The sequence below is a fragment of the Haemaphysalis longicornis genome, unplaced genomic scaffold (genome assembly GCF_048455015.1).
Source record: "Haemaphysalis longicornis isolate Haplotype H1 unplaced genomic scaffold, Haemaphysalis longicornis Haplotype H1 scaffold_1, whole genome shotgun sequence".
Lineage (NCBI taxonomy): Eukaryota > Metazoa > Arthropoda > Arachnida > Ixodida > Ixodidae > Haemaphysalis > Haemaphysalis longicornis.
The window spans coordinates 276,690,218-276,829,481 of NW_027526203.1; the positions used below are offsets into that span (position 1 = coordinate 276,690,218).

Below are 139,264 nucleotides of genomic sequence, written 5' to 3' on the forward strand. Positions count from 1 at the left end.
CGAAGATAAGCCCCAGTTCTGTGCGCGTCCAAAGCAGCCTTACTGCATAATCGCCGCGTGCCAGTCCGAATGTTGTGCCAACCACCCACCCTGCCGCCACGTCCCGACCGCCTTGTGACGTACCCCGGAAGGGGTCCATTATATCGGCCACACGTGTATATATATATAGTGTGCGAACGATATATGCTTAGAGAACACAACCTTGTTGAAAAGCCTTGTATCGGGACTTATCTTTGCCCTACAGATGCTGGGCTCGGGCTCAGCTCTTCGCGGAGTGCGCAGTCGTTGCAAAAAGGAAGGATAATCTCCCGCGTGAAGTGATCGAAGCACTCGAAATCGATTGTTTTACAGATAAAAGCATCCGCTTGTTTTCGGCTGCGCTTTCAAAAATATTTATCTTAACGTATGTATGTAGGCGAAATGTCGAGTGTTTGTTTTTAAGCCTTCCCTATTGGCTGTGGCAACGCATATATACCGTATTTTGGCGCGAATAACCCGCATAAAAATGCGAAACTTTCAGTGGCAAAGTAGGGGTTCGGATAATACGCGGTTTTTTTTTCTTTAGTGCAGCTTCACGACAATGCGCGTTGTGCCGTGAAGATGACCTGGTGTATATTGATTGTGGGGTTTAAGGTGCCGACGCAACGCAGGCGGTGAGGCGCGCCGTAGTGGAGGGCTCCGGATTAATTTTGACCACCTGGGTATCTTTAACGTGCGCCGAAATCTCGTACACACGGGCGTTTTTGCGTTTCGCCTCCATCAGAAAAGCAGCCGCCGCAGCCGGGAATCGAACCCGCGACATTGTGCTCAGCAGCGCAACGCCTTAGCCACTGAGCTACCGTGGCGGGTAAGATGATCTGGTGTACAACAGTGAGGACTGCGGAGCATGACACTGAGTGAATTATTACTTTCGCCTTCAGTGTATTCTACTTGCTAAATGTGCGCTTTTTCTGTCTGCATAGTATGTGTTGTTTTGCTCGAGCAGTAGCTTTGGTGCAGCCTTTACGGTATCAAATGTGGGGGCAATACGCGAGGATTTTTTTTTTCTTTTCCGGCGGGCTGGAAGTGGGGGTGCGGATTATATGCAGGGGCGGGTTATACGCGCAAAAATACGGTATGTGAATATTCTTCGAATAAAAATCCAGCTGTTTTCAGTGCTGTGTTGTCTTCCTTTCTCTATGCGCCCTTGTCTCAGTCAGCTGTAACCCCTTTTAAGATGCATCACCAATTAACCCCCCAAGCCATCCTCGTGAATGTACTAAATAAATATCCAGCCAGGAATTGCGATTATGACGAAATAATTGGCTCCATAAAAACTAAGATGAATGAGGCACAGCGGCGAAACCGATAAAAAGGGAAGAAAAAACCTTGAAGTTTGTGGAAGATGGAAATAAAAGAGGCAATTGGCCGCCAGAAAAAATGCCCCGAGAGTACACAGAAAGGCAAGGAGCGTAGAAGTGGGTCAAAATTAAATTTAAAAAAATGGGACAGCTACCGGGAGAAAAAAAAAGCAGGGAAAGTGCAGAAAGGGGTGTACGCAAAAATTAACCAATACACGACCACTGAATCTGGGAAATACGTGGAAATAACAAAACCGCATACAGAAAATTTCAGAACCACGTGAAAGCGCTATGTTTATGCAAAAAACGAAACCCATCAAAAATTGTTAGCGGGTAATGAAGGGAAACATTTAAAGATTGACAAGCATTGGCGCATATTCACCAAGTGATTAGTGATTTGTTTAGAGAAATGTAGGAAGTGATATCTTCCACAGAAGCCTGCGGAAAGAGAAATAACTTGGAGAAATCGCACTCGACTCAGTACGATTTATCCCTCCCAGTCCCCCCCAACATGCGAATTCTCCTCCTCTCCCTGGACCCTTTATGGTATGGAAGTGCCCGCACACCCCAAATTTGCCTCCTCTCCCAACCCCTTCCCAAGAGGAATGGGGAGGCCAGCTGGCCAACTTCCACCTGGAGGATCAGCTACAGCTGATCTCCCTGCAGGGAGCTGGCTGCACGCGCCTAGGACATATCCTGGACTGAGGATCCGTCCCATGCATGAATGGACGGCTCCACCTGTACCGTTTTGCTTAAAATAAACGTTCATTCCTCCTCCTGACTGGAAAATAGTTGGGGAAAGGGTTTCCTTTAAACAGAAGTTGGTCCGGACGGAATACCAATGCCAAATGCAAACCTGTTTGGGCCCCCAAAAAAGTAATGCGTCATTGATCAGGGCACTGGATAATGTGGTACAAACCAAACAAGCATCGGAGGATTGGCTCTAGCGTAGGATGAATTTTATATGTATAGAAACGATGGTAACAAAGCAAATATTGACTCTTACAGGCCGCAAATAATAAATTAAAGCATGAATAGAAGAAAATAAAATCCTCGGAGAACTGCAAAAAATATTTAGGCAAGGCAGGCACTTGGATGATATTTTGTTTGTGCAAACACATTGCATGCAACATGACAAAAACTGTAGGAACACTGAAAAATGAGGAAGTTTGGAAGCAACCAAGAAGAAAGTGGCCTTGGGTAGGAGTAGAATGTATGCACTCGGTTCATAGAAAGGCGATGTAACAAACAACAGAGACGATATACCGAAAACAAAAGGAAAATTTGAAAGATCCATGCGGGAACCCGGCTCTAATCAACGAGCGGTATTCAACTAACTGTGTCCGGTGGACAGGCCGCAAGCATAACTAACTGAACGGGCAACTAGCGTGAACGGGCAACTAGCGAAGGACGCCAATCAAAACAGCGCTTGAGCAAGCTTTATGTGCAATTTTTTAAGACTACATAGTCTATCAATTTGGCGCCCAATATCTAGCCGGCTTCTGAATTCTCATTCAGAGCGACACTGGAAAAAAAAAAAAAGTGGCGCAATTCGCCCATCAAGAAACGCCGGCGATCACCGACCAGCCAGGAGACCAGTAAAGGCAGCGACGGGAAACGCCTTCTAAAAGGCCTCCAATGGCGAATGACAAGGCGTTGCGCCACTGAGTCCGAGGTCACGGGTTCGATTCATGGCCGCGAAGGCCGTTTCTCTGATGGAGGCGAAAAGCACGGAAACGTTCGTATGTCGGGATCTTAGCGCACGTTTTAAGATCCTCAGGCGGTCTGGATTAGCCCAGAGCCTTCACCTGCAGCCCGCAAAAGAGCCCGCGTATAGCTTCGGCGCGTAAAACAGCGTTCTCAGGTGTGTCTTTTTTTTTTTGCTATGAGCTCCTGGTTGATGCTTGATAAGTGGCTCCTAAACAAAGGAAAGGATAAAAATAATCTATAATCATCGCGCAAAGTGGTGAGAGTACGACGCGGAATGTGACGCACGGTTCATCATTACAAGCCGTATGCAAGGCACATGTCCTTAATTAAGGTGATGGACGCATTTCTTTCGCCCAAAAAGTAGTGCTATAAGAAAATATGAGGCGACATTTAATCGTCGACACCGTGGCTGTGAGGGCGCCAATTTTGATCCTGAAGACAAGAAAGAAGGAAAAGAAGCTTTGTGTAATAGATTTCCTTCTCAAGCGTGGCAGCATTGTGGCGCATCAACGAAGATACTGTCCCGAGAAGAAAGCATGAAACCGGGCTGAGTATGGACTGCATAAGTCGAGCAAGCGAGACAATGCCTTTTATGCGCGCACCGCGGTGATGACGGCAACGGCGGTGGAAACTAAACAAAAAGAAAGACATAAGGGACCTGAGCGGCAGCGCAACCATAAATGACAGCGTGCGTAGGGGGACAATCTGGGCGCACGCCGAGGGGAAAAATCAGGAACGGGGCTGGGATACAAAGAAAAGAAACACTGCGCGCATCGCGGGCGTCCATCCTTCCCAAACCTCGGCTTCCTTCCTCTCTGGTGGCCACTTTTATTCACAAACGGCGACAGGAAAGCGGCAAAGGGGGCAGGAGGAGACGAAGAGGGGACACGGGCAACGTCACATCGCTTGATGACGCCAGGGCCCCCCGGGGGCCAATGGCGAGGCCCCAGCAAATACGCGGTGTAGCGGAGTGGGACCGCTACTCTCTCCGCGGCAAAAGGGGAGCGAGCCCCACGAGGGAGGGGGAGCCCGGCTCGACGCAAGGAGCGCCGCTGCTCCGACAGTCGCCTCTTCTCGGCGCGGGACGCGGACCTGTTGCTCGGCTCACTCGCCACTCCACTGGACGAGGGGCCGCCAACAACGCTCCACATCGGGGCCCACAGCGTTGGAGAACTCAGGTAAAACGGCTTCTTCCATTTGAACACACAGAAAAGAAGAAAAACGGATAGAAGAATCAGGGGCTACAAACAAGGCAGCGCCACTTTGTTTCTTCTGTCCTTTTTCTTCTTTTTTTTTTTGCGCTGCTGTTTATATTACCCCCATTTCTACCGGCTCTAGGGCGGCGAGCTTTTGGGCGTTTACGTAAGCGATCACCACGAGGCGTAGTAAATCGGCTATTATCACTCGTTCATTTTTAGCAGATTAGGCTGCGCGTTACTGAAGATAAGCATATGTATACTGTCGATGAAAAAAAAAATTACATTAGGAATTAATTCGTCTTAAAATTTTACACGTAAAGCATGATTTAATAATTTAAAATGGTATTTTTGTGCTTACTGCGCTTGAGAGTTACTCCGCAGAAGGAGCGTAACAACCATGTAGGGGCAGACTCTCTCCTAATCAACAAAACCTGTTATTACTAGACGTTGGCGCGTTGCTTATTCAGAAACCTAGCCGTGAAAAGCGCACGGTTCAGAGTTGCCGGCGCAATTTCGTGCCGAAAAGAGTTCAAATGAAAATATTTAGAATTCTAGCATAAAGGAATTTATATTTTCCCCTAAAGCTGAGATGCTTGTATCATTTTAGTGGCCTGTTCTTTAGTATAGAACACTGCCATGCGTTTGCTTCTCCCCAACACCCAGCAGCCACTCGCTGTTGCCAGTGCCGCAAATTCGGCGAATGACGATGGTAACAGAAGCTTTTGCACAGTACAGTAGCCTTAGTCTCCGCTTTAGCTTTTGTGACTCGATTCGTTGTCTGGAGCCGAAATATCTCCGTCCTTCGCACAATCTGCGCCGAGTGTGCTAGATAAGATGAAAGTTTTATTGACGTATGCAGGGGCCGTAAAAGGCGTCGCGATACACCATCGAGGTAGTGAAGGTGGTCAAGTTCGCTAGTACGGAGCGGTTATTAAAAATCAACCAATAACGCAACAACGTTTCGGACGACAGTGTCTTTTACTCAAACGAGCAACTTCGAGGAAGATCTCGAAGTTTTATGCTACTCCACCGTCGAGAAATAGCGAACGAAAAGTACGTTGCAGCCCATGTATATACACACAAGGGATCAAATTCACTGAGATCTTCCCTCGCAAGAACTTGCATAACGCATTACTTCTTGGCGAGATTCGTTAGTTTTGGACTAATGGCACTGATTGTGGCCCCACCTCTACGAACCGTTCTGTCAATCTGATCATCTGTTGCTAACTTTCACAGTAGCGTCTTTCGTTCCCACTGGTGGTGTCATGAAGCCACGGCGTACTATGCACTGCGTTTCTGTTCGCGTCTATGCTAGTGAAGTACCTCGTATCAACGTAGGCGGAAGACGCCGTCAGGCAATGCGCGGTAAGGTGAGCGATATGTGACACGCGTGGAAGTCTCGTGGCAGTGAACCTCTTGTTACCATTGACACCATCAGCTTATTTTGATGGTTTTCAGTGTAGCGAATGCAACTCTAGCGCGAAATAGAGTAATAGCCAATACAAGTCGTCAGTATAAGAATACACATTCTGGCGGAGTAGCGACAGCTATGTAAGGGGGAATTTTCGAGAGAAACGTCTCGCAGCAAATTTCTGTCCGCAAATTATATTTTTGTGTGTGGGTGGGAGACCGAAAGTTTTCAAGCGTTCAAAATCCAACAAGTTAATTACGACGATTCTCCTATTTTACCGGAGGAAATATTTTGATTTCAATGGGTTCACATATATACTTGAAAAGGACGTAATGTTGGGGCCCGCTGATTAAGGTATAGTCTACAGACTGTGCCTTAATCAGCGCCTCGCTTTCATATATGAAAGCGGGGCTTCTTTGTTGGTTTGTTTTTTGTTATTTGGTTTGCTTCATGGAAGAGCGAGCACAAATTTAAAAATTGCAAGGCGATCGTGCGACGTGAGGAGAATTGACAGCATCGGCCACCGAAAATTCAACCATATTGCGTCGGAATTGATTCGAAATGGAATCAATTGAACTGATTCGACAAGTTAATATTATGCCATGTTTCGAAGTTGTATCCCAGTAACAGTACGTCTTAATGTGGCTACCCCACCCTTTCTCACGGAGCTGCCTACGTTCCCAAGTAGTAGCTGCTGATTTTGGCGTATTCATCAGAGGTCCCATTATTATGCGGAAGAGAAGCGCCGAGAATATGAAATTCAAAGGCGATGACACGCGCGTGCCTGAGAGAGAGAGAGAGAGAGAGAGAGAGAGAGAGAGAGAGAGAGAGAGAGAGAGAGAGAGAGAGAGAGAGAGAGAGAGAGAGAGAGAGAGAGAAAGTGTTTATTGAGCATATATTTACAAGGCGAAGTTTTGCCTCTCGTCAGAGGGCACAGGTCTCGAGCGCGTCCTTGAACGTACTCCGGGCGAAGGGAGATATAAAAAAACGAAGGGGGTGCGCTGATTTTCGATGAAGGACTAGAGGATTACAGAGGGAGCAGCTGCCGTACTCGCGCTTACCCACCATCAAGGCCGCGTGCGAGCCGTGAATACGACGCAATCGCTTTCGGGCAGCACGAGCTTTCGATCGCTTTCGAGCCCAACAACACACCTAAGGCCGCTGACGCTGAGAACCGAACTCACGAGGACGAGGAAAGCTTGGGTTCGACCTCCGGAACTTCCGAACTGGCACTTGTTTCCCAGATCTGGGGTCGTTGGCGCATGCGCCACAATATTGGCAATGACCACAAGGCGATGGACACAGGAAGGCAAAAAAATACCCTCTGTAATAAACTATTATAACAGCTGCCGCTATAAAACAAAGATAGCAAAGAGCAGAATGGCCGATAAAACGTGGCAGTGTATTCGAGTCGTGGAGCTTGTTTTATGTCCCAGGATATATAAGAAAATTTTAAATCCCTTCCGTCTGACGACGACAATGCGCGAAGCTTTCTTGCGTTCGAAAAGCAAATGGGGAAGTGCCAAAGTCAAAGATGCTGCAATCAAAGTGAAAGCGTCAGCGGTCAAAGTACACCCTGCCTGCGAGACAAAGTCCAAACTCAGACGACAGCAAACGAATCCCTCACGAGAAAGCTAAGCGCCTCCCCCTCCCCCCCCCCCCCCCCCCTCCACCCATCGTCGTCGTTCTAAGTGAAGCGTTCAAATTCGCTTTAAAATCCAAACTGCTTCAACCGTGTGAGAATTGTTGTGTCTTCGCAGAAGAAGAAGAAGAAAGGGGGGACTGGCCGGCAGCACAGGTTGGATAAGTGCAACACGTGTTTATTCCGTTACACAGTGAAACAGTCTAACAAAATGTAGGAAAGAGCGGTTGCTTATATACAGGCGCGAGCCCCTATCACGCCGAAGAATTGACGTCACGTAGAAGAACAGTCCTGGGCCACCGCTGATGGCGAATGGCGTATGCTGCAGCACCACGATGCACAAACACGATAACCCAACACTCCTCTCCCCTCCCGAGGTTTTCATCTCACGGCACGTAGCGGTCTGGCGGGCGCCTCAAACGGAAAGAACGTCGAAGCTGCGGTAATGATAGTGCCGAGGTGTCGATGTTGTGGGGACCACTGTCGAGCATCGGACTACTGTCGGGTAGAATACCAAAAGTAAGCCCTGCCGTATCAGCTGCTAGTGACGCCCGGTTCAATGCTGGTTGGTCCTGACCGTTGAGCCGAGTAGGCGTGCTGAGCAAGGTAGGCTCACTATTGTCTCTGAAGAGCGGACCACTGTCTTCCACTCTCGAGCCATCCAGTACTGTTCCAGTTCCGGTTCTCCTGAAATGTACGCAGTCGCAGGTTATCAGCGTTGACGTATCGATCCTCGTTTCCGATGCGAACGATGTAGTACGTGCAAGCGCTGCACTGCTGAGCAATTGTACCCAACAGCCATTTCTCGTCGTCCGGGCGGAGTCTTTTTACCAAAACCTGATCGCCTCCATTAAAGCCTCTCCATGGCCCTCGTTTCTGGTCTGCGTGTACTTTCGTCTGCCCCACCTTACGCGCATGCGTCGTTCCATTTCAGGGTGCAGCAGACTCAGCGTGATTCTAGGCTGCCACGACAAGTACAGCGGGGTGGGGGTTTCACCGGTGGTGCTGAATGGGGTGCTGCGATAACTGAAGAGAAATTGGTCCATACGGTGTTGTATAAACGTACCATCTCTTTTTCTTTCTTCGTCTGGTATCTGTTTAAACAAGTCCTTCTTGAACGTGCCATTCGGCACTGCCATTCGAAGCTGAATGATAGGGAGGCGATTTGGAATGACGAATTTCATTCCTGCTCGGGAATGTTTTGAAGTGCGGCGCTGTGAAGGGGCCCGTTGTCGGTCACGACCTCCTCTGATAGTCCGTAAGCCGCAAAAACACTTCGGAATTTCTCTACCGTCTTTTCATTTGTTGTCATGACAAACACCTCAACCTACTTCTAATGAGCGTCCATCAGAACCAAAAAGAAATGCTGATTCCTTTGCGCAAATTCGAAATGAACTCGCTGCCACCTACGCGTTGGCCAGCTCCACGACATGAGTGGCGCACTGGGCGCCGCATTCTGCGATAACTGACAAGTGACGCACTCTTTCAGCGCTTGCTCTACGTCTAGCGTTAAACGAGGCCACCAAACATGATTCATTGACAAAATTTTCATTCGCGTCATCCCTGGTGGACCTTTGTTCAACATTTCTAGAACCTTCCGTCGCAAATAAGCGGGTGCAACCACGCGGATAAACGTCGGCTTCATAACGAGAGGGAACCAGGTTTGTTTCCACCCACGGGAAGCGTTTTTTTTTTTGTGTCATCTTCATCGTCGTCGTCGTCGCCGTCATCATCATCATGTTCCTTTCTCTTGTGTGAAGTTGGCTTTCCTGCAGTGCGTTTTATGTAACGACACCGCCATCAGTGAGACCAAGAAGTATAGCTCCGCTTTAAAATTAATGATAGCTTGCAGATTACTCTGGAAATAAAAACAGCAACAACAAAAATACATGCTGCTGAAGGTCCAGACCCGTGCCCACGCAGAAGTTGCACACAATGGGGACTGGCTAGAAATTATACGTCAATATCATCAGCATCATCATCACCATGCTTGTTTCAGGATGGAGGCCTCTCCCGTGTTCCTCCAGCCGTTCCTGTCTTACGCCTTGATCCATTCTTTGCCTCCGAATTTTCTGAATTCGTGCCTCCATCAAGTTAATGGTTTTCTCCGACTTCTAGTTCTGCCTCTCGGTAGCCGCTCTGTTTTCCTGGTGGACCATAGGTCGTCAGTTCTCCGCATTGCGTGTTCAGCCCAAGACATCTTCTTCCACTTAATTTGAGCTATGTCTTCCAGCCGACTTTACATGTACTCCTAGCAAGGGGTTTTAAAACCCCGAACTTATTGATACGGAATAAACGTTTTAACAGAGGAGCTGTTTAAGCTTGAGTGCCAGCCGTCGCTCAGAAATAGACGCAGCACAGTGAAGAGGAGGAAAATGCAAGGAGCCGAGGAGCAGGTGTGGCGAGTGCGTGGCGCAGATGTTCGGGTGGGGAGGCGCACGTCGGGGATTGTCCGCGACTAGTGATGACGTAAACTCTGACGTACAGGTGTTCTCCTAGTGGAGAGAGATGGCTTGCACTCGGCGGCATCAGTGTCCGATTGGGGATGGTAGCCAGCGCCACTCCGACAACTCGGGGAGAAGGGGGCCTTCTTTTTTCAACCCCCGGGCCGTGACTCGAGCGTCTACGACATGTCGAGAGCGTTCGACCAGCGTTGAACCCTCTTAAAAGCTACCTATGGCATCAAGACTGCCATAACAGAGACCCTCGCTATGCATGCATCGAATCAGAATTGGAAATTAGGTGCTCGTTGAATAAGCGCAGTAAATAAGGGTAGGCAGTCAAGAAAGCCAAGGAAAGCGAAGGGGGGAATGCGGTGGGTCATTTATTATCCTTGAGACGAAAAGAGTTTTTTTTTAGAGATGGAAATAAAGTGGGGAAGAACATGCCCACTGAGTGGGATCCGAACCCACAACCTACAGAATACGCATCCGTCACCTGTGCAAACGACAAAACTCTTTGCACCTCGACCCACGGGTCCACCCACCTCTATAACTAACTAACGTAACCAGTATAACCAATGTGTACTCCCATTTATTCCCTCGTAACCTTTACCATATAATCCTCCTGATTCTATCTAGCAGGCTCACGTACTCCCAGTTATCCTTTTACCTGCGTCATTATCTCACTGTCTATCCCCATGTATCCGCGCTTGTCTAATTCTTGTTGCCATCTGGTTTTTTTTTTCCTTTGTAATGTTTACCTGTTCAACTCTCATCTACTCTGTTTAGCTCAACCCTTATATATCTTGTTCAGCTGTTTAACATTTATCCACTACCTTTTATCAACTTAACTTTTTCCTTATTGTTGTTATTAGAGTTTAGCTACTACTTAGCATCTAGTGTACTCCTTTTTTTTCTCGTTTCCTTTTTTTCTCATTATTTTTTTTTATTTTTTTTATCCAACACCGCACTGTTCGTTCCTATTCCGGTCCTGTTTTCCGGCTCAGCTGCTTAACCTCTTTTGTTAATAATTTTCTTTTGATGTACTGTTTTTTTTTCCTTATTTATTTTTTTATTATTATTACTTTTTTTCCCCTCCCACCTCTCCCCCCGACAGCCCCAACCTTGTGATCCACTCCTGCATAACCCGCTAACCAATGTATAATGCATACCAGCACACCGCCAACCAGTGTGTAACCCCTTCTCCAGTAGTTGTTTCCCCTGTCTGCAGGGACGGGTGCGTGCTACAAGGAAGAGTCGCGTGCCGAATTATTATTCTCCCTCTCTTCCTCCATCCCTCCTTCTCTACTCTTTTTACTGTCCCCCCTCTCGCTTCCGTTCGGCCGGTTGAGGTGTCGGCGAAATGCCAGACAGTTACCGGCCTCTATCTCCCCTTCCCCCACCCCCAACTACCACTTCCTCCTCCTCCTCCTCCGGTGCGATGACCACTACACTACCGGTGGGGCTGTGCTCCCCTCCACTTCCTCGGGTATGTATTAGCATCCTCGATAAACCGCACCGGTGCACACCAGGGCGCACCGGTGCGCCTTTTCATACTCGACAAACCGCCCAGGTGCGCACCATCTGTCCTCGATAAACTGGGGCGCACCGTCGCGGGGCAATTTCTCCTTGCCCCGTCGCGCACCGTGAGAGTCGACGGTGTGACGGAATGCAATCCGGAGATGCATCGCGGACGACGCCGGCGAAGCCATAGAGTTTCATACTAATTAGTATGAAACTCTATGGACGAAGCGGCTTCCTCCGCCGTCTGCTGCAGCGACGGCGCATCGGTACAGTGAAATGTAGCATCGGCGCACTCGTGTGAAGGTGGAACGGGCTGTATATTGTTGCTGACAAGCATGAATTGCTTGCGAATTCATCAGACAACGATGCGACGGGCTCATAACGGGCGGTAATAAGGGCTGGAGATTGGAAATGAGGACGCGAACTTCGTGTACTGAATGCATGGCCAGCCAGTTGGAGCTTCGCATTCGTTTCGTTAGACTGAATTACACGAACAGTTACTGGAGTGCCTAGACCACGAAGACCTACATGCTTAGCTGTAGCGGAAGGGCGGAACATAACAGGCACTCGCGTTATGGCTCTCAGAGCGAAGAGGCAGCTTGTAGCTGTTTAGTGGAAGCGGTGAAGTACGTTGTCACGCATGTGTGACTTATATGGCTTGTGTGTGCATATAATCATTGGCTTTCAATAAATATCACTTTGCAGTGGCGCTGTGTCATATTACGCTGCTTTTTAGCCTCTTGTGAACGTTTTGATGAGTTGCTTTCACAGCTTAAGAGATGGCGCTAGGGTAGAAGCGCTCAGTTTGTCCTCGATCAACGCTCCGTTCCGGTGCGCACCGTCGTGGGGCACTGTGCCCCGTGCCGGTTTTGGGGTCAACCCCGGTGCGTGTTTAAAATCGTTTTCTGAAAAATGACATTTTCGGCATCCACTGCCACTTTTCTATCAATCTGCAAATTTCCTCATCAAAATGCGTCATATTTTATTGTAAATAGCATTTTAAAGGGCACTCTACAGCTCAGTTCGCGCCGAATTCGATGATGAAACGGCACTTCTCTTGCAACGCAAAACTAGCGCTTTGCCGACGGATATCTCAGCTCCCTGAGCAGGTACAACTGTAATTTTTTTTATTTTGGTTCTCATGCCTAAATGTCTGCAGAATACAATGTCTGCAACAAATTTTTCAAATGCAGGTTTTGCAAAATTATTATTGCGTTCAATTGTGAGCCATTTCTGGCAGAGCGCGGGAGGAGTGAAGTTCAGTGTGTTGTAAAATGACCAAAAATAGCTAAATCAAAAACGTTTCTCCAATATTGTATTATTTAGTCATTTGTCTGCCTAGCCATGGGGTAATCGCCATTCTGTATGGAGTGGTTATTTTGTAATTGTGACCCAAAATAATGGCAATTAATCAATAATTATCTCAAAAAATAATCTACTTGCAAAAAAAATAAAATTGCGGACTTGAAATCAGCACAACAAACTCCATAATGCTGTGCAGTTTCATTAAAATTGAGTAGTAAATAAAAAAATATACCTCGAAGACCAGTCTGCCCCCTTAAGTAAGTGTTTCCTGCGCTTGGGAAGGGGGGGGGGGGGGGTAGCCAGCGCCACTCCGACAACTCGGGTAGAAGGGGGCCTTCTTTTTTCAACCCCCGGGCCGTGACTCGAGCGTCTACGACATGTCAAGAGCGGTCGACCAGTGTGGAACCCTCTTAAGCTATGTATGGCACCAAGACTGCCATAACAGAGACCCTCGCTATGCATGTAGCGAATAAAAAAACTGTATTCGTCTCAAGGATAATAAATGACCTACCGCATTTTCCCCTTTGCTTTCCTTGGCTTTCTTGACTGCCTACCCTTATTTACTGTGCTTATTCAGCGAGTCAGAATGCCTCTAAGAAGTTCGTTAATCACCGGCGTGTCGTAGTGCTCATCTTCTGCTACTTCTCGAATACTGGCTTGCTGAAATATTTGCGTTACAGTGAGGGCAAAAGTGAAGCAGCTTTTGAGAAATCGGCACTCGCTGGTTAGGCTTTCGATGCTTCAAAGAGTGTCAAAGGAAAAGGCGCTTTGGAGAAGAAGAAAGCGCGGGGGCAAGGGTCCGCTCACCTTGCGCGCTCTATGCACCTTCCATGCTACGTCTCTAGAGCGTTGTACCAGGTTCGAAATGCTGCTTTGTCTGGTATATAACGCCGCCGGACACCACGGGAAGCTTTTCTAGATAGGTTCAACCATGCTAGGTGAGGCTCCCTGGGACACAAACAGCATTTCCTCACCCGACAAGGATTTAGCAACCCTGGTTCAGTACATTTGCTAAAAACCTCCCAATTATTTTACAATCACACTATCGGCCTCCAGGCACTCCATAGGCGTGGCTGCAGATCCTTGGGAGAGGCCTCCATCCTGCAGTGGACACAACCAGGCTTATATATATATATATATATATATATATATATATATATATATATATATATATATATATATATATATATATATATATATATATATATATATATATATATATATATATATATATATATATATATATATATATATTGCCGGTAAGGAGTTCCGGAGTACCGCAGGCGGACCTTTCTTCTTCGGGGACCTTTCTTTATCTTAGAATGGACATAAAAACGCTTATAACACACTTTGCCTCCGAGGGCTTCCCTTTCTCCTTACCCTCGCCAAGGAGAACCCTCGGGGAGAGTAAAAGAGCGGGAAAGTAACAATAACATCTCGTAACTATGCTACAGAAGGTGGGGAAAAAGAAAGTTGGGAATGGGAAGGAGGCACAGTAGCGACGGTGATAGACAGAAAACATACGCATAAAGTTCAACCAATGTACGTCTACAGAAAAAACGGCGTGCTGCGTCTGGATGCGGAGAGAGAGAGAGAGAGAGAGAGAGAGAGAGAGAGAGAGAGAGAGAGAGAGAGAGAGAGAGAGAGAGAACATTTGAAGCTTCGAAGCTTGAAAGCCCGAGCGAAAAGGCCCTGGATGGCAGAGAAGCATGCCACCCTCTGCCTACTGGTGATCAATGGTAAGAAAGAACTAAAAACAGCGTTTGTAATTGTACTTTGAGACAGTTGTTAGACAGAGACAAGTGCCACACATGTCCAGCAGGTGGCCGAAGGAAGCTTATAGGGAAACGAAACGCACTTGGAAAAAGACTTGGAAAAAAGGGTCAGGGAGGCACCAGTAGAGCACTGCACGGGCCGGAATTTCTAGGCCCGGCCCGACCCGGCCCGGTAGAGACACGGCCCGGGCCCGGCCCGGGCCCGAGAAGTTTTTAAAACGGGAGCCCGAGCCCGGCCCGAGCCCGACAAATTTTTAAAATGTGAGCCCGAGCCCGGCCCGAGCCCGACAAAAATTTAAAATATCAGCCCGAGCCCGGCCCGAGTCCGGTAGAATTTAAATGAAATAAGTCCGTGCCCACCAGACTTTCTAAGTATCAGCCCGAGTCCAAAGGCTATAAACATGAGCCCGAAAACGTTTGCTGTTTTTAACCTAAAAGCGTAAGCATAAAGCGACTACATAAAGCAATGAATACTGTGATCACAATACTGTGATCAAATACTGTGATCACAATAATATAATTAGGATTTTGTTAGTGTTGACTCAACAGACTAAGTTTACGTGCATTTACTGCTGGAATATTTGACAGCATTTTGCTTTTACTATCTGTTGCTAAAGGAACTCGGAGATTGCGCCACGGGTTCAATTCGGGTCCATACACGAACGCGCCTGAAATTTGAGCAGATGACGTGTCCGCTTTCATGACTTCATTTCTGTCTTTTCCTTCAGTGATGAAGGCAGCATTATTTTGTCTGCGTTTGTTTTCTTTTCTGCCTTGAATCATGGTTTTAAAACTTTTTATCCGAAACATTGGCTCTGCTTCGAAAATTGGTCCCCGAAACTATGCACGGTTGTGACTACCGCCCATAAGAAAACATGTGGGTGTCCGGCGTTCCTACTTTCGGCAAAAGAATAGGGATGTTCGGACCTTGAAGGCAGCAGTTGATGGCAACAAATCTTGTCTGCCTTGCCTCGGCATTTTTGGGTGACAGCTTGCTTTCCGAAGTGGAGGAACCGCTTCAGTAGGGTTTGGTTTCGCCCTCAACGGACCCGTAGCATCCCGACGACGCTGCGGCCGCGCATGTGCGCTGTGACTGACCCATTTATTTTGTTCGACGACGACTTCGAGCCAGCCCGCCACCACCGGGGGGTTCCGGCAACCGTTCGAGACAAAGCGACGACGCGGGCCGCACCAGGCCGCACGACCCTTCGTGGAACTTCTGTAAGGCGGACCCCGGCGACGGAATCTTTACGGCTCCCAGCCTCAGGGGATGTGTTCGTGTTGTTTTGTGAATGACTGCTTCTCCCCGCGTCTCCTCTCTCGTGCCTATTCCACCAACCCCCATCCGGTACACAGCAGTGTATTCGACGTGTGCACTCAAAATAAAGATCTGTACTCCCATTCTTCAGTCTCCCGCTTCTTGTGGAGGCCCAGGCGCTTGGAATGCAGGGCCACGAGTCGTGACCGAGGAGCCGCTTGCTACCACGGAGGTGGCAACAGTAGACAGTGCGAAGTCTTGTCGACTTTGTTGTGTTTTTTTTATTTCAAAAAGCATGTTGTATTGTGTGTCTGGAGTGCCCTCGTCTGGCCTGCTCTCTCCCACTATGCTGCCCAGACTGTCTGTTTTATAATTGATGTGAAGGCTTTCTGAGCGGAATCGTCTATTTATCATGTTTTTTAACGGCGCCATAGTTACATTGCACTTCGCTTTTTTTTCTTTTCACTTAACCTCAAATATCAATGGGAAAACTTCTTGCTATCAACAATTTAGAATTAGCGTCACACCACTGCCGTGCCTCAGGCACTGCTCGGGCCGGCAAGGCCCGAAACATTTTTCGTTCAAGCCCGAGCCCGGCCCGGGCCCGAGAAAATGTGTGCTACCCGGCCCGAGCCCGGCCCGCGGGCCGGGCCGGGCTCGGGCTTTCGGGCCGGCCCGGGCCCGTGCAGTGCACTAGGCACCAGTGCGCGGAGGCTCGTACGGGTCTGTCTGAGTGAAATGGTCCGGAAAGTTTGCGTAGAAACCGATTTATGCCTCGTAAAGAACCACAGGCGGAGAAGGAATCATTACCTCACCGCCACCGGAGGGGCCGTTGCCACGCGGAACGTCCCCCCCCCCCCCCCTTCCATCCCCCTCGTCTCACAAATGCCGTCGCAACGCGGCTCCTATCAGGGGCGGAGGATGTGTTCTACAAACTTAAAAGAGAAAAATAATATAAGAATAAAAATAAAAATACACCAACAAATTTGTTGCATAACCACTCGTTTTGCCCCCCCCTCACAACATCTCAGGGTGGTTACGTCAGTTTCAAAAGCAACTTAATCTCCCTGCAGATGTCGTCTCATTATTCCTTCGACAAACGTCCGAAATTTATGTATAAAGAATGATTCTCTTGTTGTCGCTCGTATGTGGTGCGGAAGACGGACTGAATTAAGACATCCTGTATTTTTGCAAACGAGTGGCCCAGGAGTCGGAGATGCCTAGAGAGCGGAAGGTCGGGAAGGCCCTTCACATGCGACTTGTCGGAAAGATGTTTTTGTTTGGCCAATATATTCCTCCTCACAGACAAGGCAACGGAGTTTGTAGATTGCATTAGGGGTGTCATAGTTGAGGTTGTCTTTGATTTCGTATTTAAAGGTTGACCTGCTGGCCTGGACTACATTAGTGGTCTCCGTGAGGGAGCAAAGTTTACAGCGCGTCTTGCCGCATGGCTGCTGCCTACAGTTCGCTCAGGTGCTTCTGCTTTTGCCCTGACTAAAAGGTCCTTCAAGTTTCTGGCCCATCTGTACACAGTACGGGGGGGGGGGGGGGGGGGGGGCGCTGAAAATCAGCCGACAAACGCTCACTCTAACTTATGATATTAAAATGCCGTCTCAAGATGTTGTTCACTTGGGAAGTTTTGGACGAGTACGTAAGAACTAAGTTAGTCTCATGGTGAATTTCTTTGCGGGTTTCAGTCAGAATGTCTTCTCTTTGTAAATTGCGTGCGCGGTTAATCGCATCATCAATAATTTCTTCGGGATATTTTTGACCAATCAGGGAATTCTTGAGCTCCTCAGCATGTTTTTCGAAATGGTCCCGTCCAGAGCATATTCTACGGTACCGGTGTGCTTGTGGGTAAGCTATACTTGTTTTACAATGGCGGGGATGGCTGCTGTAGAAGTGAAGATATCGTTGGCGGTCAGTGGGCTTCCTGTACAAATTACAATGTTGTTGAGACCCTCCCTTGGTCCAATATGAGCGTGACATCCAAAAAAATTATGGTTTCAGTTGATATCTGATAGGTTCAGTTTGATTGACGGATGCAGAGAGTTGATAAAATCCTTGTTCAGTGTTCTCCAAGTGTATATATATATGTCAGTGTGTCGAACCGAAAAAAATACCGGTTCGGTTACGGTTCTGGTTCAGGCGAAATCATTTCGTTCCGGTTCAGTTCCGGTTCGACAAAATCACGTACCGAACCGGTTCACGAACCGGTTCGATTAGTTGAATTATCACTGAAATAGGAAAAAAAGATTTAGTAGTTTAAAACGACATTCAAATTAAAATGCAAACAAAATTTCAAAATACTGCTGTACCCCAAGGGCAGTGGCGCAATTGCAAGCAAACTTTAAACAATTACGAGGTATTAGAAAAACAATGAAGTGGCGACGATTTACCACCTACTTTCTTGCCCAGACTTTATGTTGTCCTAGCGACTATTCATAAAGCCAGCGCCAAGCCCTGAGTATACCTTTCCTCTTTTTGTTGAAATCGCAATCGTAGCTGTGGAATCACCCATCACGCTAACCTTGAAGCCTTAAATTTAGGCCTGCGTACTGGCCGCGTTCAAATACTAGCACTTAATACCAATGGCGCCAATATTTTATATTTGTAACAAAACAAAAAAATCCTACAACAGGCACATAAATACTACTAATTAATTAGATTATTTGGTCACCCTGAATAGTTTTTTAGCTGTCACCTTATCGAATGTGTTAGCCACACTTTTGTTAAAAGTAAGCTTTAGTTAGCGCTCAGTCACTGCATTATTGCTCTGACCACTGCAATTCCTTTTGCGATAGCTATACCGGATGTGTGCATTACAATCAGTATGTCATCGTACCGCCTGACCCCCGACCACGGAGCCTCGCGGCCATCGTTCCGTGTGCTACATTGCGGAATCTTATAACAGATTATGCTGTTACAAAATGAAAGGGAAATTTGACGCGTGGAGCATGACATGGGACTTTTTGGGGTAGACGCTCTTTAATTCGTCCACAGCAATACTCCCCTCCGGAACGAGTAGCAGTAGAAGTAATGTAGCGAGTTCGGCAGTCAGTACAAAGGCATCTTTGAAAAGAAGCAGATCTGAGACAAAACTGCAGAACAAGCAGAAAAGATGATCGCTGGGCGAATGGGACAGTGTGAGGTACCGGCCTGCCTTTCTGAACGTGTCATCTGCTCTATTACTGTTTCTGCTCCCAAGGCAAGGTCAAGGGCTGCAGTTTCTTGCCAAGGGATTAAGTGCGCACCTGAAACGTTTTCCCTGACAAATCTGTTGTTATTTGTATCTGTAAAAAACGAAACTTGTCCACTGTACTGTCCACAAAAACTGACCACTGAACTCGCTTTCTTCGCATTGATGACACGTTTGGCTGTGGAAGGCAGGGCAAAGAAAAGTGTAGAGCAATATCCACGTTTTGGTGCTTTTTTTTACTTATTCGGTTTTACTTACTTTTCGCGTTATATATATTAAAACAACGTGATTCACCTTTTCTTTCTTGTTGTTTTCCGTGTAAAGACATTAAAAAAACTGGAGCATTTGATCGATGCCCCGTGCTAATCTCTGCTCCGAGGCGCAGCTTAAGTTGCAGGCCGGCAGACTTATTTTAACCAGTTTGTGATATATTAAACGTGGATCAAAATCTCGATACACGGACGTTCTCGATTTCCATCTACTTCAGAAAAACGGTCGTGGGGAAGGAAGATCGAGGCCACTTGTGGTCAGCAGCAAATGGCTTAGCCACTGAGCAGCTCCTGCGGTCACACTTGTCAAGTACTAACAATTTGCAGGTGTCAGACCTTTTAAACAAATTATGAAATGCAAAAAGTTTGCACACATCGGGTGTGAGCTTTCGCTGTTGCGCAGTGGAGCACTCCTACAGCCTGATTGCTCCAAAAAAGTCGCAGCTTGGGAAGGGCAAAGTCGTTTTATATCCCCTGCAAGCTGCCGAGAATGACATTTCGTTTGGCCAGCTTGCACTACGCTCGCGCTTCCAGCAGCAACAGACCATTGCTACATTGGTGCTCATTCATTTCCCCTGCGGTTACATAGAGCGGGATAGTGTTCAAATGTCTGGAGGGGAAAGTGCGCGAACGGGTACGAAGTTGATGCTACGTGAAAGGAAAAAGGGCTGAATTGCATTGACTGTGCAATATCAACAACGGAGGGTCGAACCGTTTCGTCATGAACCGGTAACCGTTATTTCATTTTTCGGTTCAGTTCCGGTTCGGGTTCAGCGTGTTCAAAAAATAACGGTTCGGGTTCGGGTTCAGTTCTGGCAAAAATAGCGGTTCAGTTCCGGTTTTCGGTTCGGGTCGGTTCCGGTTGGGCACCCTGATATATATATATATATATACATATATATGTGTGTGTGTGTGTGTGTGTGTGTGTGTGTGTGTGTGTGTGTGTGTGTGTGTGTGTGTGTGTGTGTGTGTGTGTGTGTGTGTGTGTAAAGAAAAAATGCCCGCCAGGTGGGACCCGAACCCACCGTGGGTTCGGATCCCACCTGGCGGGCATTTTTTCTCCCCTTTCTTTCTTGCCAAATTCGGTATCTGTTTCAATGACCAACCATATCCTCCCATTTGCTTTCAGAGGTTTTCTTGGCAGACAACCCTAATTTCTGTCGTATTTCAACGAGCCCCTCATTTCCTATTCTGATTCGCTACATACATACATATATATATATATATATATATATATATATATATATATATATATATATATATATATATATACTTGAGAAATGGTAGACGCACGATTAAAAACAAAAACAGTGGTTTACTGACGTTTCGACTGCGGGACCAGTCTTCATCTTGAGTTACTCAAGATGAAGACTGGTCCCGCAGTCGAAACGTCAGTAAACCACTGTTTTTGTTTTTAATCGTGCGTCTACCATTTTCTCAAGTATTTTTTCTGGCTCCTCGAGAAGTTTTCTTTTACTGCTTAATATATATATATATATATATATATATATATATATATATATATATATATATATATATATATGTATATATATATATATATATATATATATATATATATATATATATATATATATATATATAAGACAGAAAATAAGGGTTGGCAGTCGAGAAAACCTCGGAAAGCAAAGGGGAGGATGTGGTAGGTCATTGAAACAGATAAAGAATTTGGAAAGAAAGTGGAGAAAAAATGCCCGCCAGGTTGGAACCGAACCCACGCCCTCCAGAATACCGGTCTGGTGCGATAACCACTACGCTACCGGCGGGGCTATTTTCCCCTCCAGATTCTGGGGTATTTATGTCAATGTAATTTTTTCCTGTGCTTGGGGGTGGTAGCCAGCGCCACTCCGACTTCTCGGGGTGAAGGGGACCTTCTTTTTAACCCCCGGGCCGTGACTCGAGTGTCTACGACATGTCGAGAGTGGTCCACTCTCGACATGTCAGCTCAATTAAAAGTGAAAACACGATAAGAAAGTCAAGTTTAACACAGAAAGTTACTCAACTTAAACATAAAAAACAAGCATTATTAAAGCAAGAAACGCAAACGTAGCACTCTTTCCGCGAAAATTATAGTCTGCTAACGCATTGAAAACTGGGCATATTATTGTAGCAATACCTGAAGCAAATTTTTTTTAAACAGTTTTATGGATTTAAACTCTTTAATAAGAGTTACTCTTTGTCGTTTGCATAGTTAAGAAGCAGGTTGAAGCCTGCTGAACCGCCAATTCTCGGTGCTGGCCGGTATTACAGGTACTGATCGGTACAATCGCTAGTGATTGGTACGACCACTACATTTTATGCGTGCAGTCGCAAGCCCCACTGCGAGCGACGCGAAGCTAGCCAGGTTTGGGGTTAAATTAAGCACCACCTGACGGAGAGCGCCGTCCCTGCAAAGCAATTTTTCGGCACGCGGGCTCCCATTGTCGCCGGCTGCTATGGGGAATTTAATGAAAGGTCTTACGGTCTTATGGTATTTAATGAGAGGTGTTACAGCCTTCCTACTTTCGTATCAGTCTGTTTTTATTACCCTAGGAAAAATGTCTTGCCAGCAGTGCATTTGGGTATAATAGTGAAGTGGCTTTAAATGAGCTCGGTGATAGCAGATCTGCTCACGCATTTATCCGACTATTCCCGCATATGCGAGTTTCTGCAAGTTTTTACATGGCTTTCGTCCCAACGTCACCTACACACACAAAAAAAAAAAATCTATCTTATTCTACTGGCTGAGGATTAATGCTATATAGGTAGACACCAAACCGAACATATGCGCGATCTTCTATTTGATGGACCCCTTCATTAGGCGGAGCCCTGAATATTAAAGGAGCACTGAAGCACCCTCCGCCGATGCTGCGGGACACGTAGCGTCGCCCACTGGACGGTTCGAATGATGTATTCCCGAGTTCAAGTATTCTACTGCCGCAAGAAACACTTCGGCGCTGTTTTCAACGCGGAAATTCTCTTTTTTTTTTTTTTTCGTTTGATACCATAAAAGCTAACCCAGCGGGTATTCTTAAAATGAACTCTGGTGCTCTCGGTTATGTACTTATATCTTGCCTCAAATATGCCTTAGGTTCCCTTCGCGCGGAATAAGGTGGGCATGACAGCAGTGTTAGCAGTGTCGAACGGTCTCGCCCATATATACTTCGTGTTCAAGCATCCCTTCAACTGTTTTTTTTTTGTTTGTTTTTTGTTTTTTTTTGGCCGGGTGGCTGAAACGAGTGGCAGGCAGGCAGGTAGGCAGGCCAAAATTGTCGCATTCGTACTATACGCCAAGAAAGTCTATTGCCTTTAATAATTAGTTTTAGCTTGGAAAGTTTGCGGATGAAACATCTCATCTGACAGAACAATGAGAACTCAAAATGAGATAAAAGCCGCCGAGGCTCACGGAGGGAATCAGGGACCGCAATAAGGCCACAAGGGTGCTGAAGTTTCGTGTCCCGCGCGTGCGCAGCCGCAACGCGCGGCCACGCCGACATGGACGACGAGCAGTTCCGAAACGCTGGACACCAGCTCCTGGACTTCGCGTTGTCCTACTGGAACGGTCTGCGGGGGCGACCCGTGATACCGGACGTGGAACCGGGCTACCTGGCCGACCTGGTGCCCTCGGAGGCTCCCCAAGAGCCAGAAAAGTGGGAGGACATCTTCAGCGACATCGAGAAGGTCATCGTGCCCGGAGTAAGCCGCTCATCTGCTCGCCTTAAGTTACTCGGCCCGCGTGCGCATGTGCGCGTGCGTTTGCGTCTGGCTTCCCACGGGGCCCGTGTTCCTCACTCTCCCATCTAGTTTTGCTTTTTCGAAGATTTCACGTAGGAAGGAGCACGTGCGTACAGCTATTAGCGGCTATTAGCGGCATCCGCAGCGTTCAATCGCGCCGCATGCCCCAAGCAATAGGCCGACAATCAACGTCAATATGATAGTGTGAGCTTCGAGAATAGCGGATTCTCTCTCGGTAGGAGAAAATGGTTGGCGGCAGACTCTCGATGAGGGATGACAATGAACGAATGGGTTTTCCTCTAGTTGCCATCAGGCAGCGGCGATAACATTATTAACCTTATTATATAGTCTGGGTGCTTCGTGTAGCCGCGCATTGCGCGGCTTCCGCGTGGGGCGTGAGAACTGTCTGTCCTTTCGCAATTGGGCCGGCCAGTCATTCCAAGAGGTGAAGGGAACGGTTGAGAAGGTAGGAAGGAAGCGCAAAAGGGAGCACTCTGCGCGGCCTATAGGTAGAATAGGTAGAGCTCTACAGTAGCCATAGTGTTGGATCTACTAATTCAGGGAGAGAAATAAGCAATAAAAGATATAGCTGACAAAGACGGTAAATGATTCATGAAATCGTTTAGCATGTTTCGATGATTACATTTCTTTTTTGTATTATTATTATACCCTCTGGGCCAGAGGTGTTACAGAACGGAGTGGGTTACAAGGTAAACTATAAAAAAACGAATGAGCAGCAGTTTCGGGCGTGTAAGTTACAAAAAATTCCTGATTGTTCGATTTCCCGTGCATAGCGTCTAAAAGGTGCTGATCGGGGGGAGCGATTGCCGGCACACCATGCAAGGCTAGGTACGCCCGTTAATTAACACCACCACCATCAATGTTATAAAAGGTATAAATACAAATAGCTAGAGTGCGCAAAATTATAGGCACGTAAATTACAAAACATTCCTGATATACGTTGTTAGCTACGCCGTATTTGAACAATACAGAACTTAGTATTGAATAAGTCGAGTTATGGAGGTGGTTCCAAGCCAAGGACTTCAGTTGGAAGAATGACTGAGTAAAGGCGTTAGTCCTGGGATGAGGTGTTGACTTCATTCGTTTGGCCTAAGTGAGCGGAAATGTTATGAGGCGCCACAGGAATTCGCTACATATACTCCAGAGCGACAAATTAGCTCATGGAAGAGAAAAGGGCGCAGCATTTTGCGACGAAACGTTAAGGGCGGTATAGGTTAAGGTTACAGTTATTTTTTATGCAGTGGCGTGGCTATTACAATGATCAGCCACTATCTATGTTATATTGTGCTATTTCAAGCTAATGGGTTAAGTTCTTTTGGCTTAAATCCTGCATTGACGCCGCGTAAAAAACCTTCAGTCGAACCAGCCTCTTGTACAGTATTAGTTCTAGTGACAAAGGTACGGTTGCAAAATTACGTCGGATATAACCTGATGTGCAGCCAGCGTTAATAATGACATGTTCCGTGTGAATGCTCCACACTATATCGGTTGTGATGTGACACCACGACATTTGAAACGGAATAATATTGTTGTTCTCGAGTTGTTCGTAACACACGTGTATGATTTGCCTTTGCTGGTGTTCAGTTCAGTGCATCATTTTTGTATCTATCTGTATGTAAATGATGTGATATCGTTGAGAGTCGTTATTTGTCGGTAAGTTACTCAATCAACTGTGAACAAATTAATGTAGGAAGAAACGCAAGACGGTGCGTATGTATTTAATGTAAATTACAAGAACTCTCGGACCGAGGAGGCTTATGACCGAGCCTTGTGGAACACCTGCGCGAACGCCGCTGGGCTCAGATGTCAAATTTTTAGCTGAAACCAACTAGGACCGGTTAGCAAGAAAAATTTGTAGCGAGATTACAACTTTGTAATTCAGGTTAAGCAAACGCAGTTTATGTAGCAGTAATTTGCGACAAACTTCACGGGCCTTGTACGAGTTCTTTCTCGATCTTATGGCCTGAAGCAAATTTGAAAACCGTATTGGTATTGTTACTGTTTATTAAACTCGTAAACTCGTATCGTTTAGTAAACTCGCTCGTAATCAATAACCGTATATGTTATTGTTTACGAGCGTGCTCGCATTCCATCGCGTGTCTAGTTATCGTCGTGCCCACGCGAGCATGCTCAGTGCCCGGGTGCGCCCGCATGGATGTGCCAGCACGGGTGGGTAGCGTGCCTGTTAAACATCGTGCCCGCTTGCCAGCGTGCTGGGGCTTGTAACCGTTCTCTAGAATTTGCAACGGTAAACATAGGCCCGAAGGAATTCGCAACAGAACACTGTATGCAAATATAGTATGTAGGCAACGCAACAGAATAAAGAAAGCAGATGCAAATGCCGTCTACGTTTATATCTTAAGATGTACGACTCGATAGCGTCACTTCGACGTCGAAGTGTGTATATATATATATATATATATATATATATATATATATATATATATATATATATATATATATATATATATATATATATATATATATATATATAGCGTCTCGGAACAGAGTGGCTGCATTTACCATTTCTGCTTACCAAACGCTGAAGTTTAGCGAAGAGAGCAAGACCAGCCGCAACGGTTTTTAATCGCTGCGCCAAAGACAGAGGCCATCTATACACATCTATACACTTGTTTGTCTGAAGCTGTGTGCGTGAAAGGTTGCGGCTGCGAATTTGAGCGAGAAGGTTCCCTCGACGGCTTAAAAACTAAAAAGCAAACTGGCAGATCCCTAGCAGAGGTGAGAATGGATGTAACGCGGAGCTTTCATCGTGGGATACCTGTGTTGAAATGAACTTGCGTGTGACATTTTTTTAAGTGTTATTGTGCTTGGCGCAGTTGCTGATTCTTTCAGAACGGCGAACACCGGCGAGTGCATCAAGAAATACGAGACGTAACGGGAAACGTTCAACGTCTCAATCTTCCTGGCGAAGGTGCCACCAGCTCCAAGCGCAGAGAACGTGATACACGCAGAAATTGGGGCTCTCCCGAGAGCTGTGCCGCCAGTCGCTTCCCTAGCCGGCCCCTCGGGAACGGTACAGGGGAAGCAGCGTTAGTGTGCGTAATTTCCCCGGGCTCTCTCCGGGAATCGCATTCCCGGCCCTGCTGATGCGATAACCGGAGGCCAGCGTGATCTGCTGTAAGATAACACTCAGTGGCGCCGCCGGCGAGAGTGCAGCAGCAACAGCAGCCCCCTGAAAATCGGGAGAAATTAAGAGTCAAATAAAGCGTTGCATTAAAAACACAAATATTGCTTCGCGACATTATTTTTTCCAGCTTAAGAAATTCCTCTTCATCCCAAAGTATGATTTGCAATCAAGAATTCACTCGATATTATCTATGCTATGTAAATACCATATTTATATCTATGCTATATTAACTCGATATTATCTATACTTTTTACTATAAAGAGAAGAATGACCTATAGAGCGCACTCTAAATCGGGGAGGCGGACGTGTGTAAAGATCTTTTCAGCACACAACCCGCGCTAGGGTAAGAAAATTGCGGGCGGTGCGTGCACGAGGCCCCCTACAACAATGTGGTTGTGTTTGAAACGGCAGTTGTAGACTGGATCCACTTGCACTAGCATCTTCCAGCATTTCCGCGCTTCACGTGATTGCCTTTGAGCGCGAAAGAAGGTTTTAGTGTTTAAAAAATGCGGCATTACGCGTCTCAGCATAGTAATTGAACAGATATGGAGTTATACCTGTAGGCTAAGCAATTAGTTGTCCTAAAAATGGTGAGCCGAACGGTTCATATAGTAGTGGATTACCCTGCGAAGCTAAGGCGGTTTTATTGGATGCAACGCATCTCTTTAACTCGCCTTGTCCCGCGTCGTTGTCGCGGCGTAGTCCGCATCCCTCCCCCATTCTCCTCGCCGCGGCAGCTGCGCGCTCCGCCGCTCTCACCGCAGCGCCATCTGTGCGTCAGCGCGGTCAGCGCGCAGCTTGCGCTCGGCTGCGCTCGCTCCCGTCGCCGTGCCAGCTGTGCGTTAGCGCGCAGCTTGCGCTCGGTTAAAAATTTACACCATCTTCCCGCGAGGGGAACCATGGGGTAGATGCGACGCATCGGGGGTGAACATGCTGCGTAAATAGGATACACAACAACAGCAATCCACACGCTGACATCGCTAACATAACGGAAACGCAACGGCAACCCCCGATGCGTTGCATCTACCCCATGGTTGCCCTCGCGGGAAGATGGTGTAAATTTTTTGGTTGCATGTATTCACAAAACAAAGCGCGACTGAGCGGACCGCAGCGCAAAGGTGTGCATGAAGCTGTTCCGTCTTGTCGGCCGCTGGTGTCCACGTGACTGGCGGCCGGAACGGCTGCGTTGCGTTCGACGCCACACTCTCTCCCCATCACCCGCGTTTCCGCTGCTGCTGCTCCACGCCTTTACTACATGGGGGAGCTATTATGTACAAAAATTATTTACTTACCCGAGCACTGAAAGGACTTGTAAACAAATTACCTTACCAGAATAAAACCTAGGGAAAGGCCATATTCTAATAGAAGGTTTAAGGGTTGAACACATAAGCGGACAAGCGGGCGTTTCCGCACGCGTCTCCGCCGCGATAACCGGTTTGGCTGCCGGATGACCCGCCGCATCACCCGCTCCCGCGCGCATCCAACCTGATAGATATTTTGCCGCGCCGCGTCAGAAACCGCGCGCGTTTTTCCCCTCTTCCAAACCGGTCCTGTAGCCTTCATGCGTGCTCCTGGCTGCCGCCGGACCGGTTCCTAGACTGCGAAGACACGTGCGGGTACGCGTCCCTCTCCGCTAGCATTTTTAACCTGTACAACTTGTACGTGAATAGCCAAAAGTCTATATTAGCCGTAAAATGAGTAAAAATTTGTAAAAGTGAAATGGCATGAAAACGCATCGCAAACAAGTGTGCCGTCATTGCAGCAGTTGGTGCGGCGGCCGCGGACGGTGCGTGGCGTTTTCTGTTCTGCCGCGCCTACAGACCAACAGTGCGATGCAAAAATTCCAAAAATCCACGTCGGTGTCCATTCGTACGAGTTATTTCATAATTCGCTCATTTAATCGGTTCAAGTACCCTTTTATTGCAGTGTGTCTGTATGAGAAAAATGCAACGTTTTAAAAATTTATATTGCGTTAGGGTTCAGATAAAATCCTTCAATTTGATTCAATTTTCAAGCATTTAGACGACCTAAAAACTATCAAACATCTAGCAAACTAGCAAACTAGCAAACCAGATGGCACCAACAATCTACTTGCGGCCGGCGTCTGGTAACTTCGCGCGGTCGTAGGAACATGCAACTATGTAAATATTACCTCACGCTTATTTGGGTTAAGTTATTTAACACAATTTGTGGCGTTAGTTACTCAGAGGGGACGAGGGTATCGCCGCTTTCGTTCGATCGCTCTTGGAAGCCTCGATCGCGCTTGACAAACCAGGATTGAGTTCGAGCGGGATCGAGCTCGATCGCGATTGAAACTGCCGTGTAGAATGCGCCCGATCCGAATTGAGCTCGATCCGGATCTACTCAATCGCGATTGAAAGTGCCCGTGTGACAGGGGTATAAGAAAGTACATATTATCTTTCTTTTCATTTTTATCCCCGAAGATTACGCACTGGCACTCGCCGCATTTCCACGCATACTTTCCCACTGGACAAAGCCCGCCATCTCTTCTTGCGGACATGCTCAGCTCAACGTTCTCCATCGTTGGCTTCACTTGGGTAAGCAAACCATTGTATTGGCCCGTGTGAACGGCTAAAAAATAAAACAAAGTGAACGGACACATTATGAAGAAAAGCAACAAAAAGCAATCTACAGGGCGCAGTCATGCGTTGTAAGAAAAATACAGCTTTACTTAATCACGTTTAAAAAATTGATAACAATCACGCGGGTGCAGTGCGACTTTAAAGGTATCCTGCAACACTTTCAAAACCTGTAATGTTTCTAGAACGTAGTCCACATGCGCGTTTTGTACTTGTATTAGGTGGCCCCGACGCACCCGAGCCAAATATTACTGCCCTACGCACATCAGATAACTTATAGAAACTGGCTCAAAAATTTTTCTATACCCGCCGCGGTGGCTCAGTGGCTGAGGCGTTGCGCTGCTGAGCACGAGGTCACGGGTTCGATTCCCGGCCGTGGCGGCCGCTTTTCTGATGGAGGCGAAAAGCAAAAACGCCCGTGTGTATGAGATTTCGGCGCACGTTAAAGATTTCCAGGGGGTCAAAATTAATCCGGAGCCCTCCACTACGGCGCGCCTCATCGCCTGCGTTGCGTCGGCGCGTTAAATCCTACAATCAATCAATCAAAAATGTTTCTATCCTGCTCCGGGCATTCTTCGCGATCTCTGACTAACGTCATTCAAGCCATATCGCAGCTATTCGTCAAATTTCTTTCAGTTGCAGAAAGAAGCGCCTTCAAAAGCCACTTTAAAAAATCGCAACAAAAGCAAAGTAGAGACTAGAAGAGGTATCGGCTGCGGCTATCAAATCACGAGTGTCGCCCGGTGTTGACAATAGCTATAGCTTTCGAAGTGTTTGCGTGACACTCTGAAACACCGCTTTACGATCTATGAAGCTAGACACAATATTGATTTTTATCAATAGTCTGTAGCTCGCCCCTTCTTTTCTCAAGTTTCCAGAGATTCTGCAGAAATGTTCTGCGACAGCACGGTGTGTTATTTTTTTATTGTTTACTAACTTAACGACGGACAACTGTTGAGCCTCGTGTCATAACAGTCATTTAATCACCGAAAATAAAATTAAATGTAGTAACGAATCAAACATCAAGAACCGCTGTTGACATAACCTGCCTGTTGTTACGTGGGCGAAAGCGTGCGAATACGGCACTCCGTCATCTTGAGGTCGCATGGTAGACGAGCGGCTTGCAGGAGAGTTGTCTCCGGTCGGACGACAAAGAGCCAAAGCCAAACTTAACCTGTTTAATGCATGGCGAGCAGAGCGATGATACCGGTAGCAGCGCACTGGCGCGCTTACAACATGGCAACTCGAACGGGCAGAGAGACGTTCTCCATGGTGCTCCGGGACGCACTGCCCCCTCGTCAGAAGGAGTGCTTCGTCAGGATAAGTGGTTGTTGGCCCGTGGATGGTTTGTTGGCTCCTTGTTAGAACTCATACAGTGAACCTACACCCTGTTTGAAGAGACACCCCATCTGCAAAAGCAGGGTGCATGTATTGGGTCCTGTATCGCGCCCGTTCTGAGTGATTTAGTACTTTCTCCTTTAGATCGCCTCATTCCCGCCTCGCAATGTGACAAGGATGTTCTTAAAGTGTTCCGCTTCGTTGACGATATTTTTAGTTGTTCTGAACCGCGACGCACATGTCATTGAAGCTGAAAGCAGGAAGGTGCAGGCTGTCCTCATGTGCCCCCTTGTCCTAACGCACGAACTCTCAGACAATGGCCAAAGTAGATTATTAGACATTCGGTTCCTGTTTAAAGATGTCGGTGTATGTTGGAGCTGTGATAAACGAGCCAACAAAGCACTTCTGCCTTTCAACTCGATGCACTTTGCGCTCATTAAACGAGCTATACCACGATGTGCTTTAAGAGCGCTCTCGGCAAATCTCGCCCGCGTGCACTGGATCACGAATGCGTCCAGCCACCAAGCCAAAAGACTCCTGAGAGCCACATACCCTCAGCACCTCCTCGTTTCGGTCACAGAGAACCTTCTGGAGGAAAAACAAAAACGCGCACCAAGCCACAAACGTGTGAAGCCCGCGCACAGCGTAGGCAGAAGGTAGCTGTGATACCTTACGTCCACACGTTACCGCACAATCTGAAAAAAAAAGGTGGTCCAAAGGTTGACGTGGAAGTCGTAATTACCGCCACCCAAAATCTTTCTAAGCTCTGAAGAATGACCGACCCGGAGGGTACCCAGCAAAATGGCTGCGGCATAAAGCATCGGCGATCTTTAGTTGAATGCGCAGAAGGCGTTGTATATCAAACTCCCTAAAAGGGACTCTGCAACACTTCCGAGAAACTCTTTCACTCTTTCCTTCGGGTCTGGAAGCACTGTGAAAGCTTTAGTTACCACCAGCACAAAGCGACACTGCGTGATTTGCTCGTCGCATCAGATCCGCCTTCCATGTCTACTTTGCTTTTGTAGCGATTTTTTTTAAAGTGCCTACCAAATGCGTTTATTGCTGCAGCTGAAAGGAGGCCGGCCAATAGCCACCGCATGTCTGCAATGACTTAATTGAAGCGCCCGAAGAATGCCAAAACCGGGAAAGAAAGAAAATTTCTTTCAGCAAGTTTCTAAGTTATCTGATGGGCATACATCAGTAATTTTGGGCTGAAGTACTTCGTGACCCCCTGTCCTAAGTGCCTGAATGCGTTTGTTGACTGCAGCCTGAAAGCCTTTAATATTTAGAGAAAAGCTGAGAAAAGTGTTGCGGGATTCCTTTAAGGTGCGGAAAAGGGTACGTAGGCCAAACTGTAAATGCGTCAACGATAGGTTGAGGGAGCACTCAAACAGTGTAAAAAAAAATGCGCGGAAGGGGAAACATGCAGAAGGCTCCTTGACAAGCCATTGTTTGATTTCCAAAGATGCAAATATTGTTCACCAGATTTGGAAAATGCAGCCGTCATTAGGAAGTGCAAAACATGGCTGTCGCGTGAGATTGTTGAATCTGAACGAATTTTAACTCTTGGTGAGGCATGCGTCAGCATGACTTCTATCATGCTCTCTGAAAAAGAATTGGAATATCTACGCATGCGCCGATGAGAGCCTCCGGTTGGACGGCTTATCTATATATTGTGTTTCATTCGCAATAAGCACCATGGCTGGAAGTTCAGCACAATCTTCGTCGTCCTCTCTCGGTCCTCCTCTTTTTTTCGCGCTATTTTCTTTGATCATGTACCGACACGTCCAGTTTTCGCGCCTGAAGCTAGGATGCCTGCGGTACGTTCAAGTGTTTATCACATTTGGTGGCAGAGAAAGCGACGTCACTCTTGAGAGCCGCAACTGGGCTTATGTACAATTTGATTTGTTTACAGTATTGAGCTTCAGTCCCTCTACATTTTCTTAACATAGTGTGGATACATTGATTGAGCGTTGACCGTTGCTACGAGCGTTCTCGCATATTAGCCAACAATTCGCCAATATTACTGCATAACCACTGCGGGCCACATAGCTTGTAGCTATGTGGCCCGCATATGGTTTTCAGGCAACGGTAATCGGGAATTAGTCCATTGATCTGCAGCAAGTCTTTGTTTAACTCTGCAGATTGCGAGCCCAGCCTGTACGGAGCTGGAAATGTTGGTCATGGATTGGCTGGGTAAAGCCATAGACCTTCCAGGCCAGTTCCTGTTTTCGACGCCCGGCATCAACGGAGGCGGTGTCATACAAGTAACTCCGGCAGCTTCGACTCGCATGACTTCGACATTTGTACCGTGCTTTACTTAACTGCTTCGAGGTGTGTTTACTAAAAATAGGTAAATCAGTAAGCTATATGCTAAGAGACCCTGTTTACCAACTTGACTGCAGCCAACAAAATAATTTGTACGTAATATTCACGGGGCAGTTAGCTCTAAGGAGGACTGGGTAGTTAACTGTCCACCAGCATGTCTAATGTCTACTTTTGTTCTCCTCAGTGCATGCAGTACTGACATCACTCGTACGGGCGTGGCTGGAATGACGTAAGAGGCCTATTTTCCATGCGATGTTTTGTCAAACGGTTATCAGCTTGACCCAGGTGTAAAGATATTTCTGCGTTCGACCAAGCTGTTTTCTCCTAAGTGGGACAGGGTTACCACTAGCAACCAGAACGGGTACACATGAGCATCCGCAGGGTGTTTATGATGTAAAGACCTTAAGCTGCACTGTTCAGAGTGGTGCAAAGGAAGTTTTTATGCTCCTTCCGTTTAGAAATGCCTCCTTATCAGGATTTCTTTCCTTTCTTAATTTACTGAATTGTAATGACACCAATACAATACCCCATTTCGACCCCGATCGGAAAAAAAATTTGCGGACTCCCATGTAGATTATACTGCATATTCATATTTGAAAACAAGGCAAAATTAAAATGTACAGATTACCCGCATTAAATTCTATGCAGCACATGTTGGTCCTCATCGCGTCGCAGGTTATCTAAAATAGCAGCATTTGCGCTATATTTTTCGCGTTCAGTTGTACGCAGCACATGCTCGCCTCAAACAAGGCGTCTTTGCCGTCGGTGAAAAGTGGCTGTCCGCAAGTGTCCCGCACTGTCTCCCTCCATTCTACAGAGCACAGCCAGTGAGTGCACCCTCACAGCGGTGCTCGCTGCCAAGACGAAGATCACGACGTGCCTGCTGCAGAGGTATCCATCACTCACACCTTCCCAAATCTGGGACAAGCTCGTCGTCTACGCGTCTTGCCAGGTGCATTCCGCTTTTATTAGCCATCAGGCGCCTTCAGTCGTACCCGACCAATCCTCACATTTTTGTGTGTGCGCGCGCGTCAACAGTGTAGCACGTATTTGAAAAAATAAATGGAGACGCGCGGTTTGGCTGTTCCAACCACGGACATTTTTCGTTGTTGTACAACCACAGCCAAATTCAGAAAACGGTAAACTCTTAACTGGTCCCCCTGCGAATTCTCGTATACGTCATGCTTTTCCCCTTGCGAGCCAGCGTATTTTTTCCTATGCGAGCGAACATTTTCCAAATATACCCCCACTTTTTTAAATTTTCCCGAGGTCAAGAGCCAACGGGTCGTTATATGAGCCCTAAAGAGGGATTGGGCGTACCCTATTTTTTTGTATGAAAATATTTGTCTTTACTCTGAACTAGGGAGCACTGCGAGTGTGACTCCGCGTCTCAGATTGCAGCTCGGTAGAGTGAAACTAAGCAGACGTATGCATTTTTGTATATTGCGCCAGGCGCTTGTCATACATGTTGGTTTCTATAGGTTCAAGGCAAGCCACCTCGTAGAACAGAATTTGTAATTATGGTGTACGCTATGCGCCAAGGTGGATTGCGGAAGCCATTTACGGTGACATAAAGCCTTGAACAAAGCTTCTGTTGGATCAGCTCCCGTAATTCACAGTTCTACGCATGCAGATACCGGTACGGAACTAACGCGGCAATCCCGGGTGGGAGGGTGCAGGCCCACTCGTCGGTGGAGCGGGCGGCCCTGCTGGCCTGTGTGCGCTTCCACGTTCTCAACACGGACGACGAGCTAGCCGTGAGGGGAGCCACGTTGAGCGCCGTCATACAGGAGGACCGCCGCCTCGGCTACATCCCCATGGCGGTAACCTGCGGGCGCACCTAGTTGGTGTTTTCGCTTAATCACGCATCAGCGTTGGGCCCAGTCGCACCTAAGGTGTGACTGGACCGAGCACTGTATAGAGTGCATAGAGTAGAGTGTGCAGTATACAGTCCCAAATCTCTCACAACATTTCAATGACCAACAAATGCTATGGAATTTGGCGTGCGTGCGCGTGTGACTTAAAGTGCGAGTGGGGCGGGGGCATCATCGTCCATATTTTCACGTTTTTCTTTCTTTTTCACATCTGGCGTAGCAAGCTGAGCGGAACGGCTTAGCTAACACCGCCTTTTTCTATGAAATATTGTCCTTCCCTCTCTAGAACCACAGGCGAAATATAACATAAATAGATCACCTAAAAGGCTGACCGGGCATAACTGTTATATCGACGAAACTTTCTCGGTAGCTTCAAATAAATGCATTAACGTTGGTTCTGTTTCTGCTGAAATTGAGCAGGCGCCTATTATCAGTAAAAGTGAAATATTTCAACGTTCCGAATTTTATTAAGAGGCCTGTAATAATTGTAGGTCAATAGAAAGCAAGATGTTTGTTTTTGTTTGTGAATTGTCCCTGCAAGGAAAATTTCCAGTGGTTAGGAAACTTCAGTTGAGGGTTTCGTGACTTTTTTCATAGCGTGATCGGCGGACTGGATTTTTGGAGTTCCGCTTAAAGCTCATTCTACTGCACCGTAAAGTGTACCCCCCCCCTTCCCCCCCTCACACACTTTTTTTTCCATGCCCTTCCTGGTACCAATGTCTCCAGATGATCGCCACATTGGGAACAACAAACTCCTGCGCATTCGACAACCTCGAGGAGATAGGAGCCATCTGTAAGCTTTCCCTTTTTGTACGTTTTTTTTTTTTTTTTTTGCATGGGTCTTATGTTGTGTTGCTAAACCCGTGACCTCTATCTTGCGCCCAGTAATACAAAAACAAAATTGAAAAATAATGGTGGCCACATCAAAGCATATGCCGCTGAAACTTCGCTTGGAAGGGCACAAGGCATTTGGGAATGCTAGCCTAATATAAATAAGACTTTTTTTTTCCTGTTTCTAGGCGAAGCGGAAGACATTTGGCTCCACGTTGACGCAGCGTACGCGGGGTCCTCTTTCATTTGCCCAGAGTTTAGACACTACATGAAAGGAATCGAGGTTACGTTCACCGCATTTTGATTTGTGGACATAAGGTCGCTTTGTCGCCTGCATAGCTAACGCGCTCCCGTTTCCTCGTTTCAGCACGTATCCTCATTCAGCATGAACCCGCACAAGTGGCTGCTCGTCAGCGTCGATTGCTCGGCAATGTGGTGAGTTATGCCGCATTTTATTGATTTGATGGTTAAGTGGCTACACGTGCCACAATATGGATACAATGGCCAATATAGACACAAAAAAATTCGTAAGGCGCTATCGAGGTTCCGAGAACAACGCGAAAAGGAAACTAACGAAAGGGAACTAAAAACTGACCGTATGTGCACTCGATACGTGGACGCCACGCCATACAACAACCCGAAAGCTTTTGTTGCCAGCGTCATCAACTACCAGGTACAAGAAATCAGCGCCGTTACGATTCGCACGACACAACCCACCACAGCGGAAGAAGTTGCCATCGCCCGCGCTTTACAAACCCCAGAAGAGTGCATCAAGATCTTCACGGATTCCCAATCAGCCTGCCGCAACTACCTCACCGGCCGTATCTCTCATCAAGCCCTACAAATTTTACGCCAGAATCCCCATCCGCCCCTCGCATACATAGTATGGACTCCAGGCCACATGGGTTTAGAAGGCAACGAAGCGGTGCATGCCGCAGCCCGCGAACATGTACTCCGGGCCGTTGCCGACTACCCTATAGTGGCTCCCTGCCCTTCGCCCCGCCCCCCAACCCCGTACACTCCTCTCCTCCCATATGCCTCACCCTCACATATATTCACCCACTATGAGCCTCAACGACAGAATTTCCACCTCCTCACCATACCCTCTCCAGGACCGACGCAATTACACACGCAAGCTACAGACGAACACCTTTCCCACAATACACTCTACCACGCCATGTTCCCTACCCAATATCTTGCCGCATGTCAGCTTTGTCCAAACATGGGAACTCTCTACCATATTACCGTAGAATGCCCCAACACCCCTTCCAAACCACCACTCCCCAACATTACCACACAGCAGTGGGTGGAGTTGCTGGCCAGCTCCGACCCCTCTACCCAGCGCATGCTGGTAGAGAGGGCAACGCGAGCGGGTCACCTCCAAGGCATCCTGGACTGAGGACGCTTCTCACCGGGCGGGCGCCCTAACATCGTGCTTGCTGTCTTGCATAAAGTTCATTCAGTCAATCAGTCAATCTGGAGTGAAAGAAAAACCCGCTGCCGTGGCTCAGTGGCCAAGGCAGTGTGCTGCTGAGCCAAGGCCGGACACGGGTTCGATCCTTGTCGCGGCGGCTGTTTTTGTGATGGTGGCGAAAAACGATGATGCCGGTGGTGAGAGCAGACGTCGTGGTCTTTGGTGCATTGCATGCGACAGAAAGCAATTGTGGGTAGCCGTTTAGTCGTTATTTGAAAATTCGTCTATCCTGCAGTGTACCCTCGGCCCCGAACCCGGGAATTTCAAGAAGGGGAGTGGGCAGAGTTAAGCGGGGTAGGGGGGAGACTGTGTACGCGAGCGGCGAAAGGAGAGCCCAATTAACGTTCCCGGATGTAAAAGGAACCCGAGCGGGAGCAACTATTTAACTCTTGAATACCACACACCTCGCTTGCCCCAAGGGACTATTCCCAAGCATTAGTAATTAAAATTCACACCTTGGTCTGATATGTGGAACGGGCTGTGATGGGAGTCGTACAGTAAACAAAAATTAGTGCCGTTCTACTCTGTGAAAACGGATGACCTGCGAAGCTGCACGCCCTCCACGGAGTGCACGAAACAAACACACTTGTTTGTAATTTACGACTAAGCATACTTCCTAGCCTGAATGAAATTTGGTAAGACCCGAGCTTTATCCTAGCGGACAAACGTAAAGCTGTCTCTTTCCCCCCAGCGTTGTAGGCATCTTACTGTTTGTGTAACACGCCAACCCAACCCACTATACCCCACAGGACAGCGGACCGGTCGCATTGGCCTGTTTGACGGCCACGTTTAAACCTAACGCCAACACAACGGACGTGTCATCAGTAAGGGCATGAAACGTTTAGCTGCGCGTGCCCGCCCTACCCTCAATCCACTCCAAACCCGTGCACGCATAAACCTGCAACCGGTCATGAGCGGGTGCATAAGTGGAAAACACTGTCGAACATCTCGCTCTGAACTTAGCCCTTTAAGCTGAACAAGCGATAATGGCCCACGTAGGAGTTCCAAGCTTGCCAGTTGCTGTTCATCAGGGAGGGATTCGTAACTAATCGACCACCTGGAACTTGAGGCGGCAACGGTGGCGGCAGCGGCTTTCCGTTTTTTTCGCCTCCATTCAGGCTTCTGTTCGGGCTGACGCTTCTTCAGTTTCCGCTCTTCTTACCCCAAGTGAACGACATGCGTCCGTCCCATGGCGAGTTAAAACCTGGAGCGCCTCGAGCTTTATTCTAGCGGGCAAACACGTGGCTTTCCGTTTCACTCCCCCGTCGTAGGCATCTTACTGTCTGTGTAACACACCAACCCATGGCCAAAACCGCTCGATTGCGGAGGATAGCTGACACGGCGCATTGAGCCATGAGATTCCCACGCTTAATGAGTAACCGTTGTGATAATCGTTGTGAAAGAGGGGTCGGCGGTGGTGCGGTGGTGAGGAGGAGCCCCGGAGCAGCACCGAGTAAATCGGCTTCACCAGAATGAAAACTGGAGGGTGAGACCTATGCTGCTTCGCAGTAAAACTCCGCATGTATTAAAAAAATAGCCCCGGGTCCTCGACACGCTGCAAGTTGTCATCTTCGGCAAGCTTCTAGCTGCACTGCACTGTTGGAAATCACTGCACTGTTGGAAATCATTTGCATATGTTATGTACAGCAGATCCCTGTTCTTGTAGGTATGACACAAAGTGCCCAGTATTGCGTGCCTGTGTGTAAAGTGTTTACATTCATGCACAAAAAATTCTTATGACGGGCTATCCGCTGCAGCGTTATAATTTCGCTTCAACAGGTTCCGGAGGAGGAGTGACATCGAGGAAGCATTTAAAGTGAATCCGCTCTACCTGAAGCACGAGAATGAAGGAGGCAAAGTTCCAGATTACAGGGTGAGTACACCAAGCTGGTTCCTGAATATTCTACACTTTCTGCCTGCCTTTGTCACTTTCCGTTCTAGCACTGGACAATCCCCCTTGGAAGACGGTTCCGCTCCCTTAAGCTGTGGTTTGTGTTCAGATGCTATGGCATCAGCGGCCTACAGACATACATCCGACGCGTAAGTTGTCCTTTCATTTTAGTGACTCACTGTGCCCATCTCTATAAAAAATAATTATGACCCGCTTTAATCCCAAAGTAAAGAGTCAGTGTAAGGCACACGGAGCAGTGGAGGCGCCCTAACAATATTAAAACGCTGTCACACCTGGAATTCGTGTCTTATGAATTCCCGAGGAAAATTATTCTCACAGCGCAAAACAGGAGACGGGAACAGAAGATGGGTAGAAACCAGGAGCTGCTTGTCAAATTATTATTTTAGTGCGCAGCACTTTGGCGGCGGCGACGGCGAAGGAAGGTGTGGCGAGGGTGTGACGGGAGGGCGGCACACGGTGCTATGGTGTCATCTCTCTCACTGCCTCCCCTCACACTTTCGCCATGCGTCGCCACCGAGGATCGCCCTCTCCCTCACACTTTCGCCAGAAGCTGCTCCTCCGTTCGTGGCTCGTCCGAACCACGTGGCATTTGCGCGGGAGGTCCAAACACGATTTGCAACAACATGCTCGCCGGAGGCGGCCACGCGCTCCAAAATCACGACATTGTCCTAAGAATTCCCGAGGAAAATTAGTCTCACAGCACGGAACAGGAGACGGGAACAGAAGATGGGTAGAACCTAGGCTCTGCTTGCCAAATTATTATTTTAGTGCGCAGCACTTTGGCGGCCGCTACTATGGTTTGGCGGCGGCGATGGTGTTGTAACCATGCGAGTGACGACAAAGAAAACGTTGGAGGAAGGTGTGGCGAAAGTGTGCGGGGGAGGGTAGTTGCTGAGCCCGCACGAGACGCTCGTCGGAGCGCCTGGCGAAATGCAAGGGGGAGGGCCGCACGCACTGCTGTGGCGTGCGGCCCTCACTGCCTCCCCTGCCTCACTGCTCACTGCCTCCCCTCACACTTTCGCTATGCGCCGCCGCCGTGGAGCGCCCCCCCCTCACACTTCCGCCTGGGGCTGTTCCCCCATTCGTGGCTCGTCTGAACCATGTGACATTTGCGCGGGAGGGTAAAATAAGATTTTCAACAACATGCTCGCCGCCGGCGGCGACGCGCGGCGAAATAACGGCAGAGTAGCGCGCACCGCCGTGCGTTCGCTGATCACGCGATCACATCCTGAGACGCAGCAGATACGCGCCGTGACCGCGGAGACTGCAGTTCGCGCTGCGCACAAATTTCGCATTAGGAAGTATAGTAATCGTCAGTGCTTCTGTTTTTCTTGCAGTTCATCGGCGCTGATATTGCGCAATTTACTTAGCAGGAATTACGTTAATGCCACGACAATGCAATCGCTGTTCAGCGATCGACTCACGTTTGAGAAGTGCCCGATCTAAAAAAAAAGCTGGCAAAAAGGTGCGGAAACATATTCTGGTAAACAGATGCCCCCTATGAAGAAGAAAAATTCAAAGCCATCCTCTACATTGCTTCTTATGAGTGGTGCCCTCTGTTATCAAGGAAAGCTCCACAAGATCAGGAAGTCTTAACTTTTCTCGTCGAATGGCGTGGCATTTGTGGCGAGAACGCGAAAGCGGTTGTTAAGAGATGGTGAAAAGGAACTAGGGTTAAATTTCCTAATTTCAGAAAGCTGCTAAACTTCAAACTCTGGGGAACAGCTCTGTGGAACCAGTGCAACAGTGCCCTGATGCACGGAACGCCAAGAACTCAAGGTCGTCCGAACAATTCCTGCTCATGTGATCATCCCATTTCTAGAAGAAACTTTGGGGTATATATTCTCCGCTAATTCTTGACGTACTCACAGGCCAGACATGGAACACTGCTCACAGACAATTATTAACTAACTATCCATCAAGCTGTCGAAGTTTCTTTTCCAAGGAGTTTGTGTAGGTTCTACGGCGGTATTGCGAGATTTGTTATGTGACGCTTAAAACACCAGCGTATCAAAAACATTCAAATCATACTGGCGAAATTAATCGTAACACCTTCCCTGTTCCATTTCAGCAGCTATAGCGCCTGCCATCACACAGAGTGCACCCACGGCCACAGACATAGCTTACAATATGCATGATAATTTCAAAAATTCCTTAACCTAATCTGATCACTCTGCCGTTACCCTCGCTTGGTCCCTAACGTTCAGCGGTATATTTTGGCACTTCGCCAACGCCTTAGGGCCAACTGGATGAGAGATAATCAGACCACAAGTCTCCACCACGCAACAACCCTGCTAGGACTACAAATCAGGCCTAGCACACCATACCGTCGTCACGTAGTCGCCTTCGGCCCCGCCGTATAGTCGCGCAGCCCCGATTCGCAACCATGGCTTCTACAACAGACACTATCATATACTTCGACCAGAACAGCGGACGCACCATTCCCGCCGAGAAACCCTGGCAGTAAGTGTTACGCACGCGGCTCAAGAATGCTACTTCTTATACCAACCCCAACGTCCCGACACCCGCTTAGCCCCCGGCAGCACCACCATCAGCATCGCGTCCAGCCACAGGGCAACTTCTGGCTGATTTCACGTACATTATAAAGCAGCCAGCGCACGAGTGGGTAGCGGATCGAGTAATGCAAAACTGTCGGCAAAGTGTCCATGGATATTAACCATAGTTTTCAAAGTACTCTCGATCATTTCGAAAAACTATCGATAGTTGACTACTGATATTCGACAAGCATTCATCATTATCACCAACGACAGCCCATTTGTACCCACTGCAGGACTAAGTCCCCTCCCACAGATTTTCAATCTCTCCTGTCCAGGTTCTCCGAATTCATTCTTTCCTCCCAACTTTTGGTAATACCGCCTCCACCTGGTCTTTTGCGGTCCCTTATACCGTTCGCCATCTCTTATTAGCCATTCGGTTAAGCGGGATGTCCACAGGTTGTCCGCCATTCGCATTACATGACCTACCCGAATCCACTTCCTACGCTTAATTTGAGCGGGAATGTATTCGACCCGCGTTTGTCCCGTAATCCACTACGCCGTTTTGTTGTGCATAAGGGTAACACCTAGCATTCTTCTTTCCATGGCTTGTTGGGGCGACCTAAGCTTTAGTTTAAGGTGCTTAGTAAGACCCCAAATCTCCGCCCCAATATGTCCTCACCGGAAGTAAACACATTGGTTGCATACCAGTCTTTTTAGTGAGAGAGGTAGCTTACTGCCCATTATTTCAGAATACTTGCATAATGTAGTACAGCCCATACAAATTATGCTTTCGACGTCCTTCGAATTATTTGTATCAGCAATAATAATTTGCTCAAGATAGCTACAATCACTTACTCCTTCGAGTATTTCATTACCTACCTCGAATTCGAGGTTTTCTGCACGTTTCTTTAACATTTGTCTTGATTTCTTTTGCTTTCTGCAACTAAACTTTCGTAGCACAATTCCGTAACATGTTTCTGAGTCCTGAGTGGTCTGACTGAATAAGATATCTGGAAATCTCAAGTTGCACAAATGTTTCCCGTTTACTTGTGACCCTTGCAATTTTTCCAGTTAAGTTTCCTAGAAACCATTTCTAGACAAGCTGTAAATAATTCTGGGGAGACTGCGTCCGGTTGTCTGACACCCTGTTTTATAGAGAACTTAAGTTTTTTTTTCTCTTTTTTTTTCTGGAGGATTGTGGTGACCATGCATCCCTTGCATATTCCATCCAAGTCTTCCACATCTCCGCTATACCCTGGTCCTTCAATGCTTTCATTACTGTGGCAGTGTTTACAGAATCAGATGCTTTTCCATAGTCTATGAACGCCACTTGCAGGGGTGTATTATACTCCGTGGATTTTTATATTATCGATTGATGACATGAATAAGATCCATTTCTGAGTAGCCTTTCCTATATCCAGCCTGTTCTATTTTGGAAGTCTAGGCCGTCACTAAAGTGGTTTGTAAACAACTTGTATTAAACCGAAAGTAGGCTCATGGGTCTGCAATTCTTAAGCTATTTGACATCGCCATTCTTATGACTCAGAAATGTGTTGTCATTTTTCCAGGTTAGGATAAAGTTTTGAAGCATCCTGAAGATAAATTTGCAAGCTTTCCTGTAAAGTACAATGTATCCTCCCTACTTCAGGCGATCCACAGCTATTCTGTCATCTCCTGTAGCTTTTCCTTTCGTCACCACCGAAATGCCTTTTCCACCTCCTCTTTGGTTACCAATGGGACCATGCGAGCCAAGTTGATCGTTTCAGCACTGGTCCCCAGCTGGACTAATGTTGCTTGACATAGAACTGTTCCGGTTTTGTATTAGCGCATACATGCAGCGCGTAACGTTGCCGCTTTCGTCTCTAAGTGCATACATTCTACTTACGACAATAGCTTGCTTCTTCATTTCCTTAACTTTTGCCACGTTGTAGGTACCAATTTCCCCATACCCCTGCTTCTGCTTATCAATCTGGATTGCTCAGCTACTTCAGTTTGCTCCGCCGTTCTTGATACTTTCGTATTCCTGCGTTCCGCAATAAGTTATTCCATTTACTGAGATAATTTACCAGTTTCGTTCATAGGTTCCCTGTCGCCTACCGCTACTGGCGACTCTCTGGGATTATCGTCGTTAGGTTGCCTAGCTGTATGATAATACTAATTTACCCGGCGTGCAAACAACGCACGACACTGGGTGAGCAGCGGCATGGCGCTGGCAGGGGGCTGGGGGTTCGTTATCGTCCCCTCACTTCAGGAAGTAAGGCCGCTAATATTTCATAACTCGTCTATTCAGCTCAAATGGAGTTCTTACAAAACCAATGTGCACGCGGGGTTTCCCGCTTTTGTTTTCGCATTAGCCTCTGCGCTCAAGCAGTATACTTATCCCGAACTGTCTCGTATCTAGGCTGTGAATAGAGGCAAACGAAGTTAAAAAAAAATTCACCCGCATTTCCCCGAAGGGGAGCATGGGGAAGTGCGAATGCACGGGTGATGCTATGAGGGGGAGTTATGTTGAACTGTGTTGGCATCCGCCCTTTAGTTGCATTTAACACCCCCGCGTGATCAAGTGGGGATTCACACACCCCGTTAGTCGTTCTCTGGAAATCTTGGTGAATTAAAGTGTATGTTCGAGGAGATCACACACACACGCAAGTAAAGTAAAACGACAGTATTCTTTATTCAGCACTTGTTGGTGTTGTCGTTGTAGTTGACGGTCATTATGACCGCCTTGTGGTCACTAAAATGTACGGTCAAGAGTTGTTGCAAGACCGCGCGTATCAGACAGTTCCTCGCAAAGGCCAGGTCGATGTAGCTGCCGTTGATGGTGGTGGGAGCCTCGAGCGGTAGGCACGTCATGGAGTGGTTGGCGAGCATGTATTCCATCAACCACTCGCCGCCCTTTCGCACGTCCACGTTAAAGTCCCCAACAACCACGACCGGGTCCGAGGGCTTTACGCGCCTGGCCACACTCTCCATCGCCGCGTCCACGTATTCGACGACGTCGTCGCGCGAGATGTTTGGCGCGAGGTAGAGGGTGACGACCACGATTCCGTCGCCCGAGTACGCGTCGGTGTAGACGGCACTGTACGGCGACTCGTCCCTGACCGGCGAGGTGGACACGGCGTGCGACACGAGGTTCGCGTAGACGTGACCGACGAGGTAGACGCCGCAGTACTCGCCCCGACTTCCGCTCCTGGCGAAGCAGCAGTCGTCGATGGGGAAGTGGGAATGCACGGGTGATGCGAAATAATTCTTCTTGGCCAATCGCCCTAAGTGGGTATGTGCTAAAGAAATTAGGAACTCTTCTTGGCCAATCGCCCTAAGTGGGTATGTGGTGCGGATGGACGGACGGCGGTGGACGCGTGATTCAGGGTCGCTTAAGAAGTGCATTCACACTTAAAAAGTTGTTCATGATACTTTGCATAATGTGTGTACGCTTTGGTCTATTTACAGCACATAGACCTTGCAAGAGAGTTTGAAGAATTAGTGAAGAAGCATGCAGATTTTGAAGTCATAGTTCCTGTCACCATGGCCTTGGTGTGCTTTAGGTTTAAGGTACGTATTAACCTCTTTTTTTCCTGCATTTTTTTATTTTTAACCAAACCAGGAACCACTAGCCTCCTTCACAGTCTCTAAAAGAACTGAGACCGGATTCTACAAAAAAAATTTCTAGTTCAAAGCTTTCGAAAGTAGGTATTTTTTGCTGAATGCGTTTGGTGACCTATCATTAAGATTATTACTCCATAATCTTTTTCTATATGCAAGGATATGTCTTCGAAACAGTCGGCGATAGATAAAAAGCAAATATGAAAATATGTGCCCAAACGCACGAATATTCTAACATAAAATTCAGCAAAGCATGGAAAAATTAGTGTCCTTCCACTCTGTGAAGAAAGATGACCTGCGAAGCTTGGCGCAGTGCACGGAGTGCATGAAACAAACGTTTTCGTGTAATTTGCGATTGAGCGTACTTTCTAGCCAATAAGCAGAATGAAAACTGGAAGAACCCTACTTTTACTCTCGCGGAAAAACGTGGAGCTGTCTGTTTGACTGCAGCATCGTAGGCATCTTACTCTTTCTGTAACACACCGGCCCAATCAGCTAGACTACTGAGAGAACAATGGACAACGTTTGACGTCAACGTTTAAACCACCCGCCGGCACAACGGACCTTCCATAAGCAAGGGCATGAAAGCTACAACTGTGGTTGAACGCCCCCTCCCAACCAGTGCTCGCATAAACCAGCAACTGGTTATGCGCACGTGCTTAGACGCGAAAGAAACCGTCGACAATGTTGCTCTGAAAGCCCTCTAAGCTGAACAAGTAATAATGGTTCACGTCGGCGTTCTAAGCGGGAAAGTCGCTGTTCATCCGGGAAGGATTCGCAGCTACTCGACGAACTGGAACTTGCGGCAGTAACGGCGATGTCAGCGCTTTCTGTTGTTTTCGCGCCTATTCGCGCTTCTGTTTGGGCTAAAGCTCCTTCAATTCCCGCTCTTCTTCTTCCAAGCAAATTACATGCGTCCGTCCCAAAGAGAGTTAAAACCTGTAAGGCTTCGATGTGTATTCTAGCAAACAAACATGTGACCACCGGTTTCCCTTCCCCGTCGTAAGCATGTTACTGTCCGCGTAACAGACCAACTAAAACCCAAACCACTCGATTACGGAAGACAGCTGACAGGGCGCATCGAGCCATGAGACTTCCACGTTTAAATCTCCCACTAACACAAAGGGCATGTAAACGGCAGCGACATGAAGCCCAGCTGTGTGTGCACGCCCCCCTGCTTCCGCGCCCTCCCGTGCAGGCATAAACCAACAACCGGTGATGGGAGCATAGGCGTGAAATGCACCAGAGAAAATGTTGTTCGGAAAGCTTTTCAAGCTGTAGAAGAATTATAGGCTCACATCGGCGTTTCAAATGGGAAAGTTGCTCTTCAACCCCCAGGAATTCGAATCTGATTGATTGTAGGGTTTAACGCGCCGACGCAACGCAGGCGATGAGGCGCGCCGTAGTGGAGGGCTCCGGATTAATTTTGACCACCTGGGGATCTTTATCGTGCGCCGAAATCTCGTACACACGGGCGTTTTTGCTTTTCGCCTCCATCAGAAAAGCGGCCGCCGCGGCCGGGAATCGAACCCGCGACCTCGTGCTCAGCAGCGCAACGCCTTAGCCACTGAGCCACCGCGGCGGGTGGAATTCGAATCTACTCGGCGAGGTGGAATTTGAGGCGGCAAAGGCGGTGGCGGTTTTCGGTCATTTTTGCCCCCATTCGCGATTCCGTTGATTCTCCGCAGAAATCTGATAAGTGCTACCGCCGTTGTCAGCCTATTGTGCAACTTGTGAAAGAGGCATCTGTGGTGGCGAGGAGAACATCACTTGTGAAAGAGGGGTTGGCGGTGGCGAGGAGGAGCCCAGGAGGAGCGGCGCGGAGTGAAGCCAGTAAAACGGCTTCATCGGAATGAAAACGGAAGGGGGGGTGGTAGGCATATACGGCTTCTCAGTCAGTAAAATTAACCTGGTGTTTAAACCCTCCTCTTCATACCTCCACAATGTGATGGTATTATTCCGGAATCGCATTCGTGGGTCCTTTCCCAGTACTAGCAACCGCACCCGCCGCGGTGGCTCAGTGGCTAAGGCGTTGCGCTGCTGAGCACGAGGTCGCGGGTTCGATTCCCGGCCGCGGCGGCCGCTTTTCTGATGGAGGCGAAAAGCAAAAACGCCCTTGTGTACGAGATTTCGGCGCACGTTAAAGATCCCCAGGTGGTCAAAATTAATCCGGAGCCCTCCACTACGGCGCGCCTCATCGCCTGCGTTGCGTCGGCGCGTTAAACCCCACAATCAACCAGTACTAGCAACCCATGAATTTTGTTTTTAAAACGCACTTGCGCCGCAGATGTCCCCGCACACGCTAACATGCAGGAATTCACCCAAATACCTGATAACAAACACAAGTGAGTGATAACACATGTGCAGGGTCCGTGGGCAGCTTCCGGAGCACGACAGTGCCAACCTCTTCTTGTTAAGAAAGCATTATCTCACTGTCTAGGAGCGCGAAGCCAGACAAGTTCATCGTTTTTTCTTTCTTGTGCACGTCCCATAATGCATAACAGGTAAAAAAGACCAACATTGACAAACCGCGTAATCGGGGATTATGCCAGTACACAGCTGGGTTTTCTTATAAGGAGGGTGTTGACTGGGTCAGCTTGAACGCGACTACGTTATCAGTATGCGAAAAACGAATCATATATAGAGAAAGGAAGACCCTGATAATGTGGTAGTGCTGAAGCTGCCCTAGTTAACATTCCCTTGTTTATTTATTTATTCCCAATACATCTACACCCCCCCCCCCCCGCGAGCGGGTATTACCGTAATTACCCGATTCTAACGCGCACCGGATTTTCCTGGCAAAAGAAACGGAAAAACTTGCACCTCTGATTGTAACGCGCACGGAACTTTCTGGGCAAGAAAAGCGAATGCGAGAGAAACGGGCGATTTATTTCCCGAAGTAATCTCACTCATCTCACTCCTCGTCGCTCTCCGCTGACCACAACATCTCGTCCTCGGTGCCGTCAACCGCGTTCGCGATGCCACACTTCTGAACGAACGTTCAACCGTGGTCGCTGGGATCGGGGCCCACGCCTCGCACGCCCATCCCGCGAGCTTCTCCAGAGGCCCACGTTTAAGCCGACCGCTCGTTTTGAACACGTGAGAGCCGCTGCTGCCGTTGCTGTTATCAAGCGCGCAAGTGGAACGATTTTACGATTAATGTGAACGCCGATAGAAAAGCCTAGGCGCTAATGCTACCTGCGTCCGAAAAATCGTTGCTAAAAGCTTTGGCGCCATCTTGAGATGGTGATGGCGATGGGTGGGACGAAATTTCCGCTGTTTCGGCAGTTTCGGTTTCGTATCCGATTCTAACGCGCATGCGATTTTTTGACCCATTTTTCCCGAAAAAAAGTGCGCGTTAGAATCGGGTAAGTACGGTACATAGGGTGTTACATGATAAGAAAGTCCAGTTGCGTACTGACATAGGCCCCGAGTCCCCGGTTTGTTTTAATTTGGTCTTTTTTCTTTGTTGCCTTTTTCTTTAAGAGACCTGTTACGTTTTTTTTTTTTTTTCTTTGGGGCATAATATTTTTTTTTATATGACAGAAGGACGACGGCGGAGTTCACCTAATGCCAAGGAGATCGGAGAACGTCGGTGCATGTTTTGTAACTTCCAATATACTTCGAAAATTTATTCGGAATTTATAGTGCTATTCGATTCGAAGCCGAATAGAATTTTGCGTTAGGCTATGTTCGGACTGCCGCCGCAAAAACCATATCGTGATCTATGAACGTAAAAAAACAGCGTGTCACGCAGTTCGGTTGGCTGAGATGTGAAATGAAGTCATTTCTTTAAAGTTGTTACGACAGGTATACGGCAACAGTCTGAACCCGGCCTTATTCGCTTCGATATTTGTTTCGAATATTCATACACCCACACTTTTTTGTACAGAAGTGGTTACCGGGGAAGCTTGAGTGCGACCAACGTTATCAGGTTGCCAAAAGAAAAGCACGAGGGTGGCGTCCGGCCAATGCCAAGGAGATAGAAGAGGATCCACAAGCACATTCGAAGGTCTTGCCCTTTAGCCGCACGGCACCGGCGTGTTGGGGGAAAGCCTGTCGCCGCTAGTGGAGGAAGCCGGTGCATGTTGGCTGCGGTCGAAGTTCGGTAAATCCGGTGCTCAACCAGTTCAAACACGTTGTAAAGAACATTTCAATGCCGCAAATTAGCCGCCCTCGCTCAACGCCACTATGGTGGCTAGAAGGGTGGCTAGCTATGGTGGCTAGCCACCATAAGGCAACGTCGCCGTCACGTCCCACTCAAATTTCAATGCCACGTCACGCCCAACGCCGGCGGCATTGGGCGTGAGCGAAAAATCCCGTAGCACCGCCTTGCAGGAGATGCTGAAAACCCCGGAATTACAAGGCGCTGCCCCACGGGTGGCGCATATTCGCACACCCCTAGCCTTTAGTGTCCCTTTAAGCTGCAAGATCACTCAGAAATGCCGCACTGCCGGTGTGTACAGAGCACTCGTGCCAAGCTTGGACAGCAAAAGTGTGTTACCAAGTGCATACTGCACTGAAACAGTGTCGTTATGCAGACAACATAAAACTCCCAAAGTATTTGAAAGATTAACCCTTTCAGATTGCTGATTTTTATCTTTCGGGTAAAAAGCATGCCTCTGTTTATTTTCCTTAATATTTAAGCCGATAAGCTACAAACACAAGATTGAGCTTGTCGTGCAAGTAATTAGCGATTTCCAGGCTAATTAGGTCATCAGGTAATAAAAATTCTAAATCACTTAATTTTTTTGCTTTTTTTTAATTTTGGAAAACACTGAGCCTACATACAAAAAAATTAAGCTGATAGTGCAAGTATTTTTAGATTCACAGCCATGAAACCAAACTGGGACTTCGGTCCCTGGGGTCCCCTCGACGCCGGACTGCTCTTCACTGAAATGCTTGCCTCTTTCTATAGCGTTCAGCTCTAACAAAAAAACGAACAATGGTGATATCTAGAGACCAGATTTTAGGCAAATGCTGGATTCTGTTCCTTGCGCTCCTATCGCGCCATTTTGATATGAGCATGAACTAGAGGTTAAGAAGGGCCTCTATGGTGTTTTTATAGTGCCTATAAATGCCTATTTCGGCGTTAATGCCTAAATGCCAATAAATGCCTATTTTCAAAGCCTAGCTGTTTCCAATATCCGCGCCTCTACAAACCCTATTTAGGCTGAATTTTCGCTTTCGGGTGCAGTTTGAGATCGTTATTCACGTTACCGGGCAGCATTGACTGTTCAGGACTCTGCAGTGTTCAGCCTAGTCCTCTAGTTCAACCCACTCCCGGAAAACAGCTGCTAGCACCAGTAGATAGGGACCACATTCTCAGTGACAAGAAGCACCCAGGCATTTGAATAAAAAAATTTGGAGATGATTGTTGTCGTTTGCTATTGTGTCCACAATATTCACAGTGAGACAGCACGCGGAGACTACGTTCCGCGGACTCTGCGAACAGATTTCGTCAAACATGAGCACTCGCATCCTCGTTTCAAGGAGCATAGTCAAAGCCAACCCTATTTTCAACGCAACGGTAGAGCATCGAACACGCCTTTATTAGCAGATCACTCCCGCATGGAAGAACCAACAGTGAAACATCACTGCGCAGCTGCATTTCCTTGCGCCTTAAAATTCCCACTGCCGACGGGCTCTAAAACACGCTTTTCCATAAAAAATTTCTTCGGCTGCTAGAAACCGTTTGAAAAATTCTCTACAAATGTGTGGAAGTGTATTTGGCAATATTGAAACGTCTTGCCTCAACAGTTATATGGGAAAATTTCCAGAGTTGCCTCTAACAGTCCTCATTTAAGAGTGTATTATTTTCTTGATAAATCGTAGCATCTCTTACGTTTATTATGAGTCTGTTTCTGTTGCATCGTAATTTAATTGTGTCAGGCAGACATTAACTATACTCAGGTACAACTTAAGAACGGCAATGGAAGATATTGCCACAGCCAGGGGCGTAGCCGGGGGGGGGGGGGGGGGGGGGGGAGCACACCGGGCCCGTGCCCACCCCCTGAAATGTTTCGTTCCAGGCTGGGTTGCAGTTCAAGTAGCCCGAAGAACCGTGTGAAGTCGCCTGCAGGCGCGGAACCTGTAGTTTTAAGGACATTCTTGTTCACATAAAGCTGAAAACAAGGACTACGTCAACGTCTGATCCCTGTGCCCGCTCCAGATTCTGTACATATCAACATATACAGCCCGGCTGCATTTCGCGTTGGATATACCGAGCTGCGCCGGGAATCTGCCGCGAGCCAATCGAGGCAGTCCCGCTGTTTCGCTGGCGGAACAGCACGGCCGGGAAATGGCGGAACAGCAGGAAAAGATACATGTGGTCTGGACTTTCATGTCATTCCTTGTCTTTACACGGGTACAAAGTATAATAACATGACAGAGCATGTATTTTGTGCAGTCAACTATCAATGCTTGATATGTTTATTTTTCTACCGATTTCGCATTTCATATTGATTATTGCAGTTACGTAATTTCTGCTGTGTGAAAAGCATTGCTCTGCCCATCTTGTATTTCCTCCACATCAACAAAACTGCACAATTCTCTTTATCACGGAGCTTTGTCTTTTGGCACTAATTGTTTCCTTGACCTCCCTTTTGGTTAGAATCGGCATCCTGTATTTGCTTAACAGGAATTTTACTAAACCCATGTCTGTTCGATTTAACGGCTAGAAATAGAATGAAATTTAAGAAACGTGCAACAAGCTCAACTTCGACAGCAGTGCAATAAAGTGTTCCGCTAAGCGAAAGTTTATTATTCACGTTACTAGCGCAAAAAATAACAAAAAAGCAATTAAGCAAGCTTCACTGCCATAATATACGAATGTGCCACACGTGCAGTCCAGTGCGATTCGAAGGTTACGCGGGAAAGCTACTCTTTCAAATGAAGCAGAAAGAACGTACACCAATTTTAGCAAATCTTCCATGCCGGTTTCGTTATCGTCGTCGGCGTAGATAAAAGGCAACTGACCAAGTCTGTGCTTGATAACAACGAATGTAAAGCTTGAAACCCAAAGGCTGGGAAGTCAGTCGTGTGGGCCATTGTTTTAGCATGGAACAGCCAACAATTAAGGGAGCGAAGAGTGCGTAATCTTGATTTTCATGGTTCCGAAACAAAACCGTAGGCCGGTGGCACGCTTGGCCGCTCGATGCTGGCGCTATAGCCTTCAAATCGTGCTCGACTGTACTTCATAGCTGATTAGAAAGCTTCTTAGTCCCTTTTCTAAAGGAAAATATAAAACACGCGAATCTCGACTAGTAAACATCCAGTGTTGGCCTCCACTTCCAAGCCTGACGAGCTTAGGAAACCGCGCGCCACTCACGAGAACAGTCATAATCACGCTCACGAGCACGTGCCCGCATAACCGCCTGCTCTACGGATGAACGAATCGCCCGCGGCCTACCCATAGACCGGCGAACGGGAATTTAGGTCATCATCATCATCATCTAAGCTTAAGGTGGGCTTTACTGTTAGCGTTCAGCATACTCAAATCACATGTTGCCATCCGTTATTTCAGGCTTCGTTTGAAAAAAAAAAAACGCACAGTAAGCCTTGCCTACATATTTCCCCCTCCCATCTTTTGGTCGACCGCCCCCCCCCCCCCCCCCCCCCCGAAAAAATTTCCTGCCTACGACCCTGCACAGCGCCTACCGCAGCCGGCTGTCCCCCTGCATGCGCGGCGCAAAGCACGCCCACGGCAGATGGATGAGAGCGCACGCCTTTCATCTAGCGGCCGTGGCACGCCTTAGTGAGAATATTTTGAACATGAAGCGAGTCGTATCAGTGATTTTTCGGACTTAATCTGCAGCGACGACGAACAAACTACGTGATAATAGGCAGGCGAAACACGCGCCCGCGCTGACATCCGGGGCTGTCGCTCTGGCGGAGTGATACGCACTGCATGAACTTGTACCCTAGTATCGCTTTTTTAAAATGAGTATTTCCAGCTCTCAAGTATTCTTTTTCATGTCCGTTTTCCAAAATGCGACGCGCGAGCAAGCGACAGTGTCCTTTGAACATTAATGTGGGCACTGCGCTTCTTGAATTAAAGCCAATGGATCGCCATAAGTTAGGCAGTTTATGTTCAACTGTTGGCGCCTTTGTACCATCATAAACAATAACCATTTTGGTTTTCCTGTCACAGATACAGGTCACACACGTCTTCGTTTGAAATTATTTGCATTCATGCAAACATTTAGGGTGCCTGTATTTCCGACGCTGGTGGCCTAAAACGTTGTTTTGCCTGCCCCTTTTTCGCGCCGAAAACGCGCTTTCTTAATGCCTTAAAATCCGGTCTCTAGTGATATCTATCGAAAGAGGCATCTTTACAGAACTAATTCCCCGAAAACTAACTGTTTTGGTTTTGTTCTGAAATTGCTAGAGGAATTTCGGTTAATGCCCTAAATGTAGGACATCAGGGTCGATAGGGTTAAAGGGCAGCTCATGCCTCACTACAGGACATGCCAAGAGCTCTGCAACATGCTGGGGGAAGCAGCCAAAAATGGGGAGTCAATATACTAATTTGACACCACTGTGCAGAAAATAGAAGCTTCGAATACCCAATCAAACCAAGCGAAACTCAGGAGTGTCTAACCATGTATAACACTATGTCGTGTAAGCTACACCTGCGGAGAGGAATGCCAATGTTGAGAGCTACAGATTAATTTAGACCACTTGGGAATCAACGTGTGCAGCGTCCTCAGCGCTCATTTTGCACTGACGACGAGGTTGTAACTGCCAATTCACAAAACTATTTTAACTCGCGTATGCTACTGCTGGCATCAGCCACCCTAGTATAGTACTCTTCTAAAGGGGACATGTAGACAAATTACAATTTCTAATTTGAAAGAACTAGACTTTTCTAGATTACCAGATTTCTTTAGTCGCGAACTTCACGTGACCAAAGGAATGTAGAAGCACCACTACAGTCACACAGTCATGTTTCTTGATAGTAGCAATTGGTCGGCTGCCGCCAATCACACAAACCAGTACCCGTGACATCGCGAGGTCCTGACAAAGTGGCTGGACAGTTACTGCTTCATCTGACCTAGCTTAGCTGTTGGGAGTGCGTAATGAAACTTGCATGTTGTCCTAATAGCCCCTTTAAAGGGACACTAAAGGGTGGAAACAAGTTGGCCTGTATTGATGGATTACGGTGCCGAGAATCTAAACACACAACTCTCGCAACTAGCAGTTGTTTAACCAGCCGTGGTGGTTCAGTGGCTAAGGCGTTGTGCTGCTGAGCACGAGAATGCGGGTTCGATTCCCGGTCGCAGCGGCCGCTTTTCTGATGGAGGCGAAAAGCAAAAACGCACGCGTGTACGAGATTTTGGTGCATGCTAAAGATCCCCAGGTGGTCAAAATTAATCCGGAGCCCTCCACTACGGCGTGCCTCATCGCCTGCGTTGCGTCGGGAATTATACCCTACAATCAATCAATCAGCAGGGCGCCACGTACGCTTTTGGGTATTGGCGGTGAGCGGGAACACAGGCGGCGCTGCGAAGCGCGCCTCCGTGACGTCAGCTTAGGGACTCTCGCATTTGTCGTCTGCTTCACTCAGGATCGCTCTACCTGCTGTTTCTTTGCGCTCGGTCAACGTCTGATGCTTGTCCGCACCAGAATTGGCATTTGGGTAACTTTTTATCATAATAATAGGCTTAAAATCGCATACACTAGCTCATGGTGTCAAGTAAAGTATAGTTTTTTATACCGCTACGGGAGAAACATTGCCGGCGCCAGCCCATTCCTTGCGAAGCCGGTCCTTTGCGGAGCGCGAAGAGTCGGAGCTAGGCGTCAGCTTCTCATGTAAGCATTCGAACAAAAGGAACAGTCAGCTGCTAATAACCGACAACAACGAAAATGGAAGACCACAACAAATTCTTGGCCTTCAGGGCTGTCGGCTTTGGCAGAAGGCATCACGATTCCCGGTAATCATATGTAAGGTAAAACAGTTTTTGCAGCCTTGCCGAACGGTCGAACGCGTTTTGTCACATCACTTTACGTTGTCAAGGCATGAAAGTTTGCTGACATGCACTATAGACTGCAAAAACTGTAGGTTGAGTTCCAAATAACCCAGCGTGTATATACGCGCGTGCTGATTCTATACCAGGCATCTAACCAGTATGGAGGTTTATTGAGAAAAACGAGTCACGTCTTCGTTAAATTTATAGTAACACATACATGTTTGTTAAAACCTGGAGGGATATTTCCGAACATTTTGCACAGCCATATCTCCCCGATATTCGGATATGCGTTATAGGAAAACTGCACTCAAGAGGAGGAGGATTAAGAGGAGGAGGGGAAAACTTTGTTTAACAATTAAATCGATCTGGTTAGTGGGCCGGGTCCTCAGTCCAGGAGAAGAGAGTAAAAGTAATTTTCTTCAAATCATAGACCGCCATCCCGAGTGGAATAGGATTTGTTCTTCGCGCCTGGAAGGGTTGAAAAGCAATAAAGAGCTGCTTGGAATTCTTCTTCGGTTTCGAGTCTTGTAATATATGCAGGTATACTATTTATTACGTTAGTTAGCGAGTATATCATGCCTTCAACACCGTAATCACGTCATCATTGTTCGAGTTGAGAGTCAGTTCGTTATGATAACGATATAATTACGATAGAAATTCGGAGCACAAAAGCCGCCTCGAGTACTGTGAACCACGTTGTTTAGGGCGCGATCGCGGTAGCGTACCACAAACCTTCTCATTGTATTTGCATGTGAATAAACAGAGCACGCTGCCGTAATGAAAGCCAATTTGTGAAGAAGGGAATGTATGCCATACAAAATGACGGAAATATCCACACGACCTTTGTGAGGCTCCCAAACATCCTGAAACCTCCTAATAAGAAGTTGGTGACGGCGCAGAAAAATTAATGCGTCGGGCAGAAAAAAAAAGCAAGAAACAATAATCCCAGACAACAACGAAAGAAACAGAAGAAAGCCGCTTTATTTCCTGCTGTGCGATGAGCGTGTAGAGGCCGCTGCTTGGTACGTAGTATTAGACTGTTGAGTCTTCATAGGAGCATCTCAAAAATACTGCAGGGAAGCCTACGCATTTTGAATACTTATCGAGAAGCTCTGATCACTGATCCTCGCGAATAAGCAAGAAAGGACGAGTTACACACGATCTTCTGACCGATATACTGAAGAAAGTTGTTCTATATCTCTTCGTGTGTTGCAAACTTGTGGGGGATTTAGCTTCAAATTATTCAGATGCGTCAGAAGCTGGCAAAATAACTGAGTCGCTAGAAATACGCTTTTTAACGCACTACAGCAACGAAGCGGGCGATTTCTAGCCCAGGTACTGTTGCCCCTCACAAGCGGAGTGTAGCAGACGACAGCGGCGCGAATCCCTAAGCCGACGTCAGAGCCAGGGGGCGCCACTCCAAGATCTCACCGCCAATACTGTGGTTTGTGACTTCACAAACGTTGTGAACGGCGAGAGCTCATTGTAGAAGCATCTATAAATGTTCTCCTCAAACAAACAGTTCCTAAGTGATTGAGCACATGAAATAAATGTAAATCAGAACTTTCCGTGAGCTGATCTAATTTAAAAAACACAGATTACAGCTTATATGCATAGCGAGAAGGCTGCTTCCCTCACATTTCATAGTCGACCATCATGCTTTGTTTCGCTTTGGAAAAGCATTGCGGCGCAATTAGCAAAGTCAATAACCTACCACGGTTAACGTGAAGTGGTTAAGCTACCCGTCTGAGTTTCTCACCCGTTCTCGACGCGTGGATGTTGCTATCGGATGGTACAAAGCGTGCCTCTGCACGGTTCGAACATTATGGCCCGTGAAAGGTAAGGGTTCTTACTACTGCAGGGGGTTATCCGAACGATCTGATCTTGTGCTTTTCCGTTCACTGCAAGCCGCTGTTCATAAATCTGTAAATCGTGCGCATGTAGCTCTGCCCTTGTTATGTTTGAGAGAATGAGATGGACGTGATCACCAGACAAGGTGAGATGAAGGCTCCCGCTTAATTAAGCGACGGCGACGCGTAGCCGGGCATTCGCGCTTGCACAATATTTGAAACTGGCCTTGTCGCTCCGCTCGTGGTCGGCGTGACAAGGTCTGGGTGTCCGGTGCACACACCGGACGCTGGAGCGGTGAGAAGCATTTCTCGTTCCCGTGGGGAGAGTTAGCACTCCAAGCCAGCCCCCTCAGCCAAACAAACATTGTTGGCGTCGGTCATGGCTTGCTGACGTAAAAGCTACCACGGCCAGCGTGAGAGTGCCTAGACCGCACCGCTGCCTTGCTCGTAGATTGCGACACAATGGCTACGTCACAAAAATTGAAGGGAAGCAGGTGAGAGAAATGCCAGCTTTGCTTATTTCTCAGCAAATTACGCATCATTACTCGTCGAACAAAAGCCGAGAGAGTAACGAAACGCACGATTTTTCAGTTGAAACAAAATTTCGTTCAGCCTTCAGTGTCCCTTTAAGGTGTGGCAACTGCAGGTAAGGGGGTTACCCCTTCTGGTTTCCTTCCTACATGCCCACCTCGTTAGAGCTTGTGTAAAAATTTGCCCGTAATTCCGACAGGGCAATCTTTCTGGTGATGGAAAAGCTGCCTGTCTGCATCAAGGTCTGTGTGGCTCATATAGTTCAGACGGTGGCATACTTCCGGCCCAATATTTTGAACTGCATTGTTACTGGTTTAACCGTACCCTCGCACTTCAGCTTGACAAGGTTCCACTAGGCAAAATAAAACCTGTTTGCACTGTCCTGAACAAGAGTGCCCCAGATTGACAGGGATGCGTTACTTCGTTGCTAACAAGACCTGACCCAGGCAACAACACAAATGACAAGACAGCTGCAAAATCTACAGCACGTGCTGAAACTGTAGGCAAGGCAAAGTTTCTGCACAAGCATTAGGCACAGAAATAACGCACAAAAGAGCACAACTTGGTAGTTAAAACCACAACACTGCCATCAGAAATAATTAAAAAACAGTATAAGCTTTCGGCCACGAAGTGTGCTGTAGGGGAAGGGCTAAATATTTATTTAGAACCCCTGGTGATCTTTAATGTGCACCGAAATGTAGTCACACCGGAGCTTTTAATTTTGGCCTCAACCAGAGAAATGGCTGTTGCAGACAATCAAACCCACGACCTTGCGCTCAGCAGCATCACGCCTCACCCACCATGGCCGCAGAGATAACATTGCAGAAAATGACACAAATGGCACTGCTGTCATCTTGTGCAGTTCTCTTATTGCAAGGGAAGCGAGAGGGACACAGCTTTGGAAAAATACAGTACTTTATTTTTCCCTGAAGAACTAACTGCACAGTGACTTGCGTACCGTATAAAAATAGCAACAAGTAAAACAACTGAAAGGGGGCATGGCAATTCATTGTTCGTAACACAAATTTCAGCACGCACCGTAACTCGTGCCAATTGAGGTAGATGAATGCATTCAGAGGCAAGTTCTGTTTAAACTCTCCTCAATCATTTGCAGACTACAGATGGCCATGCTATTCACAAATTAGAGAAGCAATTTAAAATGCCAAGTCCCCCATATAAACATAGCACAAACATTGTTCTGACCAATAAATAAAAAAAAATAAAAGATGCAATGCTTGCTTTACAGGGATCAAACAGACAAAATGAAGAACTCCTGCAAATACTGCACAAACGGAGAAGCATCCACCTTACTCCAACAAAGCTTCGAGGCGTGTTTGTACTTCGATTTGCCATCTGCAGCCGAATGACTGAAAAGGAAGACGTGCACTACGCCTGGCAAGAGATCTGTGCTGCTCTACAGATCCTACGCGAGCAATGCGGGTAAGTTCTCGTCAAACCACCACAGAGTGCATGACAGTGAACTCGCACTATCCTCACTTTTTGCCAAAGGACACTGGAACATGAAGAGATGAAGTTCAGCACACCCCAAGGGTTGGTCAAACGGATGCCTCTCCAGGGCGAGGCTAACAGGACTGCGGCGTAAGTATATGGCCGCTAGACTGTGCTGACAATGTGACTGCACACAAAAACGAAACTCAGAAACCATCAACATACACGCAAAATGAAAGCAAAGCATCATGAACTTTATCACAGTGTTGTGGTACACGCAAGCGAGACTTAAACAAGGTGAAAATAGCTACTTGCCATAACTTCTACCAGAGGTCAGAAGGCAGCCAGGGCTTTTTGGAAACTTTACAATTGGAAAATTTTGGAAGACATCTTCTACAGGCTGAACAGTGTGCACAAATCTACTGCTTGAAAAATGCTATTGAACTGAATATAGAATTTCTTGCAACTGACATGATGCCGAGCTCCCTATTTTAAAACGAAAAATTAACAAAATAAACAGTGAAACAGAAATCACTAACCCTAGCAACTCCAAATGGAAGTGGCACATATCACAGAACATTGTAGTATAATAAGTAGACACAAGTGCACAAAAAATAGCAACTGGCCATCCCTTAAAGCAGGTCAATAGAGGACCAGGCATCTTTGGCAGACTGCGTTTTTCAACTAATTTTTCAACATGCTTTTTGCATATTGTGCAGACGCACTCAAAGAAGTGTTACTGTATCTAGGTCTTACAAATCAGGAAATTCAGTACAGCCTTGTCTTGCACAACAGGGAGAGCAAGTGCCAAATCAGTGCATGAAAAATACAGCGAACTTTGTGCCTCTTCCACAGTGAGCTACCCATTTGACAACAAACAAGACACGCCACCACAGATCCCCCGTGGAAACAAACACACCAATTAATCTGACAACAGTGTCACATGTGCTAGACTTCCAAACACGACTATTCAATGCCGACAATGACTGCCTGCACTGCCAGTTTTTGCTGACAGTACAGATTTTTTTCAGAGAGACGCATTTCTTTGCAGACCAAACAGAGCATGTGCCAATGTACTGCTTGAAAAATACAACCAATTCAAGAACTGGATCTTCCGCACCTAGCTTGTCGGCAACAAATGTGTGGTCTTCGACATGGCAGAAGAAAGATGCCATGTAACGTTTCCATCAATGCAAGTCCCCTTAAAGGTTGGGGAAGCTGCAAGAGCTGTGTTTTGTTCCATGTTGGCCAATAAAAGTACTGTAAGAACTCCAACTACCACTTACAAATGCACTCCCAAGACTTTTCTGGACTATCTTGTACTGCAGAGTAGTTCTGGCCCTATCACAGGCACTTCGAAGTAGGAATGCAGTTAAACAAAAATGTGAAAACACGCATGACTAGTCTGGTTCCTATTTTGAAAAGAAAGCTTTCTTCTGCCATCCTGCACTGCAGAGCAGTGCTCCAGACATCACAGGTACTTTATAAATGTGATTAGAAAAACGAGAAAACAAGTACAGTGACAGCAACAATACTGCATGGCATGGCACGACATGACATGATAGTATTAAAATCTGCATTCAAGAATATTAGCAATTTTCTGAACCATCCTTCAGTGCAGCTCATTTCTGCACAAACCAAACATGGAATGCAACGAAAAAGGAAAAAGATGATAACCCTGCTGCTGCTATGACAACACCATGGCATGGCATTGTTACAGACACTTGAATGCATTAGAACACTACGTGCCTCTCATGTTTACCGGATATGGAACAGTAATTTGGCTTTGATAAAAACAATACAAAAACAACAGACTCCAAATTACCCAACAAAAAATGCAGTGCACTGGTGGATCGAAGTGTGGCACAGTGGTGACTTCCAACAACCCACGAGTTCGTAGCCTGTGGTACAGCAAAGTCATACGTATTCTGTGCTGCTTGCACATGCCTGTATGCCCTTGAACAGATTATCATTAAGTTACCACTGTACGTTCACAAAGCCTCCAGCACACCGCACTTTTTGTTATGACACAAAAGTAACAGAAGAACCCGTAGTTGACCCAGCTAAGCCTCTCCTCCTCATGGAGCCCGCAGCTGCGCAAGCTTCTTCTCGACCAGCAAAATGTTGATGTTCACGGGAGTTTCGCCATTCTTGTTCCACAGGACCACCTCAGTCACGGTCTCCAGACTGGGAAGAACAAGAAATAAATGAATTTAGAAAATAAATTTATGTAGCAAAACTTGGTAAGCTTTCCCAGCATAAACAGCCTTTACACAGAACCAGCTAGGGTTCACCTGGGCTAAATATGATACGGACGTCACTGCTGTTGGTGCGGCCGCCGTAAACCGTGCATGGTAGTTTTAAGTGCGAATGCACTTCTTAAGCGAGCCTGAATCGTCCGCCGCCGTAGTCCGCATAGCAACAGCTGCGGGTGCGCGCGCTCCTCGTCTTCCTTAGCAACGGGGGGAGATGGGCGCGCGCTGCCTGGCCGCTGACATGGCACATACCCACGTGGGGGATTGGCCAGGAATCGGGCGTGAGAAGGGCTAATGCACCCGCTTAAAGGAGTACTGACACGAAATTTCAAAGCTGAGATCCGCTCTAGCAATCAAGTACAACGACAACACAAACAGGTGTCTGTGAATAAATGCATCTTTCTTGTTTTGTAGTTGTGTGTGTGTGTGTGTGTGATCTCTCTTTCGCGAAAATTACCGAACCGCGCAAATTCAACTCGTGCATTCGCACTTTCACATTCTTCCCCTCGGGGAAATGCGGGGAATTTTTTCTTCTATCAGGCTTTATAAAATAAATACTGCCTGATCATCCGGATTAACCATGAAAAGTGTTTGGGCCTACGCAGTACAAGCAAAAATGGGAGCTTGGCAAATTCCCTTCAGTGTCCCTTTAAGAATGAAATTGCTGTGATATGATTTGTGAAATAGGCACAAACAGGATATTTGCCTGTGGTGCTCACGTAGTGGTAGAAATGGCAGACAATTTGAAACAACAGACAATACTCTTAGTGAATGCGTATGTGCAGCCACAAGAAAGCAGCCACTTCGCAATGGTTGTCGCTGATTGAATGCCGTAGTTTCGGTGACCTGTGGCCAGACTTGCCGCTTGCAAATGTAAATACAAATTTATAAACAGTGATCGGTATTTTTTGTGATTTCACTTGCAACGGCAATACAGCAGCGGCACCCACAGCTTTCGTCCGTGCTTCCCCAGCGTCTGCAGGGAGCCAGTTGAGACAGCGGCGTCACGTGGCGCTGTATTGTGGGTTGGTGGATGCGGAGAGTTTTACAACTGACCTTGGTTCTACAACGACGGCGTGAGCTGCACGTGCTCGAGGGCCCGCACACTCACGCGTCCTTTAGGTGCTTTAGGTTTCCTTTAGCATTAGGTGCATTGTTTTGCAATTCACAAGTTTGAATCCCCGATGCCGCATGTTTTTTTTTTTTTTTAGTTGATTTGTTTGTTTGTGGGTAACGTTTTCTATACTGAATTCACCATTTTTGTACTGTAACGTTCACTGCTCCACGAGCGAGTTCGCAAAACGTGTGCAGATTGACAATGATGCGCCGGCAAGTCCTCGTTGGCATGGTGTTGCCACAGGCACCGACTGCTTGCAGGCACAGTGTCGAATCGGCCGACCCTTGGCCTGGTGCGAACTCGCCTTTTACCACACAGGCTCCAGCCAGGCAAGCCCCAAAGGTGGGGGCAAAGCACATCACATTTCAGCGTCTCCAGTGACGTGGAGAGCATTCATCAACTGCGTACGCCTCGGCTAGTAATCGTTACGATTCCAAGCCGTGCTGGCAGGCTTACCGTATTTATTCGAATCTAAGCCGATAGGTTTTTTGAAATACTGATATATCAAACTCCAGGGTCGGCTTGGATTCGAGGATTTTGAAATACGCGCCAATTTCCAAGTGAAGTGGTGCACAGCTAGCGCCACCCAGAAAAGAAAGTATTGTAGCCATTACTAGACGAGCCAGTAGCCATTAAGGGCCATAGGCCGCCATTTTGAATTGTGCAGATAGTGGCCTGCGTGCTGTGTGGCGTTTGGTTTTGACAGCGCGTTTTAAAAGAAAAGTTGTTTTAGCTGCGGAGTTGTCGTCGAACGTTCAAGCCGGGCGGGACTTCGGCGTGGATGAAAAAAATGTCCGTCGTTGGAGGACGCAACGGAGAGGATATTTGCGTGCGCCGCAACGAGGTTGGCAATCACCAGACCACGAGAATGCCGTCACCATGAAATGAAGATGGCATTGGCTGACTTCGTTCAGACGCAGCGAGCAGCTGCCCTTCCAGTAACGACGAAAGTGCTCCAGGCAAAAGCAAGGGAGCTTTTAAGGGAACGAGGCTTATCGCGGGCACACCTCAAAGCCAGTCGGGGCTGGCTACAGAAATTCATGAAGCACTTCGGTTTTAGCCTCCGTCGTCGAACCTCAATCGCCTAGAAGTTGCCGGGTGATTTTGAAGAGAAACTGATTGAGTTCCAGCTCCGCATCTTCATGTTCAATAAACGTGTTTTCTTTTTGTGAACGCTGACCTCGCCGTTTTGTTCGGCCTACATTCGAGGTAAGTTTTTTTTTTTTTTTTTTTTTTTCGCGCCTTCGGACTTTCGGGGGTCGGCTTAGAATCGGGGCCGGCCTAGATTCGAATAAATACGGTATCTTGCGCATTTTACAGCCAACGACGTGGCAGAAGCACAGTATGCTGATTACTCAGATATCTAGATGCCCAGCCGACAATAACGCCTGATGCCACGCATGTTTCACAGAACCAAAACTGAAACTGGTTATAATTCTAATCTTGGACAAATCATCATATCTTGTATGCACGTCACTTCTGTTGCAGCCGCCACAAATGTCGTATGGTATTATTTCCTCTTTCAGGCTTTAAAAATTAAATACTGCGATTATCAACCGGAAGAATGATGAAAAGCGAAAAACAAAAACAGAAGTTTTAAGTCATCAGGACGTTTCATTTCAACTTCTGTATGCCACAATTATTTGTTTTTTTTCCTGAATAAGATCCAAACTCAAAGGAGTCTGCCAGTTTTAGTGCGCAAATTGGCGCTGTTTGTGGTGTGCTGTGGTGTCAGTCGAGAGCAAATTGTATATGAGTGAAATTCTCATGGGATCATGCCCCATTACAGTAAGCACGAGCGCAAAACAGTGGGAAAGAGTAGTTTCACGGCCGTCAGTGGTGGCAGCCCCGACAGCAGCAACAAAGCCAAGTGAAGCCATGTGCATTCCACTAGAGCACTTAAACGCTATCTAGTGGCTCTCCATGCCACTACGCGCTATGTCTGCTATTTCTCGACTGCCTACAGTTCTGCTAGATGTCCTCCGGTAGCTTCCCACACTTCCTCATTGCCTGCAGACCTCATTTGAGGTTGTGGTGGTGGCGCAAAATGACACCCTCTAAAGCCACAACAGTAGATTTGGAGCACTTGGCGCAATTTTGTAAATTTTTACCAGAATGGCGCAACAATTCTCATTTGGTGCAATTTGGCACATTTGGTGCAGGAAGGGAATTGCTGTACTTGCTTAGCGAGAAACACCTACCCCTCTTTTGGGTGGAATAGGGACGTAATTTTACGCTTAGCAGAAGCCTGTAATTTGACAACGTCCCGGAACAAGTTTGCCTGAAAAGGTACAATCAGTGCTTGGTGTGCCGTTAAATTATCCGGGGATTCAAACCCCCCTGCAACTTACTACACTACACATGGGAAGAAAAGGGGTCGCACCCGGCCTGGCGCTGGCCCCTCTTCTCGCCAACCAGGACAGTCTTGAAGCCAGTCTCGGCGACAAAGGCCTTGGTGGCCGCCTCCTCCCACTTGGCCCGCACAGGGCTCACCATGGCCAGGGCCAGGCGGTGCGCCCAGGCCGGGGGCTTGGCCAGGTGGCCCGGCAGGGGCCGCAGGTTCTGCAGGTCCACCACGCTGCGGTTGCCATAGTCCACGTACAGCACGCGGGCCCGCCACTGCACAACACGGCATACGTCACCCAACAGGGGCCAGGCCGACAATAATAAACATTAGATGTGCGAATGCAAGGCAGAGTGAGCACAAAACAATAAGCAGTTACGTGCACATGGTGACCAACTAACAGAATGGTGCAAGGAGAGCACAGCACCGGAACAAAGGCAAGCTGCTTAATAATAATAATTAAAATTGGAAGGATAAACTCACACACAAAAAATACACAACAGCAATGCTTTTCCAGGAACCTTGATTGTTGATTAATTGATTGTGGGGTTTAACGTGCCAACGATACACAGGCGATGAGGCGTGCCATAGTGGAGGGCTCTAAATTAATTTTGACCACCTGGGGACCTTTAACGTGCGCCGAAATCTCGAACACACGGGTGATTTTGCTTTTCGCCTCCACCAGAAAAGCGGGTGGGAATTGAAACCGCGTCCTTGTACTCAACAGCACAACGCCTTGGCCCCTGAGCCACCGCGGCGGGTAGAGGGAGACCTTAGTTGCACTTTTCCACATCATACAATAATGCCAGGTATGATCTCGATAGTTTCATGGTTCAGGAATAAAAGGTTGATTGAAGCAGCTCGCTCAAGCTTGCCCTCAATTTTCTTTAAATCATGAACTTGTGTTCACGCTCATAGCTAACAGGCTGAGCTAGACTCACTCAGGAGCTCCAGTCAGTACAAACACTGTCTCGCGACTACGAAGGACTCTGAATTCATGGTGGGCCGAGCCACGTAGACTCAGTCTGATCACGACTCGTAGAGGCTCATACCTTTGCACTCCAGAAACTTCAAGCTTAAGTCACAATGCATAAACTGCATGTTTGTGCTTAGTATGGTGAAATACATCAAAGTGAAAATCCAAAGCTCACAGGTTAAAAATGACAACAAAGTGGTTCTGGCAACATCTCCCTTCCTTTGTCTATGAACAATGTGCTTGCACCACTAAGCAGTGGGTACACCGAGCTAGCAGGCCTATAGTTTGAACTTTCTAAGCACAAACAATTGCAGCGAATACATGGAATAGTTCAAGAGTATTTTTGGAGTGAACTGCAAGATGACGCGTGCACCAACAGACCTGAAGATGGGGCAACACTGGCGCGCCACAACGAGTCAGCCACACTTACTCCATTGTTGGTGTTGCCCACATCAAGGATCTGCACCCGGTAGTAATTTTTGTCGCCTTCAAAGTAGCACACCCAGAAGGAGCCCTTGGCCACAGACTCCGGCGGCGGGGCAGTGCAAGTAGATCCGTGTTGGTTCAGCTGCTTCTTCAGATTTTCCATCAGCTGCAGGCAGAGGAGAGACAAACGTGCTCCACACACTGCCCCTGGTACCGACAGCAAATTTCATTAACGAGACCAAACACGTCAGTTCGCCAATACCAAACAGATCAGTGGGCTTCACGTCTTGTAGCTCCATTTTTCATTCACAGAGATCATACCGCAGCAGTACTGCAAGCAGCTCACTCAAAACTCATTCTTCACCAACCCACACGCACTCCCCACTCAGTCTCGCACCATCCAAGAGGAACAAATGGGGAGCAGCGCTCACTGCCACCACTAATGTGTCACTAGGGTACTCGCGCGCATACAGCCTTGTACACTCAGCAGTTGCAGTTGCAGTTGCAGTTTTGCTGCTGGGGTGTAGCATGTGCTTTGCAATGCCCCTTAGATGATTTGTATGGCTTCTTCAACCATACAAATGTCCTGAATGTTGCAAGCCTGATTATGGATCCATGCTTTGGCCTCCTAGAGTTACAACGAACTATGTCATCCACAAAAATTGGTGGCCCTTTGGTTGTGATTCTGTCTCAGATTTAAAGTTGCTCTGGTTTCCACAAATGTTACAGCCAAGGGGTTCCTTCGACGTCTAAGATGTCTAGGGACGTTATGTTTTTTCATCTCCATAGCCTTGGCAGTCACATCAAAGGTGGTTTAGTGCAGCCAGCCAAAGAAGCAGGGCTTCTTTTACCTGAATTGGAGACTGCAGCAGGAGCTGCGGCCTGTGACCCAACGGCTGCAGGCACAAATAGTGGCCCACAGGCTTGAGTACGCTTTCAGACATCACCACAAATACTACAGGGCTCACATTTACCAGCAACAGTGTTCAGTAGCGATAAAAGGAGCAGTCAAGGGCTGCCCACAATGGTGGCACCCCATCCACTGACTCCCAAGAGGCGCCAGAGGCTGAAGCTGTGTGCCCCAAAGTCAGAGGTAGACATTTCGGTGGAGGGAGCACCTTTTTTAAGCCATTAACTGAAGGATAAGGGAGAGAAAGGCTCTGGATGTTCCCAGGAGGACAAACACACCCAAGTCAGTGAAACCAGCTTGGGTGCCTGTAGAGATTAGACACCACGCTGCTTCAACACATATGAACAAGGTAACATGATTTCAGCCTGCTTGAGAGGAAGTGAGACTGTTGTCTACTTTGAGTTGGATGACTGGACGACTTGGATTTTCGAATTTATTCAGATTTTTAGAGTAAACGTTGCAACAGATTTTTAAAAACTGCCGGAAAGATGCAGCTAAACATGGTGAAGGAGTGCAATAGGGCTAACATCATCACTATCTGTGTTAGCAAAGAAGTTACGACCCTTTCAAGACACACACTGGGAGGCAGCAATGGCCAGCTCCAAACCGGCTCATCAGCGAATGCTGATAGACTGGGCACTGGAGGGGGCCAGGAGGCAGAGAGTCCTGGACCAAGGGCCACACTCCCATGCAGAATACCAAATTAGCAATAAAGCATTTTACTCTCTTTTAGGCTTGAAAGACAACCAGTTGTCCTGGTTTTCACTTTGCAAGCCTGAAATTCAAACAGACACAGCTTTAGCTCCAACACAGAAGATAGAATGATGTCAGCCTCACTGCATTCCTTGACTTGTGCACATTTCAATGGTACCATGCTCAGCTGCATTTTTTCAGCAATTATTGTATAAAGTCCACCGCAATATTCAATCTAAAAATCTGAATAGTTGTTTCACACAAAAACAGAATCCATATTTACAATCAGAACCAGAAATTACATAGGATCCCCAACTTCATAACTAATAATAAAGTTTAGTTTACCACCTTAAGATCAGGTCACGTTCTGGGCTGTGTTGCGCTTCTGCAGTTACACCTTCCTGTCGACTGCACCAATTATAGGGCCGCTAGCACAGCCCACTGATAAAATGGCAGCTCCCAGGACGAAGAAGTTAAAAAGGTGTATACAAATATGCTGGTCATTCTGGTGGGCTTGACTGCTTTAAATCGAGCTCCTTTAAAGTTGGCTCCACTACTATACTCGAATGCATTGCTGGGAAGATAATTTTCCAGGGCCAATATAAGAAGTCAAAAATATGAAGGCCCCACGGCCATTTTTAACCCTTTGAGGGTCGTATTTTTTTGCTAAATGCGTCCCCCCAGGGATGATTTTTTTTATTGCGGATTTAAATTCTACGGATGAATCTATATCGAAAAAAAAAAATAATCAAAAATTTTTTTGGGTGACCGTAAAGTGACAAAAAAAATCATTTGTGTTACATACATGTGGTTTATTATGGCGTTACACAAGAAAAATTCTAAATAAAAATGAGAGAGTAATAAGCTGGCACCTTTTGAGTGAATCAAAATCAGATAGACATCAGTTTCGCGGGTGCAAAAAGCGGGAAGCGCCCGAAGGTCCATACCGAAACCAGCCCCTGCCCCGCCGGCGCCCACCGGCGCGCGCCGATGCATGCGGCCGGATGCGGGAGCGATAGACGGCACAACGCTCATAAAATACAAAAAACATGAGAAAAGAGCCTCATCAGTTTCGCAGGCGACCTTGGTCTGTGGCAAATCATAAAAAAATAAAAAGAAGAGTCATCGGCACAAGAAAAAAATTTGACGTATTTCCAAAGTGTGGCAGCACATGCCAAGCATGAGACGTTGGCGAAAAAGGCGCGCTTTTTAAACATACAAGCGATGCCGTACATGTACGTCATTGACCATTTTGAAAGTGTTTGCCGATGCCGTACATGTACGGCCGTGACCCTCAAAGGGTTAAAGGGGCCTTGCAGCTTGGTTCATTCGAAATATTGCCTCGTTGGAATAGCACTGACACCACTTTCAATGCAAACTTCACTCAAATAAGCTGTATAATGAGGAAAACAGAGAATGGGCATGCAACACCTTAGTTACTTTTCCGCACTGAAGTTATGACGTATTATGGGCAGCTTGTTTCAACTGGCTGAGGCCAACAACATCCAACGCAAATTATACAGGGTTTATAAGCTTGCAAAACGAGCTATGTGTGCTTAAATTTAGTGCACATTCTTTTTATAGTAGTAATAATGGTGGGGTAAACAATGGAAGCTACAAACGCACACGTAAACATGGAAGCAGCAGCGCGTACTGCACACACTATGCCAGTTATAGCTGCACACCTGTCCGGCGCATCAAGCTTGCAATGCCCAACTGGCATTCTCTTCAGCAGGGGTGAGACAGCCCAAAGAGATTTGGGAGCAGTTTTCGGATCAGCGAAATTTCGATTTTGGAGCAGAAGAATCTCGATTTGGAGCAGTTAGGGACATTTAATACATCGTCTTGTGAGCTTAAAAAACAATTTCAGCAATTTGAAAGGTCAAGTAGACATTCCAATCAGTTTTGAATACACAGAACACTGAAACAGCCTTACGTGAAAGAATTTTTTAAAAGTATCATAAAGTTCTAACTGCACTACCTTCTTCCTAACGTGATATTGTGTTGATGCTGTACACAACACTGACAACAAAACTGCCGCTAACATTATCAAATTTAAGGGCTCTGCAATTGTGACGTGATTTTTTACCGTTTCATTGGTAAAATTGTTATTTTTGTAATTTCAGGCTGCGTTTTACGAACAAGTGCAGTCACAGCAACAGCTGAGGAACTTCGAGCTAACGATCGCATAGCCCAACCAGCCTACCCATTTCAGTCCCCGGGGCGCACGTTCCCATGGTCATTTGAGTAGCGTTAAGCCCCAACCACATGGAGCGATTTTGCGAGCGACTTGGGGCGCGACGCGACTAGCGACGAACTACTTTTCGCCGCGCACCAAGTCGCTCATCGAATCGCTCGGTTCTGGGTAGCCAGAAACAGTCGCTCGCCTCCCGGAAGTGGCCTCAGCGACTAGCCAATAGGAGAGCCCCTACGTAAGCACGCAACCTCCGGTTTTGAAAGAGAACGGGGGGAAGATTTTGCAAATCCACGCAGACGACGTTTGCGGTGCAGCGGCAAAGAAAGCTTTGCGTGGCAAAGCTTGTGTACACGCTGAAGCAGAAGCAAGAAGGCTCCCGCTCACACTGGGTGAGACCCGTGTGGGAAAAACGACGTCAAGAAAGCGACTTCTTCACGGCGTTCATGTTGGAGCCGAGAAACGAGCCGCAGAAGGAAAAGCGTGCGCTATCGCTAACCCAAACCAGTTTTACAGATGCAATGACGTGCAAAAAGCAAGGTAGAAAGGTGTAATACTTTTTAGTCATGCTTTTTATGACAAATGAACAAAAAAAAATGTTTGCAAACATCCAGCGTACCAAGCGCGTTACTATGCGCAGTGCGGAAACATTGAAATCGCCATCCTCAGTCGCATGCTCAGTCGCTCGAGCCGTCGCTGTCATGTGGTTGCCTCGGCGAGCGACTTCGGTTCGGCGACTGCGGATCCTAGTCACGTCGCTCCTCGCGTCGCTGGAAAAATCGCTCCATGTGGTTAGCGCTTTACTGTTTAACCACCGAGATTTTGGCATTAAATTTAGCCCCAACCACATGGAGCGATTTTGCGAGCGACTTGGGGCGCGACGCGACTAGCGACGAACTACTTTTCGCCGCGCACCAAGTCGCTCATCGAATCGCTCGGTTCTGGGTCGCCAGAAACAGTCACTCGCCTCCCGGAAGTGGCCTCAGCGACTAGCCAATAGAAGAGCCCCTACGTAAGCACGCAACCTCCGGTTTTGAAAGAGAACGGGGGGAAGATTTTGCAAATCCACGCAGACAACGTTTGCGGTGCAGCGGCAAAGAAAGCTTTGCGTGGCAAAGCTTGCGTACACGCTGAAGCAGAAGCAAGAAGGCTCCCGCTCACACTGGGTGAGACCCGTGTGGGAAAAACGATGTCAAGAAAGCGAATTCTTTACGGCATTCATGTTGGAGCCGAGAAACGAAGCGCAGAAGGAAAAGCGTGCGCTATCACTAACCCAAACCAGTTTTAGAGATGCAATGACGTGCAAAAAGCAAGGTAGAAAGGCGTAATACTTTTTAGTCATGCTTTTTATGACAAATGAACAAAAAAAAATGTTTGCAAACATCCAGCGTACCAAGCGCGTTACTATGCGCAGTGCGGAAACATTGAAATCGCCATCCTCAGTCGCATGCTCAGTCGCTCGAGCCGTCGCTGTCATGTGGTTGCCTCGGCGAGCGACTTCGGTTCGGCGACTGCGGATCCTAGTCGCGTCGCTCGTCGCGTCGCTGGAAAAATCGCTCCATGTGGTTAGCGCTTTACTGTTTAACCACCGAGATTTTGGCATTAAATTTAGCCCCAACCACATGGAGCGATTTTGCGAGCGACTTGGGGCGCGACGCGACTAGCGACGAACTACTTTTCGCCGCGCACCAAGTCGCTCATCGAATCGCTCGGTTCTGGGCAGCCAGAAACAGTCGCTCGCCTCCCGGAAGTGGCCTCAGCGACTAGCCAATAGGAGAGCCCCTATGTAAGCACGCAACCTCCGGTTTTGAAGGAGAACGGGGGGAAGATTTTGCAAATCCACGCAGACGACGTTTGCGGTGCAGCGGCAAAGAAAGCTTTGCGTGGCAAAGCTTGTGTACACGCTGAAGCAGAAGCAAGAAGGCTCCCGCTCACACTGGGTGAGACCCGTGTGGGAAAAACGACGTCAAGAAAGCGAATTCTTCACGGCGTTCATGTTGGAGCCGAGAAACGAGGCGCAGAAGGAAAAGCGTGCGCTATCGCTAACCCAAACCAGTTTTAGAGATGCAATGAAGTGCAAAAAGCAAGGTAGAAAGGCGTAATACTTTTTAGTCATGCTTTTTATGACAAATGAACAAAAAAAAATGTTTGCAAACATCCAGCGTACCAAGCGCGTTACTATGCGCAGTGCGGAAACATTGAAATCGCCATCCTCAGTCGCATGCTCAGTCGCTCGAGCCGTCGCTGTCATGTGGTTGCCTCGGCGAGCGACTTCGGTTCGGCGACTGCGGGTCCTAGTCGCGTCGCTCGTCGCGTCGCTGGAAAAATCGCTCCATGTGGTTAGCGCTTTTCACTTCGCATACATCGGGAGGCGAGCGACTGTTTCTGGCGACCCAGAACCGAGCGATTCGATGAGCGACTTGGTCCTCGGCGAAAAGTAGTTCGTCGCTAGTCGCGTTGCTCCTGAAGTCGCTTGCAAAATCGCTCCATGTGGTTGGGGCTTTATTAGTCGCGTGCTGTGGCAAACATGCAGTCCTGCAGCTATTGGGCGCTGCCTGAACAGGTCGCGGCGCCGCAGCAAAGCCCGCAACTTTCGTGTCGACCGTTCCATCCCCGAGGCTCGCGATCGCACTTCGAAACACCGCAACACCTCAGCATTTTATAACACCACGAGCCAAAAAGTTCACTTCACGAACCCGATTATAGACGCACGCACCGCGTTTCGCACTCAAGGGCAAACCACGCCGAAGTCGTAGGCCCCACATTTCAATGAACTTTTTTTTGAGCCCCGCAACTTCCCGTAATCTGGCACCAATCTCAAACCATATCCCCGCGTTAACGTCACTGTTCAGAGCCACAACAGATAGAATGAATAGACTGGAACCGAGCTGATAGCGTAACATAAACCACGGAAAATATCGGCGATGCGCACTGAGCGCGTTGGTAGCAGCCAGGTCAGGCGGTGGCCATGTTTGTTGCCACAGCGATGCCTGATTGAGAAGGCCGTTTCAGCGAACCCGGACGGAAAGCGAATCGAGTTTTAGAAGCTATCGCTTGCTTCGTTTCAGTCTTTCTATTTGTGCCATTTCTGTGTTTGCGATTGACCGACGATAAAAGCGGTGACCAGGATGCTGGAGGCTTTCGTCCCCGCCGAAACTGACATCAGCATCAAAATCCGTGCCGTTGAGGCTCTTCTGGAGCAGTTTGGCGCAATTTTCGCCATTTTCGTGCTTTTGGAGCAGCTTGGCGCAGGAAAATGGAATTGTATCAAAAAGGCGCAATATGCGCAGCTGTCTCACCCCTGCTTCAGTGACTGTCGAGCACACCACATGTTTCTAAGAATGACCACGATCAACCATAGCAAAAATAAGCCGGTACAAATCCAGTCAAAAACAAAGCGAGTGCGGACAGCGGTCCTGATTAGTATCATAACGCCATTCACTGCAGCCATGGTCAACATACTACTGTTCATTCAAGGGGAGACGCTGGTCTCAAAACAACTTTTAATTTTTAAGTAAACTGTGAAACTTGTCAGTCTTGCTGCTCTTTTCCCACTGATTTCAAATATGCCATTATTTTTTTAGTCGGTCAATTAGTTCCCAAGATAGAGATAATTAGCCATTTTTGGTCAAACAATACACAAAACAGTGTGTCATAAAACTAATCTTTACATTTTCCAATACTATGAACCCTGGCAAATGTAATAATCGAAACAGTTTTTTGATGCATCACTTGGAACTAATTTTACAGCTCATTAAACTTCTGTGTTTGAAATGGGCACTCAAACTGGATCCTTGCCACTGGTGCCACCAAAGTTTAATGAGCTGTAAAATTAGTTCCAAGTCACAAGGAGACAGGTAAGGATTACCTCGTTTATAACGGTTTCAAAGCCAAGAATAAAGTGTTTTAGTACATGGGATTTTTGCGCGAGCCAGATTGTCGATTTGTTCAACCCGATTTTTACCTGTACTGTCACAACAAATATTGGATATAAACCAATTTACCACCCCGATACTAGTTCGTTACAACTAGGTTGGCCTGTATTTACTGCAAGTAAAGGTCACACTTAGAAAAGGAAATGCCCTCCTTCCTTCCCACCACAACAATGCTGAGGCTCACTCGCTGTTTACTCGTGAGTGGCAAGGCAGTGTCCTCGGTGAGCAATGTTGCTGGCCTATGACTGTCATACTTGATATTTCAGAATGCCCTTTGAGGCTCTTTTGAAATGAACAAGCAACTACTGTCAGTATAGCAAAGAGCTAAGTGATAATATGCATGCGATTCCCCAACTTCCGAGCATATAAACAGTGGCACACTGCCTGTGGCGGTGACCCATAGGAAACAGGCAGGGACTGACCTCTCGCGTGCCGTTGTCGGCCAGTATCTGGCCATAGAAGTCTGACGGACTGAAGACCACCGACAGGATGAAGCTGAAGGTCTTCCCACTCGGGAGTTTGGCTGGAGGAATACCAGGTGGAAGGACCACTGTCGGCAGCGGGGGCAACGGTGGGGGCACAGCAGGAACGGTCTCCGGTGGAATCGCCACGCCAATGATGTCCGCCGGCAAACGCTTCTGTGCCAGCCGGGCCACAGCCCCTTCGGAAAGCAACCCAGCTGGGGGTATGCCAGACGGGGGCCTCCCCGCAGGCAGGGGAGCAGCTGGCTTGGCCACGTCGGGAACCGCCCTGGGAGCGCCACCAGGTCGTCCGGCTCGGGTGGTAACTGGAGGCTTGGCGCCTGCCGCCGGTGCGCTGGTCGGAGGCGGACCAGTGGCCACGATGGCAGTGGCCGGAGGGATGGCAGTACTCTCACTTTCCCCTGCCACCCCTGAGGCTGCTGCAGCCGCGGCAGATGTCTCCAGGCTAATCGTGCCGTCCTGGACAGTTGGCGCACCACCTCCGGAAGCTGTAGTGCAGGGTGGCGTGGCATGCTGGTTGGATGTGGCGGGGGGTTTGCCAGCTGGAGATTCGATGGCCGGGGGAGGTTCACAGCCTGCAGGTTTGGCTGCTGGGGCATTGTCTTCTGGGGGCTGCTTGGCCGTTGGCCCCACCTTTTCCATGACAGAAAAGGAAACCTGTTTCAGAGCACACGGGGCAGCAAAATAGAATAGTCTGCATTAGCAGCCAGCACTTTACCAATTATGCAACTTCTATACGCAGCAGAATTTGTATGGTCTGCAGAATCTACTAGTAGTTCCACACAATACAGGAAGCTGAAGAAATTCTACGCACCCTTTTTCCAGTGTGCGCATTATACAAGAGAACTGGCACACATTTTAGAGATATGGCCCTGGCGCCCTACATTTAGGACATGAACTACATGAATTGATTGATTGTAGGGTTTAACGCGCCGACGCTTCACAGGCGATGAGGCGCACTGTAGTGGAGGGCTCCAGATTAATTTTGACCCCCCGGGGATCTTTAACGTGCACCGAAACCTCGAACACACGGGCGTTTTTACTTTTCGCCTCCACCAGAAATTTCACACTGCCGTTGATTTCCAACAACAACAATCTATTGGCCGACAGGTACGCCGACTGGTTTCGTCGGCACTTCTTTTGGCAAGTTTCACTACTTAAACTTAACTTTCGCTTAGCCTCTGCATGCTCGGCCACGACACCACTTTTGGCAGCAGTTGAAAGGACCACCAATACCAAGCACAGAATGAGGAGCAAAATAATTGGCTGACGATTACGATACTCCCTAATGCAACTTTGAGTGCAGCGCGAACTGCAGTCTTCTCGGTGGCGGCGCATAGCTGCTGTATCTCAGGAAGTGATTGCATCATTGGCGAACGCACGGCGATGAGCGCTATACTCTGGTGTTATCTCGCAGCGCGTTGCCGCCACATGCGGCCTCAGCATACCACCCTCTCACACTTTTGCCATTCTTCCCTCCTCTACTTTCCTGCTGCTCTATCTCGTCTACCTTCAGCAGTGTCCACTTCGTTCGCTCGGTTACAACGAGGGCGACGGTGACACGAAACAACAGGAGCGGGCCCTTAATCCTTTCCTGCCCACGCCTATTCAAGTCGAACATATACTATCAACACTTTCAAGTTCAAATTTTGATGTTTTTCCATTTGAATTTGGTGCTTTCTGCATGTGCTCCGAGAGTTGCCGCCATCTACTGAGTACCAGACACTTCGTCCTTTTTGGTTTGTCTGCACACTGCAATTTTTTAAAGCATCGCCAGTGTCACGTGACGGGCACTCAGATGATGCAGAGACGGTGTTGACATCGCGTGCATATAGTAAGCACATTTGCTCACGCTAACAAAAGCCATTACTCCAACAAGGTAAGATTGCCTCAGCGACTTGCGATGACGTAATATTCCAAGGCAAAGCACCAATTTCATGGTTGCCCGCCTAAATTCACCTCCATGTCCGTGGTTTTTGACGGCAACACTCCAGCCAATCGTCGTTACCATGGTTATTGAGCAAGTGGGTCGCATATGGGACGAAGACGCTTTGCAGCTTGGCATGCATTCACTCACAATGCATTGAGACGAGCTGGCTTCCTGGTGAAAACGTCCATGTGCCAATATTTCATCGTACGTTAAAGATCCCCAGGTGGTCAAAATTAATCTGGAAACCTCCAATACTACACCTGGGCCTCATAGCCCAGGTGTAGCTTCAGCACGTTAAAGAAGCCATGAAGACAAAATACACGTTGGGTTTATTAGAAAGACTGCTTAGTCCCGATAACAATGATACCAATATCATCGCAATCTTCGAACTAATAATGGAGATATTAAAGAAAACGTTTGAAGCAGTCGCGACCCTCTAGCCAATTTCCCGCAACTTTTCTATGACATCACGGAACCTTGTTTGTGCGATTGGTGGCCGCCTAACTGACCTGTCATGACGACACATGACTGGACGTCTGTAATGGGGCCTCTAGTTCCATTTGACCGCATCACTTGAATGCTAACGTGCAGTTAACACACTGAAAATTATGTTTTACTGTTGGCCCGTATGAAGTCATTCTTGCTCATAACACGTCACTGTGGCGCAAAATTTGAAAGTTTTTAAATACTTCTTGCTTTTTTTTTTCATTAAAAAAACATCTTTTGTGGCTCTAATGGAGCTGAGTGAGATGCTGAATCCTAGTTCTTTCAAATTAAACGATGTTGTATTTTCTCTTCATGGCTCCTTTAAACACCACTATCAATAAAAGCTTCCCAGTCCTTACGGCCTTTACGCAGGAGGTATTGCGTATACCGTAATTGTGTAAGTTGACTGCGGAAGCGCGAGTGTTACCATGAATGGCAACTTACCGGCACAGGTTTTACAGTTGCCACATAGCTTCCAGCGCCGGCACAGTGTACCTTTGTATTTTACAGCAAATGCACTGTGCTCAGCGCTTTGGTACAGCCGATAAAAGTAATCTTAGTTGATGTTTATTATATTATTCTTGCTAAATTATGCTCAAATGACAACTGACAATATGACAAATGACAAGTTTTATTCATATGGGCGAGAAGAAACACCACCATTACTCGTTCTAAGCCTCGCCTGCCTCAAATGGTTCAGATGCGCTAACTCTCAAAGCTCTCTTTCAACTTTAAAGTCATTCTGGGCAAGGTAATGTAGGTTACTGCATAACTATTGCAACATAGTGTACAGCCGGTAAAAGGCTTGTCTATAACACAGCGTTCGTACTCTCAGCCCTATCCTGGCCCGCCGGAGCGGGATTTGAATAAAACTACTGCGGAACTCTGAAGTCTTAGCCCTTCGCTTTTGCCTCCGACATGTTTGGAACGAGTATGTTTCGGCAGTATTCGGGTGTAGCTGGTTGAAGTTGAAATCGCTGTTTTAGACAAGCGTTTTAGCGGCTGTACTCATTTTATGCCAAAATATTTAGCGGAGGCGTAAATTATGGTTAACGTTCGCTGGTGTCACTCAATCCCACTAGATGGCCACATCAACATAGTTTTTTTTTTTTTTTTCCAAGCTGCACAGGGAAATGTCTAAAACAATTTCAAAAGAAAATTATTGTATCACGAGTCTAATCTAGAAAGTCCAAGATTCTAGCTAATTCAAGCGTAAGTGAACAGTTCTGGGCAACTAAGTTTTGTTTCATTTGCTTTGAGACTAATTCTACAGATGTTGCTACTTGCATTACAGCAGCCGGTAAGCCGGTATACGAAAACCACAAATGGAGTGCTCAAACATGTCCTTTTGTTTTCGGCAGCACAGAAACTCCTGTTTCCGGTAACACAGTAAAGTGCATAGAGGACACGACAACACAGTTCGTTCAGAAGGCTGAGTGCATCCAACCACATTTTCCTACAAGCATGACTTGATGGGAAGAGATGAAATCAAACACCTTGACAGGATTGATTGTAGGGTTTAACGCACCGATGCAACGCAGGCAATGAGGCGCGCCGTAGTGGAGGGCTCCGGATTAATTTTGACCACCTGGGGATCTTTAACAAGCGCCGAAATGTTGTACACACAGGAGTTTTTGCTTTTCGCCTCCATCAGAAAAGCGGCCGCCGCGGCCGGGAATCGAACCCGCGACGTCGTGCTCAGCAGCGTAACGCCTTAACCACTGAGCCACCGTGGTGGGTAAAGACCCTGATGGGAGTTGTTGCCACTACCAAAGGCTGCGCATGCTCTTTGCCCCATAACAGAAACAATGTCGAGGCTACGCTCAAAGCACGAGAACCACAGAAGAGGGAGCGAAGAACTGTTTCAGGTACAGCAGCCAAGCAAACAGAAAAAAACTCAAGGTTGGCAAAACAGCCGACAGCCTGACTACTTGGTGAAACAAGGCTCCCAACAGATTTTAGGCTGGCTACTGAAGCCAGTTACGTTTTCAGGCTTCTGAATGTCGTTTCAATACTCCTGTAAGTCAGCTGGCTTTATTTGGTGCTTATCATGCCTTAAAACATGTCCTGCCATCACTATTGTTACAGAAAACACAAGCATTTTACTGGTCCACATTCCCCCCCAGCATTAATGCAATATAAATATTATTGCAAACCCAGTACAAGCACTGATAACATAGACCACTCATCCCTAAAGAAATAGCAGAAGGGTGTTGCAGAGGCTAAGCACAGAAATTGAGAAGACTGCTATGCAACACAAGCCATAAAGGGCACAAAAGACAAACATAACGGGGCTCACCTGGTTGGCCTTCTGTGTTTCTGCCTTACAAATCCTGAGGAAGTCCTGAGACATGTTGACCACAGGCTTGTTTTCACTCTTGCCCAGGATGTCCACAATGAAGCGGCCAGTGGTGGTGTCCCGCAAGTAAACTACGGCTTCCAGCTTGGTCTCGGGTGTATTCACCATGTTCCAGAACTGGCGCACTAGAAGCAAGGGCCAGATTTTCTGCCCAATCGGGACGCCCAGCTGGGGAGGCAAGCAAAGTGCAATCCTTTACCCAAGATAGGAAAGTGAGAAGTCACAACTACTATGCAAGCAACTTGATTGCCAAAAAACATGCATGCAATTATACTGCCATGAAGCATGTTCTGTAATGGTTTAATATAGATACACGCTGACCAAACGCTGCGGCACTCGATTCACCAACTCGACTGCCCACGTCATTTTGTTTGACTGCGCCTACATATTTGTTTTTATTACGTGAGCAATGGATGAAATATGTTGGCAATAACTTGTCCCGTCAATCCGCAGACCCACTGCAACAGAAGAACAGAAAACAGCATAGCATGTGTGGGAAAGCCAAGCTGATCCACAGCTCACGGCGGTGCTACGTTCCAAACTGCTGCCTCTACCTGACATGCCGATCGTCCACCTTCTAGCCGCGTCCTATCCTTTGCCGCTTGTACATATCGTAAAATGGAGTGATGAGGGTGCAAGACCAGGTAGGCGAAAGAGAATGGAATGGGAATGACAGCAATGAAATCCAAGTACTGGTAGACAACAGGAGTGACAGGCAGCCAATCCCACTCCTGCAGCTAGCAGATGTGACCAATGGTACGAATAAATGCAAGGTGCAGTTGGCACAATGTGCGAGAAACGCCGCGTTATGGGCTTTGAAAGCCAGAGCAAGGCGCACACACTGGGCTGAGCCTCACGTTGGCAAGGAAAGGTGACAGGCGTTAACGAATCTTAAATATCCGCCAAACATTATTTATACACAAACACCGCATTATCTCGGCAACATCAGGTGGCACTGGTCAACAAAGGGGGGCCAGAGTAATGCCCTTTAGTGAATGAACTTACAATTGTAAAGCTTTACTTTTCAACTTTTCAATCCAGAATAGCTCTCAGAAGTTTGCGAACAGTCTGAGGGCTCTCGCAATAGAAATTCTATCAGCAGAAGAAAATACAAAGCTGACCCGGAACAGTTCGGAGCAGTCCAAAATGACAAATCAAGTAGGACTTTTCTTGACACCAAATACAACTGCCAAAAGCCTGCGGCCTGCCTGGGCACAGTTCTTTTCTGATGCTGACATTGTTCGGGAAGCATAGGCTATTGGGACTTCCTGGTCATCTTCATTGGCATGGCTCAACACCGGATCAAGCGCACGCGGAAGAGCATCACAGGACATCACCAGAAGCTGTAACCCCAAGGGGCCACTCGAGGCCTGCCTTTATGAGGCAAGTAGGGGTCTCCCCGCGGTGGGCAGCGGTGGAAATGCTGCCCACCACTCTGGTTCACCACCCACTGCCTTCGGCAGGCCACCACCGGCACCACTGACCTGTTTGAAATGCACACCTTAGGAACTAAAAACAGCCATTGCGTGACAGCAACGTCAGCGGCAGCGGGATTCACCACTTGCCATCTGGTTGAAGGAAAAGGAGTCTGAACATGTGGCTTTGAAGTATCAGATTTCCAGGTGCGTGCAAATCTGGGAGTCCATGCTTGCGCTTGTCGCTTTCTTATTTTGTGCAAGATCTTCCACTTTTTCACGCTGCGACACCACAATACCCATAATTTGGCCTAATAACTTGATATTCTGAAATTTCTCACACACCACTTAGCCATTTTTAGGCGTGCTGACCTTTCACAACTGTTTTTGGAAGGGAGGGCTACAATCGCTTTAGTGCTGCATGAAATGCCGTGAAAACTCCCACAAAAAAATAACTCACGAAAGTATAATAATCTTCAGGATGCATTTGACAAGACTCAAACAGCCATTGTTTAGATCTAAGCACACTATTAAGAGGGGAAAATCTTGCGTAATGTGTCACCATAGAGCGTTGGGGACGTGCTTACAAAGCAAGTCTGGGGAGATGCCCCGATAGCCTTTGCATTAGGAATGCTGGGGCAGCTGAGCAGGACAATGCACACAGAGACTGGGAGGACCTTGCAGCAGTGTTTGTGCCTGACCACTTCCACAGGTGCATCTCAGGACGTGAAGACCCACTCACGACTGATCAGCCTTGGCTCAGGATCCTCGTACTACAGTTGAACCTCGATATAACGAACCTCGATTTAACGAAATTCGCGATATAACGAATTTTTTCAAGTTTTCTATCAAAATTTCGCTACATCCATGTATTCTTATCTCGATATTACGAAGTAATTTCGTGCTGCGCTTTCGATTTAACGAAGTCATGGCGAGAAAGGAAGAACAAAATTCCGGTCGAGGCACGTTTTATTTTGCCTCTCAGAGCCTACATTGAAAACATTCGGTGCTCACATTAACTCTTAAAAGGCTAAAATGAAAGAAATGCGGTGAATTATGCGGTTGACAACAATTAAAACCGATGAAAGAAGCTGCTCAAAAACTGCTAGCGGTCGTGGATGGTTTAAAATAGAGAGTTTTAGCATAGCGGCGCCCGTACGCTACGCTAAGGTTAGCGGGTAGCGGGACCGGACTGCGCATGCGCGCGCGGGGAGTGCGAGGAGGTTGCCTCTCAGCGGAGGGAAAGAGCGAGCATGGCGAAGGCAGGCAGCGCGGAACTAATCCACCCCACCATGACGAATTTGCTCTACCCAGTCGCGCCCCGCTACCCGCCGCCGTAGCGTTAGCGGACGGAGCACACTATGCTAAAACTTTCTAATAGTGCGGCCACCATTTTGACGTCTCCATCGTTGCCTACGCCAGCGCCCTCTATGCTTAGGCTGCCGAAGGCCGAAGCCTACTTCAAGTGCCTTTTTCTATGCGTCCTTGCTGGCGGTGCTGCTGCTCTAGGTTGTGCTCGCTGATAACCACATTAATATTTTGTTCGTCCATCATTAGATGAGTCTTATAAAGCAGCATGAGCACTTCAAGGGAAAGAAAAGTGTTCCGAACAAGAGCCTGAGGAAGTGTCGGTAAAACCGAAGGCCATTGAAGTGATGGATGCCATCGACGTTCTGCGGGGGCACGCAGGCGCACGCGAATGTTGAAGAGCAAGCCTTGTTAGCGCTGTCAGCATACAAACGTCACGTAAAGCCCACCCTGTCAAGAAACACCAAGCACTGCTTATGGACTTCTTCACTACGGATTGAACATCGCGTGCTGGTGGCAATAAATTGCTTTCCGAACGTGGTCAAAACGTGTTCATTAAACAGCTGCGATGCGGAGAAATTGGTTTCTTTAGGGCTCAGCGGGCATAAAAGTAATTGCCTAATAAAATTTGGCCAGAAGATATTTAATGTAAGCTTTCCGCTTTAGCGGGAGCACGTAAGCGCTGCTCCACAAAGTTAAGCAGTCCGTGTGTACTCCGCTCAACTCTCAATCATGGCTTTATCGCGAGTGTCGTGGTTGCATCACGCGCCCATACTGCAGAGCCTTTGTGCATGAAAAACGTATTTCGAAAGCTTTATAGCACCCTCCCACTGTTGGCCCGCCACACCCCTCAACTCCGCGCCTAAGCCTACCACTGAACGGACGAAAAGAGGCGTAACTTCGAACCAGCACACCGCCGGGGTAAAGTTCACGGGGCATGGGCGCGGGTTCAATTGACTAACAGTGGCGTTTAGTAGTGACCGAAATGAAAAAAAAAGAAAAAAAAAAAAAAGAAAGAAAAAGTGGAAACCTAGTCTGCTATCATATTTAATGAGGCGTTGCAGAAAAAGCACCGGTTTTTGCGACGACACGAACTACTGTCGGCTATCCAAATTCCATTGCCCAAGTGTTGAAGCTCTTAATTCACACAATTTTCGCTGCCAGTTTTAGTACAAATTTCGGTTTAAGTGGAGAGGTAACTACATAGCAGTTGTTTCTGAGCGGTGGGCAAGGTTTTGAAACCTCAATAACTGGTTAAATTAACTGTAAAATCGAAACCTCGATTTTACGAAATTCTTGATTTAACGGAATTTTCGTCCGCAAGTACGACTTCGTTATATCGAGGTGTAACTGTAGCACCCCACATGACACTATAGCGTTTGAAATTGGCAGTTTGCGACTCAAGTACAGATCTCATAATAAAATGCACTAAAATGTGGATTCACTGTCCAAGGTGACGTACTCGTGTTCGAAAACCTGCCTTAGCTGCCCCTGACAGCAAATACTGTAGCTGCAGTAATGCAGGGGCTGAATTTTCGAAAAAAGGGGCATCGTTTTGAAGCGGCACGGTAGTGCCATGCAAATGCATGTGTTCTTGGGCTGGGGTGTCGCTTTAAATGGCGGGAAAAGGGGGAAAAGCACACAGAGGAGCACTGTAGCAAGAGCACAAAGTCTTAAGCAAATCAGCGAGGGGGGGGGGGGAGGCAGTGCGCATCGCTTTGCACGCTCAGCGCAACTCAGTGTGCTTTTCCCCCTTTCCCCGCCCCTCAAAGTGACGGCCCAGCCCAAGAACACATGCATTTGCATGACGCTACCGTGTCGCTTCAAAACGATGCCATTTTTTTAAGAATTCAGCCCCAGGACACCATTCCCTCTAAGCTTTACACAGCCATGCAAAAAGAGATAATACAGCAGCTCAAAGCAGATGAATTCACACTGTACCGTAGAAGAGACCTCAAGCTGGCGATTCACCATGGCTGTATCATGTGGAGGTCAAGAGTAGTAATGCCCATGGCAGCACGCAAACAAGTGCTGTCTTTTTTACTTGTAGATCACCATAGAGTCATGGTCATGTATTTATATATATATATATATATATATATATATATATATATATATATATATATATAGACTTTTGCACATAGCTACTAGTGGTGGCTCGGCATGGTGGTGAGTTCGCTCATGTGATCCACACCAGAGCACACATCTAGCAAGCGCCCCATTCCCATCATAAACAGCAGCACCAATCCCGTGGATTTCAAATGGATTTTGCTGGTTAGCAGGTGGATAGCAGGTGCCTTAAGTGGGTAGAACTGCAAGAAACATACCAGCCCATATCAGCATCAGTTATTATAGTACAGTGTAACCCCAATTATATGTCTTCCGGTTTTACAACGACCCGCTTCTTATGACGGACCACCACAGTCCTGGCAAACCCCCCTCGTAAACAATGCATTAAAAACCCCGATTATACACTTCTCAGGGACATGTGGTCCGCTTCATATGATGGACGGTGGGTGGAAGGGATAAGCCAGCGTTTCTCCCACCTTTTGCGACACTTCATCAAGACCTTTATTTCTCAACCACCATTTGACGATGCTTGACGTGCAAAGGTAAACAGTGCGCGGTGGGCCCAACCACTTGCTGAACAGGCAGGCGGGAGCTTAACCTTCGATGGCCCCGTGTGGCAGCAGAGCACCAATGCGCCCACCGCAAGTTTAGGAGGCCAGCGGACCCCCCATTTGGAACTCCCTTTGAGCCCACAATGCCCCACAGTGATGACCAAACTTTCGCTTCCCTCACCCGCTCAATCCAAGTTTTTTAACGACATTCTCTCTGCCTTTGTTCGTTTCAACTTCCATCACCCCACTGTCATTTCTTTACGGCCTTCACTGCTCTTACCACCTGATCTCTGCTTATCAGTGTCGTTCAAAGTTGTGTTGTTGCTCAGTTCCTTTCTTTCCAGCCTTTTCTTCCATTACCACCTTGTACTACTGCTCATTTTGTTTCCCCTTCCGTTCCACTAGATTGTGGCCTTGGCAGTTTCACAGTGTCGCCTTTTCCCCTCTCAATTTGCTTGGCCGCGTCGGCCTTCCCAGCTTATCTTGCGCACGCGAGGTGCGAACTGGCAGGCTAGCACTGGACGGCATGGGGGTCGTGCGATGCGCGGCGCACAGCTGGTGGGCTAGCACAGATGCCGCAGGAGGGAGGGGGGCACAAAATAGGCATTTCTTTTTATAAACTTCGGATTCACAAGTTGAGGCTTCACAAATTGCGCAAGAACACGCTAAATATAGTCATTTAAATAAGTTCTTAGCCCACCTGTCGCTACTGCTACGGCAGCATTCACCTGTACCCAAATCATCAACGTCCTTGCCATTTCACACTTTTGCGCGGTCCTTTGAAAGTCGCATTATCGGGGTTCCACTGTATCACGCAGCCTTTTTTTTTTAATTTAAGGCTTACCACGGAAAATTGTGTCAGCCAATGGTGCAATACTCGTACCTGCTACAGTGCAAACATTCTAAAAGGACAATGGAATCAGACGCGCAGCCTCTGTATCGTACCACCCTGCTCCCGACGAGCAGATTGCGAAAAGTCTAGATCAGCGAGCTGCCAGCTGCTGCATTTCTCGCTTTGACAACCAACCACCACCTACAAGGCAACAAGCATCACCCCTGCTATGGCAATGTTTGGGTGGGAGCTGCCAAGCCACCTAGACCAGATCAGACCTGCACCAGAATCACCCAAAACAACGAACAAGCTGCCCAACAGCCCACACCTAAATTCAAGCGAACAAGTGACAGTAAGGCAATTTCTCTGTCAGTAAGGCAATGGGGTCCTTATGAAACAGATTGGCCCCGGACCGTAGAGCATGCGATGCGACGAAGGAGTCCCACAACAGAATCTATTCAAATAAAAAAACATCAGGACAACACTGTTTGTGAGGGAATTGGACAAAAAGACCGAATCGTGCAAGCCAGCAGAGCATTGGCCGGAACAGCATGTTAAAGGAGTACCAACACGAAATTTTAAAGCTGCGATAACTATGTAAAAGGCTTCCTTTGTATATGAAGATATCTCCCAGCAAGTTTCACCAGCACAGTGTCTACCAAGTTGACATTTTCAAATTCCCCGAGTTTTCCAGGTTTTCCCTGAGTCATTTTGATAAATTCTCTGAGTGATACAGAACTCTGCTTTATGTCAACACAGGCTGACACCACTTCAACAGTAGCTGTCCCCCTCTAAAAAGCACCTTATAAAACAAATATGACAAAGGTTGAATGCTAACAAGTAACTTTAATCTCATTCAAAAAGAAAACATAACAGAGTGGTATGTTCTCAGCTCACACTCAATGCCTCAGTGCTGTATTTAACTGCATCAAAGAGTTTATTTTGGTTTTGATGAGGGACACCTGCATCGTCACGCTAGGTGCCCTTAAACGCTGCCATACTTCTAGCATCAAAGTGCTGTGCAGAATTAGTGGGAAGAGTTTATTTGGGATTCACATAGGAAATCAGAAACACCTCAACTAAACTCCACTATGGTGACTCCACGTAAAGTTCTTTTGGCGCGCAGCGAAAGCTACGGAGCCGAAACATGCTCTCTTTCTACACAGTGGAATATAGTGTCGGTTTGCAGTTAAAAGTAACTCTTAAAATGGGGTACATATATTCGATACTTAAGATGTATTTTGAACACAGCTACGAACTTTTAAAGTTGAAAATGAAGAGAAATTTTTTTTTTTATTACCCCAGATTCACAACCCAAAGATTCACAAAGTGCGTCAGCTAACTAGAAACCACAGTTGATGGTGGCAGGTGTTCCAGCATAGAATTAAAAGCTACTACTGCCCCTGCCCCTGGAGACTCCCTTACGCTGCCAAAACAAGCTATCGTGGTGTGCAACGTTTTCTTCCGCCTTTCAGGAGTTTGGAAAACACGCCAGAACACAAGGGTAGCGTAAAGCAGACGGGAGTGTGGCGGTGACTTGCAAGCTATATGAAGCGAATTTTCACTGGAACCAGTGACTTGAGACAGCGCCACCAGCGACGGCTCCGGAGGGCTGTCCACTATTCACTTGCTGTTACTCGAGCCAGCATTACCGTGAATTTCGCTTTTTTTATAAAGTACAGCTAATTTTCCCTGATAGAAGCACAAATTTCACGAGTTTTCCCCGAGTATTTCCAGACTATCCTATAAACCGGAATATAGGTCGACCCCCTACCTTGAAATGGAAAAGTTGAAAAAAAAAAAAAAAAAAATTCGGCACAGAAGCGCACACACAATGTCTATATTTTCGATGCCCGTCCGTCACTGACACCCACTATGCCTACCGAAGTCACTCGTCCGAGCTGTCAGTCGTCCGAGGATGACTGCTTCTCCCTGTCTTCTTCAGTGCCGTCGAGCATGTTGCTGATTGAGCACTTACCAAACGCTCGTGCAATTATGTCGTCGGGCAGCGACTGCCAAGAGGAATACACCCAGCTTGACACGGTCACGAGGGATGGTCTGCGCAGCCAGCCCGCTGCCAACCTTTTCGTTATCGCCGGCTATTCACTCATTGTACAGTTCGCGGAGCTGGTACCGGCAGTGGTGCGACAAAACGGTGATGTCACGAGCGCCCTCCTGTCATGGCGGTAACTTCAGTGTTCATTTAGTCGAAGCCGAAACCGTCACAAATAAACGAGGCAGTTTTTTTATGCCGCTATTTACTCTGCTATCGACCGTATAATGTGCCTCTCTATGATTAGTGGGGTCATGGGCACCCATTGCAGCGAAAAAAATTTTACAAAAAATGCGTGTCAGTACGCCATCCCCACCTCCTACTCTGCCACCCGCAAGTACTGTCCCCAACCCTGCACACTACCATACGATATGGGCATGCTCCCACACACCAGCCCTCCCTGCCCATCCCCTCTCCCTACCATGAGTAGTGGGAAGGCATGCTCGCCAGCCCGGACACCGGCGTTCAGCTCTGGCTGGTTGAAAGGGCCTGCCTGGCAGCGACCGCCCAGGGACTTCTGGACTGAGAAGACCCCCCACTGCCAGGAATCCATAACCAATATAAAAATAAAGTTTATTCCACCTCCTCAGTACTCCTTGCAGCTTCTCCAAGAGATAGAGAGTTGGATGTGTCAAAGCCATGGAAGTTGCAGTATACAATACGGCAGCCTCATTGCTATGCAAGCACTTTCTAGTTTCTAGGAGGAATGGTGTCGCACATTGTGCTCCAGCAGGGATAACTACCGCCACCTTGTGCAGCCAGAGGGAACAAACCACATGCATAATGGCAGTACGAACAAAAAGGCACCGTGCACGACTGAGGCCGGTCGCACACTGCCTGTTCAAACAATCGCATTGTTTTACCTCCTGCTAGAAATGTGCCTCTTCAAACCAAATACAGGGTTTCTATTCTCTTGCAGAAGGTGTTGGAAATAAAGAACGAGATAAGCGCGGGTACGGGGCAACAGCAAATTGTGAGGAAAATGAAGCTGCGCTCACTGGCTCGCTCGGGGAGTTTTCTGCGACTTCCACGAGAACCGGATATCTGGGTCCTGCTTTCCTTGCTCAACCCGCCACAGAAAGCGCAGTTATTAGTGGCAGCGTTTACTGATTTGCTTCTCTGCAAATTACCACTCAGCAAATTGCTTTTAAGTAATGTTTTGCTTCCAATCAGTACCCTTGGAAATTAGTCGCTCTATAGTCAATCTAACCTCAACAGAAGGTGCTTTTGCTGACACTGCAGTGAATAATACACAAGCATACCACTTTGATGCTGCAACAGAAGGCTTGTGCTGGGATCGATGCAAACTGCTCGGTAAGATGGCGCAGCTCCTTACGCCTGACTCGGTCACAATTGCCAAAGTCCACATAGCAGACCTTGACATGGTCTGCAAGTAAAAATGATGCAGCAGCCGCTTAGATGACAAGCAAGTGCACACACACACACACACACATAACAAGAACTCTTCTCATTTTGTCGCTAGTAGCGAGCGAGAAAACTGTTGCATCTACATCTGCACCCTTGACGCAAATTCTCAGTGCACAAAGGCATTTTATTGATCCTGATCCCGGTTAAAGCCTTTTCTATCTAAACACTTCTTTGTTTCACAGAAAGTCGTAGAATGCTGCACATTTTCAATTTCTGTGATATGGATGCTGAATCTCCTGTGCACAGAAGGCCATTACAGCCTTCAAAACAATAGCTGCCCACACAGATGCCCTCTGCGAAACAAGTCATTGGGATGACTCAAAATCCCTAGTCACCCTGGATTCCTTGGTTCCCAAAAGACAGAAAATACACCAATTACCGTAAATTACCCCACCTCTCCCTTTTCCCTTGAGCTAAGGTACCGGAACCCCTTCTGAGCATAACTGAACAGAAGTGAAAACATTGAGACAATCTGACAGACTTGTTCTAAAGTTCATACCCCAAGCTGCATGCAGGGGTGATCCAGCCATTCGAACTGTTGGAGCAATTTGTGGAGCTGAAAAAATGTTATTTTGGAGCACTATTGTATCAGAACTTGATTTTGGAGCAGCTTGGGAGCAGCACAAAACTTATGTTGCCGCTTCATTTATCTGGAGATAAAGAAGGCTGGCAACCATTCAGGCAACGCTAATTACTTCCCCACAGTTGTACTCTGAAGCTGGTAACTAAAGCACCAAAAATGTGTGCCCCCACAGCCTTTAGACACCGCTGCAAGTGAAGCAGATGACAAGCGTTTCTTTAACTTAAAAAAAAAAACACCAAGTAATCATTACAAAAACTTACTGATACCAAAAGTGGGCCCATTTTATTTACAATAAAATTATTTCACTATCTCAAACATATTGCACTGATTTGTTGCTTGTTGCCGTTTCGTTCAGTTCATCCAGCTCGGAGGGTCCGGCTCGACAATATTTAGACAGAAAATATTGCACTTCACACACATCACACCATACTCTTGCTTCTTGCTTGCCTTCTTATTAAGTTCATTCAGCTCGGAGAGGGTGTGGCTAAAGGCAGAGTTGCCTTCTGCTAATAAAGCCTGCCCTGATGAAATAATGTTTTCAGCCCTTTTCAGCAACGCACGGCATGAGATCCCCTATTCTTCCAAATTCCACCTGAGCCGCTTTTCATTGCCGACATCAGCACCACATTCCCGGCCACTCAGGCGGTGGATAAGAGCAATATGAAGGGGCTTTATTTTCAATACCGTCACGCGGAATGAAAAAAAAAAAGAACAAAAAACAAAAACAAAGAGAAACCCGCTGCGAAAATCCCAAACGGCAAGTTGTTTAAACTTGCGCTGATGCAGTTTTGGCTAGCGCTACTCCACTGCAGTAGCCCTAAATATAAGGCCGCACAGTAATCAAACGATTCGCCGCGAGCGCAGAAAAGAATAGACTCTCGTTTGTGCATCTTGTCACGAGTGGCCGAACGTCAATCGCTAGTTTTCTACAAGCGATACACATGAAGTAATGCCACTATGCTTGTTTGCAGCAGTGTGGGAAACCACTCCGTTGCGGTCCACGCCACCGGAGTGTATGCATGCCGACTTGCCGAATCACCATCTCTGCTCCGAAGCGGCACCGTGGCTGCACTATTGCTGCACTGTGGCTGCACCATGAGCAGAGCTCGGCTGGTGCAACCGAATAATCGAGCGCACCGCTTCATCCAAGTTGCCAGCCTAGGAACCATCATGCTGGTTAGCGGCAGAATGATCGTCTCTCGCTTCAGCTGGTTTGAGGGGACAACTCTCGGCCGAAAGACCGGGTTCAAGCGGTTCGGAGCATTTGGCGCAAGTAAAACACCACTGGGAGCAGCAGGGCGCAGGAGAGTACAATAGTAGCAAAATGGCGCAAATGGCGCAGCTGGATCACCCCTGTGCATGCAGCACTGTGGAGGCTACACTGTTGTCAATAAAGCGCCCACTGAGGGCGCGTAACTCCCCGTGAAGGGGGTTTTGAAAAGACCTTTCCGCCTCACCTCTTGGCAGATGGAACTGCCAAGGGCCTGGCACCCATTCTCGCTTTCCTTCACATTGAGTTAGGTGCCCTCAGAGGGCGCTCTTTTGACAACAATGTAGCCTCCACAGTGCTGCCCGCAGCTTGTGGAATCGACTATAGATGTGAAGCACACCTCATTTGGTTCATTTGCACCCCTCAGCCGGCCCACCTGAAGAACAGTCCCCTTTTCCGTCTTCTATACCTTGAGGTCACCAAGCACGCATGCATGTATTGTCAAAGGCAAAAAACTTCGCACCAGCTTATTATTCATTTATCCAGCTAGCTGCATAACGAATGCTTTGGTATGCAAGTGTTTCTTAGCCCAGTATTTTCCTGCCCAATATTAAATTTACGTTTTCATGCCATTTTCCAGACCAAATCCACATTTCCTTTCAGCATACCTGTGCATTGGAAGTGTCATATCACTCACTTTGGAACATGACCGCTAATTATTTGCGGTAATGAATGCCATAAAATTCAGCAAAGTTATTCAATTGTCTTGATGGTCAGGTGGTCGAATGTGCTTTGAGGTGGGTATATCTGCAGAGCCACACTCCTCCTGTATTCTGCACCGATTTATTTCACCCATCACGATGTGAAGGAGCATTCATAACATACTGCCTGAAATTTAGCCCATTGTATACAACGACGTCCGGCCACAGAATCTTTTGAATTCGCCTCATCCCGAAGTTCAAACCAGCCATAACCTTGCCATTGAGATTTTAATGTAGAAACCCTTGCAGTGCAGGACTTTCTCCATTCCAGCAGTTTTGAATGGAGAATAAATACTGTGTGGGTATGTCAGACACCTGGGCAGCTTTACGCAAAAAAATGCTTATACGTTGATAACCTCAAGAGGGTTAAAGAAAAGTAGTTTCTACACTCTTAGGCAAAAAGGACTAAAATAGGGACTAAAATACAGCCGTTAGTCTTCGCGGGCGACCGTTCATCTTCAAGGGGAGTATCTGTGGCATAGTATGTGCCGTGTGCACAAATGCGGACTAACTGTTCGTCCTCGCCGATCTATAAGGAGCAACGGGAAGACGAAACGCATGCAGTTAGTCTCTTTGCTGCGTCGTTAATCCCCTGTAATGGCGTCGTCGTTGCCCTTTCGCGCATATGTCTGTGAACAGTTTTAGATTTCAAAACAAGTCATTGCAGTCGGTGGGTCCTTTAGATGGTGCCACGGGAGAAAATATCGATGTTAATTATAAGAAAATCGGCTAAAGTTAATAGAGCGGCGGGTAATGGCAAGGAGCGGTAAAGTGCGATGGCCAGACGCTTCTCGGTGAGGTTATGTTGATACGCTGTGTTGCATACGATTCGTGTGAAGTAATGATGTCCGATGAAAGATTTCAAGCGCGTCAACAATAACACAAATATGAGTGACAATAGCCAACGTTGATTCATAAGCGTAATGAATATGTATATGTTTAACAGACGAGAAAAAACGCATTACTTGCTGATGACAACTGCAAATAACAATGCTCACAAGTAAGCATCTCGAAGTTATCTTTCGCACTCGGTACATAATTGCCTTGTGCACCAAAGCTATGACAATGCTGCAACTGCTGTAAAACCCGGTTGCATTTCCCAGTCGCAATCGCCTAGCGACACGAACTTGAAGAATTCAGGCTAAGCAACACCGAATTAGGTTTCGCCGATGCAGGAAAATATGGTCTGTTTCCGTATTCTGACACTCACACAGACAACCCCTTTCACATACTTTACATAGAGCACTTAACATATGTATCGAACACCAAGAATACGCTTAGTTTGCGCTAATTTGTGCGGGAACAAATGAGTAGTCCGATCATCCAGCTATTTATCTCAACTAGGCGACGAGTGGATTGTTATTTACGAGAAGAAACAATGGTTGTGAGTCTGCACTTAAAATCGAACTGAGAAATAGTCGCTAAAGTTAGCAAAGCGCTAAGCGCAAAGCGCAAATCGCGGTCACGTTCGCTTGCACGGATATAAATTCGAACACCAGTTGCAATGAATCTGTCGCGTTGTGCACAGCACTACACGATGTACACTTGGTTATTATCTACCGACACTTCAATCCGGCGGCGTGGTCCAGCGGTAGCGCGTTGGGTACCTCGTGTAAAGTTCTGGGCGTCGGTGGTTCGATCCCCGGTGATGCCGATGGTTTTCTTTTTTCTGCGACTCTCAGCAGTTCGTCCTTGGGGAGTATCGGAACAGACCATCCGGGTGGGGACTAACCGTTCGTCCCCTCACATTTAGTCCCCAAAGGGAGTAATGATTGTGGCAGAGGCCATTATGTGGCAGAGGCCGTTAGTCCCCCAAAGGACAAACTGTTAGTCCTTTTTGCCGAAGAGTGTATTCTACCAGCAGCAGGTAAAAACACCTCAGGGAGCTTCTCCCGCCAGTCACCTGAGATTGGCTAAGCACGCCACCTGGAGCATCCTTGGCACAAATGTTTAAAGGGACCCTGCAACACTTTTTGAGCAGTGCAAGTAAACCTGCGCGACATTTAGATTACACTGCCGGGAATACCCGAGCCAAATATTACACGTGCGCGTGAAGCGGTGAGAGTGCAAATCCAGTGATGCTACAGGCTTAGGCCACTTTGGAGCAGCTGTTGGAGAAGGCAAAAACGCATTTTGGAGCAGCAAAACTGGCTTTCGGAGAAAGTATTGATAGAAAGAAGCAGCTTTAAGACACTTACTGCATTCATGATAGACAATCGATAAAAGCACGCTCTTCAACAATGATAAAAAAATTAAAAGAACTCAGAATTATGGATATTTCAGATATGGATAAGGACAACACATGGATATTTTATCCTCATTTTCATCAGCCTCCTCAAGAATGTCTGCATTGAACTTCGTGCAGTGGCCTGCATAACAACAACAAAAAAACATGCTATCATTTTTACACAACAGCGGATTTACTATGAACAAACTAAAAATTGCTCGCTACTACGAAAATGCTTTGTAAAATCGAGCGCTATTGGAAAGGTATTTTACGAGTGCTGAACAACAACATCAGCAGCGCCACGGCTTTGACTGAATAATGCAACATCCCTCTCCGCCCTGTGTTGCACATGCGGCGTAAGCGCTGCCACTGTAAGGGTCTAAAAGAATAAGCTGCCGATAGCGGCGTTATTGTTTACAAAGGCAGCGGGCCACCATTTCTGGCAACAAACATGCAGCACCGGGCTGAATCTTGCCCCTTCACGATACGTTTGCTGCAAGCGACCAAAACGCCTGTTATTGACAAGGTAGCCCATTAAAATCCAAATTAAAAATTGCCTGTGACGCTGCTGCACTGCCGCTGCTGCACCGCATCGACTGCACAAATTCCCAGGCAATTCACCATGTTTTTTTGCGTAAGCACGACATAAGCGATCAGTGATGTGATGCACATACAGCTATGACGACATGCAGTGTAATTTGACGCTCCACTCATTAAGATCACAACTAAGGTATCAAATATCGCACATAAAAGATACAAGAACACTTGGCATGTACTATAAAAATTAAGACGGTAGCTGAGGCTGGCAAGAGAAACATTTCTGCAGGTCAAAATTGGCACCAACACCACAAGGCGATCGAGTAACATTGATCCAAAAGCGAGTGAGAGGCGGATGTTGAGCTAAAGAACATCACAATTTTTTTACCGTATCTATTTATTTTTCAATCGCTTTTAGTAACATAATTGGGCTCTCTGCTTCAATGCAAGCTTTGTTGTGTTATCACCTTCCCGCCCGCCACCGCCGCCACGCTATCGTCTGCTGCTATGTTACAAGTTTATGGCGTGATCACAGAAAAAGACTGCCGCGACCATCGCTTGTATGACACATAAGAGCAGCGAAGCGCTATGCCCGATAACCGCAGAGCGCACCGATGTCGCCGAATCACACATTCGTCAAGCTCGACTTCAATCAGCGCTGTAATTACCAAAAGTGTCACTTTTCTTTGTTATTTTTCTCTTGAGTTTGATCATGTGACGACCCAGCAGCTTACTAGGGGGAGTGTGGACAAATGCCATGCATTGGGCTTTCTTTGTCATGGAGAGGCTTGTACTGCCCTCTTATGTTGCAGTTACGTTGCGGTTATGTTGCCAAACATAAAAGCAAAATACTGCATGTCATTTGTATGCTCCGTGATAGCAGACTTGGAATCAGTCGAAATTATTATTTCTTTTGGTAGAAAACATGCTTTAAACCGCGTGTCATGTGAAACTGCGCCTGTTGCAAATTACCGGACATTTCGCGGCGCCTAAGGTCGTTGAAATTTTTTGCCCTATTTCGCGGCAAAAGCAAGCCGTTACGTAACATTACATCACTCTTACGCAGGCTGAAGTTGCCAATGTGTGACGTGATCGTTCCCGCCAACTGTTTAAATTACGTCACGCCTTCTCAGCCAATCACAGAGAGGGCATGTATTACCAGCTGTATTGTTGTTGAATATCAAAGACAGACCTACGTTGCATGTCCGGTGCATTTAGACTAGTTTTTCATTGCCGGCCAAGAATTATGCGGTTTCAGCAAAGAGAAATAAGGCAAACTTTAAAACTGGTGCCCGTAAGCGTCATAAAACGTCGAAATGACGAAGGCACACACAACCACTTTGTTAACCGGACGCACGTGGCCGAAACTGAAAGCCAATCAGAAAAGGGGTCCGGCAAACACTCAGTTTCCATGGGAATTTGTGCAGTCGAGAATAGGGCCCCAGGACCCAGTTTGCCTTGGCTTGGCTCGGATTGCTTCCCGAAAGCAGGTGCACCGCAATGTCGCTTCCATTGGGGAACCTCAAGTAGTTAGTTTCGTTCCTGAAAGTCGGCGCACACCAAGGAGGTTGTATAGAACTTCTGGAGTGGAGATGGTGCTCGAAAACTGACGCCGACGGCCGCCATCTTGCCGTGGGTAGAAAACTCGTTCCGCGGTAGCAGACGCATTGCATTCGTCGCATAATGTACTTGTTTTTGCGGCGGGTTACGTTATATTTTTGCTTCCGTTCTTTTTTTGTTTTGTTTTGCAAGTTGATTCTCTCATGCGGCTACCTTCAAGCGCACCGAGCTTTTTTTGCGCGCGTTCATTTCGCCGCATGTGGTTTCAGTTATGCTCCCCTCTCCGTGTTTCTAGTTAAGCGCTTCGCAAGTCGCCCGTGCGTGCGCCGGGGGCGCACACATCTGGTAATTATTTACATTCTTGGGCGCTAACAACTAAAATAAACAGTAGACACAATGACATTTTTTTCTGCCCCATGTGTCGTTCTTCCGAGTTCTCTCTTGCCAAAGAGCACAACTCGTGTTCGTTCGATCCTCGTTCGCGGATGGATGCTCCAAAGGTGTAGAAAGCAGAAATGGTCTGCTCGTGCGTCGCGTTCGGCTGCGCTAATCGTGCGAAGGAGGCGTCGGGGATCACCTTTCATCTGTAAGTACTGAGGGTATCTGTTTGGTTTGGGTTTCGAGGGCATTACTAGTATTATAACGTTATGAGTGCACATTTGCCCGTGGTTTGTGCGTGATGTAAAGGGAAAATTTGTCGTAGCACCTGCCGTCCGCTTACTGAGCATACCGTACGCGCTTGTTTACGCAGATATGCGGATGTTTTCGCTCGTAGTTGTGTGGTCCTGTAGTCGCTTGGCTGCGCGAAATCACATGTTTGTAACTATGTGGGGCGCAAGTTGTTTTTCCGCACTAATTTAAATGCAGAGTATTGCTAAGGCAGTTACCGTCAAAAATCAAGGCACTCTTGTTTAATACATTTCCTTTACATCCGGCCATACGTGAATACACTGACGTTTCTCGTTAGCGCTGTTTCGTAGAAGTCTTTGATGCACCGCAATGCTCTCCCGCGTTCTTTGTCCGCGTGATTTTGTTATCAATAGCACGCTGCTCGCGTCCGAACTTGCGCGGTCAACGAGGTTGTGAATGTGATTGAGTAACCTCCTGCGAGTAGTTTTCTTATCAATAGCACGCTACTATCGTGCCAACGTGCGCAGTTAATGTAGTCGTGCATCCAATTAAGTAACCATCTGGATTTGAAAAATAAAGTCAATGGGAGTCCCATGGCTTCTGTAAAGTGCACGCGGAATAAAAAAAAATCCTGCTTTAATGTGCTTCAGTGTGTGCCAAATCCATTTCGCAAAATACGATTGAAAAGCTGGAAATAGACCCGCGCGTTGGCTCAGTGGCTAATGCACTGTGCTGCTCATCCCTAGAGCGCGGGTTCGATTTGCTGCCGCGGCAGCCGCTTTTCTGGTGAAGGCGAAAAGCGAAAACTACTGTGTGAACGAGATTTCGGTGCACGTTAAAGATTCCCCATGTGGTCAAAATTAATCCGGAGCCCTCCACTACGGCGCGCCTTATCGCCTGCGTTGCGTCAGCGCGTTAAACCCCACAATGAATCAATCAATCAACCAATCAATCAATCAAAATCTCGTGCTTAATTTGGTCTTCGACAAGGGCAAAACTGGGCATGTTGTTTAAACCAGAAAACGTGCATTTGCACTACATATAAAGATTGCAATATCCTTATGGATATGATTCTTGCAGTACTGCTTAAAAACCATTCGAACCGCTACTGCATTATTATTTATTAATCATTAATGAATAAGCATTCATTAATCCTAGAAACGCCGCTAAAAGAAACAAGCGTCAAATAATCGCGCTTTCGCGTGTCCCGCACTTCCAGCGTGAAATCACAGCTAATGGTAACCTTATAACGCGGAATCTCTTGCCATGGCGCGCAACATGAGGTAATTTTAATGTTAAGGGGGCGGTCTATAGCCTTAGCTATACTGAATAAACGTTGATTGAAATAAACTGAGGGTGGTGCCTTTAGCATAGCGCTGCGCGTTTTCCCGCATCGACAGCTCTGTTGACCACCTTAAGATATACACAGGCGAACTCGCTGCTTGAACCATATATTACGTCAAAAACCTTACGCGTAAGGCAGAATTCAGTCTGCCCTCAAATATCGTAATCGATATACTAGCTTACCATCGTTTTCTCCCTTGTAAAGCCAAAAAAAAAACGCGACAGCACTTCAGCGTCCCTGCCGGCGCAGCGCATTTTCTACCCACGGCAATATGGCCGCCGGCCGGTCCGCCCGGCTTCACCTCCCCGCGTTGCCCGCTATGGGCGGCCTCCACTCCAGAAGTTTTATACAACCTCCTTGGCGCACACCCTCGGGCGCAGGATGGGCGCAGATTCGCCAAATTTTGAGGAAATGTAGCAAGATGTAGCAGCCAGGGCACTTGGGCGCTGTTTGGCGCAGCGGTAGCATCACTGAAATCACTGTGAAAGACACGGAAAAACCAACTGCGCTCGCTTCAGTTTTCCTCAATATGCACCCCTGGCATAGAGTAAACAACATCATTGAGGCCATGGCTGTCCTATTGGTTGTCGCTGGTCAACTTCGCGGCTGACTTCTCATTTCCTGTGACAATCCGCCGTCGTCAGCGCCATGTACCAACCTCTTCCATGCCTGAACCTGTACGCACGGTTTTAATGTTTCTTTAGTGTTTTGAGTGCATGCGGAGTTTAGTGACAAACTCAATACTCCCCTTTCAAGGAAACCACTCGACAACAACGTTTATTGCTTCAAAAACGCCCTAACAGCCTGAGCGCACGCTTGCGAACAGGCAGCTATGCCTGCATTTTTTGTGGCACCAGACCGGAAATAGACCCCTCCACGTTGCGCGAGAAAAGGAGGAAACTTCTCGGCCTGTGATATATCGAAGGCTGCCAAAGACAACGCCATGAGCCGCCCCCTTTCAGGGAGAGCGCACGCAGCTTACGTCGCGTTGTCCGCGGTCGAGTTGAGAGGGAACAATTATGCATGATTTCTCATCGCGCAGAGTTTCGGGGATAGTGACTGGATTTTCATAATTCTTGCGGGAGGAGATTGCTGGGACAAACGACTTTACCCGAAAATACATTCCGGATAGTCAATGGCAAGTGCTGCAGGGCTCCGTTAAGATAGATTGTGTCTGGTGAAGTAGGGCTTAGGATCGGCTATGTTGGGTCAGATTAGCTCAGGTTATGATAGGTTAGGTTACATTCAGTAAGGTCTGTTTGGTTAGGTTGGATTAGATTAGGCCACGTTAGATTACTTCTGGCCCTCATTTTTATCACTGCTAAAATATGCCGCGAGAACAAGGAAAATGTCACGTGGTTTTATAAGCCAATGAGAGGCGAGTGCCGGCAGAATTTTGGCTAGGCATTGCCCCCGGCTTCCAGCAGAAGACGCTGCCCAGCCTGTATGTGTTAGTGTACAGCTGGAGACATGCAGGACAGGGCTAAAGAAACACGTACCTGGCAGTACCTCCAGAATCTGGGCCCGGTACCAGTGGTTGTCCGCCATATAGTGCGCCACACAGTGCATGCCCACTGTCCCTTTGAAGTTCTCGTCACCAGCAGTGGACTGGTAATGTGCACTGCAAGGGCACCATTGAACAGGATTAAACACACCCTGTGCAGTGCAAACACGTCGTCAGAATGCCGCCCATTGTTTCCCGTCGCCCTACCCAGCCGGTTCAGTGATGCAACTCGACACTGTTCCCGTGCTGCATTTACTTCTGCATGAACCTGTACACATGACCAGATGAGCAAACTGAGCAACAAGCCTAGCATTACAGCCTGCTTATTATTCAGACGGGAAGCCCAGCATCGAAGCACCAAAGTCATGTTGCAAGGCCGATGAAAAAAAGATGCTCATTTCTCGTCTCTTTGTGACTGGTGACTTGTTTGTGGCCCATGCCCATTCACAGCGGATGCCCGGTACTGGCTATGTCTCAGTTATATTTAGAGGTGGGCAAATGACCTCACCTCCAACTCAAATCTTTCTCAACCTCACCTCAACCTACCTCACCACTGAGGTTTAGCTTCAGGTAAGCAAACTCACTTCACATGCGTCAAGCCCCATAAACCTCACCCCAACCTCATTTCTAACCTCACCTCTAACCCAACCTCACCACAACCTCAAGCACTTCATTGATTATTGACTATATTTTTATAAAAATTGCAGGCCTTGTTCAGCCCTGGGGTGGAGCAGTTAGAATTCATATAAAATGTATTCACTCGGAAAGCTATTGGCACAGAACATTTCAAACAAACAGGGGTGGGGAAAAAAAAACGAACAAGTACAGCACTAGTGTACCGCAGTAATTCATTCCCAATGAACAACTAAATTATAAAATTCAGTAAATAAATTGCCTCAGCCAGCCTAATTTGAAGCTTTCTTTGAAGGCAGTAATACAGTGAGGGGTATGGCATTGACGTGTCTGGGTTCGTTCGGCAGTTGAATGGGCAAAGCTAGAGTCACTAGATAAGGGTACAGAGTATCGGCACTCTTTTCTCCTATTATTTGCCGCCCCCATGATCATTGGTCAGTTCGCATCACGTGACAACTGATAAACCACTGCGACAGTTCACGAGCACCGGCATTTTGTTTATGTGTTTTAGTCAGTCAACTCTGGTAGACACAGCGTGTCCTCCCTGCTCTGCGGCTGCGCGCAACTGACGTTGTACCGAATGCAAATCAAAGATAATGCATGTTGCGTAGCAGCATTTCAGCAGCAGAGGTGTGCCCGAAGATACCATTTTGCTGCATCTTCGGCAGTGTCGTTAACAAATGACCCAATCGAAGCGGCAATCTCGCAACACTGATAAATGCCAAAATGGCTGCCGCTGCTGACTTGCATGCATCAGTGGCGGTACTTCCATATCTTCTCTAGTGACACCGGCGAGGCCGCTGACTATCGCCAAGCAACATTTGCCGATAATTTTTTTTTTTGTCACGATGCGCCTAGCTTACAAGGCTTCAATGTCTGCTCTCACCCCAAAGATAAACCACTTTACCATGACTTTGAAGAACAGCCGCAAAGAAAACATTGAAAGGTTATGCGGCACCCATCTTATGCATGAAGATGTTCGTTTTTTTTTTATCTTGAATTTAGTTATTGTAGTGGTTCCCTTGCTTTATTTTCTCATGTCCTGCCTGCCCTGCCTTTACTTGAAAAGAAAGGGTGGCACTGTCCCCTCCCAATTCCGAAATGAAATTCTGCATGGCACTGCAATGTGAACGGACACTGTACTTGCGCAACATCGTAACCAAAACTACATTTCAGATAGATGTATTCGTTTCTTTGCAGTCCGAGGTAAAATGCCCCGATACTTTCACGAGCCAGAGCGATGTTCTCAACTGGCTCCCCCTTTCTGAGTTCAGTCCAACTCTTACTGTACTCAGCGAAGATATTCACGTGGCCTCTGCACCAAATCCTACCTCTGCTCATAGCTTTGGAATACCAAACTAGAAAGCTTGAAAAGTGGCACAGAGCTCAGGGAAATCTTTAACCTGATTGATTGATTGATTGATTGATTGATTGATTGATTATGAGGTTTAAAGCGCCGACACTACACAGGCGATGAGGCGCGTCGTAGTGGAGGGCTCCGGATTAATTTTGACCACCAGGGGATCTTTAACATGCGCCGAAATCTCCAACACACGGGCGTTTTCGATCTTCGCCGCCATCAGAAAATCGGCTGCCGCAGCTGGGAATCGTCACCTTGAAAAGCTAACATCCTTTAAGGATAGGAATTTTTCCAGGCTCTTCCCGTGGATTAAGGTGATTGTCACGCAGATGCGTGATCAACACGTAAACTTGCTCGGACGTAGGTGCACATCACATTTAATGACATCATTAATGATGAATATTCCCCACCTTGCCCAACTCACAGTTACTCTGAACTGTGACGCAAGAGGGCAGTGTCTGCGACATAAAGTAGGTGCATCTCACTTCAACTTCAGTTCAGCTCTAGCCCCAACCTCACTCAACCTCAAACTGATCAGCTGAGGTTGAGGTCAAAAACCCTATCCTCACACACTCAGCAGGTTACAGCTTTTGACCCCACCACATCACCTCACACGGTGAGGTTGAAATCCATTTGAAGCTTAGATCGACCTTACGATGTCCAAAACTCGCGAAGTTACACACCCCTGGTTGTATTTATTTGAATAGGTGCAATGAAATAAGAATAACTTAAATAAATAGAAGGGTAGTACTTAAAGCCTAGTAACCTCCACGTGCATGCTTGCATCACAATTTGTTTACCATGCGAATAGGATCAATAAAACAAGCATAGCCACATTGAATACACTGCATGACAGCAGCATATTGCATGTCAACACTCTGGTGAATGTGGCCTGCTTCATGTCATCACAGGCTGATCAGCACAACGCCAAACACTAATGACATTCAAGATTTACTGGCCATAAAACCAACATTTTTCGGCCATAATCAAAAGAAGAAAAGCCTGGCATACTTCGACCAGTGTTATTCTGTTCTTAATGGGAAGTCTCCGCTATAAGTCTATGTCGATATTTCTGGGTTACAGCTCATACTTCCGAGCTAAAGGGGAGGGAATTAGTTTTAAACCTAATGCAACCAACGTCGCTAAGCTGTCCAAAAGCTATCCCAGGGATAAGTAAATGACCTACAAAAAAGTGTCATACTACATGGCTGCCTGAAAAGAGGCATTGCAAAGCTATTCTGCAGCGGGAGCTGACAGTGGCCCCTCATGCCATGGTTTCTTCTTGTGCAATAGTAATGGAACTGTTTCCTAATCTACTGCACTAAAATGGAATGCCCTCCATTGTACTGGTGCCAAGCATTTTGTTTCAGCACCAATGCAAAACACTGCAGTTCCAAGGGGTGATAAAATGGTTAAGACGCTGCCCTGAGACAAAACTTATTTTCATTCCATTTCAAGACCAAGTCTGGTCGTCAATCCTGGTGTTGAACGGGTCGCCGTGAAATTTTACCGTGATAAAAACTACGCAGTCTAATTTTGGACAGCTATAATTTTTGAAGTGGTCGCAATAAGCATTGCAAAACCCTGTATGCTTTTCTTTTGCTGTTCAAGTTGCAGGTTTTACACTTAAGCAACACACTGACTATACAAACCAGTCTTTTTAAAAAAGTACAAGAAATGCACGTGCAAAAGGGAAGGCGCACAGGAAAACTGCAGAAAAATTGTATATAGGCATCCTGTGTGCGCCCCTTTTACATCTCAAATGCACTAAAACCCAATTGAAAACATTATTGTGCATGTTTACATATTTGACCCATTTCGTTTTACAATGGTAAAAAATTTAACTGAACAATTTCAATTGAAAAAATAAAACATACAGCCATTTCTTTTTTTTTTTTGCAGTTAGGCATTTCTTCTCTTTCTGCCACATTTTCTTAAAGAACAGTTCTTGCTATTGACAAGGAACGCACATAATACATTAAACCTACCAGGCAACAATACCATTCTTTGATTTAGTTAATTAGTACAGAAACAGCAGCGTCATTATAAAGCTGAATCCTCTATGGCAGAGGCACTTGATGTGGCCCGTTCTTGTGGCCTGCAAACTTGGCCTGTGAACAACTCTAGTTGACTTACTTCTGCTTAAAAAAGACAACCAAGAAACTTACGCCAAATCATTCAGCAGACCATCCAGCACTCTTCTAGAGGACTCCAGCTGGAGCCAAAACTCCGAAGGAGACTTGTAAAATGAGAAAACCACCTTCTGCGTGCTCCCAATGATGCTAGTGTCAGCTGGTGGAATGGCGAAGGACTTGTGGCTGCCGGGTGACTGTGACTTGGCGCTGCCCACCGTCGCAGCGTTCAAAGGCTGCGTCTGCGATGAACTGTGGCCAGGCAAGAACGACTTCGTGTCAGTCTTGGTGCACGATGGCTGCTTGTTTGAAGCCACGAAGCCCGGGGGTACAGGCACAGTGACCTCGCCAGCTGGCTTCCCCTCTCCATGTGGCTGGCTGCAACTATTCACAGACACAGTGGCCTTCCCGCCAGCTGGCTTCTCCCCATGTGGCTGGCTGCAACTGTTCACGGACACAGTGGCCTTCTTGCCGGCTGGCTTCCCCTCTCCCTGGGGCTGGCTGCAATTGTTGTTCACTTGATCCGCTTCAGCCAGCAACGAGCAGGCGTCCCCTCGGTCATGGACGTCCTTGATGGCTTCCTTCGCGGGCTTCTGCGGTGTGCTGCTGGACGGCTTCACAGGGGGAAGAGCCACACCCCCGGCTGTGGCCCCTGTGTGCTCCGGGGCTTCAGCACATGGCACTGCACTGCAGCTGGGCACCTCAACATGCCCAGCTTCGGCCCCGCCAGTGGGGGGTGCCATGGGACCTGTGTGCATAGCAGTCGGTGGCAGGTTCAACTCTGAAGGGCCTGTGCACGGTGCTAATGCCGGACCTGCCGGTCCTGTAGTTGGCTTCAGTTCTGTGGCGAGCTGTGCTCCAAGGCTGGTATATGGCAGTGTTGATGGCGAGGAAAGCTCTGGCAAGACATCAGGACCATCACCTGCCGCAAACTGGGCTTCAGTACTCTCGTACCTCGGTGTGGGTAGTGATGGGAGCTTGGGCAAGGCATTAGGACCTGAAGCGAACTCGGCTTCAGGACTCTTGTACACCGGTGTGGGCAGTGACGGGTGCTTGAGCAATGAGTTACTGCACTGGGCTTGCGGTTTCACACATACCGGTGTGGGTGGCAGTGGGGGATTGGGCTGTACACCACGACCAAACCCTGTGTGCGACCAAAGCCCTTCGGAACTATCGCCCACCAGCGAGGCGGATGACGATGGAATCTCGGGCCAGGTACCAGGACCCGACTTGCACTGGCCTTCGGGACTCCGGTACCCCGGTGTGGGTGGCAATGCTAGATCAGATAAGGCATCACTGAACTGGGTTGCGGGACTCGTGCACCCCGGCGGGGTTGGCGATTGAATCTCTGGCACGTCACCACGGCTTGTGCATGCGGGTGGCACTGCAAACTGCTGCTGTGGTCCACGGCCGCCATACGTCAACGTGGCCAGCGGTGTTGCAAGTCGAGCCTGGGCTCCCGAGTCCTCTGGAGTCCGTGAGTGTGCACGTGGCGACCCAGGGACTGGGTACCCCAAGCCATGGGGCACCTCCACTTTGGATGGAGCTCCTGGACCACTGTATGCTGGGGACCTAGATGGTAACACTGTGCGCTGTCCTCTGGCAGCGGAATACGAAAGTTCCTCAACAGATCCGTACTGCTGAGGAAGAGCACGAGCTGCCTGAGGTGGCTGACGTCCAAGTTCCTCAACAGACCTGTATTGCTGAGGAAGCACACGAGCTGCCTGAGGTCCAAATTCCTCAACAGATCCATACTGCTGAGGAAGTGCACGAGCTGGCTGAGGTCCAAGTTCCTGAACAGATCTGTATTGCTGAGGAAGAGCACCAGCTGCCTGAGGTGGCTGACAACCAAGTTCCTCTACAGATCTGTACTGCTGAGGAAGTGCACGAGCTGCCTGAGGTGGCTGACGTCCAAGTTCCTCTACAGATCTGTACTGCTGAGGAAGTGCACGAGCTGCCTGAGGTCCAAGTTCCTGAACAGACCTGTATTGCTGAGGAAGTGCATGAGCTGGCTGAGGTCCAAGTTCCTCAACAGACCTGTATTGCCGAGGAATTGTACGAGCTGGCTGAGGTCCAATTACATCGTCGCAGACTGACAAGTCCAGCGATGCAACTGATGGTGGGCGCGACTGAAAAAAAAAAAAAAATCCATCAGCAGCAGGAAAGGTGCTTTAAAGGTGCTTTAAATGCGGCTGAGGAATTCAATGCTTCTATGAATGCACATACAGCTCCAATTCCAAGCATCTAAAAAATCCCACACAAAGCTACATACTTACAAATGGAGAAAAGCAGTGGAGAGCTTCAGTTGTTTCAAGTGGAGCGCTCTGTGCACCATTTCGGGCCATGGAGTCTGGGACTGAATATGTAATCGCCATAGGGGCCCTCAGACAGTGGGCACTTGCAGCAAAGGCCTCTTCTGCAGTGAGCAGGAAATGAACCTGGAACATCTTCATATACATCCGGTCTATCGTGCCAGTGGCTGCTTCAAAGTGGCGAAGGAATTCATTTATGTTTGTCACAGATGTTATACGGCTTGCAGCCAGTTCCGCCTGCAAGAGAGATAAGAGCTGCCTGTTTATGAAAGCACACAGCCTGCCTTCAGGGGATTGCCTCAATTTCAAACACGTTTTTTTTTTTTTTCGAACAAGCTAACAAAAATAAAATACATGAACATTTTCTTGCACCACACACCGGCACCAATTTAAACAAAATTAGAGAAGTGGCTATGACACCCCCCAAACTGTGTGCTCCTCCTGGTTATTTCTCTTGACATGTGGGTCACCTAAGGCGTAAGTAATTTTCATCTGCATGTATTTTTACGACAGACAACAGTCTTCCTTGAGCTACCTAAACCAAAATTTTGGTCTGTGTTTGTTACACTCAAATCAGCCACCTGGCCAAACAAAAAGAAATCACACACACGGGGTGTTTCAGCTAATTTAAGCCAGAGATTAGAAATATACAGATGCACTCTAGACGACATGACCAAATGCATGTTGCTCACTTTTGTATGCAGTGTGTCATGGCATTTTTTGTATTTTGCTTAGATAATTATTCAAGATTAATTATCTAACTTCTGAAGCAACGAAGCTAGGACAAAATTTCAATTAGAAAGTTGCAGACAGCATCTGAATATGCAGTTTCTGTCTTTATCTTGCTGATGATAGCTTGCTGATGATGCCCACGAAATACAACAAAACACTTGAAATGCCCACTTGCACGTCGCAATTGTAGCGCTCCAAAACGTTCCGCGTCCACAGCCATACGTGCGCTTCCGCTTAAAAGGCGACAAGGCAGTGACATAGGCGTTGGATGTGCCATTTACACCAGCAATGTGCTCCCCTCGCGACAGATTGCTACAGCAATAAGTAGATGCAGCGGCCATTGCTTGTGCTGCCGGAAGCAACAGGTACGTCATCTGCCCTGTCGCTTTTTAAGCGGCTGCACACCTACGACTGATTGTACGCTGAACGCACGAGAGCACTGCAATCACGACGCACAAGCGGGCATGTCACGTGGTGTTTTTTGCATTTCGTGGGCATCAGTAAGCTAAAAAACACTAATACTTGATAGAAAGAAACTGTTTATTCCGAGATTTTGCAAACCACTCTGCAACTTTCCAATTGGAATGTTTTTCCAAGCTCATTGCTTCAGAAGGCTAAATAATCTGGACTAATTATCTAATTAGTAAAATATACCCGCCGCGGTGGCTCAGTGGCTAAGGCGTTGCGCTGCTGAGCACGAGGTCGCGGGTTCGATTCCCGGCCGCGGCGGCCGCTTTTCTGATGGAGGCGAAAAGCAAAAACGCCCGTGTGTACGAGATTTCGGCGCACGATAAAGATCCCCAGGTGGTCAAAATTAATCCGGAGCCCTTCACTACGGCGCGCCTCATCGCCTACGTTGCGTCGGCGCGTTAAACCCTACAATCAATCAATCAATCAATTAGTAAAATATGAAAAATAGCTTGACACTACATACAAAAGTGAGCAATGGCCTATCGGGCCGGTCTGGCGCGCGCATAGACCGGCATTGGCTGTGGTGAGAAGAGAACGATGACGTCACATGCGCCTTCCCGTCATGGCGGCTGCCTCGGCGTTTGCTTCACCAAAACCGAAACCGACTTGAATAAACGGAGCTGTAAGCAATTATGCTGCGTTCGACAATCTAATGTGCCATCCTATGATTAGTACGAGTAGTACGATTAGTGCGATCAGTATGATTAGCCGTACGAAGCCCACCAAAAAGAATGCTGGAAACCATGACAGTGAGCCATGTGCCAACATACTTTTAACTGTACGCAAGATTAAAAGAGGTATTTGAAAACTTGTCGCCGACTAAAACAGCAATAATGCGCAACCTTTCCTATTCCTTCCCATTCAGACACCAGTGTCGCCACCTTTCAGACTTCGGAACTTTTAGCGCAAAATTAAAATCATTTCCGCCCGTTTATTTGGAAATTCCTTGCAGTTACCCCAGGATATAAAGTGCTAGCCGTCATATGAACTAGATGACATGCACTCCACAAAAATCGGTTGTCTGTCCTTTTAAACTCTGGGTAAAGTCCAACTGAAACACCCAGTATATCATATGTACATACACACACACACAAGCACGCATGCACGCACGTGTAAAGTATACATAAGCAAAACCTATACAAACTTGTCTCGTACATGTCAATATAATTCAATGAAAAAAAACGTTATGTATATTTGAGGTAAAATATAGGCTTTACTCATTGCCTTCTAGCCAACGCCCTCCTCCTACCCCACTCCCCTCTTGGAGTCCTTTCAACTCAGTTGTTAGATCCATGACGGCAGTCAGTTTGAATTACATTCATTCTTGAAATCACGTAGCAAACTAGTGAATCTCTGCAGTATAGCTCTAGTGGGGCGGGCTTTTCGTATGCGTGTTGCGCAGTGCACTTTCTCAATACAGCCGCCTCGCTATAACAGACAAGCCAGACCACGCAGCAGTTACGTCGTAATTAAGTTGCTTTTGGTAGCAATCACAAGGGCTTGTGATAATAACTCGGCTGCGTTCATTATAGCAATATTTTAGCATTTATCGCAAGTCTGACAAATGCAGTCAACATGTTATGCTCCTACATGTCCAAGTGACGATTTCTCGGCGCTCTCGCTATGGAGTTTCCTATCAATGAATTTGGTGAAGCACCGATGAGCTTCGACAGTGACCAGTGCATGCCAGGTTATGCGTGCGCATAGCACAACATCCCTTCCAAGATAATTGAGTGCACCTAAGGCAAAGGACGGAAACTTTTTTAAACCTGTCCAGTCCAAAACTTTTACCCCCTTTCCGGCCATCCTGGTCCGAAACTATTTTTCCAATTTCTGGCACCCCAAAGAAAACCACAAACTCTGCAAAAAAAAACTCGGAGGATATTCATTTTTTCTCTTGCATTCTGCTTTAAACTCCTTTACCAATATTTGAGCAGCATGCAGCCGAGCTATTTCAAATGCTTCTTCCAACTGATCAGCAAGGCACCTTACAGGGCTGCCAAGTCGTGTCCCCGTTGGTTTGGTGGTACATACAGTACGTTCAACATGAATTTGGCAGAGGTGAAATTTGAGTGCAGCTGGCCTTGAAGAAAACATGTTGGATCGGTTCTTTACAATGTTATACGAAAAAAAGAAATACAGTAAAAACAGTGTCAAAGAGGCCAAATAAAATCTCTCTCTCCCTCCCTCCCCACCCGATCAGCTATGGCACTACATCCCTACTGCTCACTGGTGCGAAAAGTGGAGTAGAAGAGGGATTATGGTCAATGACGAACAATGACTCTGTATGACGCTGCCGGTTAGACCCACTTTGATTGATTGATTGTGGGGTTTAACGCGCCGACGCAACGCAGGCGATGAGGCGTGCCGTAGTGGAGGGCTCCAGATTAATTTAGACCACCTGGGGATCTTCAACGTGCGCCGAAATCTCGTACACACGGGCGTTTTTGCTTTTCGCCTTCATCAGAAAAGCAGCCACCGCGGCCGGGAATCGAACCCGCAACCTCGTGCTCAGCAGCGCAACGCGGTTAGACCCACTTTATACCAGTGAGAAGAGCAGAATGAGGAGTCGACTCCTCAGAACCACATATCTGCTATTTCAGAGAGGCATATAGAGCCAATGAGGAGCAAGATCATGAGCCAACTCCATACGAGAGCCAGCGGAGGGCAGAACTGCTTTGCATTAAAGTGAAAACCAGAAAGACTAACAGAATCATGACCCTACACCTCAATTTCAATAGCCTTTACAACTGATAGCAGGGCAGCTGGTTTCCATGCCATCAGCCAATCAGACGCAACATGTTTAATAAAACACTAATAAACACTCACTAAAGTGCCAAGCAGAGTGAAAGGGAGTACAGTTGAGCCCGCTTATAACAAATACATCGGGAAACTGAAATCAGTTTGCTATATCCACTTTTCACTATATCAGGACACAAAATCTATGCATACAAATGGTAACGGGAAACGAAGATTTGTTAGTTATATCTGCTATTTTCGTTAAAAGCGGGTTCGCTATAAGTGGGCTATACTGTACCAGCATCAAAAAGAACCCCACCTCACAGGTATTGGTTGTTCACTTCCAAGGTGGCTACGTTTGACAGAACCAGGAAGTCTGAGATTGTGTACCTTGACAAAATGTGTCTGGTGATGAAAGCTCACCAGTCAATGGCTTATTGGGCTTACGAACTGGCAAATAAATCGAGAATACCTCCTCAAAAGCCCTTGAAGGGCATTGTGCTGATTAAGAACAGGTCATACAAACAATGTGAAAGCAAAAATCATGGCGACTGTAGGCAGAGAAATGAGAACCACTACTTACCCTTTGCATCATGTTCTCAATCACACTCGCTACAATATCCTTCTGGTCCCGAAGCTTCTTGAGGCGGTTTTGCAATTCTTCCTGTCCTCGAGCATAAGCCCGCGAATTCGTCTGTCTGAACTGCAAAGCCTGAAATGAGACCCACCGATATGAATGCACTGGCACCGGACATGAATTTCAAGAAATTCAGTGTTGCAGGACTAGGCGAGCCTGGATGCTTCCACCCACGCTTTTCAAGAGGGCAGTATGTTAACCACACAGATTAGGATGTGCCTGACACACAGGCAGGCAACAACCGACACATAGCTGGCTAAATCTAACCATCTCGTACAAGCACTGATTTTTCTGTGTGCTGGCCCCTTATAACACAGCAAATTTCCGAAATGGTCGAGGCTCTGCACACAACAGGTGTGCTACCGGGCGCATTTTTTTGCTAAAGGCTCTTGCTTCTTCCTGCTGAAACCTCCTTTAGGAGCATACCATACAACAAATTGGCAGCACCATCGTGCTTCTGCGTGTCGTTGCACACGCCCAGTAAAAATGGCGCTGCACTCACGACATGTGGAAGCCATTATTTACTCGCTAAACATTTTCTCTCTCTCCCCCACCCCTTCTTCATAACAGTCTGCAGAGGCATCAAAAAGACTCTTTATATTCTCACATGGCACTGTTGTATTGAAGTACACTACTTCTATGGTTTCAATTACCACACTCCACACATACCTGCTTGACATAAAGATATTTAGATAAAGGCAATTTATCTGCATGGTAAATGCTCATGTGGGCAATGACTCAAGGTTACTGAGAATAGGCCCTGTGTACCAAAAAGTGGGCCCTGGTTTGCTTCTCTGGCTTGGGGGTAAGTGGGCGCAGCTATAGTTTTCCGATATGCTCCCAAAGGCAGCCACTCAGCAACCCCAGCTACCGCACCACTGTTTTCACTTTACAGCAGGAAAGGCCACTTTCAGGGCTGCGCACAAAACCCCCTTTCCAGTTCTATGCAGATGAGTGACCATGGCCTCTCAGCACCCAGTGGGTGAACAGCACATGCACGTGCAGACTTTCCTCGCCGCTGACACCGGCACGGCGGCTCCTGCATGTGGGACGGGTGCCCTTTTCGCACACATTTGGGAAAGAAGGTGACAGATGGGTCCTTAAGTTTGCTCCCCAAGGGAAGCTATACATAGGAACTCGAGGAAAAACCAGATCAGCCTGCCGTCCATTGACAAAGTTGAAGTGATCAGCTGTTTGAAGCTACATCCACTAGCCAGAACAGAAATGCTATGAAAACTTTAAGGGGGCATTTTTAAGGTAATGTTTCTGATTTAGACAAGCAAGGCTTACTGAATAAATTGTGCAATTAAAAGTAAATGCTAAGCAAAGAGTTTTCATGTCATAGACTATGACAATGCTTTTGCTTTTTATTTGCTACACAAATTTCTGATGAGGGCCAAAGTCACCTGCTGGAGACCGCACCAGAATATTGCACAATGTGCCCCCACTCAATATGCAGATGGGCATTTCCCATGGTGGAACCAAAAACTGCCCTTCATTGCACCACATGAAATTGCCAGAACACAAGAGCTACCTCCAAAATCAGAAGCTCTAAAGCAGAGCAATGGAAGGCACTGCTAGCCAGCAAACACTGCGAAAGCCAGATTAGTCTGGTGCAGTGGACACGCAAGGCAGCAGGGGCCGTTGGAGTCCTGGACCTAGGGTACCACTCCTGGTGAAACCCATCGGCAGCTGAAGCATCGCGGCAGAAAACCTCGGTGGAGTGCCGCTTAACCCTCTAAAATAGAAGTCAAATATTTTACAGTCCAGTCATTACAATCATTCTCAAGTGGAGTTCTTTAACTGGTACATATTGAACTTTGCAATGGCTAAATTGGTTTGCGCAGAGGAGAAACCACGTTGCAGACGATGGTCTTTGCTTCCTTACTTTGCACGCCTTTCGAAAGTTTGATCCGTTTTAAGGCACCAGCCAATAAAAACATTGGAACTCCCACAGTAAAATGGCTGGCCTTACTATTCGCAGCCCCATACACAAGATTTATGCTCTTAGGACGCAAGTTGGAGACAACAGTTTATGCTATACGAATGCACGAAGCACTGAGAACACAATCATGTAAAACTGGGAAAATGCTGATAGGGGCAGCAGAAGCGCTTGCCTAGCCCAAATTAATAACAAAAACCAATACCTTATATTAAAATTAGGCTGCGCCAAATCTCACGGAAACTGTGAGAATTCCTTTCGGGGAATTCTCACCGCAGTTTCCATAAAAGCTGGCTGGCCTAAAATTTGCTAATAATGTTACCGCCAAACGTAACCTAACATAACCTAACTTCACCGAACCTAACCTACTCTACCCAAGGTATTCTACCCTCCCGAACGTATCACAACCTACCCAAATCCAGCCTAACTGCAATGAACCCAGCCTAACGACACAGAAGACAACCTATATTAAACCTAATCCAATCCATTCTGGAGTCGTCGATCGCTTGATATCGTAATAACCAGAACAACACAAGCAAAAAAAATCAAAATGAGCGAAAACTTCAAAAATTATGAAAGCTAAAAAAAAAAAAAGCATCCCCACCCTGCCAGACTCGCACCTGTGCCTTCTCGAGAGCAGGTGGTATACCACAGCGCCACAGCAACAGCTGCAGAAACGAGTTTTTGGGGAATATTTGCCCCAAAGAACCTGCGGGTGGCATGTTTAGCCAATCAGAGGCGACTGCCGTGAGAAATTTCTGGTGGTAATTGTCACAGTTGCCGTGGTAATAGACACTGCCTTAAAATTAAGAAAATTTCGAACCAATAACAGAAACCAATACCTTACAATAAAATCAAGAAAAAGCAGAAATAGGCAGTAAAAACAGCAGTTTTTTCAGAAGCACTTGAACCATGTAGTCTGTATAACATAGCATGTCAGGTCACTGGCTTTCTAATGGTAGTTCAGCCATTCACTCGCCTTGCATCACTGCTCAAGCTTGACAAGCAGACAGAAAATAGGGGTGTGGGAGTGCCACTTTACCTGGCTAGACAAACCCTGCATCTTAGTTTGCGTCTTAGTTTCTGAAAATTGCCGCTGCCAAGCTGACACTGGGGCTCTCCAATTTACAGTCCCGGACTCACCGCAGATAGTCGGCGGGAAGTCCGAGGATTCCACACGCCATAGGGATATATGGGAAAAACGAATTGCAGACTGCTTCTCAGGGAGTCCGCGGCGAGTCGAAAACTGCAAATCAAAGAGCCTCACTGCTGTATTTGAAAAGCGCTGACACTCAATGGTGCAGGAGGACGAGAAAGCTGACGACAAAGTACAAAATTAGTGGGGCAAACAGACCACCAGGAGCCGTTAAAAAGAACGGTTGTCGGCAGAAACAACAGGAACGAAAAAGTCATTAGGAGCCTACAAACCAGGCAAATGGAAGACCAGAGAGAATGGGTCCGTTCGATTCACCCTGCAACTTTTGAACCAGTTCACAGCAGTGCAAGGCTGGTTCCGCCATCCTGTATGATCAGCAGAACCAGACCTGCACTTTTTTCGTCTGCTTCTGCACCTCCTTGGCAGGAAGTGCAGACAAAGCCATAAACTCGTCCTGCACCCGTCTGCACCACCGGTGAATGAAACGGCGCAGTTCAGGTGCTGCGATCTGCACCAGAATGGCGAAGTGCTGCACTGCCTGAACTGGTTCTCGCGGTGCATGTGAATAGAAGGGGCCCAATTTTTACGATAACACCAAAGGGAGTGCATCGCTTTTCGAGCTCTGAGCTGGCTGCTTGAGGAGGTCTATTGTTGACAAATACTCGCCACTGGATGAAGGCGGGTGTACGCTGTGGAAACAATCACGCATTTCGTTGTGGAATGCCAAAGTTTTCATTCATCCCAAAATGTGTCAGAAGTCCACCTTCCTGAAGAACTGGGCTTTACCGCTGAGGCAAGCCTTAACTGGTCTGCAGTGGAGACTAGCAAAAAGCTGGGATTTTGCACTGAGGGGAACAGCAGTCTGTAGTGCAAAAAGCGATTAGAGTATTGGTGGGAGAAAAAAGAACAGAGAAAGCGCCGATTGGGGGCGGCCGCAAAGCATACTTAGCTCCAGAGCATAATTTAAAAGGACATGAGAGTCGTAGCAGTAATAACATAAGCCGGTGGGATGGCATTTGCCATCATTCCGATTCAAAGAGAAGGCCTTAGTCATCACCATACTCATGGAAGGAAAAAAAAAATCCACCACGGCCATGCTAGACACTGCCAGAGAGAGGAGCACACGCAAAGGCTAGCGCTCGAGAACGAGTAGAAGAAAGCAACAGTAAAGTGGCTGTTTCACCATTTTCGGCTCCCGTGGCAGCAATGTTATTCACGCGGCGTTGGCTTCCGGCTAACACTGAGGCACTGTAATCACGGAATAGCTCATCGAAAAGCGTAGGTTATCAGGGCATTCAAATAATGAAAGAGTTAAATGGCAGACTTTTTATGCTGAACAAATGGGCTGTGACAAACTTTTTATGCTGCACAAATGTGCTGGCAATCGCACGGCCACTGACGAACGAACGCGCTTTTGCGAACACATGCGAGCGCTGCCAACGAGGCTAGAAGCCCCCTAGAAAAAAAGAATCTAGGTACTTTTGCGCTTAAAGCGGGAAGCATGACTGATCGATCCACGAAGATTCAAGGCAAATTTAACGCCAACCTTCCAAGCTTACCGTGTTACCGGAAGCGCTGGCGAAGCCTGTGCCGGTAAGTTACCGTTCGCGGTAACTCTCGCGTTGCGCAGTCTACTCCCGCAAACACGGTAAACGGTAACGTTAACACGGTAACGCGTCAGTACGCTACGATGAGCCAGAAACACAGTAGCGTCAAGTTGACATTTTTCGGTGAATATGTTAATTGCCTGCGAGGCCATATGCACGCATTTCACCTTCAACTTCCACGTATATGAACGTATGAACTCCATGCCTCTATGAATCTACGTGAACTCGAACACTGCACGAGCAAGCAAAACAAACGTCGGAAACCGGTGCGCCGCAGAACCTGTTCACTAACACATATTTCAAGCTAATAACAAGCACTACTGAGGTAACATCAAATAAGCAACAAACGATTCGTAAAGCGACGCGAACAATGCAGCAAAGCCGCTGGGCAACAGCCTCAACCTGAGGCATGGAGGCCTGAGGTAACTAAATACGTATTTAGTTTTTTTGTATTTTTTTAATACGCGAATGAGTAACATATCTGGATCACTAGCAAGCACTGACTTAATATGTAACCCCAAACTACTGGAACGGAGGAGCTACATCACATTCCAACAATTTAAGTGGAATCGGTGCGCTAACACTAGCACACCGAGAAAGCAAGCACCGTGCATTTAAAGCGAAATTGAAGCTAACGAGACTAATTGTATTATAGCGACCATTAAAGAAAGTAACAGCAAGTGATATGAACTTTTTTTTTCCCCCCGAAATAATTGCACTTACCATCGTCAAACGACTCTGCAAGAGATGGCGAGGAACGCGAACAGAACACTGTGATGAGGTGGATGACTATGAATGGATGATTGCAACAGTTGCAAGGTTGCAAGTTGCAGGTGTTGCAAGCAACAAGTAGGCAACGGTGGTAATGATGGTAACGAGGCTAAAATAAACCCTAGAAATAGTGGTTAGTTTGCCATACGCTTGATTCCCTTGCTTCTCCTCAAGTTCCTCTCATTAGGCGGTGGGAACTGTCTACAATGATAATGCAGAGGGCGCTGCGGTACATTGGTGTGAACAGCGACAGGGACAGGGACATTGGTGTGGACAGCCACTGTAGTGTGGACAGGGAATGACGCCAGAGAACAAAATAAAGAGTGGGTGGACTGCCTCAGGAAGTACATAAAGAAATTCAAAGAATCCGGCGACTTAAATGCCCACGTTGACGATCTAGAGAACAGCAACTGGTGATAGTTAACCAGGAGCATAAATGCGACGGGCCGATAGGGAGGCGAAGCTAAAGTTTGCCGGGCGAGGGCAGCGCTGCACTCTCCCCTCCGCGGGAGTACGCGGTGGCTGCCGCCGCTTCGGCACGTGCTTTTTTTCGCTGCGCGCGTGCTGCATTTTTCGCGCTAGGAAGAGGGCTGGGTAAAATTTTCTTTTGACTTATGAAACCATACGCGTCAGCACGTGTCCAGAAAGTTCGGTTTAAACGTAGAGTAGTTACTGAGTTCATTTTTGTCGACGTTTGTCTTGTCGTCTGCTACAGACCCGCCGCTCGACCGGCAGACTGCCCCGACGAAAACGCGTTGTTCGGCGGTCGCCGGCTGCTGTCCTTTCGTCTGCAAGGCGACAGCGGTTCAGCTTGTCACAGAGTAATTTTCTCTTGTTTAAGGGCACCACCCTCTGAGGGCTAAATAGTCTGACTTTATAATAAAGTTTTCTACTACTACTACTTTCTCTTGTTTGTTACTCCCTTCGCGTGCTCGCGCCTCGGACATCCGGATTTTTTGGACTGCAGCAACACTGAGGCTTGCAAGAAATGTAAGATAAACGTGATTGATTATGGTAATAGGTTATTTCTTACTCTTGAAACAATCAGCTGCATCTTATAAAACGCATTAGAAAGGCACACGCTAATTAAGGGGTGCGCTGACAGCGCCGCATTTCCATTTTACTTGTCCTTGAAGGAATTTTTGTTCGCTATGTTTGTCACCCGCTTGGAGTACAAGTATGGGTTAGAGTGACAGTTCGCGGGAACAACAGAACAGCTTGTGGCGTATAACTTTTAATTACTATTAATATACAGAATTTGGTGTATACCTCTTTTAATTACCAGTATTTGTAAATGTGGGAAAAAAAACGAACAACGCAGCAATCCCGTCCAGAACACAAGTCCCAATGACAAGACGGACCAGAGCTACTACAGCCAGGTAAATCGCTAGAAACTATTTTTTTTCACCCCTGCAAAATGTCAACCTATTATGTTATATATGGACGATATCGAACGGCACCAGCTAAACAACTCCGAAGTTAATTTATTATAGCGGAAAACAATCATTGGCAGCATGCATTAAAAAAACTGTAGAGGGGAGGACTCGTTAGAACACTAGTTCGCATTTTCAAAGCAAGGTAATGTAAACTTAAAGCACACAGATACAAACAAAATGTGCCAACTTATTTCACCTTTTGAACCACAGTGATCCATGCTTACCGTCTATCTTTTTGGTGCGCTTTCGCGGGGAATATGCAGAATTTAACGAATGGATCCTCTTCTTTCGCCTTGTTACTGTCGTGGCAGCTGACCATGCAACAATATGGGGGGTTTGCTTCGCTTTCAGTTTCATCTTTTCGTTTCGGGGGAGTGAGGAGTGTTCCCGCCGTCCTTTGTACGTGCTGGCTTAAGTGGCTCGCGCAGCAGGCGGTCGCTTTGTTCGCATTCGTGAGTAGGGGGCTGGATGCCTCAGGCGGTGCGGGAGACAGCGTCCACCCCGAGCTGCACGTGCACTTGCCAGACGCGGAGGAGCGGGCCGGGGGGCGTCTGCTTAGGGCGCTGAAAAGCCGTTCACCAGACGCAGTCGTTTCGCGATGACTGAGGTGTTAGACCAGCCCAACGTTTTTGTAACCGTTGAGACCAGCCAAGGGTCGCCCACAAGAGCACTCTTTATCCCGTGAAACCGCCGGGGCGCTCGGCCGTTCGACTGGCGCGTAGCAGACGACGCGTCTCTAGCAGACGACAAGACCGGCAAAAATGGACCCAGTAGCTACTCTACGTGTAAACCGAACTTGCTGGACACGTGCTAATGTGTATGCTTTCATAAGTCGAAAGAAAATTTTACCCGGACCTCACCGTAGCGCGATAAATGCAGCACGCGCGCAGCGGAGGGTAAGGTCCCTATTTCAGGGACCTTAGCCAACCTTAGCGGAGGGGGGAGTGCAGCGCCACCCCGCGAGCGGCATAGACAGTCTTGCATAGACTACGGCCTGGTCTCGGAGCACACGTACGAGCGGTTGAACCAAATGACGATAGATGAAGGAGAAAACAGCCTGGGCAGCTACTGAAATTTGACAGTGGAGGTGCTAGGCACCGCCGCACCGGGGGTTGGCTCTCGAAATTAAGCAAAAAACAGATAGCAGACATCGTCAATAGCATCGAAATGGAATTAGAGGCCCAGCCCACGAAGGTGTGGGAATATGACGAGGTTGTGAGTTGTATACAAAAGGAAATAAACAAAGTAAGGAAGAAAAAAACCGCTGGAGGGGTAAAAGGAAACCACGAAGCTGATGGGACAAGGAAATTAAACTGGCTATTGAAGAGCGACAACGGGCTTCTAGATTGCACAGAAAGGCAAAACAAATGGGATATCAGGATGAAGAGGTGCAGTTACGGTGGAGCCGGTACTGAGAAAAGAAATTTGAGGTGCAAAAACTAGTACAAGCAAAGATTAAAAGTGCGAGTGAGAAATGGGTATCAGGTATACGTAAGAAGGATAAGAGCGCCCCCCAAAAATTCTTGAATCATTTAAACGCATTGGGAACGACGACTAAAAAGGTGCAGACTCAGATACAGGACGGGGACGGTAACGTTCTCCTGTGGGATGGCGCATTAAAATACCTACAGGGAGTCATTGCAAATACTTTTGGCCAAACACGCGAGATATCGGCTACCCGGACACAGGTGGCCAATGGAAGCGCGACAGATGAAAAATTTAATATCGAGTTTCTGAACTGGAAAAAGGCAGAACACAATGGTCCCAAAAATACGGCAACAGGACCGGATGGAATCCCAGTAGAGATTATCAACTAATAGGGATCAGCGGGAAAGGCGCACTTGTATACAGCCATCGAGCGCGCTATAAAATCTGAGAAAATTCCCACGCAATATGGCGCGAAATCAGAATGAGTTTGATCTATAAAGTGCTCTATAGATTAGATAGAAATCCGAGTTGTTGAAGTGGGTGGAAAGTAACGGTATTTTAGGGGAACTGTAAAATGGACTTCGGCCGAGTCGGCGCTTAAAAGACAATATTTTCGTATTAACCCAGACCATCGAAATTTCGGCAGCACAGGGCAGACCAACATGGCTACTGTTTCTGGACATAAAGGGAGCCTATGACAACGTAGACAGGGGATTGTTGTGACATATACTGCAAGAAGAGGGGATTGGGTCAGAATTTGTAGGGCTGCTAAGGGCAATATATGAGGATAACAAGGCGCATATTACATGGGAAGGGCGTACAGGCACAGAGCCCGTATACATTCGAAGAGGTTTAAAACAGGGGTGCCCCCTTTCGTCATTGCTGTTCACACTTTACATTAGAGGAATGGAAAGACGATTGGAGGAGACTTGTCGTACCGAAGCAATGGAGAGTTGGTGGAGCAACGGATTCCGGGATTGATGTACGCGGACGATATAGTACGTGTTGCTGGCAGATAATGCGAAAGACCTTCAAAAACTGGCCGACATTTGTGGTGTTGAGGCAACGTACCTAGGCCTACATTTTAACCCACAGAAAACTGGAGTCATAGTGTTTAACGAGGAATCTCATACAGCCCCACTAAGGATTCAACTGGAAGCCATACCATTAGTAAATAAGTACAAATACTACTACCAAAGTACTACCTGAATGCCCATGAAGAACACCTCAAACTGAAAGGGAGACGAAACGCAGCAGTAATGAAACATTGAACACTTTGTGGATAAGTACGAGGTAGTACGAGGCATCTGGAAAGGGGTAATGGTGCCGGCGCTCACGTTCTCTAGTGCCGTATTATGCTTAAAGTCAGATATCCTGTCGGGACTGGAGGTTAACCAAAAGGCAGTCGGCAGATTAGCACTGGCAGCTCACAGTAAGACTACAAATGAGGCGGTACAAGGTGATATGGGTTGGTCTTCATTTGAGGCGAGGGAAGCGCAAAGTAAAATACGTTTTGAGGAGCAGCTTAGACATTTAGATGAGAAGAACTGGGCAGCCAGAGTGCACAGGTACCTGTACCTTATGTGGACACCCAATGGTGGAAGAGGACGCGAAAGCTGGCGACTAAATATAACAATTGACCGCGGCGAATAAACAATGGGGGCAGTTAAAAAGCAAGTGAAGGAAACAGAGACGCTCATGTGGAAAGAGAGGATGGAAAAGAAGAGATCCCTGGGAATCTATAAAGCAAGCAAACAAGAGATCCGGAAAGAGAACGTTTATGATAATAATAAAAGTAGTGCGTTGCTCTTTGAGGCGCGGGCTGGCAGCTTGAGAACGCGAACTTACATGAGCAAATATTCGTCATAGGATGAGGCATATTGCGGCAGGGATAAAGAAACAATCGACCACATAGTAATAGAATGCCAAAAGATTCAGCCGGATAGAATTGGGGGGAAAGTCCTACTTCCTGAGGCACTGGGCTTCGCAGTTGGTGGAAGCATTAACTGGTCCAACTGGTCAGCAGTAGGTATTACCAGAGTCCTTCAATGCTTTTGAAGACTCTGGTATTACTAAGCAGCGGCTTAAGTATTGGTGGAAAAAAAGCAGGGAAGTCGATAAAGTGTCATCCCAGGCAGGGGTAGCGGCAGGGCAGAATTAAAAAGAAACCTGAGTTTAGGGTTAACTAAATTTAAATTTAAATTACTAAGATAGGCTAGCGGCGCATGCCGTCACCCCGATTCAAAGGAGAGGCTTTTAATCATCATCATCACCATCGTGCGCGCGATGACATTGTGTCGTCTGCGCGCGAGTTGAAGCTAAACAAGTCGATGCACTCTAAAGATACAACACATCCGAGACAATAAGTTCGTTTGGATTTAAACAAGGGTTGAGCATTCAAGTGCTTAAGTTTTTTTTTTCTTTTAATACAAATGTGTGCCTTCCTGCGATATTTTCCATGCGCACAGAACGCCCCCCCCCCCCCACCCCCACCCACCCATATAAAAACTTCGTAATTAATTACCCCACCACTACAATTAGTCCCGGAAGATTTCGGTACGGACAGACGTTTCGCGATGTTTTAGGCAGACAGGTTATGAGCGCTCTGGCTGAGCAACATGACCATGTTACATGCAAACTGATTGGATAATTTTCTGTTCTTAGGGAAGCGCTGTTATCACTAGTCGCTGCGCCCTGATATGTGGGTTATAATAAATTCTCTCTCTCCCCCCCCCCCCCCCCCCTTCCCCTTCCACGCGTCACGGACCGGTGTTGTACTGGTTGTACTGGGAGCGCGTAGGCTCTGCTCCAACCGCTCCACGAACACGGTGCGGCGCAACCATTGCGCACGCAGCTGATATATCTGAATTTGCGAACTTGCACGATGGACCCCCGAGGCCCCGAAACGTCGCCCGACACTACGCTTCGAGCTCGAGCATGGAGAAAAGAATAGAACAGGACGTCAGGCGGCAAGTTTTAAAAGTCTAGTCGTACTAGTCGTACGTAATGAGCAGGGGCCCATAATTCTGAATTCCACAGAACTATGAGGTCTCTTCGCCACCCCAGTGGAGGTCAAATGGTTCAAAATAGTTCAGCGTACAGGTGCCGCCACTGCAGAACGGCCCGTCACATTTTCCGTCTGCTTGTGCCCCTCTTTTCTTGGGAGTGCAAAAGCTGTGAATTTCCTGCCCTCCCTGCACCATCGGCAAATCGGAGAGAAAAGTACAGGTGCCACGCGCTGCACTCTAAAATCGAGAAGGCGAGGGCTGCACAGCATGAATCGGTTCAGCAAGTGCAGCCAAATCAAAGACACTCATGTCCGTCCGTACGTATACGTACGTCTGTAACGTATGCGTGACACGATACGCGCTCCATGGGTATATTAGAGTGTAGTGTCCCTACAAAAAGCTTATTTAGTGACCTTACGTGGTCCATGGGGCTGTGGGGCATATAAAAAAATGCCCCTGACCCCAAGAACACTCCAAATGGGATGCTCTCATCTGTCGAGCCTACAAGATAGCCCTGGGACTACCAGCTTTAACTTCCACCAACAAGCTCCTTCAACTTGGCCTACATAATTCGCTCTCCGAACTTATAGAAGCCCAAAGAACCAGCCAACTCTCTCGCCTTACGCTCACCCCCACAGGCCGCACAGTCCTCCAGAATTTAGGCCGTCCTACACCAGAACCCCATGAAGCACTACAGCCGATACCACCTCATATTCGGGCCACCATCAAAGTCACCCCCATTCCACGACATATGCATCCCGAGTACAACAAAGGACGTCGCAACGCTCGTGTTCACTACTTACATAAGAAGTACTCATCGGACAACGACACCCGCTACACCGACATCGCTCACTCACCTTCCCACTCAACCCTAGCGGTCACCGACACCAACGGCACCTTATACACTGCGGCCACATACCGCCACCTCTCCCCATCTGCAGCGGAAGCTATGCAATAGCCCTAGCAATGCATACAGCAAGGTGCGACTACCTCACAATTATCACGGACTCGCAGCAAGCCTGTCGAAGATACCTCCTTGGAAGAATTCCTCTACCTGCCCTCAAGCTTCTACTAGCCGTAGTATCACCTCCTAACGTGACCATCGTTTGGACCCCAGGTCATGCCTCCCTCCCCGGGAACGAAGCAGCCCATGCTGCGGCCCGCGAACTTCACTTCCGGGCACTCCCGACGAGGCCGGGCGACTTGCACACCCTGGCTGACACGCTACACCCACTACCAGCCATCTACTCCGATATCTTAGCGCACTATCGCCACACCTGCCGAGAATACCCTCCCCCACACCCTGCACTCACCAACGAAGAATCCCGCATCTGGCGACGTCTCCGAACAAATACATTATACAACGGCACCATCCTCTCTCATATCTCCCCCAGCCGTTTCACCTATAACTGCCGTGACTGCCACACCCCAGACACAACCCCCCACCTCGTATTCTTCTGCCGCCACACCACCCCTCCTCACTCCCCACACCTACTCTCGAGCAGTGGGAATGCGCGCTGACCAGCTCGGACCTGCAGGACCAGCAAAGCCAGGCCACCCGAGCAGCGACAGCACGCGGCTATACTAGACTAAGGCGGCCGCCCATCTGCTCTAAATATGTAAAATAAACGTTTGTTCCTCCTCCTCCCCTATATATGGCTTCCAGGGCAAAACATGCGTAGAGGCGTGCGTGCGTGTGCGTGCGTGCGTGTGTGTGTGTGTGTGTGTGTGTGTGTGTGTGTGAGAGAGAGAGAGAGAGAGAGAGAGAGAGAGAGAGAGAGAGAGAGAGATGAGTCTTCGGGCAGAATGTTTTCGCACTCAGCTTGTATCTTGCCTCCTTTCGACGGCGTTTTTACCCCGACAGCGTCTATTTCTTTGTTGTTGTTTTTTTAATGAATCGTGACGGCGCTGCCATTTAGACCATCGTGGTTTTATTCATTTTCAAGTTTTAATTTGCATTTTCATATTTTTGCGCGACCGCTTTGGGGCGATGGATTACACAACCTTGCATTATATGTTCGTTAATTTTCAGGGTTTTCTGTTTTGTTTTTGTACGTCCTCATTTCGGACTAGTTTTTCACGTTACCTCTCATTCTTTATATGCTAATTTTTATTTTTATTGTGTGTGTGTGTGTGTGTGTGTATGTGTGTCCGCGCGCGCACTCGCATGGGGGGGGGGGGGGGGCGCATCTTACATACGACAGAACTGGGTCTGTGGCGCGATCTGCGCGCTCGTTAGAGGCTAGGTGGATCAATGCTTGTGGCCTCGTCATCACTGTATGAATGCAGGCATGAATCTAAATACATTTCCGCGTAGCTGCGTGGTTCGTTGCAAATCAAGTGCCTGCGAGTCTTATACAAAGCTTCAGACAGTACAGATGTTTTTTTTTAACCAACCTCAGTTTTCTAGCACGTACACAAATGAGGCGATCTGTTGAACCTCGGAGGCAGAGCGTTTACAGGGCATGAGCGCCATCCATAACCGCCTCATTCACAAAACAATCGTATACTTTCAGCTTCGCTCACATCCTCACAGCAGAGACTTAGGTGTGGCCCACCCATAAGAGCAAGTGCAATTTTCTTCAGTTCAATTAAATTCATCCGAAATTTGGCAACGATTCGTTCCTTACACCCGAACATGTGGGAAGCCCATACATTTATTCATTTGATTCGGTTTTTCATATTCGGGTAAACAGCAGGCGCCCTATAGTCCTCGCGAGATGTTCCGGCCTAACTCGATCGTGTCACAAAATGCGCGAGTTTAAAGAGCCGTTTCGTTATGCGCTACGATAGAATTTCAGTGTACAAGATCCACCTCCGAGTCCTTTATACCAGGGGTCGGCTACCTGTTGAGGCGGAGGGCCGAGTTGCATGAAGTCGGCACGGCGGGGGTAGGACGACGGCATATCGGGTGAAGGAAGTGAGGGCGATATATCTGGCTAAGTGTGAAGACGCGGGACAATGCCAACGGGAAGCGATCTTTCTTTGCTCCTGTCTAACCCCAATTTGCGGTGAAAACTGCCACGTCCTCCTTCTGAGAGAAAGTGACAGTGCCGAGAGAAACGTAGTGCCGCGGGCCGCAGGTGGCCGACCCCTGCTTTAGGCAGCGGCGTTTTTCCTTGGTGACGTTGCATAGACCTTCTTTATATGCATGCGCATAAGCAACGCACGTTCAGGACATGTACCCTCCCGTGCAGCTATAACAAAAGCCGGTTTGCAAGGAAGTGTACGCTATTCAGCCAGAACCTTCAATACGCCATTGAAGGATTAAGCCATGACGTCAAAGACGGTATACAAAAGTGAACAGATAATCGACGCTGGTGGGTCAAATGTAATTTCTGGGTCATCGGTCACCTACCCGCGAACCTAGGAATTGATAGCGAAGCGTTGAGTATCGTCGGCCCATGGGTTACTGGATAAACTATGAGCCACACGTTGCCAGTGAATCAGTGACCCACGAGCGGCAGACCTATACCAGTAACATTACTGACTGATTCGGGTGACAGACGAAATGTCCAGACAAATATTTTCACGTTTTCCTGGCCCAAGAAAGGTTATTGTCATTTAAAAAGTACCGTTGATAACGTGCTGGACCAATTGTTCTGCGGCTCTGGAAGAGAAAAAGAAGAGGCTGCGGTGTAGAGTTCTTCGATACGCTCCCATACGGGAGCCGCGGTTGGCTTGTAAAATCTATGAATGGGTGTATAGTAGTGCTGTCTCCTAAATTCGTCTTTCCGCAATGAGTCAGAGGCTCGGTGGTGCAAAGTCGTCACGGGCGTAGTTTCGGATGGGATATCAAGAGACCAGCAACAGGGAGAGGGAAAAGAGGACGCTGACGGTCATTTCCCTCTTTCGCTGCGGGAGGAGCGCGGAGCGATGAGACTCTCTGGCTCCGCTCCTGCGACCGCCGTCGATCTCTGGCGGACATTGGACGAGTTCCTTCTGAATCCAGCTGCTCCGCCCACTGGCGCCAGGCTCCTCGCCCTCGGGCATACCGCCTGAGGGGCACACCAGAAGACCTCCGCAATGGACAATGGCGCCGTGGGCCCCCGATCCACGACTTCCCAGGACCTCGTTTCTTCATTTTTGATGCCCTTAAAGCGGGATTCACACGACGGAGAAACCCTCTTACGGAGGCGGACGGATATGTGACGTCAACAGCACGTGACCGGATTATCCGGCCTGGCGGCGCATCCACACGCGCGGAGCTACGCGGAGTGACTAGCAGACGACAGCGCCGAGGAACAGGTTCCGTTTCCCGCCGAGGGCCACCGCCGTCGAGCGAAAACATGCGGAGAGAGAGAGAGAGAAATAACATTTATTTAAAGAGCTCCCCCTTATGGGGCGGTGGCGGCTGCCCACAGGGCCGCAGCGACCTGGAGGCCTCGGGAGGCGACTAGCACCTGGTCCGAAACCTCGGAGCTCCGCATGGCCTGCTCCCAGGCCTGGGGGGTGGGGAGGGGTGGGTAGGGATTCTTGGGGCACTGGCAGAGGGAATGAAAGTGCGTGTCCAGTGCACCACAGTGCGGGCAGCGAGGTGAGGGAAACGAGGTGAGGGTGGGGGTGGGAGTGCTGCAGGATCGTTCGGTGAGGGAACGTGTGCGCTTGGATGATGCGCCACATGCGGGCCTCCTCTGGTGATAGGGAGCTGTGGGGGGGTGGGAGGGTTCGACGGTTCAGTCTGTGGTGCAGTGTAATGTCGGTGTATGTGTACAGGGGGATGGGGATGCTGTGGTTAGGAGCAAAAGAAGCAGGAGCCCGGGTAACGAGTTCTCGAGCATGTGAATGTACTGCCTCATTGCCTCCTAAGCCAGTGTGGGCCGGAGTCCACAGCAGCTCCACAGGATCCTGGGGAGGGTGTCGGAGGATGATACGGAGAGCTTGTGGCGAGATACGTCCCTTAAGGTAGTTTGAGAGGGCATGCTGGGAGTCGGAGAGGATGGTGGTGGGTTGGGGCTGTTGAACTATGGCGAGGGCAATGGCAACTTCCTCTGCCACCGTAGGAGAGGGGGTGAGGACAGACATGGTTGTGGGGTGGGGAGGACCGTGCATAGAAGTGGCGTAAGCCTGATTGTTCGGGTATTGAGCCGCGTCCACATAGATGGTAGTGGGGAAGGGTGGGTGGGAGATGGTGTGGCGCTTGGCACGTGCCATACGGCGGCCTGCATGGTGGAGAGGGTCCATGTTTCGAGGAAGGGGTTTGATGGGGAGTAAGCGTCGTATGTGTGGGGGTATAAGCATTGGGGGGGAGGGAGTTTGAATTGGGTTGATATTGAGGGAGGCTAGGATGTGGTGTCCAGTAGAGGAGCGGGAGAGACGGAGGATTTGGGAGAAGCGCTGCGCTTCGATGAGTTCTTGTGTAGTGTTGTGGAGTCCCATAGCTGTAAGGCACGTGGTAGAGGCGTGGGGAGGTAAAAGCAACGCATGGCGGTAGGCTTTGCGTATAAGGCCGTTGAGTTGTTTGTGCTGGGTTTGTGTGAGAGGGGTGAAAGGAAGGTGGTAGGTCAATCGGATGATTAGAAAGCTTTGGAGAAGACGTATGCGGTCGGTCTCTCCCATGCCGTGTTGGCGGTTTGCCACCCGGCGGATAAGGTGAGAGGTTTGGGCTACGTATTGTTTGATGTGAGTGAGTGCTATGTGAGGAGAGCGAGTGGAGGTGATGTGGAGCCCTAGAATACGGAGATGGGTGGTTTGGGGGATAGGTGTGTTGTGTGCATATAAGCAGATTTTAGGTGGGGGGGGGGCAGTTTTGTGTGGCGGAAGGACGAGTAGGGCTGACTTGGTGGGGGAGCAGTTGAGCGTGAGGGGTTGGATGCATTGCAGGGTGGTAGTAAGACCTGCCTGTAAGGTTTCCTCGATGTGTGCGTCACTGCCTGAAGGAACCCAGAGCGTTATGTCGTCTGCATAGAGAGTGCTGCGGAGGTGTGGGATAGTGTGGAGGGCTGTAGCTAGGGGGATAAGAGCTATGTTAAAAAGAAGAGGTGATAGGACAGCCCCTTGGGGTGTGCCGCGGGCTGGCATATGGAAAGGGGGGGACTGCAGGGGGCCCAGGCGTATTGTTGCCGTACGGGGGGAGAGAAAGTTCCGGATATAGGCGTAGGTGTTGGGGCCGAGGCCGAGTGAAGTGAGTTGACGCAATATGGCGATGTGGGAAATGTTATCGAATGCTTTGTGCAGATCTAAGGAGAGAATGGCCGCATTGTCACGTGTAGGGCGCTGATGTAGAATGTCATGGTGGACCTGTATAAGAGCGTCCTGGGTTGAAAGGTGCGGTCTAAATCCTAGCATATTTGGGGGGAAAATGTTGTTGTATTCAAGGTAGTGAGTGATTCGGGCGTGTATAACATGTTCCAATAATTTGCCGAGACAAGAGGTCAGAGAGATTGGACGGATGTGCAGGATGCCCAGAGGTTTATTAGGTTTGGGGATAAGTGTTATATCGGAGTGGGTCCAGCTACTGGGGAGAGTGTGGTTGTGCCAGTGTGTGTTGAGTACGGTAGTGAGGTGTTCAATGGTGAGGTCGTCAAGATGTCGGAGAAGTGTGTTTGTGATCCCATCCGCTCCGGGAGCAGTATGGCGACGAAGTGTGAGTAACGCGGCTTTCACTTCTTCGAAAGTGATGGAGGCATCGAGTTCGTCATTGGTTGGGCCAGTGTATTCAGGCTGCTCAGGTACGTCGGGAGCAGGGGGGATATAGAGTTGTTTAAGTGTGCTAAAAAGTGCGTCGGGGTCCTGATTGAGGGAGTGCATCAGTTGTTGTACCCGGCCGTTGGTGTGGTGTTTGGAGTTTTCCGGATTGAGGAGGTGACGTAGAATGGCCCAAGTGCGTTTAGTAGAAAGCGTTCCGTTGAGGGAGTCACACAGCTGGTTCCAGTTGGTGCGGGCGAGGGTTTGTGCATGTTGCTGCATGTCCAGTTGGAGACGAGCTAGTTTACGTTTGAGGGTACGATTGTGCTTCTGCTGCCTCCAGCGTTTTTCTACGCCACAGTAAGCTTCCCATAGGTGTTGCATGCGGGAGTCAACATAAGGTGATGGGGTAGCGGTGTCTACAGGGTGTTCATGTTTGGTGCGGGTGGTGAGTAGTGCTCCAAGCCATTCTTCCAGGGAGTCGGGATCCGCGGAAGAGGGGGCTGGGATTTCGCGGCTGTCCTGGCGGAACGCATCCCAGTTCGTAATTGAGGTTTGTTTAGATTTAGGGCGCCGGTAGGTTAGAGAGGGAAGGGCGAGTTCAATAATGTAGTGGTCGCTGCCTAGTGTATGTGGTAGTATTTGCCAGTCTGCTGAGTGCATGTTATATGAAAAGGTGAGGTCTGGGTGAGTGTCTTTTTGTATGCTATTGCCTATGCGGGTAGGGGTGGAAGGGTCAGAGTATGTGGTGAGTTGTAGTTGTTGCGCGAGTTCCCATAGAAGTCGACCTTTGCGAGTGGTTCTCAGGTAGCCCCAAGCAAGGTGGGGGGCGTTAAAATCTCCGCATATTACAATCGGGTCCTTCCCAGCAAACGTTAGTGCCTGTTTGAAAAGAGAGGTAAAGCTAGTGTGCGGGTCTTTAGGGGGGCTGTATATGTTCAGGATGTGCATTTTGGCCTGGGATGGTTTCGGCGGTAGGATGGTGACGAGGAGGTGCGGGATTGGTGAGGTAAGGGTATGAGGGGTTGCTACGAGGTTGCGGTGGGTAAAGATGGCGACAGAGGGGTGCAATGGGGATTTATGGGCAGTGTAATTGAGCAGTTTAGGGAGGGTATTTACCTCTTGTAGTGCAATAAGTGATGGAGGGGAGGTGAGGGATTGAAGAAGTGCTTGGAAATTTATACGCTTTTGTTTGAAGCCGCGGCAGTTCCACTGACATATAACATGCTGTTTTTTATAGATCTGCGTCATGATCAATATTGGCTGCTAAGGGCATGCTTTCTGGTGAGACAGGTGGGGATGTTGGAGTGAGGGTCATTAAATGCCTGGCCCATTTCAGGAGCTCACTGTGTAAGTCCTGTACTGTCTGTTTTATAGCGACTATTTCATCATGTGTTTGCTGTTTGAGTGTAGTGAAAGCATTTTCAAAATCCGTGCGGAGGGACTGCATTTCGGAGGCGGGTGGGGTATTAGTAGTTTGGATAAGGGCCTTACGTTTAAGAGGCGGCTCCGCTTGTGGTGCATCAGGTAGGGAGGTTGGGGTGGTGGCTTCGGCTTTGAGAAGGGCATTTTCTCGGGCGAGTCGCTCATTCTCATGCTTGGTTTGGAGGAGTTGGGAACGGAGGTCTTGTATCCCTTTAAGCATGTTTTGCATTTGAATGTGCCATGAAGGAGGTGGTTGGGAGGTGTTATGAGGAAGTGTGGGTGGGGAAGGAGTAGGGAGCAGGCCTGCGGAGCTCACCTGTCCTCGGACGGCTTGACTGTAGGTGCCGGGTCCCCTTGGTGGTCGATGGGGGTCTTGGAGGGTGGCATTCCGCGGATCTTGGCCGTTGGAGACCAGCTGGGCATAAGTGGGCGACCGCTTGCGAGGCTGGAACCGTCGGGGGCAGTCCACAGAGCCCGTTGCGTGTGGGCCTTCGCACACGATGCACAGGGGGTTGCACGGATGGTCATCTGGGGGGTTCAAAGTGCCGCAGCGGGAGCACCTTGGGGACGGTTGTGCACTGGGACAGACATCTTTTCGGTGTCCGGATTTCCAGCAAAGGGCGCACGCTTCGGTCTTGCGCCGTAGGGGTTTGCATCTGTACGTGGTAGATCGATAACGAATCCAGAAGGGGACCTTTGTACCATCAAATAGGATTTGCGCCATATTCGATGTGTTTAGGCGTTTCGCCTCTAGGATGCGAAGGTCTGGATTGAAGTTGCAGATGCTGTCCCGCACCTGCTCTGGTGTGTATTCTTCCGGGATGTTAAAAATCACCCCGGCAACGGTGTTGTCGGGTGCCGACACATGCGCAGCCACTTCGTAGCACTTCCCCCGAATAGTGAGGGAGCTTACCGCCGCATACTTCTTTGCGCGTTCTTCGGATGGGGTGCTGATGAGCATGTAGTTGGCTGTCTGCTGGATGCGGACTTGATCGGCGGGGTTTAAGGGTATGCCGGCTTGGTGCATGACGGCATCCGCGAGGGAAGCTTGTGCCACTGACCTCAGGTCCAGTCCACCTCGCGGGCGCAGAACGATTTTGATGTCGGTGGCCGGTAGTGGCGAAGTGGGAAGTTGGCGGGGTGGCGGTCGAGAGCCGGATCTTTTTTGGGGCGAGGCAGGGGCCGAGTGAGGGGGTGTTCTTGGTGGGGCATTTGCAGCGTCGTGGAAGGCTCGCTGTCTGCGACGAATTTCCTCCCATCCAGGTTGGCTGAGTTCCGTGGGGTCAATTTCTTCTCCGGCCACAGTAACCTCCATGGTCGAGGGGCGTTCAAACGGCGCGCCGCGTCTTGCGCGTGCACCTGCGTTCCTACGCCGGCGACGGGGCCCGGCCCGGCGTGCTAGGCCTGAGTAGGCATAGCTCGCTGTGCTGCGTGGCTGGAACTTCAAAAGGCTGTAACTGACCGTTGAATGGCCCGATTTTCCTGACGTTGGTGTCTGGGCGATCCGTAGAGCTTTACGGACGCGGCGGTGCAGGGCTGGTGAGTAGTGGGGCACTTTAAGCGATGAAACTGGCGTTTAAATGCAGAGCCGACGTGAAGGCGTGCTCTTCGCTCGGCCCCCTGGCGGGCTTTTTCAAAACATGCGGAGGCATTTTCTTTCGCGGAGCCACCGCGGGTACCGCGGGCTATCCCCACCGAGGGGCGGAGCCTAAAACCAGTCACGTGAGCGGGTCTCGCGGTCCAAAAAGAGAGGGTTTCTCCGTCGTGTGAATCCCGCTTAAGGGTTTTTCCTTTTTTTTTTTCATTTCACAGCAGCCCCCCAGGGGCAATTTACGTGAAATAAAGACGTGAAACAACAACCTGGGGCACGCGCAACTCTCAGCCGCGACGTGCCTCGCAAGTCAAGGGCGAAACACATGCGCGGAGAGCTTCCGTACGCGTTTTCCCTCTGAAAACCGGTCCGGCAACGGTAAAGAACCCGTATGAAGGCTACAGGACCGGTTTTAGAGAAGAAAAAAAAAAAAAAAACGCGCGTGGAAACGCGTCGCTCTTCGCATATGTGTTTGGCCCCCCAAAGAAGGCTCGTTTTGTCGCGAGGGGATCACCAGGATCACCACTCACCGGAAGAGACTGGCCATCTAGGCGCGAGGTATGGCGGAGCCAGTGTCGCTGATTGTGAACAGCAGGGCGCTGCTATCGTTTGATGCTTACTCAATTCCGCTGGTCTACGCGCCGGGCACATAGAAATCAAAAGGATATTTCAAAAGAGTCGACACCGGCTAGCTGAAGCTCGCGCTGCCAGACTTGCGAAGTGCGAGGAGAACCTCGCGGCGCGCCGCGCGTCATGAATCGAAATATGCGATATCGTCGGTGGCGTCCCGATGTGGTTCCGAATCGGGGTTCCGCGATTCCCATTGACGCGGAATCGTACGCGCCCGATGGTGAGAGAAGGGATTACACCTGGCGGGACAGTGCACGGAACGGCCTGCTGAAACACGCGGATGAGTCTGCCATAGAAGGCAGAACCGAATCAAGCGAGCGCCGCCATTCGAGCTAGCACCTGCTGTTGCTTCAGCCCGGTGGGTCCCGAGTTGGGGCACCAACAGGGCCACCGGTCAGTGAAGAAGCCCGGCGTGGCCGTTCTTGCCGCCTTGAGCGGGGCGCAGCTAGTATACCAAGGTTTCCTGCGAGGTAGGCAAGGAATTTTATTTTCTCTTGTAACAAAAGGAAGTACAAAACACTCGTGGTTACGCTTTTCCACGTTTACATACTCGGTCCGTCCGTTACACTGCAGGACGACATCTCTCCTTGCTATTAACAAAGTAGATACGAAATGAGTGAAAAACTAACATTGCATGAACACGAATGCAAATGACGTACACTTCTTGGTACATAAATTGTGCACTGAGAGGACAGCCTGTGTCCTGGGAGGAGGGGGAACTACTCCCCTACCCCAAGCACCAGCTCCCTTTACACAAGACGTTTCATTTACTCGGGTCTTCCTTACTACATACGCAACTTCAAAACATTCAACTGCAAAAACAAATACAAAAGAAACCGACCATTGGTTTGTTGACTGTACCACATACACTTATTTGGCCCACCTTCCCATTTGGGGCCACAAAACTTATTGGATACTCTGAACCTGACCTCTGTTTACATAATGCGATTGGAACTGCCTTTGGCGGTAGCAACACAATCAAATCACGCGGTTTACATCTGCACCACATGGCTTACACCTGTAAAAACGCAAGTAAGCGGCTTACATTTGCGAGCCCGCTCACTTTGTAGTAGAGCGAGGCGCCAAGTGCACAGGTGCGGGAGGAGAGTCTCCCCCGCCCGAGGCGCCTGCGCATTTTAAAAGCCTCCCCTTATATTCCCGTAAACTTGACCCGTACGTTATTGGGGTGCAACTCAAGTGCACTCACCTTTATGATCCTCCCGTTATTTCCCTGAAATGTAGCCCATGTATTGGAGTGCGGCTCAGGCACACCCGCTTTTATAAGCCTCCTTTTATGTTCCCGTGAAGCGTAACCCGTGTATTGGAGTGCAGCTCAAGTGCACTCGCCCGTTTTGAACCTCAATGAAAGGACAAGACCATTTTCTCAAGAATTCTTCTTCCCCTAAGAAGAAGAGCTCTGCTTCCAGGTTTTCGGTTAGTTTTTTGTGCATGTGGATCAGTAAGTTCCACTGGTTACGTCGGGGGCGTGATTGCTTAAAGGAGCCATGAAGAGAAAACACAAGTTTGGTTCATTCAAAAGATTGTCTCGTTAGAATCATACTGACACCACTTTTAACGTAAACTTCGCTCAAATAAGCTACATAATTAGGAAAAACGGGAATGGTCATGCGACCCACCAGCTCATTTCCCGCAACAGAACCTATGATGTCACGTGAGCTAAGCTCTGCGATTGGCGGAGGCTGGCAGAAGCAGACGCAAATTAGGTAGAGCTTACAAACTAGACGAACGAGCGATTTGCGCTTAAATAGAGGGCACATTCTTTACAAAGCAATAAGAATGATGGGACAAACAGTGGAAGTTACGAAAGCACATGTAAACATACAAGTACTGATGCGTTCTGCTGTTCGTACTGCGCACAGCATGCTTGGTTTAGCTGCACAGCACTGCGGGGCTTGGGGTTGTCTCAGACGACACTGGCCGATTGACCCAAGCAACGGTGTCTTACGTGACCCCATTTGTCGAGCGAGCACTGTTTCAGGGAACGAATATTTTCTCCCAGAACAAAAACAAGCCAGGCTTAAATGCGGGCAAAAACAAACCAAACGCTTGCCACGGTATGGTGGCGCCATCTAGGTTACGGAACGTAAAGAAACGCGGGAACAAACCAACACCGCTGTACAGGGTGGAGACAACCTTTGAACGGTCCCGTGCCGCCGCAATTGGGCCAACGGGCTCAACGCGTTATTCTTTTCGTTTCCCACGAGACCTAGCAACGCGAAACAGACAATATGATTCAAACTTCTTCAGTAAACCGCGTTGCGGCGATAATTGTAGCGCGGTTTTGACACAATGACTTGCTTCGGCGGCGAGCGAGCAACCGAAAATGGCGGCGCCAGCGTATACGTGTCTCTACCCTGTACGGCGGATGCGTGAATGAAGGTATTCTAGGCTGCAGAGCGGTCGGTTCCTGTCATGGAGGAATGGTTCCTGTGATGTCATTTGGGACCACGAAAACGCACGATTGAACGGGAAAATCAAAATTTTAACCTAAATTGTTTAATTTCTCAGTGAATAAAGCACCGTTTGTATCCGGACAAGCGCTGGGGGCACTATAAAACACGAAATCTTTCGAATAAAACCAACTTGCATTTTCTCTTCATGGCTCCTGTTTATACCTGTTTATCCACAGTACATAAAGACCAATCGTTATGATAATCACAGCTAGAGGGTTTCTTGGGCACCGTCTGCCCTCCAGGAAGTCCCGAATGCGGAGTTGTCTATATGCCCTACTCACTATGAGCCAAAATGTTTTGGCGACTGTACATTGGACCATTGCGTGTTCATTTGTCTCCCTCTGATTACAGTGCACACACTTGTCTGTTGTTGTTGTTGTACCCCATCTCCTTAAGACCGTTCTCGTCTGCAAGACTGACCACCCATACTTCCATGTTACGTCTTGGGCTTCACCCGGTACATTTTCATTGATCAGCGTGCGCCAAGGAAAGTTCTTTTGTTTCTCTTCTAGGTTTTCAGGACTCGTCTCATCTAATTTCTGAGCCAGTTCTATGTTCCTCATATCTTCTACTTCTCTTTGTGAGTTATGTGTGGTTAGTTTCTTATATGCTGCTATTACTTTGGCGTAAAAGGGGGGTGGCTGAGTTGCCTTGGGCCCATCCGGAGTATGCTGGGGAAATAACCAAGCTTGCGCTCCTAGGAAGTATACACAGAGCTGCCTCGCTGGATGCCCCGTCTGCAGATCAAGGACCCTAAGAACACTTTTCAAAGCATAGGTCGCGGCATAATTGGTTACCGAGGGGATGTTCCACCCCCCGAATTGTCTGGGCAGGCCCAGTTTCCCGGTTTTGACCGGGGCTGTTTTATCCGACCAGAACAGGCGCAATACTTCAGATGTAATTTTAACCGCTATGTATCGAGGAAGGGCAGCTGTCCCGGCTATATACCATACTTTCCCTGTAAAAACATTTAATGCCAGATACCTTTTAACCGCGTATGGAAAGTCGTAAGCTAAGGCTTCGTTTACATCCTACCTGAGTTGTTTAAGTGTCTGGTGCCATGTCTTAAGTGATACCCCGCTTGACGTGTAAGTAACTCCGAGGATTTCTACATGTGTGACTACTGGGATGCCATATATGTGTTGTTTTTCTAATGGACTTAGGCTTAAAGCTTTACTTTTTGTGCAATTTAGTCTTGCACCAGCTAACACGGAATACTCCTCAAAACAATTAAGTGCATGCACTAAACTATCTTCGTCCCTTAGATACAAAGTAACATCATCGGCATACGCCGTTACTTTAACTGTCTGACTCCCTGGAAGCTGTAAGCCTAGGATACGATAGTTATTTTCAACATTTTTTAAGAACGGTTCTATTGCTAGAACAAAAAGTAATGGGGAAAGTGGGCACCCTTGTCGTACCCCTCTTGTTACGCTCAGACTAGTTGCTACCTGCTTGTTTACTACTAGATCACTCTGCATGTTTTCGTAAAGGATTACTAATATATTAATAAACTGTTGTGGATATCCGAAGGCTGTTAAAGTTGCGAAGATGTAGTTGTGTTCTACTCTGTCAAACGCCTGTGCTTGATCTAAAGAGATGAGCCAGCCTCTAGCCTGTCTTGTTTTGGTGTACTCTATTATGTCTCTGTTTAACATGTTTAAGGTTTGACAGTTCCTGTCTGTAACTGAGCAGGCTTGCCACGATGTTATCACTTCCGGCAAAGTAAGTTGCAGTCGTCTTGTTAGCACTGATGCAAGTAATTTGTAATCCGTCCCCAGTAACGTGATGGGGCGCCAGCTTGTAGGTTCGTTCCAAGACCCGGCATTTTTTGGTATTAGGATAATCCTACCTCGTTTAAAACTGCGGGGTACTGTGTGCGTTGTGAGAACGTCATTTAGTACTGCACATAGGAAGGGTCCAAGAAGGTCCCAAAATGTGCTGTAAAACTCGACTGGCAATCCATCCACTCCTGGCGCCTTGCCTTTGTGGAGTTGCTTCATTGACTCTGTTAATTCTTTTAATGTAATCGGAGCGACTAAGCGTACAAAGTCCTCATCTGGTAATTGTGGAAGACTTGCTAAGTAGGGGCTAGAGGTAATGCTACCGATGTCTCTGGTTGTCTCACTAGAGGTCATTTCCTGAAAGTAGGAAATGAACCTGTCGATGTCCCCTGGTGTGAGATTTGCTTGGTTTGACCTGTTTGCTTCTGCTTTCAGCTGCCTGTTTCGTTCGTACCTCAAGACTTCAGGGTTGGCACTAGGAGATTGTCTGGCTCTATGAACATCGGCAGTGGTGGAGTAGAGCCTGCTTAATCTGGAGTGTCTCAGTTTTAAATCTTTAAGGCAGATTTGCATTATCAGTGTTGCAGGGTTGCCTCGTTCTATTATTCTTATTCGTTTTAAGATATTTGTTAACTCATCTGACTGCCTGTGTCTGAGCTTTTTTCCCTCGTCAATGCAGAGGGTCTTCCATTCCACTTTTAACGAGTCCCAGTCGTTAACTTGCCTCCCTTCGATTGACGCTGCTATTCTGTTTCTTAGGCTGGCTTTGCATGTCCTGTCATATAGTATGCGAGTGTCCAGCTGCCAGGCTTGATTATTGCTTGGGTTTCCTTTGCTAGCTATTTTAATTCCCACAGGGCTGTGGTCCGAGATTTGCGGAAGCGATGCTGCAGCTTCCACTATTTCGCACTCTGTGACAATGTCTGCCAGAACCGAGCTAACGTAGACTCTGTCTAGTCTACTTTTCGTCCTTCCTTGTTGCCATGTGTACTGCACCGTTGTTCCGTGAAGGAGTACGTGGGCGTCAATTAAATTAAAATGAAGTATTAACTTGTTTAAATCCCGTCCTTGGTAATCTACTCTATGTGAGGGCCCTATTCTGTCATCCTGGTTTAATACACAATTAAAATCTCCAAGGCATATGACATGCCGGTTTTCGAGAAACAGATATTCTATATTTCTGAAAAGGTTTTTCCCAGTGGAAGGGTATGGGGGAGCATAAATATTAATTAAGCGGTATCGGTCACCACTCCAGTTGAAGTCCAAAACTGTTATTCTACCTTCTGTATCAAAGGTGAAGTGGCTATGTGCCAGCAAGGATGTATTAAGGACTATTATGCCAACTGCACATCCTGAATAGATTTGATATTTGATTCCTGTATGCACAGTATGTCACATCTGTTTTGTTTCGCGAGGTCTATTATTGGCTGCTGTTTGGAGGGCGATCTAAAACCCCGAACGTTCCAAGTCCAAATGTTCAACATTTTATAGATGGATTGTCAAGGTTCACGCATTCACACACCGACGGCGACACCAAGGCATTCGTAAAAAAAAAACAAAAAAACAACAACAAAAAAACAACACCACAACACTTTTGACATTGGATTAAAAGGCCAGTTACACACTTGCACCTGCTGCTATTTTTTGCTAGTACTGAATTGACAAAAACGGTTGTACACTTGCTGTGGCTCCAGTGTCGGAACCACTTTACAGGAGGAGGTGGGGGCATTGCCCTGACTATCTTGGCAGGCGCATCGCACACAACACAGGACCTTTTTCCCGTCATTGAATATTTGCGGGCACGCCTCTCCATCGACACCCTTTCAGGCGCAACAATTATCTGGGGTAAGCCTCGTTCGTCGGGCGCGTCCGCTGTTCCAGCAGGACGCTCAACAGTGCGAGACAAGAAAAGATGCCTGAGAAATGCAGGGTCCCCTACAGGTGCTTTGTCTGACTGCGTTGTCTTTAGGGCGGGCCGTGCACCGCACTCAGCCTGCAAGCTCCAGCTCTCTCTAAAACCGAAAACCAAGTGAAAGGAGTACGCTTTCCCTGCCCTGCATTTCGTTACTGCTGTTAGCCACCTGATACTGTGTTTTTGGAGTCGGCGTGCCCGCCGCTTGTCACTCACAACTCCCAGTCGTGGCCCCGATTGGGGGCACGTCTGTTTGCTCATCAAGGGGTTCACATGATCTGCGGGTGCCAATGGGGCACCGGAACACACGAAAACAATGTCCTTTCCACCGCCCTTGCCTATACGCTCGGGGTCGTGCCTGCGCGATTGCTTATTTTCTATTTTTCCCATTTGTACTAGTGGCAGACTATAATATGGGGGCGCACACCTCCTCTCCCTCCGCCCGCATAAAAAAAAATACCACAAGGAACGAAGACGCGAGGAAAAACAAACTCCGTATGCGTGTAAAAAAAAAAAAAGAACGATGACGCGAGGAAAAACGAACGAAAACACTTGGAAAAGGAAAAGAAAAAAGAACATGTAAAGAACCTTATTACAATGTTTTAGAAACACATGTCATCATCGTCATAATCCTCAAAATTTTCGCTACTCGTCCATTCCTCTGAGTTGAACAGTTGCTCACCCTGTTTCTCCGTGCTCTTGAGCTTCTTTTTCACTTTGCTTGTCGAAGCGTCGCTGTCGGTTTGCCGGCTTGCTCTTTTTAGCTCGTCACGTGCTCTATTACACTCACTCACTCCCCCCCCCCCCCCCCCCCCTGTCCGTCCGTTTCGTCCGTGCTGGTTGCACTGTCCCCACTGTTTGTGGAGGTTATCCGCTCGTCTATGACGAGCCTGTCGTCGTCGGTTGAAGTTCCCGAAGCAGCCCCGTCGTCCTGTGCTGCGGTCGGCAGCGCGGCGTGCGCCGCCACCTTCCGCACGGCCGTCGGGTCGCTTCCGTCGTCTCCTTGCTGCGCGCTCGGCCCGCCGGGACGGAAGTCGGAGTGGGTGTCTGTCTCGTTTTAAGTGCGAATGCACTTTATAAGCGATCCCAAACCATCCACCGCCGGCGGCGGCGGCGTCGGCGTCCGCAGTGCTCCTCTATATTTAAAAAAGAAACAGCATCCGGCGCCAGGTTTCGATCCGAGGACTTTGCGGGCCGCAGCCCGACGCTCTACCGAATAAGCCACGGACGCGACGCTGATATCGGTGTCAGTAACGCGCCTTATATCTTTAACGCATTCAAACTACGTCGTCAGCGGCGTGCGTTGGCGACTCAGCGGCGTTATAGCGGCTTGATAACTGCGTGGTGTACACGTGATACTACAAACCCGATGGAAGAGATGGAAGAGAAGGCGGCGAGTCGGTGGGCTGCGGGGGCCGAGCGCAAGCGCCGCAAGCGGGCCGACAACCGTGCATTCGCACTTTCACATTCTCCCCCTCGGGGAAATGCGGGGAAATTTTGTTGAAGAGTTACTTTGGCATTCGTGGGTTGCGCATCCGTTGGAGTACCGGGGAGCCACGGTAGCCCAACCGGGAAAGGCGCGCGCCGGTGCTACAGTGAGACGCACGTTTAGTTACGGATATTGCGCAGTTCAGCATCATTTGAGGGCGTCAGATTAGGGAAGTGCGGGTACCGCAGAGACATAACTGAGGGGTAGAAATTTCAGGTAAATATCCCTTGTCCCCTTGATTCGTTTTTATGGGTGGCGAGATTTTCACGTCCCCATTCCTGCAGTTTAATCAGTTGAGCAAATACTCAGCTCTGGATTTTAGCCACCCCTGCAGTTACGACTAAAACCCTCGCTTTTGTGAAACACGGAAATACGACGACACCCCCAAATTTCCTCGCTGAAGAATTCCTGTTGAATTTTTGCCTAGACAGGTCTGCTGGTCCAACTTTCTCCATCACGAGCGCGGTACTGTCATGCTGTCGCAAGTTACCCTGCTGCGACGAACCCACCATTCGTCAGCTCCGCCTCCCACTTAAACTTCTATGAGGCAGACCTGACCGACCAGACTAACGGGACGGCCATTCCACTTTCCTGTTTCCCTCTCACCCAACTAG

At 47.9% G+C, this 139,264-nt stretch overlaps 2 protein-coding genes across 4 annotated transcripts; one reads left to right on the forward strand and one right to left on the reverse strand.

The window, feature by feature from the left end:
- Positions 1–4,047: 4,047 nt before the first annotated feature.
- Positions 4,048–59,526, forward strand: Ddc (aromatic-L-amino-acid decarboxylase). Its single transcript, XM_077678466.1, has 15 exons — positions 4,048–4,228; positions 22,543–22,766; positions 28,419–28,532; positions 32,057–32,179; positions 33,058–33,192; positions 33,920–34,063; positions 34,841–34,907; positions 35,134–35,228; positions 35,313–35,380; positions 38,199–38,292; positions 38,361–38,459; positions 44,280–44,381; positions 58,031–58,224; positions 58,294–58,383; positions 59,285–59,526. The coding sequence occupies exons 2-15, from the start codon at positions 22,566–22,568 to the stop codon at positions 59,355–59,357; spliced, it is 1,599 nt and encodes a 532-aa protein (XP_077534592.1). The 5' UTR covers positions 4,048–4,228; positions 22,543–22,565; the 3' UTR covers positions 59,358–59,526.
- On the reverse strand, positions 57,682–115,006 carry LOC144146502 (uncharacterized). Of its 3 annotated transcripts, none has more exons than XM_077678459.1 (11): positions 114,799–115,006; positions 109,317–109,445; positions 104,756–105,028; positions 102,516–104,608; positions 98,350–98,471; positions 87,832–87,956; positions 78,281–78,508; positions 73,506–74,198; positions 65,356–65,517; positions 63,989–64,224; positions 57,682–60,420 (listed from the first exon to the last, which is right to left on the reverse strand). In XM_077678459.1, the coding sequence occupies exons 1-11, from the start codon at positions 114,799–114,801 to the stop codon at positions 60,312–60,314; spliced, it is 4,173 nt and encodes a 1,390-aa protein (XP_077534585.1). In that variant the 5' UTR covers positions 114,802–115,006; the 3' UTR covers positions 57,682–60,311. The 3 variants fall into 3 exon arrangements, with proteins under 3 accessions (XP_077534585.1, XP_077534575.1, XP_077534580.1); XM_077678449.1 differs by having other exon boundaries at positions 73,506–74,222; positions 114,799–114,930; XM_077678454.1 differs by lacking the exon at positions 114,799–115,006 and adding an exon at positions 113,652–113,881 and having other exon boundaries at positions 73,506–74,222.
- Between the last annotated feature and the right edge of the window lie 24,258 nt (positions 115,007–139,264).

What these genes read in the sequence shown, in the direction of transcription:
- Ddc (XM_077678466.1), top strand. Translation starts at nt 22,566, where the DNA reads ATGGACGACGAGCAGTTCCGAAACGCTGGACACCAGCTCCTGGACTTC. An exon ending in AGAAGGTCATCGTGCCCGGA is followed by an intron (nt 22,767 to 28,418) that starts GTAAGCCGCTCA and finishes TTATCCCCGAAG; the next exon opens with ATTACGCACTGGCACTCGCC. An exon ending in GCAAAGTTCCAGATTACAGG is followed by an intron (nt 38,293 to 38,360) that starts GTGAGTACACCA and finishes TTTCCGTTCTAG; the next exon opens with CACTGGACAATCCCCCTTGG.
- LOC144146502 (XM_077678449.1), bottom strand. An exon ending in TCTGTTGCAGCATCAAAGTG is followed by an intron (nt 78,509 to 87,831) that starts GTATGCTTGTGT and finishes TTGCCTCCCCAG; the next exon opens with CTGGGCGTCCCGATTGGGCA. An exon ending in AAACACAGAAGGCCAACCAG is followed by an intron (nt 74,223 to 78,280) that starts GTGAGCCCCGTT and finishes GCTCTGAAACAG; the next exon opens with GTTTCCTTTTCTGTCATGGA.